The following is a 144,179-nucleotide window of genomic DNA, read 5'->3' as shown; positions in this document are numbered from 1 at the left end:
TTCCCGACCCAGGAATCCAACAGGGATCTCCTGCGTTGCAGGTGGATTCTTTACCAGTTGAGCTACCAGATAAGCCCAATATACTTGATTATTAAATGGGAGAGCTAGGATGAGACTCCACACTTGCAGTGTCTTGTCCTTTTGAATACTGTAAATATCATTTTGATCTGATTAGATGCACTTTGATTAGTTCACATTGTAGGGGAGCAAAACTAGGCTCTCTAAAATGTCTCTTTAGTATGCAGATTATTTTGAGTGGAAAATAATCAACACACAAAAGGCTCTGGAAAAAACTTTGATCTGTCCTCACCCCACCAATTGCTTGAAGAATTTAAAAAGGAGGGCCTGTTGGAGGAAGGAAGTTCTCACCAGAGGTATCTGCAGTGAATATGAGCTCCTGTCGTGGGGGAAAGTCTTAGACATCAGAGTCCACTCTGTGTTCAGTTGTCTCTTCAAGGACCCAGCAAACATTTGCTTATCAAATATTTGTTTTTCCATCTCCATGTCAATTGCTTTCCTCCCCTCTGAAGTCCCAAATTCCTGTTCCCAACATCCTCTTTTGGTTTCCACTGAAGATGGTATTTAAAGTAAAGACTGGCCATTTTCACGAGTTACTCAATTCTCCTGGGTGTCTTCTATATATACATGTAATTAAGTTTGATTTTCTCCTGTTAATTGGTCTCATGCCAATTTAATTCTCATGCCAGCAAGAAGAACCTAAAAGGGTAGAAGAAATTTTCTTCCTCCCCAACAATGTGTATGGAAAATCGGAGGACTCTCCAGTACATTTTGAACTTGTACCTATTTTTTAAATACATACAATTTGGGCCCATTCCTACTGTTCTATTCCAAATATCTACTTTATTCTCATACATATCTTAATTTTAGAAATGGTGAAACAGCTTGAGTGTCCTCTCTTGGAAATATGTTAACCTCACTACCATTTCAGCATATTGTTTGTAATTTAACCCTGCTTTAACATGCTCATGTTTCAAATAGTCCTATTATTAGAAGGAGAATTTATTTAGTCAAAGGGGAGTCCATACACAAATGAGAAGATGTGTTCTGAAATATTTTTATAGAGATTTATTTTTACAGTATGGTAACAAGAATCTCACCATTTTCTGAATCCAAAATAAGACTTAGGGCTTGAAAATCTTGACATAAAATTAAATACAATACCTGAGATTCAGAAAGCTGTTGGAAATCTAAGATATCAGGCATAGAATAAACATAGTCATTCCATCAGTGTGGTCTTTGCTGACCTAGAATATGCTGCTTTTTTTTTGTGGGGGGGAGGAATAAATATTCAGCTTTCTCTTTTTCTTTATAGCATATCCTCATATGTTCATTTAAAAAACATGATGTATATTAATTTGTATAAAAGCAAGAATTGTATGTAGAATATGTTATGTTCAACACAGCGAATGTACCTGGTACATAATAGATATTCATTTATAATTACTCAATATGTGAATGATCATAAAAATAAAATAATGAATTAATGGTTAACTATCCTAAGATACAAATTCTATTTCCTTTGCCTATTTGAACAAGTGACTTCTAGAACACCATCTAAAAATATGTCCCAAATAACAGTACCCTTTCAAGGATCAAATGACATGGAGAATGCAGAAATCTTTGTAAAACTTTGTATACATTTTAGGCTATGTTGAAAATGCACAAAAACCTCTCTGAGATTATTTCACATCCACAATTTTAGGTCAAATGTCAACATTATTAGTGATTTTCAGAATATCTTCTTTGAAGGGAATATATGAATATAAATTTTGTAATTTAGAAATTTCTATATTGTAGTATGTGTTTATTTGCATTTTTTTCCTTTTAAACATTCAAAATAGCTTTTTCTTGGAACTATTTACTTCATATTTCCATAGTATAAAATATGTTACTTTTAGAAATTCAAATTGATCCATTAGTTAAATTGTAAATCCATTTGTTTAATCTACTGGCTCTTTCCTCACAGATTTCAACCAAGTAATAGCAATGATTATTTCTATGATTTGGATAAGGAACACAAAGTTTGAATGCAGTATATATTGTCCTAGATCAGGAATATCTGTTAGTACTATGACCTATTTTAATTTTTATAATTATTGTACATATATATTTATTGTATGACCTGTATAATAAGAGGCATTTTATTTTAGGAAATAAAAATAAATAATTATAATTATAGAAATTATAATATAATGAAATATAATGATATTATAATTATAGAAGAAATTATGCTACAAGGACATTAGAAAATACAGGATATTTCACATTGTACTATCAGTAGATTCCAGCTAAATTGAGTTTAAAATACTAGAAAAAAATAGATTTCACTTTCCTTCTTGAACACAGAGAATGATATGCAATATGCAATGTATGCAAAATGGATATTGAACCAAATACCTGTTTTATAGAAAATGCATTGCAAGCTTTTTTCAAAGGCTATTTTCTCCTGTAATACTGCCAAGGCCAATGTGATCTTAGTTTGGCTGAAGTATCCCAGTCATCACATTAGGAAAAATGCACAGTTGGGTACTTTTTTTCAAATTTTAAGAGCTTACCAGAAGTTATATGCTGCATTTCTGCCATTCCGTATAAGACAGCTCAAGTTTGCTAAAGGAAAAAGGAAAAGTTTCATTTATTTTTTAACGTAGAAAATTTGTTTTATGGTGGCAATAAAAGGGACAAGAAACAAAATTACACTAAGTCTTACAAATTTGACAAATTAGTAAGTTTTTAAAAAAATTATTGGCCTATTATTTATTTATAATGCTGTGTTAGTTTCAAGTGTATAGCGAAGTTACTCCGTTATACTATACATATATTCATTCTTTTTAGGTTCTCTTCTCATATAGGTTATAACAAAATATTGAGTAGAGTTCCCTGTGTTATACAGTAGAGCCTTGTTGATTACATATCTTATATATGTAGTGTGTGTATATTCATCCTAAGTTCCTGATTTATCCCTTCCCCTTCCATATTTCCCCTTTGGTTTAATTTCAATATCTCTAAGTCTGTTCCTGTTTTGTGAAAAAGTTCATTTGTATCATTTTTGAAAATTAGATTCCACATCTGAGTGCTACTATATGCTATTTTTAAGTCTGAAAAAATTTTGTCTATTCTTATTATAAATAGCTTACTTTGAAGATAATAAATTAATTATGCTCAAGAAATGAGCATAATTAACCTAATAAATAGATGACACTTTATTTGACAAAGGTATTTTGAACTTCTCTACCACTTCCTCTAAGAGTTCATGGTGGAATTTATTGAAAATTAAATGGCATAAAATTAATTCATTTTGACTCCTATGGAAGATAAGAAGTCAAACAGGATAAATGAGTATTTGCAGATGATTTTTCTTTAAACATTATAACTTATTTTTATTAAATTTTGTCCCTGTAATATACAAAAAGAAAAATGAATATTGGTGGGATTTTCCAAGCAAGAATACTGGAATGGCTTGTTATTTCCTCTCCAGCAGTCTTCCCAACCCAGGAATTGAACCTGCATCTCCTGCACTGGCAGGCAGATTCTTTACTGCTGAGTCACCAGGGAAGTCTATATTGAAGTTCATAAAATGCAAATAGTTCTATCACTCAATTATATACCCATTTTTAACCCACTTGTCTCCTTCTTAGAATTTTTGGAGATTGGTATTATAGATAATTATCTCCAGTATATATATATAGAAATCTTCCAAAAACATACCTTAAATAGCAATCTGTCACTAAGTATTGTTCCTTTTCCTCTGTGTCTTCCTCTTCCTCCTTTTTTATTGCTTTTGGGATTGAGCTGACCCTATAGTCACGTCAGGGGCACCTTCTCAGAAAATTGAAAGATTTTTTTTGAGCTATATTATTTGTGAAGCTTTATTCTAGGAACTCACTAATATAATAGTGAAGAGAATCTTCAAACTCTCTGTCTTCAGGAAATTAACTTTCAAGCAAATACAAAATTAAAAACATAATAATAAATGTAGTTTAACACAACATGATTTCATAGTGTTATATGAGGATATTAAAATGAAATATTATGGTGGAATGTAATACAGGTGAGGTGGAAGTGCATTCAAGAATGGTGCTATTTCACTGGAAGGCTCAGAGATGTTTCTTGGTAAAAGTGACCTTTAGGCAGAGATCTGAAAGGTGAAGAAAAGGAGATGCCATGGCTGACTGTGTGTGAAGAGGATTTTAGGCAAGATTCTAAGAAAGGAAAGTGCAAAACCAAAAAGCCCAATATGGCTCATCTGGAAGGGATGTGTGCAAAGAGATGAGGTGGGAAAAAGGCAGGAGCCTATAGGCTGCAGTGAGCAGTTGTACAAGATGAGTTAAGAGAGATTTTCTCATATAAAATGACATTGGCACACACTAAATTCTTCATGAGTACGTCAAAAGATGTCATAAAAACCATATGGAGATGGGCAACTGATATCTACAGATTCATTTTTATTATTAATCACATGAGAAATAAGAGGAAGATGTGACCTCTTCCTTCTGGTGAATGTTTAACTCAGTTATTCATAATCAAGTTTACTGCCCCTAAGTTAACACATAAAAACTATTTGACCTGTGTCTAAGTGTGAACAACCAATGAACTAGTACTGTCTACCTTCACCTGGACTGTTCATAAGGTTGGACCATATTTGTCCCTGGGCCTCTCCCTTTCTCATCCTTCATCATAACTGTTTCATTTACATTCTCCTCCTACTCTACCTCCAACTCACTTGTCTTCGCTGATGACCATCTTTCAGAAAGTTGAAGAAAATACAAATCGTCAGAGTTCCTTCAGCTCACTTTTCTCCCTGCCTTCAGAATAAATTCAGTATTTATGTTCTTTCCTCTGAACTTAACAGCAAGAAATTTCCTTCCCTATCCTTTCTTTCCAGAACAATCTCTTCACCTCATTCTGACTCCCATCCTACATGCCTTATCTGAGAGTTTGCTTTTTAGTTTATTTTTCTCATATTTAATTAGTCTCCAACACCCCCCACCACGTCTTTTCCCTCCTGCAGTTCTACCTCCCTTCCAATTTCCCTTTTTCCATTTACCTTTCTTCTTTGAAGATGTTAAACTTATTTAAATATCTAAGCATGAAACAACAAATAGTTGAAAATCTTTCTAATGTATTAATTCCCCTTCCCTCTAGACCCACCATCCTATTTGCTGTTTCCTTTTTACTATGCAAATCTTTTGATATAAGAGTTGACTTTATCTGGCTTTATTCCCACAAACCTGATTGACATTTCATCATATAATATGAAGGTTCTTCATTCATCTCCTTTCTTAAACATGTTCACTAAATTTCCCTCTTTTCCACATTCATATAGAAAACTTTACTACATTTTGCTAAACCCAATGATCTCTTTTGATTCTCATTCCTTTGACTTATACTTTATGATATTGTTGACCATCTCTTGAAAAAATATTTTTTCAGCAGCATTAGTGAAAGAAAATCAATATACAAAGAAGTGCACATATTTAATGTGTACAATATGATATGTCTGCTGCTGCTGCTGCTAAGCCACTTCCGTCGTGTCCGACTCAGTGCGACCCCATAGATGGCAGCCCACCAGGCTCCGCCATCCCCGAGATTCTCCAAGCAAGAACACTGGATTGGGTTGCCATTTCCTTCTCCAAAGCATGAAAGTGAAAAGTAAAAGTGAAGTCACTCAGTCGTGTTGGACTCTTAGCGACCCCATGGACTGTGGCCTACTAGGCTCCTCCGTCCATGGGATTTTCCAGGCAAGAGTACTGGAGTGGGGTGCCATTGCCTTCTCCAATGATATGTCTAGACACAGGCAACCACTCGTGAAACCATCGGCACAACCAAAGTGATAGACGTATCTAGCACCTCACACATTTCCTGTGTTCCTTTCTTTGTTTTGTCATAAGAATATTTAACATAAGACCTACTCTCAAATTTTGAAGTGTACGCATCATGCAGTTAATTATAGGAACAATATTGTACAAAAGGGATATAGAACTTATTCATCAAATATAACTGAAACTTTATATCCATTAGTTGGAAGAAGAGTATACACTGGAGAACATAAAGGTTTCAGCTGTGAGCAAATGAGGAGGAAGTATCCTTTGTTTTTAGGAAACCTCTCCTTCTTTCTGGAGAAGGCAATGGCACCCCACTCCAGTACTCTTGGCTGGAAAATCCCATGGATGGAGGAGCCTGGTAGGCTGCAGTCCATGGGGTCGTTAAGGGTCGGACACGACTGAGCGACTTCACTTTCACGCATTGGAGAAGGAAATGGCAACCCACTCCAGTGTTCTTGCCTTGAGAATCCCAGGGACGGGGAGCCTGGTGGGCTGCCGTCTATAGGGTCACACAGAGTCAGACATGACTGAAGCGACTTAGCAGCAGTAGCAGCTCCTTCTTTCTTCCTGCTTTTTTTAGTCTCTTGATAGTCTCTCCTCCTTAGCCCACAGCTTAAACATTTATGTGTTTCAGGGTCTACTCTTCTACTTCTCTGTTTGCTTTGTACACGTGCTGCATGATGATTACAGAACATGGCTCAGACTGATTCAATGTCTGTCTTCCCTTCACAACCTTCTTAAATTCCTATTTTGAAGATGATATGACTCATACAAACCCCTCAGGTAGGAACCTCAGCATTTTAAATCTCTTCCTTCAATATCCACACCCAATCAGGAATTAATCCTCCAGATTAAGTGCTTCTCAAACTATCTGTGGTGAAATAAACGTGTTTTAATGACTATATCACTCTGTCTTTTCCATACATGCCCTAATTCCAGTCTATTTTAATAGTTGCTTAACTGATGGTACTGCTTCTTGACTTCCCTAATCTTTGTTTTTATTCATTCTGAAGTTCTTTAAAAATTCCTTTCATTCTTATAACAAAATAAAACAATGTCAACTACATCTGCTGTTTCCTGCCAAGTCCTTACACAACTCTTCACAAATTCACTCAGACCATAGCTCAAACTACACAGAATTCACTGATCCACAAATATGTCACTTTATTTTCATAAGCTGTTCCCATGTCCTGGAATGTCCTTCAACATCTTAACCATCTGGCAAAATCCTAGTTAGCTTCAAGGCCTGGATCACACATCATCTCACTCATCATCTTTTCTGACAAGTATTTTGTAAACAGTCCAGGCCTACTTAACTTTCATGAATAATGAAAAAAACATGAGCTCTGGAGTGACTCAATTTGGATCCAGCCATTGATAGTCAAGAATCATATTTTCAGTCATATTTCATATTTAAAGTTCTCTGAGCTTCAACTTCTTATCCTCAAGCATCAAAATAATATCAATACTATTGAGTATTGCTGCTTAAATAAAAGATGTGCAGATTATAAATCAGTCTGTGTAGTCCTTGGCACACAGAATGTAGATAATAGTAAAAAATTTTTGGCAATGAGGCCAAATAAATGAGTATAATATTTTTCAATGTTTTTATTATTTAATTATAATTGCAACATTATATATCTCTATTTATTTTAATGCTATGTTCTTTCATCTCTTTATTCAGTATAGTACTAGGATAGAAACAAAAGAGATATCCTATATATGTTTGATGAGTATGAATTAATAGCTTGCAAGAGACAGCAGTGGAAGGAAGCCATTTTCCTCTCATAAACACCCACTTTCCTTTTGCTTTTTAATTAGAATCTAATTTTTGTTGGTTTTCGACATGTATTATTTGGACATTTGTACAGGTGTTTTCATGAAAAACAGTCTTGACACTGTCTATAATGACTGTCTATTATATGGCTTAACTTTCATCATAAGAACAAAACAAGAAAACAAGCTACTTTAATTTAAAGATATTTTAGGTGTGCATCTCAGCAGGGCAAATCATATTATCAGTCAATTGCTACTTTTGCTCCAAATCCTAAGAAGAAAGTTTCAGTGTCCCCAAAGTCTGTCAATCTAGACCCTGCAAGAGGGCCACATCACCACAGGAGGATAGCACCCAATTCAGGAAAAGATTTACAGTCATTTATTTCTGAATTTTTAGGGGCTTTTTAAATAATGCTTATTTAGTATAAATTTCTAATCAGATAAATACACCTCTTTGTGTGTGTGTGTGTGTGTGCGTGCGCGTGCGCGTGCATTCTCTGTAGGTAAAAATAGAAACTCCTATTTAGTTCATTCTATTTTACTCTTAGAGAAAAGTTTTGCTCTAGAAATTTTTGATTTGTGGCAGCAGATACTGCAGTACATAGAGGTCAAGAGAAAGAAGAAAGGGAGAATCAGTGAGATATGGCAGAATCATGTTTTGCATTTATATTACTCATAAAGAAATGTTGTAGACTATGGTAATATATTTAATAGGGAGGATCCTGAATTAATGTTCTGTTTTCTAAGGGAAAATATTAAGAGGTTATTTTCTTCAAAGCACAAAGAGAGTAGATAATGTTAAATGACCAATTTGAAATTGAATTTACATAAATAAGAGGATATAGAAAAATAATTTTAAAACACACATTCATAATTTTGAGTCTGTTTAAAAAATCAAGACAAGAGATAACTAATTCAGGAAAAAGTTTATCTGTGTGCTTTAGGCAGCTTTTAAAGCAAAGATAAACCTTTGCATTTCAGTTTCAAACTGTATTCTAAGGCACATGATAAGCCATTTGGCAGACTTATCTTGTTTGTTAGAATGACCATTGAGGAAAGGAATAAAATGATATCCATCTGAAAGGATAAGCTTACTATTGAAATGGAGTATTCACCTTTCCTCTGAATTCTGTTAGATGGTTCATTAGAAATTTTTTCAAAGAAAAAAAATGCCCATTTCAATAAATTAAACATTTAGATATTTTGTTTGAATCTCATTTCTAAAGTTTTGACACCAAACATATATTAAATCTAGAAAGTAAATAACTTGATTGTGAATACAAGCAGAATCTATATTATAAACTGGGTTTTTAAATTCTGTGTAGTACCTATTGGCTGACCAAAGAATTCATGTTGATCATACAGTTGGTGACCATTTGTTTTTCATTGTTTTGTGTCAAAGATGTATAGGGATGTGTGTGTTCCTGTGTGTGTGAGAGAAGGAGAGAGAGAACAGAATACTTCCTAATCTGTCCAATAAAAAGGTGAATCAGTTACAAGGTGTGAGAATATTATTTACTTTCTTCCTTGGAAAACATCTGAAACTGACAGGAGTATGTGATACCAATTTTATGATAAGTGTCTCTGAGATCAGAAGGGGAGGCAAAGAGACTATTACAAGAATCAGAGAAAAATCAGAGAAAAATCAGAAAAAAAAAAAAAAAAAAAAGAATCAGAGAATACAATTAATAGGTTCCTTTTTTGCCTTCATTCCATGAATGCAGCAAACGATGGACAGCAAAATGTATTTAAGATTAATGAGGAAACTATTCTGTCAATTTGAAAATTATCAGAGTAATGCTGTCAAAACGGTAGAGTTTCAGGTATCTGAACGTAACAATTTCTGATTCCAAAGATCCTGCACCTTCAATTCCCAGGTTCTCCTATCTTTCACACCTAGTTGGCTTGTTGCCAGGAGAAAATGTGCAGCTGTTAACTGACGTTTATTTTAAGATGTTCCCTTGTCTGCTTGTACTCTGGTGCAGTCCTGTGACTCAAACTTGAGGAAGATGGAAAGCTCAAATTACACAGCTCGCTTTTTTCTGCCTGAAGTTTTGATCTCCTAACAGAACATTTCAAATTAAAAAGATTTGTATAACTAGGAATGGTGAGAATTAAAAACAGTAGCTCCCCAGGCATAACTCTATCATTACATATGCTGTACTATTTTGAAGTTTGCTAATTATTTGTCTGTCTCCCTCACTAAACCAAGAGCTACTTAAAAGACTGCATTTTGTTCATCTTTTATTCCCAGATTATTTAATAATGTCTTGCACATAGGAAGGTACTTAATGTATGTTTTCTTAAATAAAATGAAAAGATCACAAAAACTAAGACATGATATGTTGATATATTATGGGAAAAATGCTGATTTCAATTTTAAAGCTTCTACATTTAATTTCTAAAATTTTTGCACTTTATACAAACTATAGCTAGACATTAAAATGTGTAGTAAACTTGAGGTTTAAAACACTTTAAAAATAAGTGTTTTCAATTATGATTGTAGTGTGTATTTTATTCCATTATTTTATATAAATATAATATTTTTAAATAATTACCTTCAGCTGGAAAACTGATTCCTTAAATTATGTCACCTAAGTTTGTGCATGAGTGTATATATATGTGTACATGTGTGTGCCTGTATGTGTATATGTATAGTAGTGTGTTAATGTATTTAAGATATATATCTAACATATATTCTATACTATAGAGTATACATTAGAGGTATCTATGTAAATTTAAGATTACAGATTTTCCTCTACTTGCAACCAGCTTACATCCTGACAGATTCATTGTAACCTGAAAATATTAGGTCAAAAATATACTTAATGCACCTACCCTACTGAATATCACAGCTTAGCCTAGCCAACATTAAATGTTCTCAGAACACTTACCTTAGCCTACAGTTGGGCAAACTTATCTAATATAAAGCCTATTTTATAATAAAATGTTGACTATCTTATGTAATTTATTGACTACTGAACTGAAAGTGAAAAACAGAATGATCGTCTGAGTAAAGAAAGGCTGTAGGTCTATGGGTTGTTCATCTTTGTGATCACATGGCCGACTGGGCGCTAAGGCTCCTTGCCTCATCCCAAAATCACAATAGAGAATGTATGGAACCACATACGGCCAGCCTGGGAACAGACCAAAACTCAAAATTTGAAAAATGATTTCTATTGAATGCTTATCACTTTCATATCATCCTAAAGTCAAAAAAGTTATTAAGTTGAACCATTATAATCAGGGGAATTTCTGTATAGATATATATCTCTATATAGATTTAAGATTATAGATGTTTATCTCAAATCCATCTACACAAAAAGATACACAAATATTCAACATGCAATTGTTAATTATATATCTTTATTATAGAAATATAGTAATGCCATATTTGGGAACTAAAATGTCAGAGTTACAGCTGATAATTCATATAGGATTATCCCTTAAAAAAACCCAAACAGCTTATGTAAGTTTTAGTCCCAGTAGCTAAGTTACAAAAAATAGAAAATTGTGTATATGTGTATGTGTGTACACACATGGAAGTAAGACTTTTCTTTTAGAATCCAGAAACACAGGGTTCTAAAAACACAGGCCACTTATGGAACCATAATTTTCTTTTAATTTGACCAGATCTTTTCTGAAGAGGATGGATAAAAGGAGTAAGACTATTTCCTAATCAATAGTTTCCATTAACAAAGCCTGTGTGTGTGTACATGTGCACTTGAAGAAGAATTGAGTGTTAGATAGTATTTCTATTTTAAAACTATTTTTTAGTGTTTTATTTAGTGGGGAAAGGCCTTTAAGGTATAAAGAATTTAAGAATTCAATTTTATTGGGAAATGTAATTTCTGAATTCTGATTTTTTCCCTTGAACATGGAATATTATTTATTCAGAACATGTTTATTGATCACTTAACAAATGACAACCTATTTCTAATTCATCTAATGTAAAACAATGTCAATTTTACTTCTTCTGCTCTGAATCCCTTGTATTTACATTGCTCAGAAAACAAAGCATTGCTTCATTTGGTGTAGACTAATTGTTAAGAAGACTTTGCAGTTATTTTACAGCATTACATGTTGTGTTTTATGGTATATAATGGGAGTTTTTAAGGGTAATTTACTATTTGCCTCTATTGCAGCAACAAATAGTCACAAAACATTTTGCAGCATGCTGGCACCTGCACAAGGCTGTGATTTATGAATATGCTAATGAGGTTGCATCCAGAACTGGCAAAAATTCAGGACTCACACACAATTACAGTTCTGGCAGCCCTCAATGCTATGATACCAAGCCTGACAAGAAATATTTAGGTTAATTAATACAAGGTGTGGCTTCTTACATTTAGAATGTGAAACATGTTTAATATTGGAACTATTTGGGAATCAAGATGTTTTACTTATTGCAATGGTTTTCTCACTGTAATTGTTGGAATATTTAACATAGGTTTTAAGAATTATTTTGTACTACTTAATTCTGTTAAGTACCTGAAAGATTACTTTCTCTACCAAGCTTGTTGTGTAAATAATGCCTGCCATGATTTTATTCCTTGTTACAAAGCGACGTTAGATGCCAGAAGTGGTCCCTAATATTTTCAGAAGAGAGTCCTATCGTTTTACCTAATGTGTGGTACGATCACTTTCTGAAGCTGCAAGAAGCTCAGCTTACAAAGCAGTGCTTTCCTTCAATAATATAGCAAGGGCCTAGCTTTTCCATTTCTGCTGAACAAAAGACTTCTTGTAAATCTCATAAGTGTTTATTAGTGTTGGAAGCTTCTTCCAAATGTAAAAGCACATAAATATTCAGAAGTTTGCCACAATATTACCTCTCTTTAATGACTGAATTAAGATAGTTCAACAAAAGCAAAGCTGAGATAAAATAAAACAGGCCTGCCTGGAGCCAAATCATATTAAACCCCCCTCTACTCCATCATGTGTGGAGTTCCATAGCATGCTTAGTAGTTCTTTGGGTTTATGGTTGTTTTGTCTCATTTATCATAAATTTGCATGTATTTATTCTTAACTTTAATATTTCTCTAGGCATCTCTGAAAAATCACTGTCTACATAGAGAAAAAAGCGAATAGTCCAACCTGACAGCTGTCCCAGATGAATTTCATTCTTTCACTCTAACACAGAGTCATCATTCTTAAGACTGGTCGTCGTTCACTTTTCTTTTTCTACTTGAATGCGACTGAGAATACCACCAAACATCATTAGAAATAGTGGCTTCTCAACTGTTACTTTCATGGGAGTTGAGATGGAAGGATTGGTGTTTTCAGAATCTGAATCAAAGTGTAATTTGTAAAGACACTTCAGACAACCCTGTCTCCTTTCTTATTCCTGTCTTCATCCTTGTTAATTGAGCATCTGATACAGTATATGATACAAAAAAAAAAAAAAAAAGAACTCATATATTGTGGAGAAGATAGATAGATCTTCATTCTGTTTCTGTGACAACCTGGGGGCATAATTAGAGAGAAAGTTAAGGGCATATTTTTGGCTGTGTATGAAACTTCAGAGCTGTACTAAATGACACAAGTTTCTGACTTATTAGTAAACTAGTGCTTCTTATGGCAAGAAGTTTGTTTATTGCCAACTGTTTTCTCCTATTTGTTACATTTGACAAATATGTGATGACCATTTACATGTCTACTATGAATATCAGTTCAGTTCAGTTGCTCAGTTGTGTCCAATTCTTTGTGATCCCATGGACTGCAGCACTCCAGGCCTTCCTGTCCATCACCAGCTCCTGGAGTTTACTCAAACTCATGTCCATTGAGTCGGTGATGCCATTCAACCATCTCATCCTCTGTTGTCCCCTTATCCTCCTGCCATCAATCATTCCCAGCATCAAGGTCTTTTCAAATGAGTCAGTTCTTCGTAACAGGTAGCCAAAGTATAGAAGTTTCAGCTTCAGCATCAGTCCTTCCAATGAATATTCAGGACTGATTTCCTTTAGGATGGACTCATTGGATCTCCTTGCAGTCCAAGGGACTCTCAAGAGTCTTTTCCAACACCACAGTTCAAAAGTATCATTTTTCAGCGGTCAGCTTTCTTTATAGTCCAACTCTTACATCCATACATGACTACTGGAAAAACCATAGCCTTGACTAGACGGACTTTTGCTGGCAAAGTAAAGTCTCTGCTTTTGAATATGCTGTCTAGGTTGGTCATAACTTTTCTTCCAAGGAGTAAGCATCTTTTAATTTCATGGCTGCAGTAACCCATCTGCAGTGATTTTGGAGTCCAAAAAAATAAAGTCTGTCACTGTTTCCACTGTTTCCACATCTATTTGCCATGAAGTGATGGGACCAGATGCCATGATCTTCGTTTTCTGAATGTTGAGTTTTAAGCCAACATTTTCACTCTCCTCTTTCATCAAGAGGCTTTTTAGTTCTTTTTCACTTTCTGCCATAAGGGTGGTGTCATCTGCATATCTGAGGTTATTGATGTTTCTCCTGGCAATCTTGATTTTAGCTTGTGCTTCATCCATCCCAGCGTTTCTCATAATGTACTCTGCATATAAGTTAAACAAGCAGGATGACAATATACAGCCTTGCTGTGCTGCTTTCCCTATTTGGAACCAGTCTGTTGTTCTGTATCTAGTTCTCTCTGTTGTTTCCTGACCTGCACACAGATTTCCCAAAGGCAGGTCAAGTGGTCTGGTATTCCCATCTCTTCAGAATTTTCCACAGTTTGTTGTGATTCACACAGACAAAGGCTTTGGTATAGTCAATAAAGCAGAAATAGATGTTTTTCTGGAATTATCTTGTTTTTTTGATGACTCAATGGATGTTGGCAATTTTGTCTCTGGTTCCTCTGCCTTTTCTAAAACCAGCTTGAACACCTGGAAGTTCATAGTTCACATACTGCTGAAGCCTGGCTTGGAGAATTTTGAGCATTACTTTACCAGGTGTGAGATGAGTGTAATTGTGTGGTATTTTGAGCATTCTTTGGCATTGCCTTTCTTTGGGATTGGAATGAAAACTGACATTTTCCAGTCCAGTGGCCATTGCTGAGTTTTCCAAATTTGCTGACATATTGAGTGTAGCACTTTCACAGCATCATCTTTTAGAATTTGAAATAGCTCAACTGGAATTCCATCACCTCCACTAGCTTTGTTCATAGTGATGCTTTCTAAGGCCCACTTGACTTCACATGCCAGGATGTCTGCTCTAGGTGAGTGATCACACCATTGTGATTATCTGGGTCATGAAGATCTTTTTTGTATAGTTTTTCTGTGTATTCTTGCCACCTCTTCTTAATATCTTCTGCTTATGTTAGAGCCATACCATTTCTGTCCTTTATTGAGCCTATCTTTTAATGAAATGTTCCCTTTGTATCTCTAATTTTCTTGAGGAAATCTCTAGTTTTCCCCTTCTATTGTTTTCCTCTATTTCTTTGCATTGATAGCAGAGGAAGGCTTTCTTATCTCTCTTTTCTATTCTTTGAAATTCTGCATTCAAATGTGTATATCTTTCCTTTTCTTCTTTGCTTTTCGCTGCTCTTCTTTTCACAGCTATTTGTAAGGCCTCTTCAGATAGCCATTTTTTTAAAAATTTCTTTTTCTTGGGGATGGTCTTGATCCCTGTCTCCTGTACAATGTCATGCTCCTCCATCCATAGTTCATCAGGCACTCTGTCTATCAGATCTAGTCCCTTAAATCTATTAGTCACTTCCACTCTATAATTGTAAGGAATTTGATTTAGGTCATACCTGAATGGTCTAGAGGTTTTCTCTACTTTCTTCAATTTAAGTCTGGATTTGGCAATAAGGAGTTCATGATCACACAGTCAGCTCCCAGTCTTGTTTTTGCAGACTGTATAGAGCTTCTCCATCTTTGGCTGCAAAGAATATAATCAATCTGATTTTGGTGTTGACCATCTGGTGATGTCCATGTGTAGGGTCTTCTTTTGTGTTGTTGGAAGGGGGTGTTTGCTATGACCAGTGTGTTCTCTTGTGAAAACTCTATTAGCCTTTGTCCTGTTTCATTCTGTATTCCAAGGCCAAATTTGCCTGTTACCCCAGGTGTTTCTTGACTTCCTACTTTTGCATTCCAGTACCCTGTAATGAAAAGGACATCTTTTGGGGGTGTTGGTACTAGAAGGTCTTGTAGGTCTTCATACAACCATTCAACTTCAGCTTCTTCAGCATTACTGGTTGGGGCATAGACTTGGATTACCATGATATTGAATGGTTTGCCTTGGAAATGAACAGAGATCATTCTGTCATTTTTGAGATTGCATCCAAGTACTGCATTTCAAACTCTTTTGTTGACTATGATGGCTTCTCCATCTTCTAAGATATTCTTGCCCACAGTAGTAGATATAATAGTCATTGGAGTTAAATTCACCCATTCCAGTCCATTTCAGTTCACTGATTCCTAAAATGTCAATGTTCATTCTTGCCATCTCCTGTTTGAGCACTTCCAATTTGCCTTGATTCATGTACCTAACAGTCCACATTCCTATGCAATATTGCTTTTACAGAATCAGACCTTGCTTCTATCACCAGCTACATCCACAACTGGGTGTCATTTTTGCTTTGGCTCCATCTCTTCATTCTTTCTGGAGTTATTTCTCCACTGATCTCCAGTAGCATATTGGGCAACTACTGACTTGGGGAGTTCATGTTTCAGTGTCCTATCTTTTTGCCTTTTATAGCATAAAGATTTAACAAGCTTCTCCTATTTTCTTAAAGACCTCTTAATAGAACATTTATTACCTGAATGAACAGATGAACATTTCAAGATCTAAGGTCTGTCTTGAACCTTGTAATCTAAGATATTTTCAGTTGGCTACTAATATTATAATGGCCTATCTGTACTGATTATTTTCTCAGAAAAACTTCCCTTTTTAAAGTGACTCACAGATATGTCCTCAGTAATAATTCAGGGATTCCATGTGGTAATACATTCCAAGAGTAAGTGGTACTGGAAATGACATTGAAACAAAGCAGTTGCTTGATAACCTTTATGAGTTGAATTGTGTTCTGCAAAAGATATATTGAAGTCTATGCTGTTTATATGACTTTATTTGGAAATTGGGTCATTGCAGATATAATTTAAGATGAGGTCATACAGGAGTAGAGTGGCCTTTAATCCAATATGATGGTTGTCTTTATAAAAAGAAGTGAGAGATACACACAAGAAGAACATCAATGTAATGATAGGTTCAGAGATTGTAGTGATGCAACTTTAAGATGAGGAATAAGGATTGACTGTCACCACCAGAAGCTAGAGAGGCAAAGAAGGATTCTACCCTGTCTCAGAAGGACCAAGACTGCTCACACCTTGATTTCAGGTTTCTAGTCTCTACATTGCATGAGAATAATTTTTTTTAATATTTTTTAATTGCAAGCTAATTTATTTATTTTTTTACTTTAAACTTTTAATTTTCTATCAGAGCATAGCTGATTACAATGTTTGTTATGATAGTTTTAGATGAATAATGAGGGGGCTCAGCCATACATATACATGTATCCATTCTCCTCCCAAACTCCCCTGTCATCCAGTTCCCACCTAACATTGAGCAGACTACCATGTGCTATACAGTAAATTATTATTGATCATCCATTTAAAATATAGCAGTGTATACCTGTCCATCCAAAACTCCATAACTATCCCTTCCTACTGGCAACCATAAATTAGTTCTCTAAGTCTGTGAGTCTCTTTCTGAATTTTCTTTAAACCATCGGTTTATAGCATTTTGTCATAGCAGCCCTAGAAAACTAATACAGTAATAAAGCTGAGGTCCATCCGGTGTTCGTCAGCATGAACACAGCTGTTATCTATAGCTGGTTTTATTCAGATTAAGTGTAGCACTCATTGGCTGGTGTCTAATCTATATTGCTTATTCATTATTTTGAAAATCCCTTCATATTGTGAGTAGGCAATCAGAATAATAAAACTGGTTGAGAAATTTAATTATGCATGAATGTGAAAGCCCAGAGTTAAGGAGTCTTCTTCCTAGATAGTTGAAGGGCAAATGCCACGTTTTGTCACTAATGCTTTAATTCTGAATGTTTAAAATTTATATTTTTCTTCTGACTAATGATTTACTTATCTATTAAGGCATTTAATAGATTTCCTACTATCATATAAATTTTGCACCAGCCTACTTTGTAAAGATCCTAAAGTTTCATGTCATGAGGTCATTCTTATTTCTCTCACTCCCTTATGGGCATCTCATCCTCAACAAAACTAACATGAAAGCTGCAAGTAATCAATCATTGATATTAACTATGAACATAGAACAAGTAGCAATCTGGAATTTTCTTCAGACAACTAAGAAGTTTTATTAACCTCAGGTAAATTACTACTAATTTTAAAGCCATAATTTTAAATTCAATCAGTAATTGCTGATTTTTACAGGATGCTAGGGATTAGACATGGCACATATTCCCTGCCAAACATGCAGAAGGTTCTATATAGTCAGCAAAAACAAGACTGGGAACTGACTGTGGCCCATATCTGCTGCTGATGCTGCTAAGTCACTTCAGTCATGTCCGACTCTGTGCGATCCCATCAGGCTCCGCCATCCCTGGGAATCTCCAGGCAAGAACACTGGAGTGGGTTGCCATTTCTTTCTCCAATGCATGCATGCATGCTAAGTCACTTCAGTTGTGTCCGACTCTGTGCGGCCCTATAGACAGCAGCCCACCAGGCTCCTCCGTCCACAGGATTCTCTAGGCAAGAATACTGGGACAGGTTGCCATTTTCTTCTCCAGTGGCTCAGATCATGAACTCCTTATTGCCAAATTCAGACTTAAATTGAGGAAAGTAGGGAAAACCACTAGACCATTCAGTATGACCTAAATCAAATCCCTTACAATTATACAGTGGAAGTGACAAATAGATTCAAGGGACTAGATTTGATAGAGTGTCTCAAGAACTATGGACAGAGTTCTTGACATTGTATAGGTAGCAGTGATCAAGACCATCCGCAAGAAAAAGAAATGCAAAAAGAGCAAAATGGTTGTCTGAGGAGGCCTTACAAATAGCTGAGAAAATAAGAAAGGAGAAAAGGAAAGATTTATCCATCTGAATGCAGAGTTCCAAAGAATAGCAAAGCGAGATAAGAAAGCCTTCCTAAGTGATCAATGCAAAGAAATAGAGGAAAACAATAGAATGGGAAAGATGAGAGATCTCTGCAAAGATATTAGAGATACAAAGGGAATGTTTCATACAAAGATGGGCACAATTAAAAATAGAAATGGTATGGAACTAACAGAAGCAGAAGATATTAAGAAGAGGTGGCAAGAATGCACAGAACTACACAAAAAAGATCTTAATGACCCAGATAACCAAGATGGTGTGATCACTCACCTAGAGCCAGACATCCTGGAGTGAGAAGTCAAGTGGGCCTTAGGAATGTCATTACAAACAAAGCTAGTGGAGGTGATGGAATTCCGGCTGAGTTAATTCGAATCCTAAAAAGTGATGCTGTGAAAGTGCTGCACTCAATATTCCAGCAAATTTGGAAAACTGAGCAGTGGCCACTGGACTGGAAAAGGTCAGTTTTTATTCTAATCCCAAAGAAAGGCAGTGACAAAGAATGTTCAAACTACTGCACATTAATTGCACTCATCTCACATGCTAGCAAAGTAATGCTCAAAATTCTCCAAGCGAGGATTCAATAGTACATGAACTGAGAACTTCCAGATGTTCAAGCTAGATTTAGAAAAGGCAGAGGAGCCAGAGATCAAATTGCCAACATCCACTGGATCATAGAAAAAGAAACAGAGTTCCAGAAAAATATCTACTTCTGTTTTATGAACTATGTCAAGACCTTTGACTGTGTGGATCACAACAAACTGTAGAAAATTGTTCAAAAGATGGAAATACCAGACCACCTCAGTGGCCTCCTGAGAAATCTGTATGCAGGTCAAGAAGCAACAGTTAGAACCAGACATGGAACAATGGACTTGTTCCAAATTGGGAAAGGATTACGTCAAGGCTATATATTGTCTTCCTGTTTATTTAACATATATACAGAGTACATCATGTGAAATGCTGGGCTGGATGAAGCACAAGATGGAATCAAGTTTACCAGGAGAAATATCAATAACCTCAGAAACACAGATGACACCACCCTTATGACAGAAAGTGAAGAGGAGCTGAAGTGCCTCTTGATGGAAGTGAAACAGGAGAGTGAAAAAGCTGGCTTAAAACTCAACATTCAAAACTGAGGATAATGGCATCTGGTCCCATCCCTTTATGGCAAATAGATGTGGAAACAGTGGAAACCATGACAGACTTTATTTTCTTGGGCTCCAAAATCAATGCAGATGGTGACTGCAACCATGAAATTAAAAGACAGTTGCTCCTTGGGTGTGGGGGCAGCGGGGGGGAACTATGACCAATTAGACAATGTATTAAAAAGCAGACATTACTTTGCCTACAAAGGTCTATATAGTCAAAGCTATGGTTTTTCCACTAGTCATGAATGGATGTGAGAGTTGGACCTTGAAGAATTGGTGCTTTGAACTGTTGCTTTGGAAAAATCTCTTGAGAGACCCTTGGACTGCAAGCAGATCAAACCAGCCAATCATAAATGAAATCAACCTTGAATATTCATTGGAAGGACTGATGCTGTAGCTGAAGCTCCAATACTTTTGCCACCTGATGTGAAGAACTTACTCACTGGAAAAGACCCTGACGCTGGGAAAGATTGAAGGGGACCACAGAGGATGAGATGGTTGGATGGCATCACTGACTCAATTGACAAGAGTTTGAGTAAGCTCTGGGTGTTGGTGGTAGACAGGGAAGTCTGGCATGCTGCAGTCCATGGGTCAGAGTCAGACACAAGAGTCAGACACAAGTGAGCAACTGAACTGCCCTGAACTGATATTCCCTGTCTCTTAAGAATATTGATGTGGGAAGATAACGTGGTGACAGGACTTTGGAAGTGCCGTGCATAAAGTGATTATATGACCCAGTGGGAGAGACCAAAAGCCTCCTGGTGAATGTAATATCTGAACTAGGCCTTAGAGGATAAATGAAAGTAAGGCAGTCAAAAATGTAGATAAGGTATTGTAAGATATTGTAAGATAATGTATTCCTTCTGCCCCAAATTAATGTAAAGTAGTAATAGCAAGAGAGATGAGATTGCTAGTACTGTGGAGGACAAGATCATAGCAAGATCATAGAGAGTTCGTAGGCATTGGTGAAGATTGGCTTTATCTTTTTTGGGTCTGGAAGACATTAAATCATTTCAGTAGAGACCATCATGTTTTCATTTCTATTTTAAATAAAATACTTGACTGGTGATATGGGAAAACAGATTTGAAGACAAAGAAACTTGTAGGCATTAGAAACAGTGACAAAATTGTCATGGCGACAGAGAAAAGACAATATTAAGTCTCTGAATTAGGACAACAGTATATGAAAGAAAAAGAATGATATTTAAAAACTGAGTTTTCCTTCTAAAAACAAAGACTTAATGTGTGTAATGTTTTTATGTGTTTTTTTGTATACATATATTAAGTACATATAATCATATATCTGAATACATATTTGCTTTCTCAATATGTAAAAGTATATAGTCACTCTAATAAGGTTGAATGTTATAAAAATGGTAAGCAGCTTAAATACCCATTCATGGGATGAATTTACTATGTGAATTTTTAAAGCAATGAGTTGGAAATATACAAAAACATGTCACATAAAGATTTGCATTTTAATCATATATGAAAAATGAAATTTTCTGGGCATTATAAATGTTATTTGAGTTTCATAAAATAGTATTTGTATATTTATAAATGTTTGGGAAATGAAAATGAGGATATACTATAAACTTGATGTTTAGCTTTTGAGAGATAAGATTATAGGTGTATTTCTCTTTTTATATTATTTATTTCTATATTGTGTGTTTTTTATAAATGACTTGCTTTGATATTATCTTTTAGATAACATAGGTTGTGTAGAACAGACATTTAAAGGACAAAACTTTGTAGGACTTGTGAATAATTGATTTAGGAAATGAGAGACAAGGGAGTGTCAAGATTGATCCTCTCTCTCTTCATCTTTTGAAAAACTGAGTTATTAAGATGGTTTTTAGTGCCATCAATTGATGGGGAATCCAAAGAAGAGTGTGATTGTTTACACTATGTATTTAATGTATTTCAAGCATATGCAGGGGAAAACTTCTGACCTTTCAAAGGAATTTGGAATGGAGATATAGATGAGGGCTCAGTAACTTATAGCATAGTAGTAGTCAAAGATTATAGTTTGCAAGTAAATTATAATATAGACAGTTAAGCCAGTGCAGAAGTCAATGAGTTCACTCAGTGAGAAGACATGTTAATAAGAGAAACCAGACCCCGAGGAAAGGTTTTCTGGTATAAATAATAGAAGTTTGAGCCAAAGTGGACATAGAGACCATCTCAAGCAACAACTCCCTTGTTTTCCAACATGAATTTGAAGATCCAGAGAGAATGACTCATCAAAAGTCAGTCAGTTGATCAGAGGCAGAACCAGGATAAGCCAGCAGTGCAATTCTGTGGATTCTCAGTTCTTTGACTTTTTTCCCCTGTGCTTCCAGATAAGCTTAACTTCCAGTTTTATCGCATTTTACTGTTCTCTAAATTCTTAAATATACAAGACCTATTTTGAACTTCACAACAACTGTTAAGTATGAAGGGCAGATGGTTACTCCAACTTTATAGCTAATACAAGTTTCAGTAACTTTGACCAAAGTTGAGTGTTTGGCAACTGACAGAGCCAGAATTTGAACTGAGATTTTCTACAGACACTCCTGGCACTCTTTCCACATCATCAATCACATAAAAACGATCTTCAATTTACTCATGTATCTCTTGGGTCCCATCTGCCATCCCAGGATTTGAAAAAATAAAGAACTGGAGTTTTCATTGTAGGCGTGTTTTGTTCAAGTTCATGCTATACATAGTCCCTTTCCTTTGACTTGAAATGTGTGAATAAACGTAAATTTTAGTTATAAAGATGTAGATAAAAAACATTTATTTTAATTAGTTCATAAATGAAATAATATATGAAAATTTTAGTTTGTAGGAGTCTACATTGTTTATCACAATTAGAAATTATACAGCTGAACACATGATAAAGAAACATGATCTCATGAGTGTAGATTTCATTCTTGAATTTACCTTTTTAATTTGTATCTTCCCCCTTTTCATAGATTGACCCTTGAGAAGCTGGGCAAGCATCTTACCTGTGGTTAAAACCCTGAAAAAAGCTTTCTGTGTGTTAAGAAGTTGGTTTTAGTCACTCATAGGTTAATAATGGTAATCTATTATGATTTTCAAGGGATTTTTTTCTTCAAAAGTCAATTATTTGGCTCTCCACTTCTCTTCTTCATGAAACTTTCCAACTGCTGTATGGTGGTACAACGGTGCCTTTGTTAGCTGCTAAGAGGAGCTATTTGTCAGTTGTTTTGCTTCAAGGACTGCCTCCTTGGTTGATGTTCTTCCACAAATTCAAAAAGTAGTTCAACAAAGCAGAAAACTAGAAAAAAAAAAAATGAAATTTTCATTCATAGAGTGTTTTTTGAGAGGAAAAATTTCCAGGCTGCATTATATAAAAGCTTAGTTTTCTTTGTTGATAAGTGAAGGTTAATTCGTTTTGGTTTTTCATTGGCAACAGAAAAATAAAAGACACTTAGACATAGAAACATTGTTAAAATGGAGATAAGTAGCCAGCCTAGGATTGGTGAGTTGGCAGCATTGGACATGAGACAAAATATTATATGGGATTTGCTATTACGAAAATAAAAAGGGACACAGAATTTCCATTGTGATCTCTGATGATATCAGGTGAGAAATGGGTTGCAATGTAATATAATTTTAAAAATGAAAGGAATTGTAGATGCCATCTAAACTGGTCTGTTCCTTTCATAGGTGAGAAAATTGCAGCCCAGAGAAATGAAGTGATTGCCAGATTCTAGAACAAATGCCAATAGAAAGCAGAGAACCAATATAGTATGCTTTGTGGCAGGCAGCTTGGCAACCCAGGGGCATTGTCATTGTGTTCCCTATAGATTTTCATCGAGAAGGGAGCCATCTCTCTCATGTAATAATGTATTAAAAAAATTGTGAGGAAAAAAACTGGTGAGTTTATAGATTTTTAACCCATTTCTATCTTTATATGACTGAAATAGGTAAATTTATTTTCCATGTATGTATTTCCTTCAGTCTCTTACTGTTTTACATATCTCTAATGAACTATTACTTACTGTAACATGCAATTTATACTATATTATTTATTTAGACTACACATTATTGTTTCTTTTTCCCTTTTCCTCCTCTATGCCTCTGAATGAATATATAAACTAAGAATATACATAAATTAATAATAGTAATGTAAACTAATAATAAACTAATAACTGTAATAACTGAATAATAATAATGATGTAAAATAGATTTTTAAAAGTTATCTCCAAATGTGTGCTTAGTCACTTCAGTCATGTCCAACTTTTTGTGATCCTATTGACTGTAGCCTGCCAGGCTCCTTTGTTCATGGGTTTCTCCAGGCAAAAGTACTGAACTGGGTTTCCATGCCTCTCCCAGGGGATCTTTCTGATCCTGGGATCAAAACCGAGTATCCTGTATCTCCTGCACTGCAGGCAGATTCTTTACTCCTTAGGAATTAGTAAGTGACATTTCATGGACAAAATTCAACCTGCTATCTGTCTTTTTAATAAAGCTGCATTGAAACACAGCAATGTTTGTGGAATTGGATGTGATAAAATAGTGCCAGATGCATACAATTTTTCAACTACCAAAAACAAGTGAAGTTTCAAAAGGAAAGAAAGAGGTTGGCTTTTAGGAGGTCCAGAGCATTTTCCATTGAGTGAAAAAATATTCTTTTTGTAGCTCCATCTTTTATAATTTAATTTTATTTTTGAATTGGTTTCTTAGATGAATCAGAAGAGACAAAATGACTTACATGATCCAACATGTTGTGAGATGCTAAGGAAAACACTCCCAGAATAAGGAGGCACGTTTCCTAACAAAGTAAAACAGTTTATTGAAAACATAATTAACCTTGAATCACTATATTCTTTGCGGATATGACAAACAGTTTGTGCCTTATGAAAACATTCTTTTCTTTTTATATTCAGTGCTGAATTTTTTTGCTTCCCTCAGGATACTCTGCAATAATGAATAGCAAGTAGATGATTTTTTTCCCTTATGTTTCCATACTGGTGTCAGTGTTCACTGAGAAGGGCCCACCATGTGGGATAGTAACAAATATCATACAGGAATTACAAACTCTGATGTCTATATATGAAATGTCAGTGGTAATCAACAGTTATTTTGTCTCAAACAGACTTTCACAATGCATTTTCAGAGAATTAAATACATAAAAGGATTGTCATGTGCACTAAATATTTGTTTGGTATTTGCCTAATCAGACTCAATTCAGAACATCATAGAATATTCAAGTGGTAGAATTTTATGCTTTTTTAAAAAACCATTGTTTATAGATGATGAATCAGAGAGCCAGCTTGGAAATGACGTGTTGGATCCTGAAAATTAAAGGAGATAAACTGGGAGATGGAGATTGATTTAGCCTTCTTATACATGCAGAGTAACAGAATATACAAATATTAGACAATGATTGTTGAACCAGATTTTCTGGAACACCAGGATATCAGGAATTATTTTTTGTTTTTTTAAACTTTTTACTATGTATTGGGGTATAGCCAGTTAACAAGCAATGTTGTGACAGTTTCAGGTGAACAGTGAAGGTACCCAGTCATATATACACATGTATTCAGGGATGTTTATATATAATCATATGGGAGCAATGGCTCATGTTCATCTCTGCCACCTTAATAAGAACATATCCTTTAAAAAGACTGTTTAATATTAGATTCTATATAATATTTCATTTGAAAAATCAAACTTTGCCATCCAAAAATGTGTGAATGCTACTGCTATAGATTATTGAACAAGATCACTGAATGAAGAAAACAGTAACACTGTCAGAATTTACTGTAGATTGACCTCCTCATGTTTTAGCTTAAACAGATCTTTACAGTTATACTGAACCTTCTGAAAGTGGTTTAGCCAAAGTCTCAGTGACCCTGTCTGCTAATTAGCAATGTAATGTGTGAGGAAGTATATTCATACTCCCAGAGTTAAATGCAAAAAATAATAATGAGACTTTTATTAAAAGGACAAAAGTATACTTGAAGATCTTTGACAGATTTCCAAGAATTATAAACCAGGTCAAATAGTTCAACCTTTTCATTTTATAGATAAAGATATTAAAATTTAAGAATTTTCAAAATTGCTGGCGGAATGAGTAATAGAACATAGGCCCATAACCACCTTCATATTTAGTAGAAAATAAATTAGGACTTAAAAAATCTAGTTTGATGTTTAATAGCTTCCAAACTTCAGCTACTTACCTTCTCTGAGTGTCAATTCAATCATCACTAGCATGGCTAATCCCCAAGTATAGCACTGGGTTTTGTAAGAATGGCGTATGGAATGTTCTATGTATGATATCCCAGGTAAATATGAGCTATTATTATTAGGATAAGTTTAAATTATTTGCCATTGCCAATACTTGACATTTTACCTATGAATCCAGCAGTTTTCATATGGTTTGACTTAATAATATTGTTTATAGTATTATACCACAAATGAATTCTATTATAAAATTTTATTTTTATCTTAACTGCAGAGGATCCATTTAATTGTATGCCTCTTTTCATGATTCATTATTATTCTTAATCCTATCTCAGCCATTATCTTTTGAAATTAATTTTTATTGGAATAAAGTTGCTTTACAATGTTGTATTGGTTTCTACTATACAGCAAAGTGAACCAGAAATACATATGTCCCCTCTTTTTTTGTATTTCCTTCCCATTTAGGTCACCACAGAGAAGAGTTCCCTTAAGTATACAGTATCTTCTCATTTGTTATATATTTTATACATATTACCAATAGTGTAAATATGTCAATCCCAAACTCTATTCCTTCCACCCCCTCATGCCATTATCTTTACCTTCATTTGTAGTATATACATATAATCATTTCATAGCATCCCGTTCCTTACTGTCATTTGCCTCTTCCATCAAAAGCAACTATATTAATATATTTCATATATTTCCTTTAATTTGCATATGACTTTAACATTTTTAAATTCCATAATTATATTGTAATTCTTTTCAAAATATTAAATTTAACTCATTAGTAAACAGTATACTTTGGATTAGCTTTTATTCCCAGAGTTAAAATGAGATTTTGCTTCTCTAAAGCATTAAATAGGTATGACAGGAGTATAGAATTCATAGTAAGAGCCAAAAAGATCCTCCATCCATGGGATTTTCCAGGCAAGAATACTGGAGTGGGTTGCCATTTCCTTCTCCAGGGGATCATCCCGACATAGGGATCGAACCCAGGTCTCCCACATTGCAGGCAGACTCTTTACCATCTGAACCACCAGGGAATCCTAAATGTGTATGACAAGAGTATAGAATTCATCATAAGAACCAAAAAGGACCTAACAATCACAGAAATGTGGTACAATTAACATCCTTATAAACATTGCTTCAATTATGCTTGGCCTTCATACAGGCTGCATTTTTCAACATTTTCCTTTTTCTTGTTTTCTGGTTTAAGCACTCAGACAAACATACCTGAATGTGTGAGCATGCACACACATTCATGAACACACACACACAAATCACAGAGGGAGAAAAAAAAAAAAAAGAAATGAAGAAAGGCTGAGACAAGGAGAAGAAAAACTGACCTACTTTTTTTCCAGGCCTTACTGAAATACCTAGGTGACAGTCTGAGCTGGCTAGTAACTAGAATTTTCCAGTCCTGCAATTAATCACTGTCAGGTCAACGGGTTCATTTTGAAAAATCTTGGAAAACACTTAAAGTTTACTAAAATTGAAATATATACACACAAATATCCTAAATGCATATATAAAAATAATTCAAAATTTACCCATTTCAGTTTTAGGTGTCAACTGAAAGCAATTTAGAATAAATATATGATTTTAAAATTGAAACACAAAGTATTATTAAATACCATTGTTATTGAGTTTCACTAGAGTCTAGTGGAAACAACTTTCTGACCTGATTTTAAATCCCAAATCAGTCATTTATTTGTTTAATAACCTTTGGATACATCACTTTTAATTTGTGTGCATGCATACATGTCCCACTCTTTGCAACCCCATGGACTGCAGCACACCAGTCTTCCCTGTCCTTCACTATCTCTCAGAGTTTGCTCAAACTCATGTATATTGATTCGATGATGCCATCCAATGATCTCATCCTCTGTTTGCCCCTTCTCCTCCTTCCCTCAATCTTTCCCAGCATCAGTGTCTTTTCCTGTGAGTCAGTTCTTCCCATCAGGTGGCTAAAGTATTGGAGCTTCAGCTTAAGCATCAGTCCTTCCAATGAATATTCAGGGTTGATTTCCCTTAGGATTGATGTGTATGATAATAATGTGTATGTTAATGATTCTTAAATTATACTTCCAGTATAGAATTCTGCAGGGAATCGTTGGACAGTTTTCAACAGGTTTCCACTGGCTATTTTCTAGATATCCCCAAATCATGCATAAAATTGAGCTCTTAACTTTCTCCTCCTTACTATTTTCAAGTTTTTCATATCAGTTAGTAGATATTCCTTCCTTTACAGTTGCACAGCTTAAAAACTTTGGGATTATTCTTTACTATACTCTTTTTCTTACATCCCACATTTAATCTCTCAGACAATATTGGTGACTCTACTTTCAAAGTATATCTAAAACAATCAGTTTTCTCTTCCACTAAGGATATCATACTTTCACACTTGCTGCTTTTACTATTCCTTTCAATGAGGTCTACCCTGACTACCTTATTAAAAATTGACTCAGATCAATTCTTACCAATCTCCTCCTCCTACTGTACTTTTCAGATATATCTATATATCTATTTTCATAGATATATTAAGAATATAATATAGTATATATGTGATTCATTGATTTCTTAATGCCATTTAGTGATGCTATTTCTTAATTGTATTTTAATGCCATTATTTTACTACCAGATTATAAGCTGCATGAAGACATGGATTTGTTTGCTTTATTTATTCCCAGAATTCTGATGCATATTTGTAGGTATTTATTAATATTTGCTAAATAAGTAAACAAAAGATCCATAAACACAATATCTGAAATATTTCTTAAAATAATTATTTGGCGAAAATAACTTTAAAACAATGTTCCACCTGCATCCTAAATAAGCCCTATCATTTAAGTATTCTCTCTGGGCTTCCCTGGTGGTTCAGACAGTAAGGAATCTGCCTGTAGTGCGGAAGAGCCAAGTTTTATCCCTATGTCGGGAAGATCCCCTAAAGAAGGGAATGGCAACCCACTCGAGTATTCTTGCCTGGAAAATACCATGGACAGTAGCAGGAGCCTGACAGGCCACTGTCCATGGTGTCCCAAAGAACTGGACATTACTGAGGGACTAATCATTTCACTTTCATTTAGTGTTTCCAAGAAAATAAGACTGGCCTTTGTTTTTCTTTTGTGTTTTTATGGTCAGGTGTTATTTAAATTTTATTTAATTGTCAAATGTGTCATTTTTTAATTTCCAAATGATGGTAAAATATAAAATTCCCAAGGTGAAGCTAAACTGAAATATAATAAATATCTTCAGTTTTAAAATCATTGAATCTTAAATACTGAAGATACAACGCCTATCTGAGTTAATGATATAGACTATGCTTGAATTTAGTGAAGTCAGCAATCTACTTGCCCCAGAATCTTTTGGGGGAAATAGGTTTTAATCATATTAGAAACATTAGGAGACACTCAGATAGAAAGAAGTTAGATTAACATTTTTCAAATTATTATTTTTTGTTTCTTTTTTGGTTAAGCTAAACCATCCTATAATTCAACTTTCAAAAGGCTGAGAAAATATAAAGTAAGAACGCCTTCCCTTCCTAACAGACACCCAATTCATTTCCCAGGGGGCAAGGATGTAACAGGTTCCAGTTTATCCCTTGTATAGTTAACTAGATGTTTAAGCAATATGTATACATATTCTTCTCCCTGACCCCTTTCTAAACACAGATGGCTGTACACTATACACATTGTTGTACATCTTGCTTTCTCACTTGGCCATATATTATGGAGATTTTCCCACAATAATACATAAAAAAGGATTCTCATGAGATCATATTATACTTTGTACATAAGTGTGTGTATAAATTTAGACACAGGTACATATACTGTAATTTATTTGATGTATCATTGAGGGAAATTCACATTATTTCCAAATTTCCAGTCATAAGAAAATACTACAGTAAATAATCATATATTTCTTACATGAGGAGGTATATTTATATAGTAAAAGTTCTATAAGTAAAATGGCTGGGTTCAAGAGAATGATACTTATCATTTTAATAACAATTTCCAAAAGCTGCCCATAGAATACTTTTCATATTCATATTGCAACAACATTGTATGACAGTGCTGCTTTAACCATACTCTTGTTAGGAAGGCTTTAATGATGATGATGGGTACATTAAAAGAAAATTGTCTATATGAGTAGAATTGTTTGCCTGACAAATCTAGAAATATTAATTGAAGAGGGATCAAGGAAATTATTTTTTCTCAGATAAAGGTAAATTCTTAAAGTCAGACAGTATGTATCTCATTAGCCTTGACATCAGTGTAATGCCAAAAACACGATAGAAGCCTGGTGATTGCTATTATCATGAGCTGAGACAAATGTAAACCCGAAGAACATGATTAAACTTCAGGAGACATAGCAGTACACTCCTAATTTCATGTGAAAACAATGAATTTGAAACCTGATTATGACATCACATAGATGTTGAGAGGGTAGCAAAATGGCAGAGTTACTGATACCCATTGACAGCGTAATTACAGCCACCGGTATAATCTGAGAGAGGCTCTTGACAGCACACACTAAGAAGAGAAGGGAATCACTGGTGACTCAGGTCCCTGCAGGATCTGAAAAATTGTCAGAGCAGGCCATAAGTAATTACCAGAAGACTGTCCTCCTAACCAAGTGGATTGTACAAATGTAACTGGGAACAAAAAAGTATCACTGGTCTATGGGTTAACTTAACAGGTTTTGAAAGTTTATCAGCTCCTTAAATCAGACAGCCTTTGAGATGGTATATTCCTTGGTAATGGGCTTCCCTGGTGGCTCAAATGGTAGAGTCTGTGTGCAATGCAGCTTACCTGTGTTTGATCACTGGGTCAGGAAGATCCCCTGGAGAAGGAAATGGCAACCCACTCCAGTATTCTCGCCTGGAAAATCCCATGGACAAAAGAGCCTGTTGGGCTACAGTCTATGGGGTCCCAAAGAGTTGGACAAAACTGAATGACTAACACTTTCACTTTTTTCATACCTGGTAATAGAGCAAGTTACATTTATATCACCTTCTGCTTTTCTTGGATTGGGTTTGGAAGTTTGACTATTAGCTATGGTTTCTTGGTTTAATATTAGCTTCATAGTTGTTGTTCAGTCACTCAGTTGTGTCTGACTCTGTGACCTCATGGACTGCAGCACGCCAGGCTTCCCTGTCTTTCACTGTCTCTCAGAGTTTGCACGTACTCGTATCCATTGAGTGATGACGCCATCCAACCATCCATCCAACCATCTCATCATAGGTCGCCCCCTTCTCCCACCCTCAGTCTTGCCCAGCATCAGGATCTTTCCAATCTTCCCAGCAGGTGGCCAAAGTATTGGAGCTTCAGAATCAGTCCTTCCAATGAATATTTAGGGTTGATTTCCTTTAGGATTGACTAGATCTTCTTGCTGTCCAAGTGACTCTCAAAAGTCTTCTCCAGCCTTCTCCAGTCTTCATAGGCATATTCTATGAGTTTAAGTTCCCCAGACATTTTCAAAAGAAATAGAAAGGATAATTTTAATTGCTACATTTAACTAAATATGAGGACACTGTTATTTTGCTTAAATGTGGGTTTAACTAAGGGGAAAACTCCATTGTAATGAGAGATAACATGAACTCTGTGTAGACACATAAGAAACTGTAAAACATCTGACACAAGAAAGACAATATAATTGCAAAATATTATTGCAATACAGGTATTTCAATTTAGCAAGTGTATGAGTAATATACATTTTGATAGAACATTAACTTTTTGGTGATTTCAATTTCCTTCATATGATTAAGACAGACTTTAATTTAGGGTCTAAACAATAAGAATACATTATTCTTATAAATAAACATAAAATTAAATACAAAATATTTAATATTCTTATAAATAAACATAAAATTAAATAAAGTAGTTTAAAATATATAAATACATATGTCGATGCAATTTACTTTAAAATTTTATTCTTCAGTGTAGTAAACTTAGCATTGATTATTTTTATCATTAGCTATAGTATTAGTGTATGCAAAGTTGAAAAATTATCTTTGTTTTAAATTTAACATCATTAAATTAATTGCAGTTGTCTAAAGAATCCCCTGTATATGGAATGGTAGATTTCTCCTTCCTGTGCTGTCCTAGTCCCCAGTTTGCATAGGGATCTCATTGTTCTTAGAAAGATCCTTTGGAAATAATGGTAAGAGCCATTATGAAATTTCGGTGAAGATGATTGAATGAGTATTACTAGTTCTATTTGCTGAAAGTAAAAGAAAATGAACTTGAAAGGGGTTATATCCATGTCTAAGAAATGATGGAGAGTAAGATTTAGCAGAGAGCACTCATGGAACCTTTAATAACTGCTAGACACTGGCATTATTAAGACATTGGAGACATTTAATCCCTGTAAGCATATTATAGGGTAGGTACTATTATTATTATCAGTGTTTTACTGATTAGAAAGCTAAGTCACAGAAATATTTTCTTATTGGAAAGAAGTGTTTTCAACTAGATTTATGAACAGCCAATATCTTTGTAAAATTTTCTCTTCAATTCCATGTTTTTACCTGATGTACACATATTACTATGCCCCAGGAGAGAGAACTCCATGATGTAATTTATAAGACTTTAAGGTTCAGTTTAGCCTGGGAAGCAGTGAAGAATAGGGATAAATAGGCAAAATAATAACTGAACAGCAGGGACACGGTGCAGTCAATGAGATTAAACCAGATTTAGTTAATCTGTAAAGTTAATTGTTTAACATAGAGAATCATCCATTACTTTTTAAAACTTGAGGTGCAGAGACTACATATATCACAAACTCTGAAAGTTAGGTGAATGTAATTATATTTTATACTAGTCACATAGCAAATTCAAACTAGTAACATAGGAAATTGTAGTTCTCACGGGTTTAGGTGGCTTTTGAAAGGAAAAGGTAACGAAATTTGATTTTAGTTGAAAAGGTTCACCTGTATCTCATGAAAAAGATTCTAGAAATTAAGAAAGTGATGGGAAGTACTTAGATATCAAAAAATATGAGAAAATATGCAATAATAAGTAAAGTCAAAATCTAATGTAAAAATGATTTTTTTAATCAATCTTTTCACATGGCCCACTTAACAAATGTATACAATATAACAAGTCTTCATTAGACATTAATCAAATACCTACTGGTTTGTGTACTGTGGCTTCTCAAACTCTAAAATGAGTAGAATTCTAGATAGCAGCTGTATTTGAACTACAATTGTACTCTTTGGAAAAATTAAGTAAGTAAAATTTCTATCTCAAGCATTTTTTATTGGTAAATCTGGACTTGTTTTTAGCAGAAAACCATCTTCTATTAAAATCTTAAGACAGTGATGTATCAATTGAGATTACTTAGCCTGGGTAGAAAATAGCAAGATGTATTTAAGTATTCAAGCAACTGTGAAAAATGTGTTATGTCCATGCTTCTTACTGATAATTAAAATTTTAACTGGGTACTAGGAAAATGATATTTGGCTTGAAATCTACATAAAAGTTTTTGTACTTGTCAGATGAAGAAAAACATTTATTCATCACCACATGCTTAACTGTAGAAATCACTATAAAGATAAATTCAATGAATTTACAAAGACATATGTATAATTCCATCAGGGAAGATGTATATTCTTCTGAAATATAATTCCCTAGCATTCCTGGCTTATACTTCTGTTCTTTTCTGGAAAAATAATTCCTAATGTGATCTTTTCATTGTTTCTATGAATATATGTGTGTATGTATCTATATATATATAGATACATACACATAGGTATATGTTACATATATATACATACATAAAATTTTAGATATTACTAATATTTTATATTTGATGCTTTTAAACATAGTTAATATTCAGTAGTTACAAGAAAGAAAGAAAATATCAGTGCGCACTTAGCTCTTGATTTCCATAAATATTTTATTATCAGTTTTAAATAATAATGTTCTAAAAAAGAATTTTTGCATAATTAGTTTAGTTCTAATTATATTTATGTGTAATAACAGAAAAAATGTATATAACTTTTATCTTTTGGAAAATGGCTTATTTTTCTAATAGTCATACATGTCAAGATGTTGAAATGACAAATTCTTTATCTTCTTGAACCTCAAATATGATGTAGCTTGTTACATTAGCACCAAGAAAGCAGCCCGTAAATTACCACAGGGTGTTCAAGCATGTCTGCAGGTCTGACATTGCCTTCCTTCTAGAACATCCATCATTGCTGAAAGGTCCTGAGAACTGAAAGCGCAGACTATAAAGAAATTAAATCCCAAAATAGAGGTAGGCAATTTTTACTCTTAATATCAGATACAAAGTATTAATGCATCTGTTCAGTTTCTACCTCATCTATGAACCCAGTAATCATCAGACTTTTATGCTTTAAACAATAAGGAGTTTACATATGTTTACTTAGTAGTGGTTAAAAATAGATTAAGAATGGAGTAAAATTAATAGAAAAAAAAAACTGAAACATGAACAAAAGATATTACTTCACACATTTTAGGAAATATAAACTTTAATAAAAAAAACCTCAAAGAGTTTATTAAAAATCATCTTTAAGACTAATAAACATATTATTTTTGAAGAACATGTTTGGAATGAGGAACAGTCAAGGCATTTTTCATTTCAGAACTTATACTGTATAACATAGAACTGCAAATACTGTTTAAGTTGCAGAGGCAAAGGAACAAATTGAAAGGCACAAATTATAATGTCTTTTTCTGCTCTAAGAATTTTAAGTTCCCTAAGGAGATAAATGGGAAATAGGGACTCAACTATTTAAATATGATGCCCATTCAGAATAAGTATGGAAAAAATATTCCATCACATACTTATTGATTTCAGTCAGCATTAATACAAGGTCTACTGTTGAGGATGTAAAAAGTCCATCCAGGGATGGTGGGAAGAGATCTGAGGCTTCCAAACTAGCAAGTGTTAAAGAATACACTTGTCAATGAAGGAGACACAAGAGATGCAAGTTCAATCCCTATGTTGGGAAGATCCCCTGGAGTAGGAAATGCCAACGCACTCCAGTATACTTGCCTGGAAAATTCCATGGACATAGGAATCTGGTGAGCTACAGTCCATGGGGTCTCAAAATGTTGGACTCTACTGAGCAACTGAGCAGTAAAAAGGACAAGACATCAAGAAAATTGGTGACATGATAGAGCCACCATGGAGAACAGTATGCTGCTGCTGCTAAGTCACATCAGTCGTGTCTGACTCTGTGCGACCCCATAGACGGCAGCCCACCAGGCTCCCCGTCCCTGGGATTCACCAGGCAAGAACACTGGAGTGGGCTGCCATTTCCTTCTCCAATGCATTAAAGTGAAAAGTGAAAGTGAAGTCGCTCAGTCGTGTCCAACTCTCAGCGACCCCATGGACTGCAGCCCACCAGGCTCCTCCATCAATGGGATTTTCCAGGCAAGAGTACTGGAGTGGGGTGCCATTGCCTTCTCCAGGTATGGAGGTTCTTAAAAAGTAAAAATAGAGCTAACATGTGATCCAGCAACTCCATTCCAGGGCATATATCAAGAGAAAAGCATAATTCAAAAAGATACATGCACCCCAATCTTCATTGCAGCACTATTTACAATAGCCAGAACATGGAAATAACTTAAATGTCTATCAATGGAGGAATGGATAAAGAAGGTGTGGTACATATATACAATGGAATGTTATTCAGCCATATAAAAAATGAAATAATTGCATTTTCAGTGGCATGGATTGGACCTAGGGACTGTCATACTGAATGAAGTCAAAGACAAATATCATATGATTTCACTTATATGTGGAAACTTTAAAAAAAAGTGGGTACAAATGAACTTATCTACAAAATAGAAATACAGTTACAGATGTAGAAAAACAAAGTTACATTTACCAGGGGTATGGGCATGAGGGATAAATTGAGAAATTGGGATTGATATATACACCCTGCTGCTGCTGCTAAGTCGCTTCAGTCGTGTCCGACTCTGTGCGACCCCATAGACGGCAGCCCACCAGGCTCCCCCGTCCCTGGGATTCTCCAGGCAAGAACACTGGAGTGGGTTGCCATTTCCTTCTCCAATGCATGAAAGTGAAAAAATAAAGTGAAGTTGCTCAGTCATGTCTGACTCCTAGCGACCCCATGGACTGCAGCCCACCAGGCCCCTCGGTCCATGGGATTTTCCAGACAAGAGTATTGGAGTGGGTTGCCATTGCCTTCTCTGATATACACCCTACTATATATAAAATAGATAACTGAAAAGAACTACAGTATACCTCACAGAACTCTATTCATTGCTTTGTAATGACCTATATGGAACAAGAATCTAAAAAAAGAGTGGATATATGTATAACTAAGTCGTTTTGCTGTAGCCCTGAAACAAACACATTATAAATCAACTATACACCAATAAGATTTTTAAGAAATAAAGATAATTTTAATTTTAAAAATAAATAAAATGTTAGCAATTTTAAATAAAATACAAAAAAGGAAAATTTCAGATCCTAGAAATTTTTTCTTCCCCTGGGGACTGAGAAAATTGAATAGAAACTGTGTCATATTTTAATATTCAGTTTATTACTTTTCTTACCATAACATCTAAGATGCTATGGTTTGGGTGGATCACAGGTACTTACTTCTTTAACTGGTTCAAGTTGTTTTACAATTAAAACTTTGTCCATGTTACTTAGTCTATAGTTAAGACAGAAACAACATCAAAATATTTCTTCACTTTAGGATAGCTATATTAAGTAATAGTAAACAATGTATTTTGTGTTTTCCTGGTGCTCAGACAGTAAAGAATCCACCTGCCAATGCAGGAGAATCAGGTTTGATTCCTGTGTCAGGGAAGTCCCCTGAAGAAAGAAACGGCAATTCACTCCAGTATTCTTGCCTGGGAAATCCCATGAATAGAGGAGCCTGGTGGGCTACAGTTCATGGCATCACAAAAGCGTAGAACACCATGACTTAGCGACTAAACCACAACAAGCAACGCATTTATGTTCATATTTTGGAACATGTGACAAACAAATGCTAAGGTGAATTAAAGATAAATCAGTTCTTGTGAGTCTTCGGCTGTGGTAGAATAATGCCCCTCCAACGACTGTGCAGTGACCACATCCCCAAAACCTCTGAATATTACCTTGCATAAAAAGAGCTTGACTGACATAAGGCATGGCCCTTAAGCGAGTGCAGGTAGTCTGAAACACACAGCCGGGGCCAATCTAATCACATGGGTGCTTAAAAGCAGGGAAGCATCTCCAGCTGGAGGAAGAAGAGGAGGACGGCAGTGAGAAGCAGCAGAAGAAAAAGGGAGAGTATGAGAAGGAGTCTACCTATCATTTCATGGAAGGAACAGTGGTCCAAAAGGTATTAGAGGCACCTGGAGACTATGAGAATAAACGCGGGCAACTTCTCAGGACTAAAGACTGCTCACCAACTGAAAATTAGCAAGGACTTCAGTCTCAGGAAATGAACGCCTTCACAAGCAGGAGTTTTGGAGACACATTCATTCCTTCCCAGAGCCTCCTGAAAGGGACAGAACTTGAGTGTCACCAATTCTGGCCTTCTGAGAGCCTAAGCAGAAGAGCAGCTGAGCCCACCTGGATTTCTGACTTGCCTGACCTCCAAAGGTTAGTCTGTAAATGTGTGTTGTTTTAAGCTAATATATTGTGGCAATTTGCTAAAGCAATAGAACAGTAATACAGTAGTGTAGAGAAGTGTTTTGATTTAAGAATCAGTGCCAAATGGCTAAAGAGTATGAAATATCCTCAAGGACATTATTAAGAGTGTGTATAAGTTCTATTATGATCAATATGAAGGATGAAATAAATTCATGTCCCCACACATGCTATTAAAACAATTTTTAATATAAGCATGGATACAGTATATTTCAATTTTCTTCTAAATGTGAAGTTAGGGAAGATAGGCATATCTAGGCCCAGTTTGTCGTGCTACCATTGAAACAGGCTGATGTGGAAAACCTGGAAAGCAGGGTCAGGTCTTCTCAGAAAACCTCCACTCCAAGACTCATACCTAAACCTCTTTTCGGTCGGGGCTGTTAGCAGTTAAGCTGCTCAACTGACCTGACTTCTGCAAACATTTTCTCAACTCATTTCAGCTAGAGATTTAAGCAACCATATGAAGAAAAACTTAAAGGGCAGCTTTTGTAATGGATATTTGACTCCAGCTATGATTACAAAGCCGTGCACTTTTGCAGGTCCACTTTGGACAGTTCGAATTCTTAGGGGATAATGGCAGTGACAACAGAAAACACAAATAATCATTGAAATTGCTGGTCTTACTTCATGCAAACCACCTGGCCATTCACCCTTCATTATTTGTGTGCCTAGGCGTATTTTGTCTGCCCAAATGGTGTATAAGTCCTATTTCAAAACTCTGATGGCATTTCCATGTAGATTTTTAACTAGTGTGTTGGTAGAAATGTAACAGATACTGATGACAGATTTTTATAATATCATTTTGTAAGATACAGTACACAAGATAAAATTGGCAGACTGGGAAGTGGCCAAATGCCAAGGGCAAATAACCAAAGTAAAACATGTTTCAATTTAGATTTAAATCTCTTATTATTGTGGGCAAGAATGGAGACTTTTTTACTACTCATCAATCATCCAAACAGTCAGTCAATTATTAGATAAGTCTTTATGGAGTGCCTCAAGTATAGTAGAAAGTAATTTATAGTACCCTGCCATCTGTATGTATGATTTAAAAGAAATAACTTTGTTAGATTACATCTGAGTTTATTTTTTTTAATACATTAAAGAAGCAATTTTTCAAATAGGAAAAAATATATTATTTCAAAGTCCTCTTTTAAATTTACTCATTTAAATTCCCAAGTGAGACTCAATAAACTGTTACCATTTCTGGATATATAACAGCAGAAATCTTTCTGCATCTGCCTCATTGCTTATCACAACTGTCTTGCTTTTCTGTGTTTCAGAATATTGCTAAGAGCACACAACCTTGCCATTGCAATTTCAAACTGAATTTCTTTTCATGTTCCCTATCTAGTTGCCTACGCTCCAAGGTCATCTCTTGGTTTTCCCTGTAGGCACTGATGAAAAAGTAAATTGAAAAAAAAAATACATAGAAGAATCTAAATTTCTTCTGTGACAATGCTGACAAATAACTTACATAATATTTTGAACTGGTGATTTAAAATATGAAGACATCCTATCCTGAAAATAATGGAAGATAAAAACAGTTCACCAAAGAAAATAATAAAAGACTTAAAATGTAAAATATTTTTTAAAACTTAGAATTACAGATAATTCTTAGTAGATAAAATGATGAAATAAGATAGCAAATTTTAGAGAATGCTAATTTTTCCTGATGATCGTAATTATGTAGCTATATTAACACTCATATTATAGCTATAGCATGTCCATAATCTGAAAAAGGTAATAAATTTCCTATTTTTTCATCCAGAGTAATACTTTGGTCTAGAATAGAATCTTGCTCTTTGGATTTGTAATTGAAATAATAATAACAATGATTTTTTTTCCTAACTGAGGTCATTTTTGAAAAAATAAATAGTTTTAAGTTTTAGGTCCAGTATTGAGGACAAAGGCAAAAACAAGCCAGGAAAAATAAAATATATCAGTCTTATATGATTTGTTATGATATGAAATTGGAATATTTTCTAATTTTATAATGTATTTATCTAAAGATATCAAGGTTCTAAATCTTGGATTTTAAAAAATCCATTAAATATAGTATACAATGAAAAAAAATAGGAAATATTGCTAGGAAATAAGTTTATCACTAGATATTAAATCATTTAAACATAAGTGGTTATGTGCTTTATATTTACTAAAATCATTACATTTTAAATAGAGTCATTAATAAGACAAAAATATAAATATACTGAGTGGTTAAATTTAATTCAAAAGGCTTCATGATAAGAATGCTTAAGTAACATGTAAAATATTAAATTTCAATGGTGTTTTAAGCTTATCTAATATTTTTCAATAGGATTCTGCTTATGTAGAAGTGATACCTTAGAAAAAATCTAAATACCATAAAAACAGTTTTTACTAAAAGTCATAAGCAACAGAACATAGAAAATTTGTCTGTTAGTATGACAGATGCTGCTATGGTTCATACGTACATAACCTCTGTGATACTCATTTTTATCTGTGAAGTTTTCTAGGCTATAATGCCCAGTTTTCTAATCAAACACTAATCTAGCTGCTGTTGTGATGTTAGATATGGTTTACAGCTGTGCAATCCGTTAACATTAGGAACTAGGGAACTTTGAACAATATGGGTTGACCTCATTCAGTCATTTGAAACACCTTAATAGTGAAACCTGAGGCATCACCAAGAGGAAAAAGAAATTCTGCCTCAAGTCTGCTGCATCCATTTCTGCCAAAGTTTCCAGCCTGGTGGACTCCTCTATAAAATTTAGGCCTGCTGGCTCCCAGAATAAAGTGAGCCAATTCCTTATAATAAATGTCTTTACATATGGATAAATGATAGCTTCAGTTCAGTTCTGTCTCTCAGTCATGTCTGACTCTTTTCTGCCCCAAGGACTGCAGCATACCAGGCTTCCCTGTCCATCACCAGCTCCCAGAGCTTGCTCAAACTCATGTATTTTGAGTCAGTGATGCCATCCAACCAGCTTGTTCTCTGTCATCCCCTTTTCATCCTGCCTTCAATCTTTCCCAGCATCAGGGTCTTTTCCAATGAGCCAGTTCTTCACATCAGGTGGCCAAAGGATTGGAGCTTCAGTTTCAGTATCAGTCCTTCCAATAAATATTCAGGACTGATTTCCTTTAGGATTGAATGGTTTGATCTCCTTGCTGTCCAAGTGACTTCCAATTCTCCAACACCACAGTTCAAAGGCATCAATTCTTTGCCACTCAACTTTCTTTATGGTCCATCTCTCACGTACATACATGACTGCTGGAAAAACAAAACAAAACAAAAAAACCTATATGGAAAAACCATAGCTTTCACTAGATGGACCTTTGTCAGCTAAGTAATGTCTCTGCTTTTAAATATGCTGTCTAGATTTGTCATAGTTTTTCTTCCAAGGAGTAAGTGTCTTTTAATTTCATGGCTGCATCACTGTCTGCAGTGATTTTGGAGTCCAAGAAAATAAAGTCTCTCACTCTTTCCATTGTTTCCTCATCTATTTGCCATGAAATGATGGGCTCAGATGCCATGATCTTAGTTTTTTGAATATGAGTTTTAAGATGATAGCTTGATGATTGATAAATGGTAGATAGAGTCTACTGCTTCTGTTTTTCTGGAAAAACCTGATTGATCTAGAGCCACATTAAAATGTAAAAAATCAAAGACACTTAATAATTACTACAATAAATTTGTTTTTGTCACATAGAAATACAATTTACAAAAACTTTTTTTTTAAATTAATTTTATTTTATTTTTAAACTTTACATAATTGTATTAGTTTTGCCAAATATCAAAATGAATCCACCACAGGTATACATGTGTTCCCCATCCTGAACCCTCCTCCCTCCTCCCTCCCCATACCATCCCTCTGGGTCGTCCCAGTGCACTAGCCCCAAGCATCCAGTATCGTGCATTGAACCTGGACTGGCATCTCGTTTCATACATGATATTTTACATGTTAAAGACACTTAATAATTACTACAATAAATTTGTTTTTGTCACATAGAAATACAATTTACACAAACTTTTAAGTTCAGATTTATACCTGTACCTCATTGCTTGAATACCACCAGACTCCGATAAAACACATCTAATCTTAGGGCATTCTCATTAAACACTAGTATTCATGAAAAGAAATTAAGCAGGAAGAGCATTACATACAGACTGACGTTCAAGATCCTTTTCTTCCTAGTGCCAGTATTTCCCTGGGTTTTTCTGACTACTATCGTCAGTCAGCTTTTTTGTTTCATGTATTTCTGAGTGGGTCTTGTTTGTGATTAATACCTAGCCTATAAAGGTATCTGGGCCTATGTTTAATCTGTGGTTATTAAACATCTTCATTGTAGTAGTGATAACGAAATGTCCCATACTAGCAGAAAGAGAAATCTATGATATGTAATATCCATGATTAAATATTGTTACTTTATTATTATTTGAAATGATGAAATGCAAAGTTGTTTTTTTTTTTGGTTTTCTTTTGTTTTTACTCTTTCAATACTATATTTTTGAATTGCCAAAGTATTTCTCTAATTCTTCCTTCTCTTTGACCTGTTTTAAAATCAGGTCAATGAAAGATGAGAAAACTGCACTCTTAATGTCAGAGATTCAAAATGAATTAGTTAACATAAAGAATTAAGTCAGTTGATACATGAAGCTATACTAATAATACATTCCTTTTAATGCTTTGTGACTCATTTGAGTCTATATACCACAGAATTAGGAATCCACATGAACAGCAGCTAAGGTAGGATTGTCAGTGTCAAGAAAACATGAGTGTTTCAAAGATGCTTTGGGAAAAAAGAAGGAATTGGGTCAAAATATACGTAGCGCTGTTCTTAGTCACTCAGTCATGTCTGACTCCACTGGGCTCCTCTGTCCATGGGGATTCTTCAGGAAAGAATACTGGATTGGGTTGCCACGCCCTTCTCCAGGGAATCTTCCCAACCGAGGCATTGAACCTGAGGTCTCTCTCATTGCAGGTGGAATCTTTACTGTCTGAGCCACCAGGGAAGTCCAAGAATGCTAGAGTGGGTAACCTATCCGTTCTCCAGGATGTCTTTTTGACTCAGGAATTGAACCGGGGTCCCCTGCTTTGCAGGAGGATTCATTACCATTTGAGCTGCCAGGAAAGCCCATATGTAGCACTACAAGTTAACATTACAATTTATGTAGTATACTTTGTTCTTTTCTATAAATGCCTAAACCTATTTTCAAGTCACAGTATAGAATTAAACTCCAGGAAATAATTTGGCAAAAGGATAATCCAAGTGAGTAGTCAATATGTCAGGCATGAGGCCATAAAATCAGTTGTCGGTTGCTGACATACATTTCAATATTTTGTATGTGTAGCAGATTAAAGAGGTAATCTGTAACTGATTGCCAAATGAGAATGCAGTAATATTTAAATAATAAAAGCATAAGTAATCAACCCATTGATTAGAATATTTTTTCTTTCTAGAAGTGAAAATTACAGATAACACCTATGTATATTTGAACATTTAATGTATATTTAAAATTTTTTAGGGACAACTTCTATATACTGGCAGACCTCTTGTACATATTTACTATCAATTGTTCTATGCAATAAGAAACAACTTTCATAAGTACCTAATATTAACAAATACAACTTAAATTATGTCATTTATTTATAAATAAGAAATCAATAGATTTTAGATAGTTTAAAATATAAAGATTAAAATGTATCATTTTTCCAATAAGTCTTGCATTAAAAAGAAAATTAAATTTGCTATTCCTTTAACATTGTTTGACATTAATATTTATTCATTATGATCTGAATCAGATCAGATCAGATCAGTCGCTCAGTCATGTCCGACTCTTTGCGACTCCATAAATCGCAGCATGCCAGGCCTCCCTGTCCATCACCAACTCCCGGAGTTCACTGAGACCCACGTCCTATGCATGTAGAAATAAAATAGTGAATAATGAATATTGATTGACAATTCAGTACTGAGTAAAAATGTAAGGCATTTTATTTTTTGAAAGATATTTTTGTAATTTTATTCTTCTATCCACCAAGCCACTCAAATATATATACTTAAGTATTTAAAAATAATTCAGATTAATGAAGTACAAAGTGAACCCATCCTCTATGACAATGTTTCTGAAACATGGGGAAAATATGGACATTACTTAAAATATATGTTTTATAACTAAAAATTTAGATCTGACTTGAAGTGCTTAGATTTAACATTTATGGAAAAGCTATAATGTGTTTTACACACCATTTGTTTGAGAGCAAATATTCATAATGGTGATTAAAATAACTTCATATTTCTAATCTCAAAATTGTTCAATTTTACATATGCTTATTCCTCATTTACATCAGTGCCCTAAACATTTAGATGAGGACCTATAATTATGAATACCTCCATTAGTTTGTGGTCAGATTAATTTTTTTCAATTTGTGTTCAAAGAGTAACTGACTGTTTAATAAACTAGAGGCACTGTTTTAGTAACTGTGGGTACTAGAAGCGAGAGAGAAGGGAAGCTGGAGCATGGGTCAGAGAAGCCATGGGTGGGTTCATGCGTCCCGGGACCTAACTATAACCCTCCCTTTCTCTTGTACTCACAATGCAGAAGATTGTTAGGATAGTTTGGATCTCAAGCAGTCTATAAACAATGGTTAAATGTCATCAACCTCCTGACTGGGACACGGCACAGGGTGATAATATGGCCAAGATGAGCTGTATTCTAGTACCCAAGACCACCACCCTCCCTCCACATGTTATTTCCTTCACTAGTTGGCACCCAGGTCCACAGAAAATCCTAGTCAGGTTCCTACAAAACAATAGGTTTGTAGGTTGGGTAAGAGAAAAATTGAGTGAGCTCTGCTCTAATAGCCTTTTCATCTTCCTGGGAAGAAAAGTGGCATAAGTTGAAGGAAAACAATGCCCAAATAAATGGTCAGGAAATGGGAGAAGTTATTACAGGGCAGGACTGGGATCCTGAATGTGAATAGAAACAGAGACAATAACACCAGTCCTCATTACTGGTGAACTTCACTTACTCCAGCCTGTACCAGTATCACTAAGAACGATTATGTCAGTGCAGAGTGGCGGTTTTGCTGGATAAATGAAAAGTAAAAGGCCAAACAAATTGGCAGTACTGGTTAACAGATGATGTAAGTGTTCTTCCATGCATTGAAAAGAAGAGCAAAATAGAAGAGAAATATAGAAAATGAGGTAGAAGAGGGATGAAAAGAACAAAGTCAAAATGAGATAAAATAAGAAACATGTTAAAGATACATAGAGTTCTGGTGTTAGAAGTTTGCGATCAAATAGTATAAAAGTCCAATTGATTATTTTAGAGATAAAAAGAGTTCCAAAGAAAGTTGAGCTCCACTGATGTCCATCCAAGTACTTGAGATCAACCTGAGGGTGAGTTTCCTGTGGCTTAAACCTGCGGATTGTTTTCATTTGTGTCTCCCCCAATGCCGTCCAGCTGTCATCCACACTGCATATCTCACACAGTGTCATCTGTGCATAAAACAGGCACAGAGAGCAAAGCAATTCATGACCCTGGTACTGCTGGAGTCTGCTAAGAGCTTACCTAGATCATATATAAAGCAAATTTGCTATAAAGATAACTCCAGTGCCTTCCTATGTTAACCACCCCAAATATTATTTGTCTAATAGGGGAAGCCCTATATACTTATCGTCTTGAAACTATAAATGGTGGAAGTACAGTGAGTTGAAATTCACAGAAGAGGGAAATTTTGGTTTCCTCTGTGTTGTCCACAGCTATGCTTTTTTGATATTGCCCATCCAGCTAGTAAAGCCTCTAAGGATTTCTAGTTTCAGAATAATACAGTTCAAGGTTGGCAAGTAAACAGCATGCATGCTGCCTAACTGATAATTGCATTTCCCCACTTGTGTAGAGAATTAACTGAAGAATTCTTCTTCACACACGGTCTAAAGCAGTCACTATCAATTCTTTGGCATTGGTACTTAGGAAGCAAGCTATCTGACATTTCTAGCCTTTCCTTAGAAAACCCCAGATTCCACACAATTGTCTTTGGTTCTGGTACCATAGGCATATGTTCAAGGGCAAGTTACTTCTTCAGGGACAGAGGAGATTTGGTTTGATGACATTCACAAGCACACTGGGCTTCCTGAAATCCAATCCATCCAAGACAGGTTCCCACGGAGACTTCTAACCCCAGAGGTGAACCCAGACATTCCCACAAAGGCTTCGCTGGCTTGTGTGGTTCTCGATTTCATGTTGTTAAAAGTGCATTGATTCAGTTATCATGGCTATGTCTCTACCTACCTCTGCCGCCCATATTTGATATGAGGCAAATATGTTTCTCATACCTTAGTAGACTATTTATCTTAAGAAATATAAAAAGCTAAAAACTGTTAGTCCCTCAGTCGTGTCTGATTCTTTGTGACCCCATGGTCTGTAGCCCACCAGACTCCTCTGTCTCTGGAGTTCTCCATTCAAGAATATTAAAGTAGGTAGCCATTCCCTTCTCCAGAGTCTTCTACATTGCAGGTAGATTCTTTACTATCTCATCCACAGGGAAACATTCTACAAATAGATATAAAAATTCTATACCACATACAGTTTTCTTATAGTCTCAAAAGAAGTACAACTAATCAGTGTTATCCTTGTGTGTTCATTCTAACATGTAAAATTGAGAAGTTTATAATACACAAAGAAGAAAATCAGCTCTGTATTTTACTCAAATCCCCAAGTTTCTCAAGGACATTTAAAATTGAATACAATTACATTAATTTTAGCAATATTGGAAGTAGATTTCCAGATAAGCAGGGGTCTTATTTTATGACAGTAAATGAATTTCATAATCTCCCCATATAAATATGAGGATATATATTATATATGGGTCTGTCTGGGCTCTGTTAGTGCATCAAAATATTTGGCTGTACTTAACACTTAATTATTCTAATTATTTATCTTAAGAATTACTGTTCTATTAAGAATCTAATACTTTAAAAATCATTTGGTTTTCAGAGAGAATATGTCCTCTTTGTTTTGTGTCTGAAACACATCTCCCATTCTTTCATATTCAATATTCCTGCATTTTTAGGATTTATTTTTGAGAGACAATAGTATTTAGGCATATTCTAGTGATTTAATGCTCTTTTACTTAATATCTTGCCTGTTATGTTGGTTATATGCCCTTTTTGGTTTATTTGCATTCACAATTAAAACAAACAAGAAAATCCCCCAAATGATCTCTGTTCCCATAACCTCAAGCTATATCACAGAATGTAAAATTTTGGTTTGACAAGTAAAACAGATAACAACATTTATGTGTCATATTGCCACTCCAGTCTGAGTGTTGTGACTGGCTCATAGTTGTTTGGTTAATGTGCTGTCTACAAAAATCCCCTAAAACAAAACCTCATGGCAGGTGTCACACTCATTTTAGGGAACTTACGTGTTCTACTCCATGTTCAACTTAGATGTCACACTGATTCAGCAAGTGTGACAGCTCATGAAACCTCAAATATATAACAGTTATCTAACATATTGAAGCAGTACTATTTTATTCAACACATTTTACATATGATGATGAGTTATATAAAAGCTGTGTTAATTTTCATTTTACAAAGAGAACACCCACATTTTCTTTAACAAGCATTTTAAAAAATTATCTAGAATCTACAAAGTGATTTTGCCAGAAACATTGCTTCTGTTAAAATACATGTTGTGTGTAATTACTTGTTTAACCACTAGTTTGATGTCATAGTATTTGATGCTGTAATTTCTGAGATCTTGGGATTATTTGACTTGGTCAAGCTTCACTCTCCTAATTAAAAAAAAAAAACAAAACAGATTAACATTTTTAGGAAAATAATGTCTTCTTTGTGGTTTGTATTGTGGGAAACAAACTGGGGAAACTACATTGTGAACTGTTATTATGCACTGTGAAAATTTATTATGACATATGTATGCTGCATTCAATGCCCAATTTCCTACAAGACTGTCAGATTTTTTATTTTATTCTCTCATATGTTTTCATTGCCATGTCATCTAAGTAATTGCATGGGTGGCAGAAGTCAGTAACAAATTTCAACAGTTTATTTCCAGTGAGATTTCTAATGAGTTCCCCAACCCCCCTCTGCCTGAGACCTATTTAAAAGGCAGAGTAACAAGCACTTGAATCTGTTACTTTTAATCAAATGTGTTATAAAAGCTGAAAAATTTAATGTAACATTTTATCTTTTCAGCTTTTTATCAGGTAGTGAATTAGACACTGGGAAGCATGTTCCTCTTTATATATGAAAAGAGTATAAAAGAAGAAATTAGGAATTTAAAAACACATAGAAATTCTTGTAAATTTATTTAATAATATCTTATCTTTCTTAGTAGCTTTTGATCAGAATTAAACAAAAATACTATTCCATTTTCATTCCCCCACCCACTGCCATTAAGTTTCTAAGAAATAAAATAAATGTGAATGTTTTCACATCTACCTCTGCATATTTGCCAACTGTAGAATTCTCTTTCCATTTCCCCTTTATGACAACCCTTAATCCTCAACCTTCCACCCCACAAAGGGCACATTCTGACAGGTGTACTGAGCATTTTGCCCAAATACAAAGAGTAGCTTAGATTCAGGGCAACAAAAACTTGGGTAAATTTCCAGTCAGCTTTCCCTCTGGCCAACATGCAAAGCAAAACCTGTATCTGATCAAGCTGGGAGCCTCATTATAATGTTCTTACAGGATTTCATTTCTTCCCAAACAGTTGAGTATTGCCTTATCATGGCTTGGAAACAAATCATTTATTCTATTTCTTATGACAAAAATTATAATAAATATATCTACCAAAGATGCACTATTTATTTTTATTTATATGGAAACTTTTCCCAATAAGAATGTCCTATCATCATTTTCTCAAAAAATTAAATTCCGTTTTTATTGTATCCATTGAAGTGCCAAGCTATTAAAAGTGCATAATGCTAATTTAAAAATTGCAGTCATTTGCCTCTTTCCATGGTAGAATTGACCATTGCAGGGCTATTACTTGTTTTGTATTTTATTCATTTATACTTTTATCACCCAGAAAGTACTCTGTTATTTCCTGATTCTTTAACTGTAGACATAATCTATTGATTCTTATTTTGAAAATTTAGTCAATACATAATCCCTCTCAACCTCACCCCCAAACACCTTCTTATTCCATCCTCTGTGTATAGTATATAACTTTTTTCATAAATAGTGTTTAAGTTTTATATCTTTGTAAGTTTTGTTAGTGTGATATGGTTAGATTATGTCTTTTACATAACATGTGATTGAGACTTTGGAATTTACATTTTGACTACCTTTTTGATTTGAATGAATCCATATAAGCACAAAAAAATTAAAACTTATATTTCAGTATAGAAAATGGAATCAGGTAATGTCAGATTCATTTCAGTCTGAATATGGAAGTGTTTCTCCTGAAATCCTTCCTTTTGGTGCATTCTGAATTCATTCTCCTCTTATCACTTGGTTTTATCCTTGAGACTTCCCTTTCTCATTATCTTGGAAATATTCCTTACCTTCCTTGCTGGATTGTTCCAACTCTGGTATTATACCTTTTTTTTTGCTTCCTGCCTTGTGTTTATCAGATCACATCCACGAGTAGTTTCTGAAAATGATCTGGGGAAGGATTTTTTTGAGAACTTGCATACTTGAGAAAGAGCAAAACTGCATGCTCCCTGGCCTCAAACTATACTACAAAGCTATAGTAATCAAAGAAGCACAGTACTGGAACAAAATCAGATACATAGATAAATGGAACAGAATAGACGGGCAGGAATAAACTCATTCCCAGGTAGTCAATTAATCCACAATAGAAGAGGCAAAAATACACAGTGGGGAAAAGACAGTCTCTTCAATGAATGACGTTGTAAAAACTGGACAGTAACTTGTAAAAGAGTTAAGGTGGACTATTTTCTAATACCATATACAGAAATGCCCTCAAATAGATTTAAAGCTTACTTAAATGTTAGATCCGAAACTATAAAACTTGTAGAAGAAAACACAGGCAGCAAATTCTTTGAAATCAGCTTTAACAATATGTTTTTAGATCTGTCTCCTCAGGCAAGGGCAATGAAAGCAAAAAATGAACAAATGGGACCACATGGTTAACAAAAATTATTCAAGCAATTCAAATAAAGCTTTAAGTTTTAATTTAACCAATGTGATGAATTTGTCAATTTTTCTTTTTCTTTTTTTTTTAATACAGAGAACACTATTCTAGTCAGTCTTTGAGCACTTATCTCCTCAATTTTGCATATTTCCTTCCAAACCTGTGTTTGAAGGGCTGGTAGAGTAAAATGAAAGTTTAACAATTTACTTTTACATTTATTTATTCTCATCATTGCATCAAGACTTTAAATGAGAGGTTTCTGGACTAGAGTCGAAGCCGTTTTTTTCTGTAAGATTTTAAGCAGAATTAAAGTGGAGCCTATGAATACCTTCTTCTGTTTTCATCTCCAGAAGTCAGCATGTGCTGTGCTGAGCTTAGTTGCTCAGCCCTGTCTGACTCTTTGTGATCCCACGGACTGTAGCCCATCAGGTTCCTCTTGCCTGGTTTTCTCCAGCCAAGAATACTGAGGTGGGTTTCCATGCCCTCCTCCAGGGAATCTTCCCAACCCAGGGAGAAAACCTTGGTCTCCTGTATCACAGACGGATACTTTACCATCTGAACCACCAGGGAAACCAAAGAACACTGGAGTGGGTGGCCTATCTCTTCTTCAGGGGATTGTCCCAATCCAGGAATTGAACCCAGGTCTCCTGTACTGCAGGAGGATTCTTTACCAACTGAGCTACCAGGGGAGCCTCAGAGGTTAGCATAGTACCTGGCATAAAGAAAATACTTTGCAAGTGTTAAGTGAATTACATGTATGAATTATGAATTATCTATGAGTTGTCAAATAAAATTTAATTGAATAATATAAGTGAATTATGTATGTGTACATATATGCAAATCCAAGTATCCTAATTCACCAAAAATAACAACATAAATTTTTACAGAAGGCACCAGTACTGGAGGATAATTTTAATACTGAAATACTCTTTATGATCATATTAGTAATTTGAAGGATGAAGATTTTTTATGATTTTTTATGATTTTTTATGATTTTTCTTCCATTAAGATCATTGTAACCACACTGTGTGAATCTGCTCAAGCTTCTAAGCTGATTTTACATCTGTCTCTCTTCTGCCAAACTAAGATTTTTGGCAAACATGAAGCCTGTTACAGGGTGGTTTGGGGATATTGAGAACTTGTGTGGTAAATAAAAATTTCGGTCTTTCTGTGAACTAAAATAATAATTAGTCAAATATTTTTGGAGGCTTATTTTGGTACAATAAGTTTAAATAATAATTATCAGGCCTTAGTAGATACATGAATCACCCTGACTAATGTCTTTAGATTTCAGAGATTAATTTGTAAAAAGTTGGAGGATAGGACCTTATGGATTTTGAATTTATACTTTATAATTCTAATAAAGTGTAATTTCTCAATTTAATGGAAATATGATTATCCAATTATTACTGAGAGACACTGAAGATGGAAGAATACTGAATAAACACCTTGATGATCAGAAGTCATTAAACGTGTTAAAAGGTAACTGAAGTACATTATAATTTTTCAAGAGTTCAATCAATCAATTTGATTGATTGGAATTGTGCAGCCCCAAACCAAAATGGTTAGGAGTGCTCCACGGTCAGGAGTCAGAAAAAAGGTTTTTGTAAAGAAGTTATGGAAGCAAAGCAAAGATATTATCTATAACATCTTTAAGTTATAAGTTAAGCAATTGTCTTATTTGGGAAATTCTGGACTTCGGGATGGAGAAGGCAATGGCATCCCACTCCAGTACTCTTGCCTGGAAAATCCCATGAATGGAGGCTGCAGTCCATGGGGTCACTAAGAGTCGGACACGACTGAGCAACTTCACTTTCACTTTTCACTTTCATGCATTGGAGAAGGAAATGGCAACCCACTCCAGTGTTCTTGCCTGGAGAATCCCAGGGGCTGGGGAGCCTGGTGGGCTGCCGTCTATGGAGTCACACAGAGTCAGACACAACTGAAGCGACTTAGCAGCAGCAGACTTCAGGAAAAGTCTAGGTGGCTATTTGTGATTGGTTGTACTTAAGTTTCATTTCCTTGTATTCAAATGAATTGACTCTGGCTTAGGTTTTTGTTTACTTATATTAGCTAGCAAGGCATAAGTCCCACCTCTATCTAGCCCTCTTGTGTAAATACTTGAACAGATGATTTTCTTTGCTGCACCAAAGGGAGAAGGTAAAAACAGGTTAAACTGATACTATTTTAACTAAGATAATTCACCTTTAGAGAATTGTACAGTAGTGCCATTGTTGACCAGATTTTTAAAAAATATTTACAATAGTGACCACTTAGAATATTAAGAAAAATAATAATAAATGAAAAGGAAAGAAGTCATCTAATATTATGCATGATACAAACATTCTCTACTTTGATATCTCAAGAATTACTGTTATGAAAATAATAAAGAATTAACTGAGAGGATAATTTATAAATATTTTTAATATGACTGATTTTAATATTACTATCATTTACTTTATCATTGATATATTGATATCAGTATATCAATGTTATTATCATTTATTGTTATCAGAAGAAAGTTCATTCAGTAGTTTATGTCAGACAAACACAATGAAAATTCAAAGAACTAAATATTTTGTTAAATGTGTGAATATCAACATCATCAGATAATGTTCCAGCTAAAAGTTACAGCATTGAAGATAATTCACTCAGTCATTAAAAAAAGTATTTTTGTTCAAATCATATAAAATCATTATTACCCTTAATTACAAATAAAAATTTTGTCATGCAATGAATTCCTGATGTTTAATGAAAAAAATGGTATTAAACTAGATTCACATGTGTGTGCAATTATTCATAAATATTAATTATAGTATATATTATGTCAAACTAATAGTGAATCAAAAGCTTATAAGCAAGATTAGGTTTATAGTCAATGAATTTGCAAGGTTGTTCTATGCTTGCTTGTCATCAATTCCTTCATGCACTTTGAAAATCTGTCCGTTTGTAGGTAAAGTATTTATTTAACATAAAAACAGACAAAACAGCTTCATTAACATAGAAGAAAAAATTTGCTTAACTTTATTTTTTCTTTTTTTTTTAATTTTATTTTATTTTTAAACTTTACATAATTGTATTAGTTTTGCCAAATATCAAAATGAAAATCAATGAACCTGTTTGTTTTATTTAAGGTCATCACTCAAGTGATACAGTTGACAGTTTTTGAAAAGGATGTCTTTGTCTCACTACAGTCTTCAATTCAATTTCATGCCCTGATTGTGTTTACTACAGGGTAAGGTCAAAATAAGCAATGATTACCTGACTCTGGCATTACTAGCCTTCTTTCAAAATCTGATAACACTCCTGCTGCTGCTGCTGCTGCTGCTGCTAAGTCACTTCAGTCATGTCCAACTCTGTGTGACCCCATAGACGTCAGCCCACCAGACTCTGCTGCCCCTGGGATTCTCCAGGCAAGAACACTGGAGTGGGTTGCCATTTCCTTCTCCAATGCATGAAAGTGAAGTCGCTCAGTCATGTCTGACTCTTAGCGACCCCATGGACTGCAGCCTACCAGGCTCCTCCATCCATGGGATTTTCCAGGCAAGAGTACTGGAGTGGGGTGCCATTGCCTTCTCCAGATAACACTCCAGGTAGTTTTAAAATATTGCTAACCTGTTCTACATATCTGTACCAAGTTAGTTGCCTGGATGTGAATCAAATATTATGTTAATCTAGGTACATATTTTTTGTTAGAAAGTCCAGTCTATATAGCCTGGGAGAAAATTTCAAGAGCTGGATGAATGTTTAAAGAGTATTATAAGAGAATGTGTGTGTAAATAAGTAGGTGGAATTTTGAACTTAAAAGCTAGAAGATGTGTGCAGTTGGCTTTAATATATGTATTACATGGATTAAGGAAGTAGGCAGGTTTAAAACATTGCCTCATCTGATAATCCAGGTTCTGCCAAAGCAGGATGACAGGTAGATTATTGCTCAAAGCAAAGAGAGTACAGGTTAGTTCAGGAAGGAAAAGGAAAATCATAATGACAGTTAGAAATATGACAGTGTACAACCAAAGATTAAAATATAAAAAAATGCTTTTAAAGTTTATCTATTTAGGGAATAGTAACACAATATACCTTAAAGAAAGACAGCAATAACTAATCAACATTGTGTTGTTGTTCAGTAATTAAGTCATTAAGTTTGGTCTAACCCTTGTAACCCCGTGGACTGCAGCAAGCCAGGTTCCTCTGTTCTCTATTATCTCCCAGAGTTTGCTCAAATTCATGTCCATTGAGTCTGTGATGCCATCCAACAATCTCATCCTCTGTCTCACCCTTCTTTTGCCCTCAATCTTTTCCAGTATCAGGGTCTTTTCCAATGAGTTGGGTCTTTGCATCAAGTGGCCAAATTATTGGAGCTTCAGGTTCAGCAACAGTATTTACAATGAATATTCAGGGTTGATTTCCTTTAGAATTGGCTTGTTTGATCATCTTGCAGTCGAAGGGACTCTCAAGAGTCTACAGTATCACAATTCAAAGTCATCAAATTTTTGGCATTCAGCCTTCTTTGCGGTCAATGTCTCACATCCACACATGATTACTGGAAAAGACATAGCTTTGATTACACAGATCTTTGTCAGCAAAGTGATGTCTCTACTTTTTAATACACTGTCTATGTTTGTCATAGGCTTCTTTTCAAGGAGCAAGCAGTTTTTTAAATTTCATGGCTTCAGTCACTGTCCACAGTGATTTTGGAGCCAAAGAAAATAAAATCTGTCACTGTTACCACTTTTCCCCTTGTGCTTGCCATGAAGTGATGGAACTGGATGCCATGATATTTGTTTTTTTGAATGTTGTTTTAAGCCAGCTTTTTCACTCTCCTCTTTCACCTTCATCAAGAGGCTCTTTAGTTCTTCTTCATTTTCTCCCCTAAGAGTGGTATTATCTGCATATCTGAGGTTGCTGATATTTCTCCTGGCAATCTTGATTCCTCCTTATGATTCATCCAGCTCAGTATTTTGCATGATGTAATCTACATATAAGTTAAATAAGCAGGGTAATAATATACAGCCTTGATATACTCCTTTCCTAATTTTGAACCAGGCCATTGTTCCATACCAGTTCTAACTGTTGCTTCTTGACCCACATACAGGTTTCTCAGGAGATAGGTAGAGTGGTCTGGTACTCTCATCTCATGAAGTATTTTCCTTATTTTGTTGTGATCCCCACAGTCAAAGACTTTAGCATAGTCCATGAAGAAGTAGATGTCTCTCTGGAACACTCTTGGTTTCACCATGATCCAACAAGTGTTTGAAATTTAATTTCTGGTTCTGCCTCTTTGAATCCCAGATTTTTCAACTGGAAGTTCTTAGTTCATGTACTGTTGAAGACTAGACTAAAGGATTTTTTAAAATTTTATTTATTTTAATTGGAGGCTAATTACTTTGCAATATTGTAGTGGTTTTTGCCATACATGGACATGAATCCACCATGGGTGTACATGTGTTCCCCATTCTGAACCCCCCTCCCATCTCCCTCCCCATCCCATCCCTCTGGGTCATCCCAGTGCACCAGCCCTGAGCACCCTGTTTCATGCATCAAACCTGGACTGGCGATCTATTTCACATATAGTAATATACATGCTTCAATGCTATTCTCTCAAATCATCCCACCCTCGCCTTCTCCGACAGAGTCCAAAAGTCTGTTCTTTATATCTGTGTCTCTTTTGCTGTCTCACATATAGGGTCATCATTACTCTTTCTAAATCCCATATATATGCGTTAATATACCGTACTGGTGTTTTTCTTTCTGCCTTACTTCACTCTGTATGATAGGCTCCAGTTTCATCCAGCTCAATAGAACTGATTCAAATGTGCTATTTTTAATAGCTGAGTAATATACCATTATGTATATGTACCAAAGCTTTCTTATCTATTCGTCTGCCGATGGACATCTAGGTTGCTTCCATGTCCTAGCTATTGTAAACAGTGCTGCAATGAACATTGGGGTACATGTGTCTCTTTCAATTCTGGTTTCCTTGCTGTGTATGCCCAGCAGTGAGATTGCTGGGCTGTATGGCAGTACTATTCCAGTTTTTAAAGGAATCTCCACACTGTTCTCCATCAGAGAAGGCAATGGCACCCCACTCCAATCCCATGGATGGAGGAGCCTGGTAGGCTGCAGTCCATGGGGTGGCTAAGAGTTGAACATGACTGAGCAACCTCACTTTCACTTTTCACTTTCATGCATTGGAGAAGGAAATGGCAACCCACTCCAGTGTTCTTGCCTGGAGAATCCCAGGGATGGGGGAGCCTGGTGGGCTGCCATCTATGGAGTCGCATAGGGTCGGACACAACTGAAGTGATTTAGCAGCAGCAGCAGCAGCAGCCACACTGTTCTCCATAGTGGCTATACTAGTTTGCATTCCCACCAACAGTGTAAGAGGGTTCCTTTTTCTCTGCACCCTCTCCAGCATTTATTGTTTGTAGACGTTTTGATGGCAGCCATTCTGACTGGCATGAGATGGTACCTCATTGTGGTTTTGATTTGCATTTCTCTGATAATGAGCAATGTTGAACATCTTTTCATGTGTTTGTTAGCCATCTGTATGTCTTCTTTGGAGAAAAGTCTGCTTAGTTCTTTGGCCCACTTTTTGATTGGGTTGTTTATTTTCCTGGAATTGAGCTGCATGAGGTGCTTGTATATTTTTCAGATTAATTCTTTGTCAGTTGCTTTGTTTGTTATTTTCTCCCATTCTAAAGGCTGTCTTTTCACCTTGCTTATAGTTTCCTTCGTTGTGCAAAAGCTTTTAAATTTAATTAGGTCCCATTTGTTTCTTTTTGCTTTTATTTCCATTACTCTGAGAGGTGGATCATAGAGGATCCTGCTGTGATTTATGTCAGAGAGTGTTTTGCCTATGTTTTCCTCTAGGGGTTTTATAGTTTCTGGTCTTACATTTAGACTGCCTTTCTGGGTGCCTGGTGTCCTCCCTAGACTGAAGGATTTTGAGCATCACTTTGCTAGCATATGAAATGAGTGCAACTAAGCAGTTGTTTGAGCATTCTTTGGCATTGCCCTTCTCTTGGACTGGAATGAAAACTGACCTTTTCCAGTCCTGTGGCCACTGCTGAGTTTTCCAAATTTACTACATATTGAGTGCCACAGTTTAACAGCATTATCTTTTAGGATTTTAAATAACTCATATGGAACTCCTTCACCACCATTAGCTTTGCTTGTAGTAATGCTTCCTAAGGCCCACTTGACTTTGCATTCCAGGATGTCTGCTTCTTGGTGAGTGATCACACCACCATGGTTATCTGGGTCATTAAGACCTTTTTTTTGTATAGTTCTTCTTTGTATTCTTGTCACCTCTTCTTAATCTCTTCTTCTCTTAGGTCCTTACCATTTCTGTCCTTTATTGTGTGCATCCTCTTGCATGAAATGCTCCCTTGACATCTCCTATTTTCTTTAAGAGGTCTCTAGTCTTTTGCATTCTATTTCCCCCCTCTATTTTTGGCATTGTTCATTGAACAAGGCTTTCTTTTATGTCCTTGATATTCTCTGGAACTCTTGTCAGAATTCTTCACTATGATACATCCATCTTAGGTGATCCTGTCCTGCATGGCATGGCTCATAGCTTCATTGAGTTACGCAAACCCCTTCATCACAACAGGGCTGTGATCATGAAGGGGAACTAATAGACTAATGTTCTGTTTTTCAAATAAATATGTTTAATTTGTTACTTAATAAATTAGCTGAACTGGGTATAGAGTCCTTGCATAGATACCATTCAATTCAGTCTTTAACTTTTTCAAATATATGATAAAAGGAATTTTAGATTTTATTTTCAACTATAAACATATCCGTATTGATACCTGATGCTGGTTTAAATAATTTGATAATTCCTAATAGTTATGTGTATCAATATTAGAAATATTTGTATTATATACTTCAAAATTAGCTAGTACCAAATTTAATTAATTCCATATTTGAAATTTGAAGATGTATTTCATTTATTGTTTACTTTGATTTATCTAACATTATTTTGGATACTTTCAATATTTTGATTTTGGTCTTTTTTTGAAGTTTAGCACAACTAAAACTAAGCTGGCAAGAGGGAAGATCTTGGGGGTGTAAGTTGTTGGGGTGATGGGTATAAGGTTTAGTGGGTGGTATGTGAATGTCATGTGGGCATACTGCATAATTGAGTCTAAAATATACTATAGTGGCAGACATGTTAGTCATTTTTACTTTTTAAAGTGAGAAGTAGGTTTAAATGCCACCAGAAGAATTTCAAGTTTTAGGCAGCTGAACAGACTCCTAGTTCCTTGTTTGCACATATGATTATATGTATATATTCCTAATGGGTTTTCTAACTCTGGATATTATCCTCAGATTAAGTACTATATCTAGCCTAATTTGGAGGATTTTCTAGCACTGTATAATATAGTTCTTTGTTTGCAATAGGAAACTGACTACAATGTAAAACCATACCAAATTCTGCAAAGCTACTGCCGTTTGTTAGCATTAAGTAGACAGATATAGCTAAACAGCATTTTTGTGAACCATTTGTAATGTGCTGCTTAAGAGTCAAAGTAGGAGCCTTTGATTTCCAGCATACTTAGAGGTGATATTCAATAGTAGTAATATGTGAATGGAATTTTAAAAGAGCATACGTACAGTTAAATCCCACATTGTAACCCATTGATCTAAAGAATATCACTTCTATATATTTCTGAAGATTCTCAGCAGCCTTAGAAAATACAAATTCTTATTAGGGATTATAGGTAGCAAAAGCTATCAGAAGTCTGAGTTATTCCCTCACCAGAATCAACAGGAATGCATTTAAGCCTTAGTAGATTTCTATCACCTACTAATTATCCCATTATTATTATACTCACAGAATATTTTAACATTGGTTACCTTGATATGATCTTCTACCAAATTAATATCTTGTGAGGCCACTAGTCCTAAATAAAGAAAACAAGCTTTCTTTCCTACATCAAAAAAACCAAGAGAACATAACTCCCCCATGTCACATATGTGATGGCATTATTACCTGAATCCCACTAGGCTGAACTGAGTTTTAAAATGAGGTGATAAGGAGAATATTATATACCATAATTTATGAGATTATTTAAAACCCTAAAAAGAAATTGACTCAATCATATTAAAGAAAAGTTATTCTATGGAAACCTACTGATCCCACATCATATCCTAAAATTAAAAGTTTTTATTACAACATATATCACTATTTCTCAAAGTTGTGTAATGACATAGGGAGGTAGAGTGTCACAGAAGACTGGAAGCCCTGGATTGAGACAGACTTTCACAAACCAAACAGATAATAGAGTACAGCCACACTGTGTATGTATAGTATGCATTTATTATACATGCATATATAAATACATTATTATTATACATACATGCATTTTGCTTAAATACGTTTTATTTAATAAACAATACATTATTTGTATTGTGTATTACAATAATACAATTGTAAATACATTGTATTATTTGTGACCAGGTGGACTGTAGCCTCCCAGGCTCCTATGTCCCTGAGATTTCCTGGGCAAGAATACCAGAGTGGGTTGCCGTTTCCTTCTCCAGGGGATCTTCCTGACCCAGGGATTGAACCCAGATTTCCTGCATTGCAGGCAGATTTTTTACCATCTGAACCATCAGGGAAGCATGTATTATTATACATACATATATAATATACAAATACATTATATATTATATACCATCTGCTGTTGCTGCTAAGTCGCTTCAGTCGTGTCCAACTCTGTGCGACCCCATAGACAGCAGCCCACCAGGCTCCGCCGTCCCTGGGATTCTCCAGGCAAGAATACTGGAGTGGGTTGCCATTTCCTTCTCCAATGCATAAAAGTGAAAAGTGAAAGTGAAGTCGCTCAGTCGTGTCCAACTCTTAGTGACGCCATGGACTGCAGCCTATCAGGCTCCTCCATCCATGGGATTTTCCAGGCAAGAGTACTGGACTGGGGTGCCATTGCCTTCTCCGATTATATACCATAGGTATTTTTATATGTCTATATAAATAAAGTACAGCCACAATCTATGTATAATATGTACATATATTCACATATAAATATTATATATGTGTTGTGTATAATGTATCGTAATTTATATATTATGTATAAAGTATATGTGACATATGTATGTAGTTCATCATAATGCTATTACATTGCCATAGCAACTGCATATAGTTCATACTTTATATATATTAACAATCTAATAGTAGTGAAACAATAATGGTTCTGAAGATTTATTATGGTGATTTTAAACAAGATTGGTGCAGTATTAAGAACATGTTTTAGGGACAAACAATAACTTGAAACATACTGAATTTGTATGCCTCTACTATAAATTAGTCAGTAATTATAGTTAATTTTATGTACTCAGTCATTCAGTTGTGTACAACTCTTTGCAGCCCCATAAACTGTAGCCTGCCAGGCTCCTCTATCCATGGAATTTTCCAGGCAAAAATACTGGAGTGGGTTGCCGTTTCCTACTCCCAGGAACCTTCCCAACCCAAGGATCAAAACTGCATCTCCTACACCTCCTGCATTACAGGAAGATTCTTTACCACTGCACCACCTAGGAAGCCCATTATATTTAATAGATAGTTATAAATATAGAGCATAAATGTAAAACAAATATTAGAGCACTATGAGTTTAAAGGGATCAGCATAAATGATTCATTTAAAGCCATCAGCATGAAAGATATACTGCAGAGGCTGGATAAGAAGGTAACAAGAGTATTGAAAGCATAAAGTTGAGATCACTAATACTTGTGGAATCAATAAAGGATTAGAAGTGTGTAAAGGAGAATGAGAAAGACTGTTCTGAACAATAGGAGAACCTCAGAAAGTGCTATTTAGCAAATATAAGGGAAAGAAACATTCAAGACGCAGCCTTCCAGATGCTGCTGAATTCTCAAATGAAATCAATTGTAGTGGATGCAGGTTTAGTGAAGAAATGGGAGTGAAACAAGATTTCCATGATTCTAAGATACAAATGAAAGTTGAATAATGGACACACCTAGTTGAATAAGTCTTGAAAGACATATCTATAATGGAGATATGTTAGATGTTTGATAAAGAGAGTTTCACGGTGGAGGGAGACTTTCTGAAATGAGATGAAAAAATACAGCCTAAAGCGAAAGTACCCATGAAGGAAGATAATTGTTAGATAAAAAAGAAAGTGGATATGATCTAGGGTGTTAGAATTCCTGGAAAGTAGGAGGAGATGGTACCCACTGCAGAGAGGGAGAGAGAAGAATTGGCTTTGGATTGGATGGAGACATCTTTTCTGCAACATTAAAATATAAGAAAGATTATTTTATATCTATACACACGCATTAGAGAATAAGAAGCCAAGATAAATATGCCCTAATTCCTTATTTTTTATTTGAAAGTCAGAAGTGGGTTTTGTTTGCTGCTCAGGAAGAGAATTAGATGTGTATAAGGTGGCTTATTTCTAATGGTAAATATTTGGCATATTAAATAGAGCAGAGGGAGGAAAGAGAAGAGGACAAAGAACATAATCTGAAAGAATGATGCAATTGAAGATATGGTGGAGGTGAGGGAAAAAAGTGTCCACAGAGGAAGAAAGGAATCAAAGCAATAGAGTTTTCATGAAGATAAATGATGAGTAGAATTAAATGTCTTTCAATTATTTATATAAGAATATTTAATATTTGTTTTAGCAAAACTAACAGCAGTTTCAGAACTATTAGAAAGGTTTTTTGTTTTATTTCGTGGGGTATAGTTACTTTATAATGTTGTGTCAGTTTCTGCAGTGCAATGAAGTGAATCAGCTATATGTATACATATATCCTGGTTTCCCTGGTAGCTCAGCTGGTAAAGAATCTGCCTGCAATGCAGGAGATCCTGGTTTGATTCCTGGGTCAGGTAGATCCCCTGGAGAAGGAATAGGCTGCCCACTCCAGTATTCTTGGGCTTCCTTGGCGGTGCAATAGATAAAGAATCCATCTGTAATGTGGGAGCCCTAGGTTCAATCCTGGGTTGGGAAGATCCCCTCGAGGAGGGCAAGGCAACCCACTCCAATATTCTCCAATTCTTGCCTGGAGAATTTTATGGACTGAGGAGCCTAATGGGCCACAGTCCATGGGGTCACAGAGTCGGACAGGACTTAGCGACTATGCACAGCACAGTATACATATATATATATTCCTTCCCTTTTGAGCCTCCCTCCCACCCCACCCTCCAGCCCACACTTCTAGGTCACCAGAGAGCACCAAGCTGAGTTCTCTGTGCTATATAGCAGGTTCCCACTAGCTATTTATACAAAGGAGATTTTGCAGAGAAGCAAGATTTAAGAGGGTTTTGTCATTGATGGAACACGGCAACAATTGATTCAGTTAAATTCAAGGTGTTTGTGCAGGAAAATCAGGGATGGTAGGTTAATGAAAAGGAAAAAGAGAGTAAATGTAAGCAGTCATTGAAAAGATCCAAGAAAAAGGGTGGGACCGGAGACAGGACCAAGGAAAGGTTAATCAGCTAAGAACTAAACCTGAAGGAAGAGAAAGCTGTAAGATTATGACTGCTGTAAAAGGTAACTTCCTTTGAAAAATAAAAAAGACAATGATTTGAATATTGGTGGCAGAAAGTTGAGTGTTTGTTCTATGAATTTGAGGGAAAGATTTCCTGTTGAGAATGAGGACAAAGGCAGATAATGTTTAAAATAATTTGGAGAATGAGGATTCAGCAATAACTTAGGGTTGTTCAGACTGTAGAGATCTCAGATGATATGAGAAAATAAAGCTTATATATCAGCACTGGTCTGTATAGCTGGATATTTTTCTCTGGCAATGAATGTGAAGTTAGTCATTTGTTCTAATTCAGGTTTTGAGTTTGCTGGGGGAGGAGAGAGGGATATGATTAAAGGACAGTACACAGACAGCCTCTAGCTTAATGACAAGTCAGTGGTTAAGATAATGGAAAATGAGGCCTAGAATGACTGTGGAAGAAGGGGGGCCAATGGTAGGGAAAATACCAAGATCAAAGGAATATAATTCTGATGAGTTCAAAGAATCGGTGAAGTAGAAGCTCCCAGTAGATGCTGTAGCTTATATGATTAATGACAAAAACAGAAAGAGTGTGCAAAGGTCTTTTTTTTTTTTTTTTTCTAAATAAGAGAAAAAATGCTGAATTATCACAGCATAGATAAACCTCAAAGAACTGAGTTTTGTATAAAAGAGCATTAAGGAAATAATGTGGAAGTTTCAGGGAGCAAGGAATACCTGGGGTGTGGGTGTAAGAGTTTCCTTTACTTCACAGGGTTACACAAGAGACAGGGCCTTTAGGGGAATAATCCATTTTATTAATCCATCTTAATAATCCATCTCAAGAATACATGGGAAATCCCATGGACAGAAGAGCCTGGCAAGCTACAGTCCATGGGGTTGCAAAGAGTCAGATGCAACTGAACAACTAAGCGTGGCATGTCAGGAAATGTGAAAAGATTCTGGTGAACGGGTGCTGTGGACTTTGTGTTATGGAAGGGGAATTAAGAAGTATATGATAGAGAAATTACAAGAGACAACACATAACCAGTGAAATTTGCAGCTTGAGTATGCATGGTATGTGAATAGTTTTAGTGGCATGACTGATAAAGTTTTAGTCATGCGAATCAAAAAAATGATTTATTTTACATTTTCTTTAGCTAAACTTCAAGCATGAGTGCCTATTACTTCTTTTCTTTCAAAATCACTTTATTAAGTTATAATTTGAACACCATAAAATTCACCAAGTGTAAGTGTCCTAGTCAGTGATGTTTGGTAAATACACAGAGTTGTGCAACCATCAACACAATCCACTTTTGATCATTTTCATTGGCCTAAAACTTCCCTTGTGCATGTGCATGTTTGCTCAGTTGCGTCTGACTCTTTGTGACCTCATGGCCTGTAGCCCACCAGGCTTCTCTGTCCATGGGATTTCCCAGGCAAGAATACTGGAATGGGTTGCATTTCCAGGGAATCTTCCTGACCTGGGATCAAACCCGCATCTCTTGGCTCTCCTACATTGATAGGTAGGAGCCTATCTTTTAACACAGAGCCACCTGGGAAGCTCCCTCCCTTGTACACATTTGTTGTCTATCCCCGTTCTTATACCTGGTATCAAAAACCTCCTGGTTCACTTTCTGTCTTAACAATTTACCTTTCTGTAATTTCCTCTAAATGACATCTGGCCTATTTTGTGTCTTGCCTTTTTAATCAGATAAGTGATTTGCAAATATTTTCTCCCAATGTTTAAGTTTTATTTTTTGTTGTTGTTATTGTTGATAATTTTAATACAAGATGCCTGTTGAATAGCAAAGGTTTTTAGTTTTGATGAAGTTCAGCTTATCATTTTTTAATGGATTATGATTTTGTTTTCATACCTAACAACTCTCTTTGACCAATCCGAGGTCAAACTAATTTTCTCCCATTCATTTTTTTCTAAATTTTTTATATGTTTAAAGAACGTACATTTAAGCAGCTGACTCATTTTGAGTTTTTATTGTTATTGTTATGATGTGATATGTCTAAATATATTTCTTTGAAATGGGTACCCCCAGTTTTCCCAGCACAATTAGTTGAAAAGACTATCATCTGCCCAGTATATTGTCCTGGCATCTTTGTTGAACTACAACCATAAATACAATGGTTCATTTTTAAACTGGCAATTCATTTTGATTGATCTCTGCATCTATTCTTATGCCAATACCGCCATTATCTTATTTAATTAGATTTATAGTAAAGCTGCTCTTGTAGTTCAAATAAATTTTATTAATATACTAGGTTATTTGCATTTCCATGTAAATTTTAGGATTTGCTTGTCAATTTTACAAAAGAAAAAATGCTTCATTATAGGGATTGCATCAAATCAGATTAATTTGGAGAGAAAACCAATTCAGTATTGTAAAGCAGCATAAAGAACTCTCTCTCCATTTCTTTTAAATTTCCTTTCAGCAATGTTTTTGGTTTTTAGTAGACAAATTTTGATTTCTTTCTTAAATTTGTTCCATAGTACTTTATTCTCCTTGATGCTAGTATAAACAGTTATTTTCTTAATTTTTGAATTGTTGGTTCTCAGTAGGCATATAAATTAATTTATTGATCTTGTATCCTGCTACTTTGTTATAGTTCTTAATTCTAGTAGCCTTTTTTGTAGGCTCCTTAGAAATTTCAGCATACAGGATTATGTTATCTGCGTGCAAAGGCAGTATTCTTTTCAGATCTAAATGCCTTTTATTCATTTTTATTGTTTTAATTCTCTGGCTAGAACCATCAATACAATATTTGAATAGAAGTAACTAGATCAACTATTGTTGCCTTGTTCCTGTGCTTAGGAGAACACTATTTTCACCATTAAGTAAGGTATTAGCCATAAGTTTCTCATAGATGCTGTCATTATACGAGTACATTCTTCTTTTCTTGTAGTTTGTTGTAAATTGTTATTGTTAATATGTGTTGGGGCTTGCCAAATGCCTTCCCCCAAACTGTGATATGATGTGTTTTTTCTATTCTTTTATTCTCTTAATATGGTGTATTATTGATACTTTGACTGATTTTCAGATGCGGTGGTGGTGGTGGTTTGGTCACTAAGTCCTGTCCGTATCTTGCCACCCCCCTGGACTGAAGCCTGCCAGGTTCCTCTGTCCATGTTGAACAAACCTTACATTCCTGGAAAAATTCCAATTCATCCTAATATACATTCTTTGAAATATGTTGTGGGATTAATTTGCTGATGTTTTATCAGTAATCTATATTTATGTACATGTTCTTTCTATAATTTGGGGCTTCCCTGGTGTCTCAGACAGTAAAGACTCTGCCTGCAATGTAGGAGATCTGGGTTCGATCCCTGGATTGGGAAGATCCCCTGGAGAAGGGAATGACGACCCACTCCAGTATTCTTGCCTGGAAAATTCAGAGCAGCCTGACAGGCCACAGTCCATGTACTTGCAAAAGAGTTGGACACGACTGGTTGACTAGTACACACATACACACACTTTCTATAATTTTACTTTCTTGGGCTACTGGGTAAGATAGTCTTAGAAAGAGTTGGAAAATGCTTCCACTTTTTTTGTTTCTTAAGAGTTTAAGATCATCATTATGTATATTTTAACTATCTGATAAAACTCCCTAGTGAATTTGTAAGAGCATGAAACTTTCTTCATGTGATATTTTTATTAAATTCTTAATTCAGTTTCTTTACCAGTAATGGGCCAATTCAGATTTTCTGTTTTCTTCCTGAATCAGTTTTTATAATTGCTGTCTTTTGCATTAACTTGTCAATTTAATTACATTTTCTAATTTATTGGCATGAAATTGTTCATAATATTCTCTTTCAGTACTTTTAATTTCTGTTGATTTATTACTAATGGATTTCTAAATTTTCTGATTTTGTCTTCTCTTTTATTTTGATTAGTCAAAAAATTGTCAATTTTTATGTTTTTTTCAAAATCATCTTTTATTTTTATCAGTTTTATTTTTTGATTTTCTGAATTCTCAGATATTAATTATTTCATTTCTTCTGCTTTGTTTTTCTTTTTTGGTTATTTTCAGAATGTTGAATTTATTTTTTTGAATAAAGATTTTTCTTCTTTTTTTAAAAATTGGGGCTAATTTTATATGTCTTGATTTTGTTTCCATTCAGCTCAAAATATTTTCTAATTTTCCTGTTGTTATTCTTTCAGTTGTAGGTTTTAAACTGTGCTGCATTTCCAAATATTTGAAGATTTCCCAACTGTTTTTTTTTGTTGTTGTTGTTTCTAATTTACTCCTAGTATATTTGAAGAACATACTTTCAATTACTTCAGTCCTTTTGAGTTTGGGTCTTATTTCAAGATGTAGTAGTTGCCACATCCTGAAAAATATTTCATGTGCACTGGGGAAAGAGAGGAATTATATTTTTGCTGTGTGCGGTATTCTTTTTTTTTTTTTTTTTACATTTTATTTTATTTTTAAACTTTACATACTTGTATTAGTTTTGCCAAATATCAAAATGAATCCACCACAGGTATACATGTGTTTCCCATCCTGAACCCTCCTCCCTCCTCCCTCCCCATACCATTCCTCTGGGTCGTCCCAGTGCACTAGCCCCAAGCATCCAGTATCGTGCATCGAACCTGGACTGGCAACTCATTTCATACATGATATGTGTGCTGTATTCTACAGATGAGCTGGTTAATAGTTCAAGACTTCTGTATTCATGCTGATTTTTTTAATACAGTTGTTTTAGTAGTTACTGAGAATTTGGCATTGATATCTTTGATCTAAGTGTACTTCTTGTAGACAACATGTATTGAATGTTGCATTTTCATCTTGCATTTTGGTTGGATAATTAGTCAAAATTTATTTAATATAGTGATCAATATGCTTGAATTCTGTCAGCACATTTATTTTTAAATATTTTCTTATGTATTTCTTTCTCTGTTGCTTCTTCCTCCAAAATTTTGTGTAAAGTATTGTCTAAGTGTCCATTTTAATTCCCCAGTGATTTTTTAACTATACATTTCAATTTTTTTCTTGGTTGCTGTAAGAATTGCAACATGGATTAATTTATCACAGTCTATTGAATACTTTCAATAAATTTCAAGAACTATAGAAACTTTGAGATTTTACCCTAATTTCAAAACCAGATTGATGCCTGCAACATTCTCATGAACACTGACAGAAAGCAGATACTGATACTGACTCATGGGGAGCAAGCCAAGGACTTTATTATCCACACAGTATTGGAAGGCAAAGGATTATCATGTTTATGCCCTGGGTCTAATTCCTACAAGGGCAAACTGCAAATGGTCAGTCAGGTGGCATGTGCCCACAAAATGAGTTTCATGACAGAAGGTGACCCTGAGGTTAGCTTACCTGAATCTCATACAAGGACAGCAAGCTTGCCGATGTTTTGCTCCAGTGAGAAGACAGTATCTCTGTCCTGTATGGCTGCTCACTATATAAATATTCTTGAAAGGACAGTCTAGCAAAAGGCAAAAATGTCTCTGCTGACAAGATGTATGGAAATGAGAGAAACCCATGAGGAATTATATCCCAACAATTAATGCATGTTTAATTCCGGTTAAATACAGTTGCAGTCCATGGTGTCAGAAAGAGTTGAACATGACTAGGCGACTGAGCAACAACCATAGCAACTTTTCTATAATATAACTCCATCCTTCCCTCTCTTTTTTGCTATAATTTAATATATATTATGTATTCATATTACATATGATAATATGAAAGGCACAGTAGTATAATTATTGCTATAGAAGCATGCATTCTTTAAAGAATTTGAGAAGGGAAAAGAGGTACATTTTAAAAACAATTTACATTTACCCACATAATTATCAATTCCAGTGATCTTGCTTTCTTCATATGTGTGTTAACATCTGGTATCATTGTCTTTAAGCTTGACAATTTCCTTTATCATATCTTGAATGACAGGTATACTAGCAATGATTTATCACAGTTTTTGTTTATCCAGGAATGCTTTCATTTCTCTATTTTTAAAGAATAGTACCTATTAAATATAGCCACTATATATATATATATATATATATTAATGATAATAATAAGAATGATATTAATATATATATTAATATCATTAAAGATAGCCATCTTCCCTGGTGGCTCAGATGGTAAAGAGGAGACCCAGGTTCGATCCTGGGTTGGGAAGATCTCCTGGAGAAGGTAATGGCAACCCACTCTGGTACTCTTGCCTGGAAAATCCCATGGACGGAGGAGTGTTGTAGGCTACAGTCCATGGGGTTGCAAAGAGTCAGACACAACTGAGCGAACATTAAATATATACATATATATTTCAGCATTTTGAACATACCATCCTATAAACTTATAGCTTCTGGTGGTTTTCATGAGAACTAAGATATTAATCTTTTTGTCTTGTTTGTGGTGAATTGTTTTTTGGTTGCTCCTTTCAAGAATTTTCTTTTGTTTTGGCTTTCAACAGTTTGTCTATTTTATATCTGTGTGTGGCTCTCTTTGCCTTTAAACTTCTTTGGTGTCATTTTTTAAAATCAAATTTGGGGAGTTGTGTGCCATTATCTTTCATTTCTTTTCCTGCCCTTTCTCTCTTTGCTCAGCTCTAGGGCTTCCTAATATATGTATGTCAGTGTGCCTCATGTCCTAAAGGTCTCTGAGGTTCTGTTTATCCTTTTTTTCCCCTTTCTTTTCTTCAGATTATGTATTTCCTTTCTTTTCTTCAGATTATGTATTTCTGTTGATCCATATTCATGTTCACTGATTTGGTTTTCTTCTGCTATCTCAATCCTTCTATTCAGGCCATCTAGAAAATGTCTTATTTTATATTTAAAATTTTCACACTAGAATTTCTATTTGGTATATTTATAGAATTTCTATTTCTTACTGATATTACCTTTTTAGTGAAACATTTTCATATCTTATATAATTATTTAAACATTGTTTCCTTTGATTCTTTGAATATGGATACAGTGGTCATTTTGAAATCATCGTCTGCAAAATCTAATATGTAGGTCCATTGGAGACAGTTTCTATCATCTAATAGTTTTATTGAGCAAGATTCTCTTATTTCTTTACATGATTCAACTTTTTTATTTGGTTTTGTAGATTGTACCTTTCTCACAACACAGGGTGTTGTAGCATTTCTGGGTTCTGATTTTCTTAACTGAGCAACATTGTTATCATTGCTTATCTTTGATGTTTTGCTTTGATTTGCTTTATGCTATAACTTTCCTGGACTTAATCTGTGGATTCCTCTCCTCTGCTGTGTGTGATCATTCAGTGATGCTTCACTCACTTTTATTCTGTCTGTTTCTTGCTTGTTGGTTTTGCCCTTGATTCCTAATGATGCTACCTGTGTCTGCACAGCTTGCCAGATAGCCAATGACTGATTAAAGTTTGTTCAAACCCAAAACCAGTGAAGATTCCACACTCTGCAGCGATGATTGTCCCAGATTAGAGGGTATTTCCCAAGTCCGGGTAGTTTTCACGTGTTTCTACCAGACTCCCTTCAGACACCATGTGCGTGCTCAGAGCATTTCATTCAGCCATAGTTGCTTGGAGGTCTTGGGCCCTTTTGGGTCTCCTCTCCAAGTACACATAGCTCCCCAGCAGAAATATGGGAGAGCCCTTGGCTCTTATTTCTAAGATCACCTTGCTAAAAGTTTTGGTTGCCCAGTGAACTAACCACAATTCCAATTGTTACCTTAAGCGAACAGAGCTACAAGCTTTCCATATTTGATTCCAGTTGTGTTTGCTCCTATTTTTACTATTATCATTGAGGTTGAACTTTCCACATTGAAACAAAGTCAGCTTATTCTTCCATGGAAGCTTCTTGTTTTCACAGTCAATGCTGCCCTGGAAGAACCACCATGTTGACTGAGATGGCAGGAGAGGGTATGGGAGTAGCCCAGGCAAAAATGCTCATAGTTGAGGAAGCTGAGCCTTAGTAATATTGTGTATGTGTTAGTCCCTCAGTCATATTCAACTCTTTGCAACCCTACAGACGGTAGCCCACCAGGCTCCTCTGTCAATAGTATACTCCAGGCAAGAATACTGGAGTGGGTTTCCATGCCCTCCTCCAGGGGATCTTCCTGACCCAGGGCTTGAATGCTCATGCATTAGCAGGAGGGCTCTTTATCACTAACACCACCTGAGAAGTCCCTACATCCCTTGGTAGTCCCCATCTTTCTACTTATTGCTAGTTCATAATTATCAGTATATTCTTTATTAAGGGCATGGTCTCCAGGCTAAATACCCCTAGGCTCTGAGAACATGTTTGATGTTGAAGAATATCAAAGCATAAAACCTCATCTTGAATGTAGTGACCTGCTTGAATTGTACCTATCAAAGTTCTTCACAGTGTAATCATTTTTTCCTTGTATAATGCATCCAACATTACTATCTCTGAATTCCTGGCTATTTGCATCTGAAGCACAAGCTATCTGAGGCTAGGGTAGTATATTATTTTTTCTAGGCTTGTTTGGAAATACCATAGATTCTATGGCTCACACGATAGAAATTATGTTCTCAGAGTTCTGGAAGCTGGAAGTCCAAGATCAAGGTATTGGCAGGGTTGGCTTCTCCTGTGGCTTCTCTCCGGGTCTTGCAGAATGCCACCTTCTTGATGTGTTTTCACCTGGTCCTCTCTCTCTGTGGATGCATCCTTGTGTCTGTGTGTCCTAATCTCCCCTTTCTTCAAGGACCCCAGTCAGACTGGATTAAGACCAGCCTGAAAGGCCTCTTTGTAGCTTAATCACCTCTTTAAAAGTCTTATCTCTAAATCTGGTTGCATTCTGAGGTACTGGGGTTTGGAACTTCAACATTTGAATTTTAGGGGGAGAAATTCAGCCCATGACAGCTACTGATGCTCTGAAAGAACACAGAAAATAAAGCTGAAATGAGGGTTGTTTTAATCTATCTTGACAGCTACTTAAATTTGATTTTCTCCTTACCTACAAAATAAAAAACCTACCATCATAGGAATTGAAATTAGAAAACATGCATAAAAATTATGCTACACAATCTTAGAATATAATTCTCCATGGATTCCTTATGTTTCTGTGTGGTCTCTTCACTTCTGAGCAAAGGGCATGTATGAATAGCAACTGGAATTGGAAGTTGCAAAGAGTATATCCCTCTGGAGATATTTAGACTCATCCTAGGATATTGAAGATGACGTCTTCTACTTCCTCTTACTTGAAGCATTTGCTTACATTATGGGGTAATAACCTTAAAGATAGCATCCTACTCTCCCATGGAGGAAATCTGCTTCATCCCTAGGTAATGAGTAATCTCAATCTCTCTAGAAGGGAGGATGGGAAGGTCAATGTCACAAACAGCTCTGATAAAGGTGAGAATCTTCTAAAATTCAAAGTTCTTCTCCTGTAGTGACAGGTCCTCACAATGTTTCCCTGCAGGAAATGGGACAGGATGAACCAGCGCATGGAATTGCTATGGCTACTCTTTTTTCTGTGAATAATAAACTGTCTCTGACACAGAGGCCCGTGTTCTTCTGTCAGTATATGGATATAAAACTCTATCAGACTAACGGGCTGCTTGCAAGTAGGGTAAAATTTCAGACCCTTCACAATATCTTACTAAACATAGTTAACCACCACATAACTATCAGTTCTTACAATTACTCTGTCAGGCATTTTTGTGACCTTAAACTAGATAGCATATGATCAATAGGGAAACAATTTCTTGGGATCTCTCAGATTTTCTCCAGGGTACAATTTAATTCCTACATATTTATCATATGAATTAATTTGTTCCATTTATGATTTAAGGCAGAAATGCATTAAAAGTAAATATTCTGACTACAATAAATAAGGAGCAATTACTGTTGTTGTCTTTCAGTCGCTAAGTCATATTCCTCTTCCTGACCCCATGGTCTATAGCCTGCCATGCTCCCTGTACTCCACTGTCTCCAGAAGTTTGCTCAAATTTATGTCCATTGAGTCGGTTATGCTATCTAACTATCTCATTCTCTACTGCCCGCCTTCTTCTTTTGCCTTCAGTCTTTCCCAGCATCAGGGTCTTTTCCAATGAATCAGCTCTTCGCATCAAGTGGCCAAAATATTGGAGCTTCAGCATCAGTCCTTCCTGAATGAATATTCAGGGTTGATTTCCTTTAGGATTGACTGTTTGGTCTCCTTGCAGTCCAAGGGATTTTCAAGGGTCTTCTCCAGCACCACAGTTTGAAAGCATCAATTCTTTGGTGCCCAGTCTTCTTTCTGGTCCAACTTTCACATCCATTTGTGACTGCTGGAAAAACCATAGGTTTGACAATATGGATCCTTATTGGCAAAATGATGTCCCTAGCTTTTTAATACACTATCTAGATTTGTCATAGCCTTTCTTCCAAGGAGCAAGCATCTTAATTTCATGGCTAAAATGTCTAGACTATGTTAATACTTAGAATCTTGTTCTAACTCTGAAAACTCAAAATATCCAACGGTGGTAATAATCCTTTTACACAGTTGGTAGGAGTGCCTTTTGTTAAATCTTTTTAATAGAATGCATAAATTAGCTCCAATTAATAGACTTATTTTCTTAAAAGATGGTGATTGGGACATAAAAATTTTTTTCCCTTGTTTTCCTCTCTCCCATTACTAAAATATGCCTTGATTCATTGTCTGAAAAATATAACCTCAGTAGAGTCTGCAACAAAAAACAAGATGAAGTATCTATAGCAGATACAGGCTATGTAATAACTATAGCTAAAATACCTATCTATTACCTATTGAGCACAACAGAGCAGGCAACGAAAGAAGAGAGCACAGGTCAAAATATCTCTAAACAAATGTGCAGAATAATAACTATGTGAGAGAGTACACTTCAGTTTTTGAGTTTTAATGGATCTTCAGCTAATGCTAAAATTCATCTCTGATCCCATTTTATCTTTTTTATTCTATTCTCTCAGTATAATACACTAACCAGCATTAACCCCTCTCCCACACTTTTCAACATGTGATTTAAAAAGAATCCAAAATAAATTTGGATTTAATTACTTTTTTTGTTTCACTCTAGCCATGAAGATATCTCCAGTTTAACAACCCCCCACCAAGTGATTCTTAGGCACTCTCGTTTTGAATCCTATTTGGTAACCTTGCTCTTTATGTATCTGAAAATTCCTCCTTAATTTAAAATTCGGACCTAAAATTTCAAACGTGGTCTTAATTGATTTCCTTTAGGGCCTGCTGGACTGTACTAATAGTGCAACGCTGAAATTTGCAACAGCTCTTCATGTATATTGTCCATCTAATCATCATATCAGTCCTGTAGAAAGGTTAATTTTTATTTTACATATTAAAAAGTTAAATAGTTAATAACGTAACTCATATCTTGTTTGTAACTAATAAAACTGGACCTTGAGAATACCAGAAGTAGACCAGTAACCCAAAGTGAAAGTGTTAGTCGCTCAGTCGTGTCCTACTCTTTGCAACCCCATGTACTGTAGCATGCCAGGCTCCATTGTCTATGGAATTCTCCAGGCAAGAATACTGGGGTGGGTTTCCATGTCCTTCTCCAGGGGATCTTCCCAACCCAGGGACTGAACCTGGGTCTCTTGCATTGCAGCCAGATTCTTTACTATCTAAGCCATCAGGGAAGCCCTAATATACCAAATTATTGTTGTTTAGTCACTCATCATGCCCAACTCTTTGCGACCCCAAACACTGCAGCATGCCAGGTTTCCCTATCCTTCACCATCTCCTGGAGTTTGCTCAAACTCATGTCCATTGAGTCGGTAATGCCATCCAGATATCTTGTCATCTATCATCCCCTTCTTCTCCTGCCTTCAATCTTTGCTAGCATCAGGGTCTTTCCCATTGAATTGGCTCTAGTATCAGGTACCCAAAATATTGGAGCTTCAGTTTCAGCATCAGTCCTTCCAATGAATAATCAGGGTTGATTTCCTTTAGGATTTAGTGGTTTGACCTCCTTGCAGTCCAAGGGACTCTCAAGAGTCTTCTTCAACACCACAATTTGAAAGCACTCAGCCTTCTTTATGGTCCAACTCTCATATCCGTTCGTGACTACTGGAAAAACCATAGCTTTGACTATAAACAAAATAGGCACATTTTAGTTCTACCTAGAGCCAGGCATTTCTGTCTATAAATTTGACTACACCGATCACCACCAGGCTGCCTCCATAATGTCTGTTTTGAATATTTTGCCTCTTTCTTTCCCACAGATTGTTTTGCTGAGAAAATTGACTCATTGTTCAGTTCAGTTCAGTTCAGTCACTCAGTCGTGTCCGACTCTTTGCCACCCCATGAATCACAGTACACCAGGCCTCCCTGTCCATCACCAACTCCCGGAGTTCACTCAGACTCACGTCCACTGAGTCAGTGATGCCATCCAGCCATCTCATCCTCTGTCGTCCCCTTCTCCTCCTGCCCCCAATCCCTCCAAGCATCAGAGTCTTTTCTAATGAGTCAACTCTTCGTGTGAGGTGGCCAAAGTACTGAAGTTTCAGCTTTAGCATTATTCCTTCCAAAGAAATCCCAGGGCTGATCTCCTTTAGAAGGGACTGGTTGGATCTCCTTGCAGTCCAAGGGACTCTCAAGAGTCTTCTCCAACACCACAGTTCAAAAGCATCAATTCTTCAGTGCTCAGCCTTCTTCACAGTCCAACTCTCATATCCATACATGACCACAGGAAAAACCATAGCCTTGATGAGACGGACCTTTGTTGGCAAAGTAATGTCTCTGCTTTTGAATATGCTATCTAGGTTGGTCATAACTTTCCTTCCAAGGAGTAAGCGTCTTCTAATTTCATGGCTGCAGTCACCATCTGCAGTAATTTTGGAGGCCAAAGAATAAAGTCTGACACTGTTTCCACTGTTTCCCCATCTATTTCCCACGAAGTGATGGGACCGGATGCCATGATCTTGCCATTATGCAAACAAACCACTCCCATTATTGAATTTTCCTTTTGATTCCACCTGAATTTTAGCATCCTCATCATAACACTAATTTTAAAACATTATCATAACTCCCATCCCTCCTACCAAATGTTTCTGATAAATTAGTTTTGTGATTTTGTTCTTAATGTGGCTATGAGGTTGAATTCTTGTCATGTAACAGGATACTCAGTTGCACTTTCATTGTTACCTCATATTGGTACTGGAATCCACAAATGGGGGCTGATAAGCAAAATGTAACAGGTGTGGATCTGAGAGTTGGAGCATAAAGAAGGCTGAGTGCCAAAGAATTGATGCTTTCTAACTGTGGTGCTGGGACTCTTGAGAGTCCGTTGGACTGCAAGGAGATCAAATCAGTCAATACTAAAGGAAATCAACTCTGAATATTCATTAGAAGGAATGATGTTGAAGCTGAAGTTCCAATATTTTGGCAACCTGATGTAAAGAGCTGACTCATTGGAAAAGACTGTGATGCTGGGAAAGATAGAAGGCAGGAGGAGAAGGGGACAACAGAGTATGATATGGTTGGGTGGCATCACTGACACAATGAACATGAGATTCAGCAAGCTCCGGGAGATGGTGGACAGGGAAGACTGGTGTGATGCCGTCCATGGGGTCACAAAGAGTCAGACACGACTGAGCACCTGAACAACGAAAACAAGCAGCTGGAGGCCTGACGCCGCCCTCAGCACTTAAAAGAGGGTTAGAACTGGTCCTGATGCTCCTATTCTACTCCAATTTCTGAACCCTCCATTTTTAAAAAACTTTAGTTTTTTATTGGGGTATAACCAATTAACAATGTTGTGACAGTTTCAGGTAGACAGCGAAGGGACATATACATGAATCCATTCTCCCCCAGACTCCTTTCCCATTCAGGCTTCCACATAACATTGAGCAGAGTTCCCTGTGCTATACAGTAGAACTTGATTGGTTATCCATTTTATTATTTTATTTTTTTTAATTTTATTTTTATTTGGCTGCACCAAATCCTGGTTGTGGTATGTGAACTCGTAGTTGCAGCATATGGGATCTAGTTCCTTGACCAGGAATCAAACACAGGCCCCCTGCACTGGGAGCTCAGATTCCTAGCCACTGGACCACAAGGAAAGCCCCTGGTTATCCATTTTAAATGAGGCGATGTGTACATGTCTATCCCAAGCTCCCCAGCCTTCCCTTCCCCTCGTTTCTCCTCACATAAGTCTGTTAATCTGTTTCTGTTTTGTAAATAAGTTCATTTGTATCATTTCTTTTTAAGATTCTACATGTAAAAGATGTCATAGGATATTTCTCCTCCTCTCCAATTTACTTCACTCAGCATGACAATCTCTAGGTGCATCCATGTTGCTGCAAATGGCATTATTTCATTCTTTTTAATGGCAAGGCAATTCAGTTCAGTTCAGTCACTCAGTCATGTTTGACTCTTTGTGACTCCATGGACTGCAGCACACCAGGCTTTCCTGTCTATCACCAACTCGCCAAGCTTACTCAAACTCATGTCCATCAAGGTGCTGATGCCATCCAACCATCTTATCCTTGTCCCCTTCTCCTCCCACTTTCAATCTTTCCCATCATCAGGGTCTTTTCAAACGAGCCAGTTCTTCGCATCAGGTGGCCAAAGTATTGGAGTTTTAGCTTCAGCATCAGTCGTTCCATTGAATATTCAAGACTGATTTCCTTTAGGATTGACTGGTTTGATCTCCTTGCAGTCCAAGAGACTTCTCCAACACCACAGTGCAAAACTATCAAATTTCCGGCATTCAGCTTTCTTTATAGTCCAACTCTCACATCTATACATGACTACTTGGAAAACCATAGGTTTGACTAGATGGACCTTTGTTGGCAAAGTAATGTCTCTGCTTTTTAACATGTTGTCTAGGTTGGTCATAGCTTTTCTTCCAAGGAACAAACATCTTTTAATTTCATGGCTGCAGTCATCATCTGCAGTGATTTTGGAACCCCCCAAAATAAAGTCTCTTACTGTTTCCATTGTTTCCCCATCTATTTTCCATGAAGTGATGGGACTGGATGCCATGATCTTAGTTTTCTGAATATTGAGTTTTAAGCCAAATTTTTCACTCTCCTCTTTCACTTTCATCCAGAGGCCAGGCTTTCATCAAGACTTTTCATCAAGTATTTTCATCAAGACTTTCATCAAGTTGGCAGGCAATATTCCATTGTATATGTGTACCACATCTTCTTTATTCTTCTGTCAATGGACACTTAGATTGCTTCTTGGTTATTATAAACAGTGCTGCCATGGACATTGGGATGCATGTATTCTTTCAGATCATGTTTTTCTCTGGATATATGCCCAGGAATGGGATTGCTGGACCATATTGTAGTTCTATTTTTACCTTTTTAAGGAACCTCCATACTGTTCTCCAGAGTGCCTGTACCATTTTACAGTCCCACCAACAGTGAAGGTGGTGAACCCTCCATTTTAACCAAGTGATGATATTTCCAACAAAATTACTCAAGAGATTTAAGGGTTGCCCTCGTTCCTCTAATGAAAGTATCCTTCTCCATCCAACTATCATAGCTGCTGCTGCTGCTACTAAGTCACTTCAGTCGTGTCCGACTCTGTGTGATTCCATAGACGGCAGCCGCCAGGCTCCCCCATCCCTGGGATTCCCAGGCAAGAACACTGTAGTGGGTCGCCATTTCCTTCTCCAATGCAGGAAAGTGAAAAGTGAAAGTGAAGTCGTTCAGTCATGTCCGACTCTTCGCGACCCCATGGACTGCAGCCTACCAGGCTCCTCCATGTGCTCATTTAAGCAGGGGTGGGAAAAGAACTGAAGCGATAGTCCTCGACAAGAAGAAGAGGCAAGGTTGAACAGCAAGCAGAACCTGAGAGTGCATGCGGACACAGTTCCATTTTAGCACAGAAGAATCAGATGTGAAGCATGTGGCAGGAGCATAGCTGGGAACGCTGGCTGGCTGCCAAGTGAAGAAAAGCCTGGGATGATAGCAGAAGAAGGTTGGAATGGAGCAAGCCACAGGAATCACCGTCTTTGGGAATCTCCTGTCGGTAGGTTTACCCATGTTTCAATGAGATAGTCTTCAGAATTTTGTGACATCAATTCTAGCCTAGATAATGGAGAATTAAAAGTGCAGCCAATGAGACACATATTCCTACCCCAATCCAGTGAAGGATAGAGGAACCCAAAAGAAAGAACAAGAGCAGTGAGAAGGCAGACCATACCATTTCTGCCTCTAGCATATGGGTTTCTGGGGCCAAGACTCAAGCATTTCTAGGCAGAAAACTATAGAAGACATGCCTTGAATTACACAGGAGATGAGAGATTAAACTTGATGACACCTGTCTTGACTTTTTCAAATCTGACAAGGACCATAAAGTTATAGAATCTGCCTATGATTTTATCAAAGAATAAATACATCTCTAAATCTTTGTAGCTCATTTGCTTCACACTCTATTTAGCAAACAAGTAAAAATTAAAATGTGATCATTTTCTTAAAAATAATGGCAACTTGGCCTTACAATTTTACCCATTATTTAAGTTAGTGTCTCCTTATTTATTTATTAGTCCAGTGGTTCACACCAACAGCATTGGTATCACTTACAAGAGCTTGTTAGAAATTCTCAAGTTTGACTCCCGAGTCACTGAACCAGAGACTTAGAGGTACAGCCCAAAAGTATGGGTTTTAATAAGTCTTCCAGATAAGTATATATTACCTAGTGAAGTTTAAGAATCACTACGTATTTTTTTTCCTTCTATTTTGCACGTCTTTAGTTAAGGAGTTATACTAGTAAAGATTTAATTTTAAAAATTTAATGACATTTTGCAGTTTTGTATATCAGTACATCATTTCCCTAGTATTTGTTTAAACTTAAAAAATATATGGATCTTTAATTACACTATTATACCAATATACATCACAACACAATGCCATTCAGTAATTTAAATAGTTTATAACTTTTGCATATTTTTCCAATGAAAGTATTTCAAATATTGATATTTATGTTGTTACTGATTGATATGTTATTAATGATCTATTAAAATTTCTTTAGAGTGTTATGTCTATGCCCTTTAAAATATAAGCATTTCTGTAATTTTAATATTGTACTTAATTCAAAGTGATAAAATGAAATAATTAATACATTCCCCAATTTTATCTGGCTCAGTAACTTAACAGTTCATAATTGACCCAGATTTAGCTGATAAAAATTTTCTATTGCTTTCAAAATTTTATCATAACAAGCTTAAATTTAGCTTCTTAAAAATGTTTTATGTCTGGTTTAATATCTTTCTTGGCTTTGATTTGTATTGATTTTTTTTTTTTTACTTTTTTTTTTTAACTATCCAGGAATATCACCATTTTAAGTGAAAAGTTGCTAAACTCATATTGACTTCAAAATCAACTTACTTACATAATAGGAAGACAATGAATAAATTTTTTTTCTTCTTTTAAACCACAACCATCACGTTTGTTCTAAAAGTACAGATACACACACACATACTCTCTCTCTCTTCTAATTTAACCATTGCCTCTCTTGCTCTGGAGCTAAATTAAGATTGCCTAAGAGTTTTCTTGATATCTGTTTCTGAGTAAAACAGACAAACTTTAATTTTGTTAATTCTGATTTAAAAAAATACTTTTCAGATTTTACCACTCATGAAATATAAAGCATTGGCACATTATAGTTTGAAAAGATATTACAGAGAAAAGAGGCTAATGATTAGCAAGCATTGTATTAACACAAACATTTCATTTCTACCCAAAAAATGTCCAGTGCCAAAGATATCTTTTGGTTTCATGCTAGTGTCTACACTATCTCCACATGCCCTTAAGTGTAATGGAATTTGACTTAACGCTGCTAGAGTGGATTAGTAACAAAAATAACAACATCACTGTGTTTTTAGATGCTTGAAGGACATAAGGAATCTTCATAACTGCTAAAAATACAGTATAGTATCCCAGACAAAGGGATTCTAAGAACATGTGAGGTCTAAACGTTGTGGATTTGTGCCAGCTGAGCAGAGCAACAAGCAGTTCATTTGAGAAGCCTGCACAAACACTCCTTTCATAGAGGAACACTCTGTTACTATCCCATCCCCTCCCCTCTCCCTGAAAAATCCCATACATGACATTTGCATTGACTTCATCAGCTTCAAATTGCACCATCATGAATACTAGCGTGCATTTTGTATTCTTTCCATCAATAGCCTGGACAGGAGGCTAATTAGCGTACCTCCGATGCTTTAAACACAGGATTGCCATAAAGGGCAATTCTGTCTCACAAAACCTCAACTTCAAAACTGTCAATTTAGAGAAGGGATATTTTTTTCCTAACACAAACTGAACCTAAATGGCTACCTATATGTAAAAGTTTTATTTCTGTGGTAAAATGTGAAATAATATTTTGAAAACCTTTCCAGCTCCAACTAGTGAGTGCTGTATAGACTTTAGATTGTTGTAAATAAAGTCATTTGTTGAATGATATTATAAAGTAATATGACACAGTTAGAATAATGGTGGTGGGAATGAAATTCAAACCTTTATTTCCAGTATTTGCTCTCATAGCTGGTCATGCTTTAGGCAACTTTCACTGTATTCAGACCTGTCATAGGTGTTAGAAACTGATAGACCTCTGATAGGTACTAATTATTTCTTAAGCATGAGAGTGAATAACCATGTATAATATTCCAACAGAGTAAGAATTTGAAAGTTTTTATATAAATTTTCAATATTGATAGTTTAAAAAGATACAAGATCGAAATAACTGACCTAACTATAGACACATTGCATATGTATGCATATAAGTGCATATGTTTATATATATTTTGCATACTTATACAGATATATATACAAACATAAGCACAAGATTTTTTCTTTTTTTCCTTTTCAATTGCAAATTTAAAAAAAAAATTACTTCTTGAGTTTTCCCCATAAAATAATGAATTAGAATATCTATCACAAGAGTTATATACATCCTTCATCTTGATAAAATAAACACATACAACATTTTGTAGAAATTAGTTAAGGGGAATGAAGACAAACATCCCATATGTCATCCGATTGTTTAAGATTCTCGATTCGTACTCACATAATAGTTATGACCGAGAGAAATCTCTCATGTTTCCCTTTTGTGAGAATGATAATCAAGTGATTACTGCCATCTGTATGTGAGCCAGACTGTGTTATAACAAGGTCAAAATTTCTGTGTGGTAAAGCTTTCAAAGCACATTTATAATTGAGAACCACTCTTAACAATAGTTTTTGAGGAGTTACTTTGTGCCCATGATAATGAGGTTTGACCTGTAATGCCTTTTCTGTTTGCATATATTGTGAAATGATCATCACAATAAGTCTAATTAACATCTATCACCATATTTAGTTACTATTCTCTTTTCTTGTGATGAGAACTTTTAAGGTCTACCTTCATAGCATCTTTTAAAAATACAGTTCAGCATTATTAACTATAGTCAGTATGCTGTAGATTATATCTTCAGGACTTATTTACATTATAACTGGAAGTCTGTGTCTTTTGATCCTGGTCATCCATTTTGCCCATCCCGAACCCCTGAAACCACCAGTCTGTTCTCTGTATATATGAATTTGGTTCTTGTTTTGGTTGCTAGATTCCACGTACAAATGAGGTCATGTGGTATTCATCGTTTTCTGTTTGACTTATTTCACTTAGCATAATGCTTTTGAGGTCCATCTATGTTGTGACAATATGGCAAGGCTTCCTTCCTTCCTTTGGATGAATAACGTTTCATGGTATGTGATTGTATGAGTATATATGTATATATATATACATATACACACACTCAGTTGAATCTTCAACATGGATTTGAATTGTGCAAGCCCACGTATATGTGAATTTTTCTCAGTAGTAAATACTACATAATTCTTAATCAATTGGATTCACAGATGTGGAACCACCACCCATTTATATGGAGGAAGCTCAAATATCAAGGGCCTGCTGTAAATTATACTCGAGTTTTCCACTGACGGACGGGTTGCTGCCTCTAACTTCCACAATGTTCAAGAGTCAGCTGTATATGTTTTCCATGTTTTCTTTATCCATTCATCCTTCAGTGGAATTAGGTTGTTTCCCTGTCCTAGATACTTTTAATGATCCTACAGTGAACATGGGGGTGCACATGTCTGTTTGAATTAGTGTTTTCATTTCCTTCAGATAAAAGCCCAGATGTGGGATTACTGGATCATATGGGAGTTCTATTTTTAATTTTTCCAACAACCTCCCACTGTTTCCCATAGTAGCCATATGAATTTTACCTTCCCAGCACAGTGTAAAAGTGTAATGCCTTTTATACTCTAAAGGAACTACAATTATATATATATATATATATATATATATATATATATATATATATAATCTCCATGCTTCAGAATGGATCCTCATGATTTTAAAAAAAAATCATATGTTTTCTTTTTCAGAAACCACTAAGAATGTGTCTTTTAAAAGCTTATCTACTCTGGCCATTATATGTTTAAACAACATATCATGCTTGTATCAACACCAGAGTAACAAGGAGCTTATCACCAATAATTTTTTTATTATTACTCCCCAAAACTGACTTAAAATTGCAAAACATTAGGGGACTTCATTCAAATGAGTATTTTCTGAAATTATATTATCAAACTATCATAAGTAAATTAATGAGTATATTAATTTAGAAATCATTAGCTCATATCTCATTTTAGCTAATACTGCTAAACAAATCAGAGTATCTGCAAGAACTTTAATTATTTAGTTAAATAGGATCTGAAACTAAACTCCTCTTCTGCATGCGTTGGAAATAGACTGCAGATGATTACATTTCCATAGACTTCACAACATGAGCTGCTTCGAGTTTGAAATAAGAATGTTAAGGTTGCCAAGTATTATAAATGCTGTTATTTTGGATTATATAGAGTTATGAAAATCCAAATGTTTTACAAAGTTAAAAAGTATTCTTTTTTTGCTCACTTATAACTCAAAAATCACTAAAGTCATTCTGCTGAAACACGCCAAGAAACCCAGGTTCTTGCCATATGCCTGCATAATCTTATCAAATCTCTGCTATTCACATGCACATTCTTACACACACACACATACAAACAAGGGATGCCAAAGACTAAAAATATATGTTTTACAGAAGCTTGAATTGAGACCATGACCTCATTTGAACACAGAATGTGGCCTATTTCTAGGGCTATTTTAAGCCAGCATTAACAAAATTACATATGTGTTTTTTACTTGGAACTTCCTGGTACCTGCTGTCATTTCATCCCAGTGACTGAAATAATCTCATAGATGCATAACTTATTTCTAAATTTTATTTACTGTGTACAACTTGCTTAATCAGTTAATAATGTTATAAAATAAAAGCATGCAGGAAGCACCAGATAAGCATTAGCTATAATATAATAATATATTTAGTATTTAATAGTAATAACTATAATTAAAACACATGTATAAATAATTAGATACGGGCTTTAAATTAGTGTCTAAAGCTCTTAAACTCTATTAATAAATTGCTTATTAAATCTTTTTCCTTTGTGAAATTTAGCAGTTCAAACAATCTGTTCTAAGGCTCTGATTGTCCAAAGTGCAAAATTTCCTAGTTGGAATTACCCATTGCATAACCATGTAATCTTCAGCCTCCACTTCTAGGTCTTTTCAGATGATGATAACAAGGATTGTATTCTCCCTTGAGACATGGGACTGAGAAGGGAATTTCAAATTTGGATATTCTGAAATGTTTAAAGAACACATAGTTCATGCCAAAGAGTAATTAAAGACTGCTCCTATATGTCTATATGTTGGGAAAAAAAGGAGTGAGCGGAAAAGTGCCTCAAATATCTCTATACTTTGTTCCAGGGTAACAATTTTTAGGATATAGGAGGTGCTTTCCAAGCTGATCTCAGTTACCCCTCTATTCTAGGATTTTCCAATATTCTGATCCAAAGCGCCATTTCAAGATGTGTGTCCTTTCATATCATAATCTGTACCTTCCTATTTTTCCAACTTCATCTCTTTGCTATGTATATTCATCCTGTCTTGCAGTTCATTACTTACGTCTTTATCTCATCCAGGAGAGAGTTACTTTACTCTCCTTTTATTCTTAGCTGGGGCGAAAAGGCTGTTTATTTAGTACATGAATAAATGAGAAAATGTTTTCTGAGGAACTGTATATAAACTATCCAACGGGGTTGACAGTGCCATTAACTCCTACTATAATAAATTTAGACCACGTCAATGGCTCACAGGTGTGGATACCTGTGTAATTACCAAGAAGTTTTGAAAGAAATACTTACGGAAAGACCCACTAAACACATATCAAAATATCTAGATATAGAGGGGACAGAATATAGAGAGGACTGAACATTAATAAGTTTTTAAAATCCCCTAGGTTATTCTAATGGGTTGAGAACCACAGCCATAGATGACCTTCTGTCTTCCTATAAGGTTTGATATCACACGTACTTACAAATTAGGCCATGGTATCAATGAGCCTGTGTGTTGAAGTTAGTAATGTTGTTAATATGGATCTATTTCCTGGGCACTTTTACATTTCACAATATCGTTATAAAGTTTTCATGGAGTTCAGACCTATATTTTATAACCTATTTTTCACAACCAGATTTAGATATGGATTTGTGACTTAACTGTTTCATTTTAATTCCTTCTACAAAATTTTTTGCAGATATTTATCTAAACTTCATATTAACAAGTCACTTTGCGTTTCTCTTCTGATACAGTAGATATCTTTTAATGGATTGATCTGATTCTAGTCAATTTCTTTACTTGATTCAAAATCAATTTCCCTATGATTTTCCCTGGTCTTTCAAATATTAAATAAATCTTAATTTTTCCATCAGTAAATCCATCAAGTAGTCGAAAATATTTTATTTATTTTTCCAAACCATGTTTCCACATTCCTCTTATAGTATGCTATTTGGCATTTGTATTACTCTGTAACAATTTTAAGTGTTTAAAATTAACAATTTTAATTAAAATGTATCACTATACAGCTATTTACTATTGTAAATGCATAATGGACTAGCAGACTGAAACAATACACATTTGACATGAACATTTTACCTTGGTGAACCAAAGTTACCCCTGCCTCCCTGTCTATTTATATGCTTATTGTTGGGTTTTAAATTTCAGTATAGATGTTCCATTTATCATGGATAAATTTTTGGTGTTTATTTTTGAAATCTAGTTGTGGTAATGTACGAAAAAGGGGGGATTTCTTGTGAAAGATGGGGGCAGAGATATTTTTCAGTCATTTGGGCACTAATTTTGATTGCTGTCTCCAGAAGAATGTATGACCTTGCTGATTGAGAGGTTGGTTCACAACCTGTGTACACTTCCTTAAAAACAGCGTACTGGATTGATAATTTAAGATTTTCCAAAATGTCATTTTAAAGTCCCATGCATAAAAATTCAGAATCGTGACATTAATTGGTATTTTGGAGTCTAATCAGAATCTATTTTCTTCGGATAGAGTGCTACGGGCAGCAGCCTTTCCCAGTGAAGGACTCTGGCTACATCTGTTGATATTTTGGCACCATGGAAAACTCATTTCCATTATGATTTTATAGCCTTGGGTAATTAAATTGGGAATGCAATCTGTGTAGAGAGTGAGGGTTTATTGGTGCACACATACATGCACATGTATAATTGTATGCTTGTAGTTTTTAAAATTTTGTTTGGATCAGTATTTCTTTCCTTCTTAATCAGCTTATCTGGAAGTGAATACTCATCAAATGTTAATTATTCCTCCTTACTTTGGTCTGTGTCATTCAGGTCAGTTCAGTTCAGTCGCTCAGTCAAGTCCAATTCTTTGCGACCCCATGGATGATCACAGCACACCAGGCCTCCCTCCCTGTCTATCACCAACTCCCACAGTTCACCCAAACTCATGTCCATCGAGTTGGTGATGCCATCCAGCCATCTCATCCTCTGTCGTCCCCTTCTCCTCCTGCCCCCAATCCCTCCCAGCATCAGGGTTTTTTCCAATGAGTCAACTCTTCACATGAGGTAGCCAAAGTACTGGAGTTTCAGCTTTAGCATCAGTCCTTCCAATGAACACCTAGGTCTGATCTCCTTTAGGATGGACTGGTTGGATCTCCTTGCAGTCCAAGGGACTCGCAAGAGTCTTCTCCAGCACCACAGTTCAAAAGCATCAATTCTTTGGTGCTCAGCTTTCTTCATAGTCCAGCTCTCACAAATGTACATGACCACTGGAAAAACCATAGCCTTGACTAGACGGACCTTTGTTGGCAAAGTAATATCTCTGCTTTGTAATATGCTATCTATGTTGGTCATAACTTTCTTTCCAAGGAGTAAGTGTCTTTTAATTTCATGGCTGCAATCACCATCTGAAGTGACATTAGCAACCAAAATAACTTTATCAAAGGCATTAGTAAAAATTCTGAAGGTAATAGGGCCAAAGGTAAGACTTTGCACCAAACCAATGAAGACAGCTCCCAATATGTCCTACCCTCAATTTGAGGCAATCTATTACTCAACATTCTTGTGACATAATTTCTCAGTTATTCAGTTCAGTTCAGTCTCTCAGTCATGTCCGACTCTTTGCAACTGCATGGACTGCAGCATGCCAGGCTTCCCTGTCCATCACCAACTCCCCGAACTTGCACAAACTCATGTCCATCAAGTCAGTAATGCCATACAACGATCTCATCTTCTGTTGTCCCCTTCTCCTCCTGCCTTCAATCTTTCCCAGCATCAGGGTCTTTTCCAATGAGTCAGTTCTTTGCATCAGGTAGCCAAAGTATTGGAGCTTCAGCTTCAGCAAGAGTCAACCCAATGAATATTCAGGACTGATTTCTTTAGGATTGACTGGTTTGATCTTGCAGTCCAAGGGACTCTCAAGAGCCTCTTCCAACACCACAGCTCAAAAGCATCAATTCTTCAGCGCTCAGCTTTCTTTATAGTCCAACTCTCACATCCACACGTGACTACTGGAAAAACCATAGCTTTGACTAGACAGACCTTTGTCAGCAAAGTAATGTCTCTGCTTTTTAATATATTATCTAGATTTGTCACAGCTTTTTTTCCAAGGAGCAAACAGTTATAAAACAAAGTAATTATGTTATAATACACACAAATCTCTACATTTTGCTATAAAATATAACAAACTTTTTCAAATGCCTTGGTAGACTGAAAATATAAAATGACTGAATATCCTGCTGATACAGTAAAAAGTTATACACACTCTTCAATTAAAAATACAGTAAGATATGTTAATATAAATGTGGCTATTTGATCAGAAACTATCATCCTAAACTCCTAAATCTCCAGGCAGTCTTACTTATTTCAGTGAGTGTCTTAACCAAGTATGAAGTAATCGTACATGGAAATGATCACACTTAATTCCTAAGTAGCTATTTCTACAAACCTCAGTAGAGTCCTCTAGTGGATTAAGAGGTCATTTAGAAGTGGAATATATTTTCTCAGTGTAAAGTCTACTATTCGAACCTGAACAGTGCATCTCTACTACCAAGCAAGAGTTGAATGATACCTTCTAGAGGTACCAGCCATTAAAAAGAAATAATAATCTCTGAAGAGAAAATCCCCCAAAAGCTCCAAAGGACCAGATGAGGGTGCCATGACTTTATTAAATTAACATTTGTTAAGGGGAGCACATAATGCCAAATAGTGAACATGGTTCAACAGACCATACAAGAATTGAGACAGAAGTTTATTACTCGCAAGTCCTGGAGGAAGTACACATCATGCCTCAGGAGACCACATGGAGAGGAAAAAGATGGTGCAGACATGGAAGTGGCAGGATTTCTGCTGTCAAAACAGTTATAATATTGCCCTTCCACTGCGTGAGGACACAGCTGCAGGGTACTGACTGTGAACCGGAAAAGGGTCTTCACCAGATGATGTGATGATGCTGGTGCCTTGATCTTAGTCTTCTTGCCTCCAGATTGGTGAAAAATTTCTACTGTGTATAAGCTAATTTTTAAAATGATATCACCCACTGACCTCATATGACAGTTTATTTCTCACTCCTATTTTATGTCTTCTTTTGTATCTCTATCTGTATCTTATTCGGAGAAGGAAATGGCACCCCACTCCAGTACTCTTGCCTGGAAAATCCCATGGATGGAGGAGCCTGGTAGGCTGCAGTCCATGGGGTCGCTAAGAGTTGGACACGATTGAGCGACTTCACTTTCAGTTTTCACTTTCATGCATTGGAGAAGGAAATGGCAACCCACTCCAGTGTTCTTGCCTGGAGAATCCCAGGGACGGCAGAGCCTGGTGGGCTGCTGTCTATGGGGTTGCACAGAGCCGGACATGACTGAAGTGACTTAGCAGCAGCAGCAGGTGTGTCTTATTATTTTACCACTCAGGCTAAAAAGCACCCTATATCTGGGGTATGCTGATTTTGTGGCAGAGGGTAGAACAGGCAGTGTCAAAACCATGCAGTGGCTCTGAAAACTTCTGGTTGAATGTGATATATTGCTCCTTACTACATCCATTGGTCACAGAAAAGCCTATGGCTTTGATGTCAATGAGAGAAAGCATTCCATTAGGATATATTGGGATATTCATCCCATCAGATCAGATCAGTCGCTCAGTCATGTCCGAGTCTTTGCGACCCCATGAATCGCAGCACGCCAGGCCTCCCTGTCCATCACCAACTCCCGGAGTTCACTCAGACTCATGTCCATTGAGTCAGTGATGCCATCCAGCCATCTCATCCTCTGTCGTCCCCTTCTCCTCCTACCCCCAATCCCTCCCAGCATCAGAGTCTTTTCCAATGAGTCAACTCTTCGCATGAGGTGGCCAAAGTACTGGAGTTTCAGCTTTAGCATCATTCCTTCCAAAGAAATCCCAGGGCTGATCTCCTTTAGAAGGGACTGGTTGGATCTCCTTGCAGTCCAAGGGACTCTCAAGAGTCTTCTCCAGCACCACAGTTCAAAAGCATCAATTCTTTGGTGCTCAGCCTTCTTCACAGTCCAACTCTCACATCCATACATAACCACAGGAAAAACCATTGCCTTGACTAGACGAACTTTTGTTGGCAAAGTAATGTCTCTGCATTTGAATATGCTATCTAGTTTCATCGTAACTTTCCTTCCAAGGAGTACGCGTCTTTTAATTTCATGGCTGCAGTCATCATCTGCAGTGACTTTGGAGCCCAGAAAAATAAAGTCTGACACTGTTTCCACTGTTTCCCCATCTATTTCCCATGAAGTGATGGGACCGGATGCCATGATTTTCGTTTTCTGAATGTTGAGCTTTAAGCCAACTTTTTCACTCTCCATTTTCACTTTCATCAGTAGGCTTTTTAGTACCTCTTCACTTTCTGCCATAAGGGTGGTGTCATCTGCATATCTGAGGTTATTGATATTTCTCCCGGCAATCTTGATTCCAGCTTGTGTTTCTTCCAGTCCAGCGTTTCTCATGATGTACTCTGCATAGAAGTTAAATAAACAGGCTTGACGTACTCCTTTTCCTATTTGGAACCAGTCTGTTGTTCCATGTCATAGAGATAGTAAATAGATGCTGCATAGATGAAAGCAGTGGATATTTGGGAAAACTAATGGCACCCCACTCCAGTACTCTTGCCTGGAAAATCCCATGGATGGAGGAGCCTGATAGGCTGCAGTCCATGGGGTCTCTAAGAATTGGACATGACTGAGCGACTTCACTTTCACTTTTCGCTTTCATTTATTGGAGAAGGAAATGGCAACCCACTCCAGTGTTCTTGCCTGGAGAATCCCAGGGATGGGGAGCCCGGTGGGCTGCCGCCTATGGGGTTGCACAGAGTTGGACATGACTGAAGCGACTTAGCAGCAGCAGCAGCAGAGCAACAATAATGCCTAGAACATAGTATGGTTTTAATATGTCTTTAAGGAATCTAAGGGTTGATGAATGGATAAATAAATGATTTAATGATTAATTTTACAGTATTAACCACATATGCCATTGAACATCTAGCTACAGTATTTAATATTTTAACTGTTAAAAATGATAGATCATTAAAAGCTTTGAATAAAAAGTACTATTTCAATAAAGTACTATTTCTCACTAAAAGTACTAAAAGTACTATTTCTCACTAGAAACTTCTAGTGAGACAATGAAGCAAAATGTGGCCAGTAGATCATACATTTAGAATATCCAGACAGACTGTTAAATATGTATGTATTTAAATACTTGAGCTAGATCCTCTGAATCAAATGGCACAAAAGGGCCTAAGATGATTGCAGTTTGTTTTTTAATAGACATCTTTCATGATTCTAAAGTACTGTAAAATTTGAGAAGCTTGTCACAGATGTATATGTGAAGAACAAAAAACTATTATCTAAAGTTTAGAGAGTTTGTGGAGAGATAATTTCTGGAGGAAAAAAATAAGAATCATCAGAGATATTTTGTGCCATGAATGTTAAATTACAAACCAGTGGAAATGGAGTCATCTTTTCAAGAGTACAGACATTACCCTCCTTGTTCTAGAAGCTAAAACTTTTCTATCTCTATAAAGAAGCAAAACATCTATGTTAAGATAGGTAGTTTTTGTTCTATTAATTTAAAATCATCTCACATACTTTATACAATATTTTCACAAACACAAATCTACCCATTCGTGCTTTGTGGATAGGGATGAGGGGTGGGGAAGTGCAAAATAAAAGATTATTGGCTAAGAAAAAAAAAGAATCATAAGAAATAAAGATCTTGATAGGACAGGATTTTCTATTACTTTCTTAGAAAAGTAGAAAAATTTGGGACATATAACACAGGAGGAGGGAGGAGGGTTCACGATGGGGAACACATTTATACTTGTGGTGGATTCATTTTGATATATGGCAAAACCAATACAATATTGTAAAGTTAAAAAAATAAAATTAAAAAAAATAAAAAACACTTTGAAGAACTTTGAAAAAAAAATGTTGTTGAGTCATTCAGGCATGTCCAACTCTTTGTGACCCCATAGACTGCCACCGGCCATGCTTCCCTGTCCTTCACTATCTTCTGGAGCTTGCTCAAACTCATGTCCATTGAGTCAGTGATGCCATCCAACCATCTCATCCTCTGCCGTCCCCTTCTCCTCCTGCCCTCAATCTTCCCCAGCATCTGTGTCTTTTCATTGGATTTTTGCATCAGGTGGCCAAAGTATTGGAGCTTCAACATCAGTCCCTCCAATGAGTACGCAGAGTTGGTTTCCTTTAGGATTACGTGGTTGGATCTTCTTGCTGTCCAAGGGGCTCTCAAGAATCTTCTCCAGCTGATACTCTAGTTTAGTCTTACATAACTATTATCTTCACGTAAAAGCTCAAATTATTTAAAATTTTTCTCTTTCCTGATTCTGTATACATATACACAAACTTTTATTAAATATATTAATACATAATATATTGTATCCACTACAAATATAATTGTTCACTTTTAGTGAAGAGGTCATTGCTTTTTAGTATCTTGCTTTTATTCCTAGTGTTACTTATAGGACTCCTCCTATGATTTTTATGATTACTACTGACGTGAGGTCTTCCATGTGATTTGATATTATGGATGTTCAATACTTTCTCACTTTTTTATTTAAGCAATCTCATTATAACACATTGATTAAGAAGGCACTGGCATCAGATAATTTGTATGTGAATTATAGTTCTCCATACTATACACAAGGAACCTCAGTTTACTCATCTATACAGTAGGTACAATTCTACTTATATTATGAGAGTGAATAAAGTAATACATGTAATAGCCCAGCATAGGTAGAGTGTGTGTGCGTGCATGTACATGCTCAGTCATGTCTGACTCTTTGCAAGCCTATAGACTATAGCCCATCAGGTTCCTCTTCCATGGAATTCTCCAGACATGAATACTGGAGTGGGTATAAGATGTAAACCTAAGTCCTTGTGTTTTTGCAATGTTTATTTTTGGGCTGATAAAATGAGCCCTGTGCATTAAGAATATTTATCAATTTCTCCTAACACATTGTCTACATAATCTAGTTTTGGTAATGAGAAAGCTGACAACACTCTTATTTTCTTCCTTTGCAGGCAATATATCTTACTTCTAAAAGCTTTTCATAGTTTCTCTTTTTCCTTTGAGTTCAAAGATTTTACCATGATATGCATCTTGTGGGCCATTTCTCATTCTTACTACTTGGAACTTGGCAGGCCATTTAAATATATGGAATTTTGTGTTTCTTAGCTCTGGTCAATTTTCTTTTAATATTCCAGATTTATTCTAATAGACTCCTGTCCCAGTCTAAGTGTGGTTGTGAAATTATACATTCTTCCCTCCCCTAACACACCCTCCCCCACCACCTGGTGCTAGCTCTAGCAAATTTGGCAGGAAAGTGAAAAGTGAAGTGAGAGTAAAAGTAAAAGTCGCTCAGTCGTGTCCAACTCATTGTGACCCCAAGAACTATACAGTCCATGGAATACTCCAGGCCAGAATACTGGAGTGGGTAGCCTTTCCCTTCTCCAGGGGATCTTCCCAACCCAGGGATCAAACCCAGGTCTCCCACATTGCAGGCAGATTCTTTACCAGCTGAGCCACAATGGAAGCCAGGGCAGGAAAGGGGACAGGCACATAAATCCTAGTTTAGTCTCTTTTATTCTTTCTTCCATATATTTGTGTGTGTTAGTTATTTTTTTTTAGTATTTATTTTTTGGATGATAGTTGAGTAAAAATCTAACTTATTTGAATAGTTCATTTTTCTATGTCATAATAATTTCCTTAATTATGTAATTATGTAATATCAATAACGTCAGATATGCAGATGACACCACCCTTATGGCAGAAAGTGCAGAGGAACTCAAAAGCCTCTTGATGAAAGTGAAAGTGGAGAGTGAAAAAGTTGGTTTAAAGCTCAACATTCAGAAAACGAAGATCATGGCATCCGATCCCACCACTTCATGGGAAATAGATGGGGAAACAGTGGAAACAGTGTCAGACTTTATTTTTCTGGGCTCCAAAGTCACTGCAGATGGTGACTGCAGCCATGAAATTAAAAGACGTGTACTCCTTGGAAGGAAAGTTATGACCAACCTAGATAGCATATTCAAAAGCAGAGACATTACTTTGCCAACAAAGGTTCATCTAGTCAAGGCTATGGTTTTTCCTGTGGTCATGTATGGATGTGAGAGTTGGACTGTGAAGAAGGCTGAGCGCCAAAGAATTGATGCTTTTGAACTGTGGTGTTGGAGAAGACTCTTGAGAGTCCCTTGGACTGCAAGGGGATCCAACCAGACCATTCTGAAGGAGATCAGCCCTGGGATTTCTTTGGAAGGAATGATGCTAAAGCTGAAACTCCAGTACTTTGGCCACCTCATGTGAAGAGTTGACTCATTGGAAAAGACTGATGCTGGGAGGGATTGGGGGTAGGAGGAGAAGGGGATGACAGAGGATGAGATGGCTTGATGGCATCACTGACTCAATGGACATGAGTCTGAGTGAACTCCGGGAGTTGGTGTTGGACAGGGAGGCCTGGCGTGCTGCGATTCATGGGGTCGCAAAGAGTCGGACACGACTGAGTGATCTGATCTGATCTAATTATGTAAAATAAAACTTCTTCTGTATATTAAATAATATCTTGAAATACATTGAGCTATTTTAGAGCCATTATACTATAAGTCTTAATCTTTTTGAATCTAATCAGCACCATATTGTTTGAATTACTGTAGCTGAATTTAATACCAAATGTTTAATAAAATAAGCCCTTATGTATTAAAATATTTTTCAACTTCTCCTAAATATTTTATTCTTTCTGACCTACTTGTCAAAATAATACTCAAAATTTATATAAGCTTGATCTCACTTGAGTACAAATGTGTCAGAAATCTTAAAACTTCTCTTATGATGGCACAAGCCATGTGGTAGAATTGATACAAAGAATATTTTTGAGCAGATTTTTTTAGTAGTTTTAGATTTATAGAAGAATTGAGCAGAAAGTAGAAATTTACCGTATACCATCTTACCTTCCCTTCAGTTTCCACTATTATTAACATTTTACATTAGTGTGGTACATCTTTTAAGATTAATGAGCCAATATTGCTACATTATTACCAGCTAAGATCTATATTTTTAAATCAGGATTTACTGTTTACATTATATATTCTGTTAGTTTTGACAATGTATAATAACATTTATCCACAGAAGAGTTTTACTGCTCCAGACTCCACTGGGCTCCAACTACTTATCTTTCCCTTTCCTTCCCAACTCTTGGTGAGCACTCATCTCTTTACTGTTTTCATAGTTTTGCCTTTTCCAGAATGTCATACAGTTGGAATCCTGTAGTAACAGACTTCATATTTGGAAGCTTTCTCTTAGAAATATGCTTTTAGTAAGACTCCTCAATATCTTTCTGTGGCCTGATAGCTATGTTTTCCGAATGCTAAGTAACACTCCATTGTATGGATGTACCTCAGTTTATTCACCCATTGCAAGACATCTTAGTTGCTTTCAGGTTTTGACAATGTGAATAAAGCTGTTATAAACATCCATATGCAGGTTTTTATGTGGACATATTTCAACTCATTTGGATAAATGCCAAGGAATACAATTGTGGGATCATATGGAAAGACTATGTTTAGACTTGGAAGAATCTGTCAAAATTGTTTTTCTAAGTAGCTGTACCGTTTTATACTCACCAGCAATGAATAAGAGTTTCTGTTGTCTCATGTCCTTTCCAGTGTTTGGTATTGTTGGTGTGTCAATTTTAGACTTTCCAATAGATACATAGTGACATCTCACTGTTGTGTTAATTTGCTACTCATAATGACATATGATGTTGAACATATTTTCATGTGCTTATTTGCCATCTACATACCTTCTTTGAGGAGTTTTCTGTTCAGATCTTTTGCCCATTATACTGGATCATTTATTTTCTTATCGATGGCACCCTACTCTAGTACTCTCGCCTGGAAAATCCCATGGACGGGGAACCTTATGGGCTGCAGTCCACAGGGTCACGAAGAGTCGGACACGACTGAGGGACTTCACTTTCACTTTTCACTTTCATGCATTGGAGAAGGAAATGGCAACCCACTCCAGTGTTCTTGCCCGGAGAATCCCAGGGACGGGGAGCCTGGTGGGCTGCCATCTATGGGGTCGCACAGAGTCCGACACGACTGAAGCGACTTAGCAGCATTTAGTTTTAAGGTTTCTTTCTATATTCTAGACATTCATCTTTTATCCAATAGGTGTTTTAAAAATATTCTCCCAATACATGGCTTATCAACTCATCTTCTTGTTATTTTACAAATTAGAAATTCTTAGTTTTAATGAAGACCAATTTATCATTTTTTTCATGGATTGTTCCTTTGTTATTATTGTGTCCAAGAAGTCATTGCCAAACTCAAAATCACCTTAACTTTCTCCTATATTATCCTCTAGCAGTTTAATAGTATTTTGTTTTATGTTTAGGCATATAATCATTTTGAGTTAATTTTTGTGAAAAATAAAATGTCTGTTTTTAGGTTAATCTTTTTTGGCCATGTGGATATCTAATTGCTCTATTACCATTTATTGAAAGTACTATCCTTTTGCTATTGAATTGCCTTTGCTCCTTTGTAGCTCAGCTTGTAAAGAATCTGCCTGCAATGTGGGAGACCTGGGTTTGACCCCTGAGTTGGGAAGATCTCTTGGAGAAGGGAATGAGCACCCACTCCAGTATTCTGGCCTGGAGAATTACTTGGACTGTATATCCATCGGATCCCAAAGAGTCAGACATGACCGAGCGACTTTCACATTTACTCCTTTGTCAAAGATCAGTTGACTGTATTTATGAAAAAGATAATATTTTGAGAATTGAAATGCTTGAAACTGAGATAATTTGTCAGCTTATATACAAAAATTATGTTCTAGGAGGCAATATAATCAGAACACTGGCTTCTTCTGGACAAATTATTTGCATCACTACTAGATAAAAATATCCATAATTTAACATGTGACTACATAGTCTGGGTCAGAATCAATCACAGACAGTATGTCAAGGCATATCCTATACAGATCTGAGCTCAAATGTTACATCTTCAGGGAGCTCTTTCCTAACTATCCTGCCTACCTTTAGTTTTCTCCAAAAGGACATTTTATCAGATGTCCTTCTTTATATCCCTGGTCCTTATAACTTCTATGGACAAATAATAAGTGTAAAAGAAACAAGACCTCCCATTTGTCCAGCCCCCTTACATTTATGTTGGTCTATGATTTGCTACAAGAATCGAGGTATCAATTCCAGGTATGAGCATAGGAAACCTGTTGTGAGCCTTTCCACTTGCATTATATAGCTTGATGCAAAATGTAAGAAGACCTTGTTTGGAGATAGAGGAGAGGTGTTGAGATCTGAGCAAACTGGATGACTGATTTCACACATGAAGTGAATCAGTCCAACAGTATTGTCTAGACAGATGCTTGAAACTACAGCAGCCACAGGGATAACAAGAAATAAAATTTTGTGTGTAAGGAATTATGGAGTCATTTGTTAGCCCAATAAAACATAGGCTATCCTGACCAGACCAATATACTGTGTACAGATTAATACTGTCCGTACATATTTTAGATGAATAAGCAAAGCAAAATGAAGAAAATATATATTTAGTCCAATGAAAATATTGCTAAATGCAGCAAAATAATTTCATTACAAAACACAAGTGCATTTTATAATCATATCAACCTTCCAGAGAATTAATAACAGGAGATTTCAGTCTAATTGTGTACACGTGCTTCATATGGCTATGTGACCCATGTACTTAGTAGCTACTAAGTTATGATTTACTTAGTTAGTTTCATCAGTTATAACTGATTAAAGTAAGATCCAAATTGAATCTAGTAATGAGAGGTTCTGGCTGAGGTACTTCAAAATTTCCAGGCATAAGAACCTAGAAAGCAGTTATGAGGATAAGGAGCAAACATTATAGGCATGTCCAAGAACCAGTAAGATCAACTGTCACTTTCTACTTACATCGTTAATCTTCTCAAGCTCAAATTTTGTTTTTTGGGTTTTTTTTTTTTTTTCATTTTATTTCTGTTTTTTTTTTTTAATTTAATTTAATTTTATTTTTTAACTTTACAACATTGTATTGGTTTTGCCATATATCAAAATGAATGCACCACAGGTATACCTGTGTTCCCCATCCTGAACCCTCCTCCCTCCCCATACCATCCCTCTGGGTCGTCCCAGTGCACCAGCCCCAAGCATCCAGTATCGTGCATCGAACCTGGACTGGCGAATCGTTTCATATATGATCTTATATATATTTCAATGCCATTCTCCCAAATCATCCCACCCTCTCCCTCTCCCACAGAGTCCAAATTTTGGTCTGTATTCTTATCTTTTGACTGTTTAATCTTGGCCTCCATGTGTGTCCGTCTCTGATTTGCCACATACTTTAGGACACTGGGAATTTATAAACTATCTTTTTTCTATGTCTCATCAGTTGGCTTTCTAATAGGTTCTGCCAATAGGAAGCAGTGTTGGTAGACCAGAAAGTGGAAGGAAAAGAGAAGCTTTCTGATTGTGGTAGAGCTAGAGTTACTGAAATAGAATTACTAATTAAAATCACTAATTAGAATTCTAATTAGAATTACTTGGAGTAGGGGCAGCAGTGAGGTGCTATTGGACTTCAGCTTTTTTTAGATGTTTCAATATTGATCACCCATTGGTGTGCCCAGGACTACCAGTATAGCCTCTTCTAGTGTGTGGTACCTGATGCAGCCTGGTAGGCTCCTGCTCAGAGGTATTAGCAACTTAGGTTTCTTATCTGATATATTATCTCCTCTTCACTTTCATTCCTTCAGTTCTGGTCACCTTTACTTTGATCACTCAGTCCTCTGTAACCTGAGTAACCACTCAGCCTGTTTGAACAACATAGATTGATTTCTATTTCCCTGATGTCTTAGACATATTACAAGAAGGCAACGATGAGGGAATTAGTAATTTGTCTAAAACTCATTTTGCCATACAAATGAGTGAATGTGATATAATGCAGAGCAAACAGACATTGTGTATTTTCTGGGCACAGATTCCTTTAGTAGTTTGAGCTCTCTTGAAGCAAAACAAAAATTGAAGTAAATAATCACACAACCATTTAGGTAACCTGAAACAGCTGCCTGAAATTTCATGCCCTAAAATTCATGCACTTTACTCTGTTGGATACATCTTGGCATTTTATTTTATACATGATTCTAACAAGCCCTTTTTATCTCTTTGTTCAGCCCACTGTAAACTACCTTGGAATAACAATTTTATATGGGGGTGTTAGAATTACTCTTAAAAGCACAGTGACCAAAATGAAGGTAAATCATTGACAGATTAACAATAGAGGAAAAAGAAATACTCAAAAAGGGAAACATGAGAACTCGTAAAGTATCATACAGAATAAAAGGTACAGAGACATATTTATTTACAGCTTTAAAAATGTCTCCAAATGTATAAAATTGTCCATTTTTCTGACATTTTCATTAATACATTAAACTTTATTTCAGCTTTTATATTTTAAAACATCAATATACAGCTGTGTAGGAAAAATTATATAACAGACATTACTTGTTTTAATTAAGTTGGAAAAGTACAGAAGCATCTCTGATATCTAAATGGAAATACTCTAAATGGAAATCTCATTTAGGTATCAGAAGTTTCTGTACTTTTCCTACTTAATTAAAATAAGTAATATCTGTTATATGTGTGTGTGTGTGTGTGTATGTATAGGTTATGTCCATAGGCAGTTTTTACATTGATTATCCAGTATACTTTTTAATGGTGCCAGTTTTACACTTAAAGTTGTTCTGGTGTATGTCAGAAATTTCATGGCTATCCTATCCATTGGTAATATCTTTGTCATGATGTTATTCTGAAATATGTATTTTGTTAATATCTAGTGCTGTGCTTAGTTGCTCTGTCATGTCTGACTCTTTGTGATCCTGTGAACTGTAGCCTGCCAGGATTCTCTGTCCATGGGGACTTTCCAGGCAAGAATACTAGAGTGGGTTGCCATGCCTTCCTCCAGGGGATATTCCCAACCAAGGGATCAAACCCAGGTTTCCCACATTGCAGGTGGATTCTTTACTGTCTGAGCCACCAGGGAAGCCTGTTAATATCAGGTAGTTAACATAATCTCTGACACATGGTGGTAGTGACGGAAATTGTTGGTTGTCCTCAATATGTTGTATTCCTATTTTTCAAGAATTATACATGTCAATTCAGAAGTCAAGTGTAGCTGTGTGGATAAGTTCAGGTCAAGTGGAATATGAACAGGAATGTCATCTGGAGAGCTGGCAAATACATTGTACCTTTATTTCCAACCCCTCCTCCTTGTCACTCCTTGGGATGTGCATGCTTCATTTTCGAATGTGAGGTTTGGGGTTAGAGACAAACCTTTTCAAAACATGGCTGAGATCTGAACAGGAAAGACCTTGGTTCCCTGGAGAGTTCATAGAGCAGAGTCAGTAACCACTTACCTCTGGAGTGTTTATACAATAGAGAAATAAACATGTATCCTGTTTAAGACACTTTTATTTGCAGCCAAATACAGTCTTTCCTGAGATAGTAGATATTTAATAAATGTCCAAAGGGTGCATCAATTGTTGAGTGAAGATCAAGCTAACATTTGATCAAAACTAGAGACCACGTTTTATTTAAAACATTTTCAGCAGTGAAGTGCAAAAAATACAACTCCAATTGCTCTGAACAATATTAATATATATTTAGTCAGATAACAGAAAAGCTACAACTAGCACAGGATTCAGGTCTGATGATTTAATGCCACAATAGTATCACTATTTACACACATTCTTTCTGTGGTCTTCTTCAGCCATCCTTTGGCAGTCTGGGTGGATTTAGAATGATTGCTGGAAACAAGAGCAATTTTTATTCAGCAGGAAAGGGATGACGGTTGTCTAGATTTTAAAGGTGAAGAACTTTTCTGAGAAGTGAGTGGTAAACTATCATTAGCTTGAATTGTACTTACTCTTCTCACCATTAGAATCCTATGTGCTGATTGACTCAGCCCACGGTTTTTAAAGCAGTAAAATGGCAAAGAGGATGAGATACTCTAGAGTTTTAGAAATTTACTATTTGTTTCTAAAAACGACAGTGTTCAGAAAATTGTAGCAGGTTTTTATTTAAAAGTTTAAAAAGTGATACATTTAGCTTTAAGGCTGTGTTTGCATGCATGCTCAGCTGCTCAGTCACGTCTGATTATTTGTGATCCTATGGACTGTGGTCTGCCAGGCTCCTTTGTCCATGGAATTCACCAGGCAAGAATACTGGAGTGGGCTGCCATTTCCTCCTTGATGTTGTTCAGTTGCTAAGTCATGTCTGACTCTTTGTAACCCCATGCACTGCAGCAAACCAGGCTCCCCTGTCTTTTACTATCTCCCAGAGTTAACTCAGATTCATGTTGATTGAATTGGTGATGCTATCTAAACATCTCATCCACTGCTGCCCCCTTCTTCTCCTGCCCTCAATCTTTCCCAGCATCAAAGTCTCTTCCAAAGAGTCAGCGGCTCTTCCCATCAGATGGCCAAAGTACTGGAGCTTTAGCTTCAGTATCCAGTGAATATTCAGGGTTGTTTTCCTCTAGAATTAACTGGTTTGATTTCCTAAATATTCTTAGGGTTACAATGATCACAAATACAGAGGTTTTACATTATTTGATCTGCAAAGTTAAACCTGGCAGGTCTGTCTTATTTTTGCCCTTTTATTTCTTACTTTTGAGTATTTGGCAGGACTAATCATGTTGATTGACATGTGGTAAAAAGAGACTGCTGTGAAACTGCTTCTGAGAAATAAGTTGCTGATGAAAATGGTGCAATTTAAGATTTTTAAATAAAGATGGAATAACTTTAATATTAGGAGATGCATAGATTTCAGAGGAACTGGAATAAAGCATATTTTTGGACTCATATTTGCTAATAATTAAGCTAAATTGTAAATGCCAGTAGCATTTGCTGTCAAAAGAGACAATAAGACTGAAAAATGTCTAGAAAAGTTTTCTTTATGATTTGTTACATTGGAAATCAATCTGAGAAAATTATGTAAAGTAGTTATCAGTGGCTACAAGGTGAACTGTACATTTTTCTTTGTACATATACTTTCAGTCTTCTCAATTTTCCAAGTTAAATATAATATGGAAAGAATAGATAATAAGGCACATTCCTCAATCTCACACTTTCTATTACTTTAAAAATTATTTTTACTTATTATAGAAAAAATACAGTGAAAAGTGTCACTAAAATACAAGAGGTTTAGAGCAAGGCGATAAAGAAGGTTCTGCTAGAATTAGAGAGTTCACTGTCCTGGCAGAGAACACCCTCTGAAGTTCACAGGGAGCACGCACCAAATTCCATGAGGAGAGGAGTTTATCTCTGGATTACTAGTAGCTAGCAGTGTGCCTGGAGCAAAATAGAGGTAATATACATATTGATTACATGAATGGATAAAATGTTACAAAATCTTGTCTTCTCTAAAGGAGGGAATCAGTAAGCAATGTCAAGTGTGTTCAGGAAGACTAGTTTGATCCAAGTCATCCTTAACAGTAAGACTATACCCAGTGTTACCATGAATGAGGAAAAGAAACATGAGGCACAGAAATTGATTTTTTGTTTTCTCTACTAAAAAGAAAAACAAAAACATGTATTTTTTGAGCATATTGAATCTATATTATATAATCATATCTCCATATGAATGAATAAGTAAGGAAGTATGTGCCTTCTCTACTAAAATGTCTAACAACAGAGACCCTTCGAATAAGACAAATTCCCTGAGCTACAAAACCAGCATACCACTGTCAAATGTAGCATTGGAATAAGAGCATACATTGGCCCTTCCTGATTAAAAGTTTCTAATTCTTTCATGATGTTTTCTGTCCCATTTAAATCTGTAATCAGCTATGGCTCTTACATACATCAAATAAGCAGCACCAGGCTTAAAACAACAGTGGAAATAAACTAAAACAGGCAAAAAAAAAAAAACTAGTTTTGCAGAAAATTTGAAAAATTATAGCATGGCTAAGTGTTGGTTAAACTGGGAAAGCAAAAAGTCGCATTTGGGAGAAATTTACTCCCTTCAGTAACTTTTCTAGGATTTCAGAATTCTCCCCCAAAATTATTTTTGCTTTTGTAATTCTAAATTATGAGAATCCCCTTCAATTCTGTAAAACTTCAGTGAGGAAACAAATATTCATCATATCTTCAGACACAAAACCCAAAAAAGGAATGAATACAAAAGGAAGCTCATTCAAAGGGACAAACAAGCCTGATTTAAGGAAAAGCCTCTGATGCCTTGCCCTTGAACTACCCAAACACCTGCACAATTTCTTATTGGCATTTAAAGGCACGCAAACAATGTTTGCTCCTCTCACATCACTTACATTCTGATTATTTAGAAACTATTTTTGTTTTTAATAAATGAATTGATATGCAGGGGGTGATAATCAGTAACAAATATATTTAATCGTCATACCTGTGTGTAAAGACTGCAAGCAGAGATAAGTAGCAGTGAGTAGTTGTCCAGAGGAATGATAGCTCTGAAGGAAATCAAAATACTTTACTACATGACACAACCCAACATTCCTATGCAAACTCTGCCAGTAAAACCATGGAATTCAGAATGTAAACCACACTAACGGAAAGAGGCCAATAGATCTGGCTGTTCAGGGTGTTATTTGAACTGGTAGAGGAATGTTGAGTCACCATAACTTAAAATTTTACCTAGAAAGCAAAAAAATGGTAGACTTTATTAGAGATAAATGTCAATAGTTCATAAAGGCATGCTAGAAGTATCTCTTGAAATAACTCAATATTCCCAGGATCTGTATTATATGAAAGAGAATAGAAAATATAGCAAGGAACAGCAAATTAGATAAAAGTGATAATTAAGAATACTCATTTTGGAGTTATCTGGTTGTTCTTCATATGTGATTACTATAGTTCTATGCTTATTTGAGGGACAGTAAGAAAATAACTATGAAATACGTACATGTTATATACTGTGCCTATATGAAAATGTTAGTTATTCAGTTGTGTCTGACTCTTTGCGACACCAGGGACTGTAGCCCACCAGGTTCCTCTGCCCGTGGGATTCTCCATACAAGAACATTGGAGTGGTAGTTTTTCCCTTCTCCAGGGGATATTCCCAACTCAGGGATTGAACCCAGGTCTCCTGCATTGTAGGCATGCATATATATATATATATATATATATATATATATATATATATACACACAATATAAATATATAAGTATGTATAAGGATGTATTGCACTCATCTCACATGCTGGTAAAGCAATGCTCAAAATTCTCCAAGCCAGGCTTCAACAGTACATGAACCGTGAACTTCCAGATGTTCAAGCTGGATTTAGAAAAGGCAGAGAGGGACCAGAGATCAAGTTACCAACATCTGTTGGATCATCGAAAAAGCAAGAGAGTTCCAGAAAAACATCTACTTCTGCTTTATTGACTATGCCAAAGTCTTTGACTATGTGGACCACAACAAACTCTGGAAAATTCTTAAAGAGATGGGAATACCAGATCACCTGACCTGCCTCTTGAGAAATCTGTATTCAGATCAGGAAGCAACAGTTAGAACTGAACATAGACCAACAGACTGGTTTCAAATAGGGAGAGGAGTACGTCAAGGCTGTATATTGTCACCCTGCTTATTTAACTTATATGCAGAGTACATCATGAGAAACACTGGGCTGGATGAAGCAAAGCTGGAATCAAGATTGCTGGGAGGAATATCAATAACATCAGATATGCAGATGACACCACCCTTATGGCAGAAAGTGAAGAAGAACTAAAGAGCCTCTTGATGAAAGTGAAAGCAGAGAGTGAAAAAGTTGGCTTAAAGCTCAACATTCAGAAGACTAAGATCATGGCATCCAGTCCCATCACATCATGGCAAATAGATGGGGAAACAATGGAAACAGTGACAAACTTTATTTTGGCGGGCCTCCAAAATCACTGTAGATGGTGACTACAGCCATGAAATTAAAAGATACTTGTTCCTTGGAAGAAAAGTTATGACCAACATAAACAGCATATTAAAAAGCAGAGACATTACTTTGCCAACAAAGGTCTGTCTAGTGAAAGCTATGGTTTTTCCAGTAGTTATGTATGGATGTGAGAGTTGGACTGTGAAGAAAGCTGAGCACTGAAAAATTGATGCTTTTGAACTGTGGTGTTGGAGAAGACTCTTGAGAGTTCCTTGGACTGCAAGGAGTTCCAACCAGTCCATCCTAAAGGAAATTAGTCCTGAATATTCATCGAAAGGACTGATGCTGAAACTGAAACTCCAATACTCTGGCCACCTGATTTGAAGAACTGACTCATTGGAAAGGGCCCTGATGCTGGGAAAGATTGAAGGCAGGAGGAGAAGGGCACAACAGAGGATGAGATGGTTGGATGGCATCACCGACTCAATGGACATGAGTTTGAATAAACTCTGGGAGTTGGTGATGGACAAGGAGGCCTGGCGTGCTGAAGTCCATGGGGTCACAAAAAGTTGGACATGACTGAGTGACTGAACTGACCTGATAAGCATGCATGTATACATAAGGAATGAAGAATGATAAATGTCATTAACATAACCTGTTAACTTTAAGTCCCATAAACGTTGTAAAATACTCAGAACTATATGAAGACACTAGTCTTAGGCTGATTTTGTCATTCATTAAGTTCAAATATGATTTAATTTTTTAATTTGTATTATGGTATAGTTCATCTACAATGTTTTGTTTCAGATGTACAGAAATGTGAATCAATTATACATATACATATATCCACACTTTTTAGATTCTTTTCCCACTTAAGTCACTACAGAGTATTGAAGAGTCTCCTGTGGTAGAATAGGTTCTTATCAGTTCTATTTTATATACAGTAGGGTGTATGTATCAATTCCAATCTTGCAATTTATCCCTCTCCACCCCTTCACCTCCTCCCCAAACCATAAGTTTATCTTCTACAGTTGTAACCCATTTTTGTTTAGTAGATAAGTTCATTTGATTTTTATTTTTTATTTTTTTAAATTTTATTTTATTTTTAAAATTTACATAATTGTATTAGTTTTGCCAAATATCAAAATGAATCCACCACAGGTATACATGTGTTCCCCATCCTGAACCTTCCTCCCTCCTCCCTCCCCATACCATCCCTCTGGGTCATCCCAGTGCACTAGCCCCAAGCATCCAGTATCGTGCATCGAACCTGGACTGGCAACTCGTTTCATACATGCTATTTTACATGTATTCTCCCAAATCTTCCCACCCTCTCCCTTTCCCACAGAGTCCATAAGACTGTTCTATACATCAGTGTCTCTTTTGCTGTCTCGTACACAGGGTTATTGTTATCATCTTTCTAAATTCCATATATATGCGTTAGTATACTGTATTGGTGTTTTTCCTTCTGGCTTACTTCACTCTGTATAATAGGCTCCAGTTTCATCCACCTCATTAGAACTGATTCAAATGTATTCTTTTTAATGGCTGAGTAATACTCCATTGTGTATATGTACCATAGCAAAAGTTCATGTATTTCATATTTACTTTCCTAAATATTTATATTATAAAATCGTTTAGCTTTTATATGCTGATTTATTTTCATTTGTAAACTGTATATCTTGAAAGAGATTTTGACAATTAAGTAATAATATAGGGGCTAGAATCTTCAAATTAATAACAATTTATGGGAAATGTGGGCAAAGTACTAAAGTTTTAGAAAAACTAAATTATCCCTATGTACATACATATTTTATTTGCCTTAAATGTATAAATATGATTGCATCATCTTTATAAAAATATACACACAAATATGTACATCAAATTGTGCTGTATGTATTTTATAATATGCAATGACTGTAATACCATAAAGTTCTTTCTGTCAACTAAATTTCAGTCTGAAAATATCATGTAGGGCAGAGGTCCCCCAATCCCCAGGCCCTGGACCAGTACCGGTCCGTGGCCTCTTAGGAACCAGGCCATACAACAGGAGGTAAACAGCGGGAGTAAGCAAGTCTTCTTCAGTTACCCCCCATCACTCTCCATCACTCACATTACCTCCTGCACCATCCCCTCCATCACTGCCAGAACCATCAGTGAAGGAGACCCTTTCATGAAACTGGTCCCTGGTGCCAAAAGGATTGGGGACCACTAGTCTAGAGTTGTCTTTTCACCTCTGTTTAAAACAACTGTTACCTCTTAAATATAAGCTTTGTTTCCAGTGTAACTGTGGATGAATAAATTAATCATGTGTTCTAACATAAAAAGACAGAGGACAATAGTCCCCAAGGGAGAAGTGAATGCAAATGAACTGACGGATTTAATACTGCAGTGCAATATTATGATTTTCACTCGAGCAGATGGGAAATAGGGGGGATGTACAATCTCAAAATCATCAGTTTAGTTGACTTTTCCCTGTTCCCAGACTAAAAAATCCATCACCAATCTGAATATCAGGATACAACTCCACAGCCCCAAAGACTTTAATGTTGCAAACTCATCTGTGCTATGTACTGCATACCAAATGAAACCTTTTAATTATTTAGTACCTATATAAATTTGTGTGTATGTGAACTTATATCTTGCAAACACCTGCTTCTACCATGCATTATGCAGACACAGTCCCAAATGAGAAGGAAAGTGTATAAGATTCTTTATAGATTTTCCAATGTGAACTTCATCCTCCTATTCTGATGTTGGAACTGTGTCTAAAAATTAGAATATAAAATGCTGCTGCTGCTACTAAGTTGCTTCAGTCATGTCCGACTCTGTGCGCCCCCATAGATGGCAGCCCACCAGGCTCCTCTGTCCCTGGGATTCTCCAGGCAAGAATATTGGAGTGGGTTGCCATTTCCTTCTCCAAGAATATAAAACATACATAATAAATTTTTTATTTTTTATTGTCCAAAGCAAATAGGTCACAGAACAATTTTGATGAGGCAGTTACATTTTATTATTTTGACAGTTTCCAGAGAGATAACCGTGAAATGGAAGCTCTTTTTTCATTTATGTACAGTGTATCAGGAATGTTTTAGATTGGCTCGGCATATAAAACGACTTTGTAACTTATTAGTGATGTCTGAGAACCATCTGGAATATTTAACATCTTCAACATTGGGTTTCCAGTGTTACAGGTAATCCAGTCAGAGCCAGTGGGATCTAATACGTCATTGATTCTTCCTCTACCACTGCCAAGTGTTGACTTAGGATGTTGTAAATTAACATTTCAATATTCTTGAGTATCCTATGAAATATGCTCCCCAAAACCTAGACATCTGAGTCCAATTCCCACAGAAGGCAGTGGTGAAATAACCATAGCACACTACTTTTTTATTTATAGATGTTTATTATATATAATTTCCCAGGGAAAAAAGGAGATCGGATTTAGTCATGTAAATAAATTTTTTTTTTTTTTTTTTACTGATGGGCTAGAAATTAATCACAAGGACCTTGAGGATTTGGACAACAGACACTATATTATTTGACTGTTGGCAAAGTAATTTAGCATCTCATTTTTCCCGGAAGGGTACCTCTCAAGTTCCTGGTAGGAAGTTCTTGTAGTTGAACCTTCTGTTGAATTGAAATGCATTGTGGGAACTCTTTGTTTGATTTATGGTGCTGTGAAATGTAAAGAGATGGACTGTGGGGCACCAAACAGGCATTGGTGTAAAACTCATTTCCAGTAAGCATTAGATGAGTGAGCTTGGAATAGGGCCTCAAACCCATAGAGGTTTTTGTTACTTCTCCATGGCTCACAGTGATAAATGGTTCCAGATTTAGAGAAGATAGCATAACAAGCACAAATTGTGGACCTAACATTGGCCACCTCATGCAAAGAGCTGACTCATTGGAAAAGACTCTGATGCTGGGAGGGATTGGGGGCAGGAGGAGAAGGGGACGACACAGGATGACATGGCTGGATGGCATCACTGACTCGATGGACGTGAGTCTGAGTGAACTCTGGGAGTTGGTGATGAACAGGGAGGCCTGGCGTGCTGCGATTCATGGGGTCGCAAAGAGTTGGACACGACTGAGCGACTGATCTGATCTGATCTGATCTGAATATAATGTACATACACTGCAAGTCATTAAATTCAATCATAGGTGACAGTGTCTACAGAATAACCCAGATGTTTACCGTTGTGCTAGGGGTTTAGTTGATAAGTCGTGCCCGATTCTTTGCAACCCCATGAACTGTAGCCTGCCAGGCTACTCTGTCCATGGGATTTTCCAGGCAAGAATACTGGAGTGGGTTGCCATTTCCTTCTCCAGGGGATTTTCCCCACCCAGGGATAGAACTTGGGTCTCCTGCATTGCAGGTAGAATCCTTACCAACTGAGCTACCAGGGAAGCCCAGTTTGCCACGAATTCTGACCTTAAATCTGGCAATCCTTCTTTATTAATTAATAGTAATAATAGCAATTAACATCATTAATGATTTGATCAGATCAGATCAGATCAGTCACTCAGTCGTGTCCGACTCTTTGCCACCCCATGAATCGCAGCACGCCAGGCCTCCCTGTCCATCACCAACTCCCGGAGTTCACCCAGACTCACGTCCATTGAGTCAGTGATGCCATCCAGCCATGTCATCCTCTGTCGTCCCCTTCTCCTCCTGCCCCCAATCCCTCCCAGCATCAGAGTCTTTTCCAATGAGTCAACTCTTCGCATGAGGTGGCCAAAGTACTGGAGTTTCAGCTTTAGCATCATTCCTTCCAAAGAAATCCCAGGGCTGATCTCCTTCAGAATGGACTGGTTGGAACTCCTTGCAGTCCAAGGGACTCTCGAGTCTTTTCCAACACCACAGTTCAAAAGCATCAATTCTTCGGCGCTCAGCCTTCTTCACAGTCCAACCTAAATGTAGTATTTTCTCAACAAACAGTATTGAACAAAGAACAACAATGACAAAATCCTCTTTCAAAATACCTTGTATAGAAATATTTAACATTTATTGAACATTATAAGATATATACCTTGTATATGTTATTTTAAAGCAATTATTGTCTTCTTTATTTTTTAGATAGTCACTGAGTCTTTAGAATTTTAAGTAACTTGCCTAGGTTTATATGGCTAGAATTAAGGCTTGAGTTTCTTTGGCTTCAGTTCAGTTCAGTTCAGTCGCTCAGTCGTGTCTGACTCTTTGCGACCCCATGAATTGCAGCACGCCAGGCCTCCCTGTCCATCACCAACTCCCGGAGTTCACTCACACTCACGTCCATTGAGTTAGTGATGCCATCCAGCCATCCCATCCTCTGTCGTCCTCTTCTCCTCCTGCCCCCAATCCCTCCCAGCATCACAGTCTTTTCCAATGAGTCAACTCTTTACCTGAGGTGGCCAAAGTACTGGAGTTTCAGTTTCAGCATCATTCCCTCCAAAGAAATCCCAGGGCTGATCTCCTTCAGAATGGACTGGTTGGAACTCCTTGCAGTCCAAGGGACTCTCAAGAGTCTTCTCCAACACCACAGTTCAAAAGCATCAATTCTTCAAGCCCTATAAATTAATGCCAGACAACATGGCAGTTCTTAGCTGTACAGGTGGCATTTAGTGAGAATGTCCCATGTATCCCTTTAATATCTTATTTGTGTCATTCAGATCAAAAGAGATTTCCAAATACAATGGAAATAATTCCAAAATATATAGTATAAACTGACTTCAAGAAAGTCATTTTCAATTCTATCAAAATTATGATTTGTATAACAAAACATTCACAAGTAGAAAAAATAGCCAATTGAAAACAACTGCCCATCAAGACTAGTCCTAGCCTTACAAAGAGTAGAAAAAGAGCAACATCGTATTAATATGTAGGCTGAAAGGAGAGAAAAAAGTAGAAGCAAATGGAAAAAATACAAAGGTGTTCCTCCTAGCTCAAGTATAAAGTTCCAAGATGCATTTACAGATTACTTTATATTACTAATATGTAATGTAAAAAGGGAAACACACAGACAGTTCTTCCTTCCTCACATAGTAGGTAGCCATCAGGCTACATGCATCACATTGTCATAGTTTCCAGATTTTCTTAGACCTAACGCTCCCATCTTTGTCTCTTCATTTCCCTCTTCCCCCAAGGCTAATTATCTTCCTTCTCAAGCTTTGATATTTCTTGTTTTTATCCCTATCCTACAAAACCTCCCCATTTCTTTCTGTTTCCTAACACACTCTCCGCACCCCCACCCCCCCATACTCTCATCCCTACTTTTCTTCTTTCTGCTCTGAGTTGAGCCATGTTCTGTATGTGCTTTTGAACACACTTCTGTCTTTGAATGAAAATGCTCCTCCATAACAACCAAATTTCCTTATTTAACAAAACCATTTTTAGGGCTTAGCTGCCATGCATCTTGCTCTCGGAAGACTTACTATGTCTTCTTATCTAGGTTATATCTACAGTTCTTTATCTTTCCACATTCATAACATTTATTGCATTCAAAATTATTTGTTCATCATCTTTCCAAAGTAGAGCAATATGTTTGTTATTCACCCCTAACTTCCCAGGAACTAGCACAATGTGTGGTATATAATAGATACCCAGTTCTATTGAACTTTTCTGTCATTAGAATGCTGTATACATCGATGTGGGCACTGAAACCAATATAAAAAAATCAAACAGTATATGCAAGATGATATGATAGAACAATGAGTAATGTATGATCTATGCTTCAGTTTATTTTATAACCAGGCTCACACATTTCTATTCCTATACAGTTGAAACAAAGTGGATTTTTCCTTTATTTATTTATTTTAATTTATTTATTTTAATTAGAGGCTAATTACTTTACAATATTGTATTGGTTTTTTCATACATCAACATGAATCCGCCACGGGTGTACATGTGTTCCCAATCCTGAACCCCTCTCCCATCTCCCTCCCCATACCATCCCTCTGGGTCATCCCAGTGCACCAGCCCCAAGCATCCGGTATCCTGCATCGAACCTGGACTGGCGATTCGTTTCTTATATGATATTATACATGTTTCAATGTCATTTTCCTTTATTTATTTATTTTTAATTAAAGGATAATTATAATATTGTGTTGGTTTCTGCCATACATCAACATGGATCAGCCCTGGGTATACATATATCCCCTCACAGAGTGAAGTAAGTCAGAAAGTGAAAAACAAATACATATTAATGCATATATGTGGAATCTAGAAAGATGGAACTGATGAACCTATTTGCAGGGCAGCAATGGAGACACAGATACAGAGAACAAACTGAATTTATTTTTGATGGGTGTGGCGTGGTAGTAATTGAAGCAGTAGGCTCTATCATTTGCTCTCATGCACAGACCTAAATGAAGATGAGAGAAGTCAAAGACCTTTGAATAACCTTTTCCATTGTTGAAGGGAAGTTCAGATGCAAATAGTTAACAGAGAGAAAAGTTATAAGGTCGTTCACATGCAGATTTTAAGATAAATATTTGTTATGACAAATGGCAAGATGATGAGTTTCTGCTAAAAAAACAAAATGATCCCTCTTTATTACAGGCTCTCTATTAAACTAGTACATATAATTAAGGCAGGAGAAGTTTTTGTCTTTAAATCCACTTTGGATTTGCTTGATTATATTCTGCATTTTAGCAATCTGCAATCTATTCAGAATCTTTTTAGAGACCTTGGACTTGATTGTTTTAATTATAACTCAGAACATGTACAAGCTCAGTTTCCTTTTCTGTCATGGGGGTGGGATTGGTAAATCTAAGGGCACCCACAAATACAAGCACAGGATAAACTTCATGAATAGTTACGCTGTCAAAGACTGCATTTTTTCCCATCTTTTTCCTAATATACGTAGGTTAGAATATAGAATCCAAAGTCAAAGGTTTGGGTTCTGTTTATTATTAGCCAGGGGATTTTAAACAAGTAATTTTACAATAAGCCTCATCATCCTTACTTGTCCATAAAAAGTGTATATGAAATTTCTGTATCACCTTATTGGTGAACTTGAGGATAAAACTAAAACAGTCATTGTAGAAAAACTTAACAGGAAAACATTGCATAAGTGTAAAATAATTTAATGTAGTTTCTCTTTTTTTCTATACTCGCCTACTTATAGCAGTGTTGTTTACCTTCATAAATTGAGGAGTATCCTATAAGGAAGAATATGTGATAAGGACCTCTTCCTAGTTAGTTATGTTTATATCTAGGTAATTTTCCTAGGCAAAATTTTTGCAATGAACTTAATTTCCTAGTCACTGTTATTTATTGCTGCAGTAAATTTAAATCCAGTATACACATCAACTACATTGAGTCACTCCTTTACATTCTAGTCTACACATGTAGTTCTTCTCAAACTTTGCCACAGATCAGACTTAGCTCCAGAGCTTGCTGTCACACAAGTTACTGGGTACCACCTCCAGGGTTTCTGATGGAATAAGTGGACCCCATATTTTTGGTTTGTTTTTTGTTTTAATATTTCCTACAAGTTCCTAAGTGACAAGTATGCTGCTACTCCATTGGTCACACATTGAAAACCACTGCCCTAGCACAGCTTCTTAGGTTTTAACATTCATAACAACCTCCTGGCTTTAACCTTAGACAGTTATTTCATTGCTCTGAGGTATGTCTTTGCTTCTTTATTTTAAAAAATGAAATCAGAGTTGAGATTCACTGTTTTAAGATTAGTGTTTCTCAAATGCTATTGCCAAAACCAAACTCGATTCAAAAAGATTTGAAAGGCAAGAGGATGAAGATTACATGTGTTCATCTGTGGCCTCTGTGCTCTGTCATCTAAGCAAATAGCCAACCCAGACAATTTCATCATTCAATAGAAAAAAATATATATTTGCATAACTAATACATGCTGCTTCTCTGGACCACCCCGACTTTTCTGTGAGCTGTTACAAACATGTAGGTATTGAGTTTTCTCCTTCCTTCACTTTATTCAAGTGTGAGATTTTACTTATTAAAAATATTTCCCATATGGTGAGTGATGCAGAAAGAGCAGCTAGGATACCAAGATTCCAGACCAAAGCTGCCCAACTGGCAACTGCCTGACTCTACTTATACCAAAGAGGAGATGGGAAACAATTAGGATTGATCTCAAGTCTATTAGGGAGTCAAGAGAAACCCAGTTGAAGGGCACCGTTAGCCAGTTAAGCACAAGAAGTAACTTTCTCAGGCTCCACTTCTTTATGATAGAGATAAAATTCAGGAATCTATTACCTACCAAAAAATATAACTACAAGTGGCTTGGAGCAACTGCATTAAGATACACAGGACCCTTTAATCCTTACTTTTTTCCAGCTTGAGACTTTGGAATGTCTTTACTTTTCCTCCACACACTTACCCTGCAAACAAAGCTTTGATTATAGGCCTTTGTTATGAAATAATGAATACATTATTTTGACATCAGCTATTGTAGACCATCAGCATCTGAGAGCTAATTGAGATTTGATGAATGGTTCTTAATTTTTAAATACTGCACATTTAAAATATTCATTTAATAAGACTATTTCAGGGTACATAGTACTAAAAAAGTATGTTGAAAGAATTACAATCTCTGAGATCATTTCAGCTTATGATACTGTTATTATACTATTATAAATCTTTTTAAAAATAACATGATAATCACCATAATGGTATATTTTGCTTTTTAATTGAAGTGTAGCTGATTTGCAATGTTCTGTCAACTTCTGATGTACAGCAGATTTTCAGTTTTATATGTATACATTTATATATATTCTATATTCTTTTTTACATTCTTTTCCATTGTGGTTTATCTCAGAATATTGAATATAGTTCTCTGTGCTATACAATAAGACCTTGTTGTCCATCCATTCTATATGCAATAGTTTGCATCTACTAACCCCGATCTATTATTCCAACCTTTCTCACAGCCCTGCTCCAGCTTGGAAACCACAAGTCTGTTTTCTGTGAGGCTTTTTGTTTTATACATAAGTTTACTTGTGTCATATTTTAGATTCCACATATAAGTGATGTCATATTATATTTTTCTTTCTGATTTACTTCACTTAGTATGATAATCGAATTTATAGCTGAGTAGTATCCCATTGTGTATATATATACACACCACATCTTCTTTATCCATTTATCTGTCAATGTACATTTAAGTTGTTTCCATATCTTGGCTACTGTGAATAGTGATTCTATAAATATTGAGATGCAAGTATCTTTTTGAATTATAGTTTTGTCCAGATCTGTGCCTATGAGTGTGATTTCTAGCTCATATAGTAACTCTAGTTTTCTGAGGAACCTCCATACTCTTTTCCATAGTGGCTGTAGCAACTTACATTCCCACCAACAGTGTAGGAGAGAGTTCCTTTTCTCCATATCCTTTCCAGAATGTTATTTGTATACTTTTTAATGATAGTCATTCTGATTAGTGTGAGGTGGCACTTCATTGCAATTTTGATTTGCATTTCTTTAGTAATTAGTGATGTTGAACATCTTTTCATGTGCCTATTGGCCATCTGTATGTTTTATTTGGAGATAAGACCATTTAGATCTTCTGCCCATTTTTTGATTGGGTTGCTTTTTGTTGTTGAGTTATATGAGCTATTTATATATTTTGGAAATTAAGCCCTGTGAGTTGCATTGTTTGCAAATATATTCTGCCACTCTGTGGGTTGTCTTTTCATTTTGTTTATGGTTTCCTTTGCTGTGTAAAAGGTTGTAATTTTGATTAGGTATCATTTGTTTATTTTTGTTCTTCTTTCTGTTGCTTTGGGACACTGTCCTAAGAAAACATTGATATGTTTTTGTCAGAGAATGGTTTGCCTATGATCTCTTCTGGGAGTTTTATGGTCATGTCTTATGTTTAACTCTTTAAGCCATTTTGAATTTTTTTTTTTTGTACATGGTGTAAAGATATGTTCTAACTTCATTGATTTACATGTGCCTGTCCAACTTTCCCAGCCTCACTTGCTGAAGAGAATAATTGTATATTTTAGATGCATATCATATATTCTTCAGTCATACAAATTCCCTTATTATAAATACAGTAGTAAAAATATATATATTTTTCCTGTTAGATTATTTTACCGGAGAAGGCAATGGCACCCCACTCCAGTGCTCTTGCCTGGAAAATCCCATGGATGGAGGAGCCTGGTAGGCTGCAGTCCATGGGGTCGCTAAGAGTCAGACACAACTGAGTGACTTCATTTTCACTTTTCCCTTTCATGCATTGGAGAAGGAAATGGCAACCCACTCCAGTGTTCTTGCCTGGAGAATCCCAGGGACAGGGGAGCCTGATGGGCTGCCGTCTATGGGGTCCCACAGAGTCGGACACAACTGAAGCGACTTAGCAGCAGCAGCAGCAGATTATTTTACACAGAATAAAATCTAGTTTTAGAATCAATAGGTAAATGGAATTGAACATTTTTATGACATGGTTTTAGGTTATAACTAATGTTAATTTCAGAAAATTTAAAGATACAAAGAAGCATAGGGTATGAAAAAAAATCTTAATGTAGTAACTTAACAGTTTAGTGTATTTTTGTTTTATTATGTAATGCTAATAAATGTTTAATATCCCTTTATCTTAAAATTTTGAACAAAATTTCTTAATACTTCATAAATATCATTTTTTAAATTATATGACATTTTTATTTTTAGGATGCAAAAACAAAAATGAGCAAACAAACAAACAACAAAAAACTTGAAATAGGCTTGTCAAATGATGTAAATTCATCCTTTCCATGGAAGCAGAAGGTAGATCAATGCAGGTTATCCTCAGGCCTCATACATCCTGCTTCACTGCTGCTTGCACTCTGCTGGGTTTTGATCCTTCTTTGGGTCATAATCTGGATCATTTTCCTCATCTCCTTCTTCTTCCCCTTCCTCATCCGTTTCTTCACCTTCTTCATCATAATCATCATCGTTGTCTTCAATAGCTTCTCCAGTAAAGTATAACACTGATCTTGGGATTATACGCTCACGTAAAAAGTGACCAATTTCAAAGTCTGCAGCGAGGATAGCTTCAGAATCATCATCCAGATCTCCACTCTCAGGAACTTCAGGAGGGGCAAAAAAATTAAAGAAAGAGTCATTAGAAACTGTTTTGGTCACAGTACGAACTGTCCCACATCCCTTGTGTTTCTGCTGCTTCTTTAGTGACATTCTTGCCTTTTTTCCAATCTATCTGGCACCCTGTACAACCCATAATTTCTGGTCCATCAAAAGAAAAGGGATCAGAATCATCTGGTTCTGACCTCATCCTATATGTCTTTGTCAACACTTCATTTGTGAAATATTCATTGGGTTCAAAGTGAAATTCTAAGACAAAACTCATAGCTGACCAGCATCTGAGAACTTCACTTTAATATCTTTCAAGTGCTTCAGAATAGGCTCATCACGTTCCTGAACCATATCACTGAGCAAGTCAACATTCTTAAAAACGGTCAACCAAAACTCAGGAATTCCCTTGGGATCTTCTTTTTCTTCATCCTTTTTCTCATCTTCAATCTTGGTCTTTTCTTTTAGCTCCTCCGAAATTTCATCTTCCTCATCTGGTTTCCATTCACACTCTTCTTCTGTAGGTTCATAAATGGCATTAATGATCTCAAATTGCTTATCAAACAGAGGCTGATAAAGAACAGCATACTTTCTTTCAAGATCATGAACTTCCTCATAGAATTTGGCTTCTATCTGTGCACATTTAACTTGAAGGTTTTTGAGAGCATTCACTCGTCTTTTAACTACCCTAGGCAAGTTGTCAATGTCTGCCATGTTGTACAAATGCCAAATATCGGTGGCGAGCGCGGGGAGCTGAGCGGCCGGAGCTGCGCAGGCAGTGACTCAGGGCGGCGGCGGGAGGAGCAGGAGGCGGCGCCGCGAGCAGATGGCGCTAAAAAAGCATAAATATCATTTTAATAATAGTAATTGGAGGAAGCACTTATGTTTCTATTATGTCTAATATATCCCATGTGGTAAAATCCATGTTTTATTTTGATCAAGTGTTTAATGTAAGAAGACAATGTATTTTTATATCTTTTAGAAAGAAGTTCAAAAATTCATTATACCTCATTTTGGGTAAGATTTTTTAAAACAAGCACTCTGATTCCAATAATTTAATTAACTTTAACATGCACAAATGCATGACATTGATGTCTTACACCTGTATAACTACCACGTTCTTCAGGAAACAGAACACCAAGTCTCTAAAAGCACTTTGATGCTGCATTCCAGGCATCAGCCATTAGCATAACTTCCAGTACCATATATTACTTTCATTTGTTTTTGAGGGCATGCATGTTCAGTCATGTCTAACTCTTTGTGATCTCATGGACTATAGCCTACCATGCCTGTCTGTCCATGAAATTTTCAAGCCAAGAATACTGGAGTGGGTTACCATTTCCTCCTCCAGGGGATCTTCCCGACCCAGGATCACACCTGTGTCTCCTGCATTGGCAGGCGGATTCTTTACCACTTGTACCACCTAGGAAGCCCCTCATTTTGGGGGGGAGCTTTATCTAAATGGAATCATATAACATGTTTTTATATGATAACATTTTTTGTGTGAAATTTATACATCATTTTCCAGGAAGCAGTAGTTGGTTCCTTTTCAATGGTGTTTGCTACACATGAATATCTATATCAAAGTTTTAGTTTTAAATATTTTCTCCCAATAACTAATGGTTCATAAGAAGTGCATGCACAAACTATGTAACTAACTTTTTAAACAACTAGGAACCAAGTAAAGCTTTAATTGAGCTTCGCAGGTGACCTAGTGGTAAAGAATCCTCTTGCTGATGTGGGTTTGATACATGGTTCAGGAAGATCCCCTGGAGTAGGAAATGGAAACCTGCTCCAATATTCTTGCCTGGAAAATTCCATGGACAGAGAAGCCTGGCGGTCTACAGTCCATGGGACTGCAAAGTCAGACATAACTGAGCCCTGCCGCCATACACAAAGCTTTAACTAACTGAAATGAATATTGAATGAAAAACCAACTGATTTTGTATTATGCTTATATAGTCTATACAAACCATTAGATTATTCAATGAGCATACTAAATCTTTAAGAATGACAATATTTTATATTACAAGGTTATGTATTTTAAAAAACAAATTGAAAGAAGTATCAGTTTTGCTTCCAAGTCATGAACACCCACTTTCCAACTTCAATACAATGGTGGAAAATGTTAAATGACTTGATCAAGATCTATTATTTCAAATATTTATATGTCTAGTTATGGGAAAAAAATCACTTACTCTTAGGTATTGCCTTAAATAGTAAATAATTCTGAATGTAATAAGCATTTTAAAGTTAGCCAAACATTGATACCTGGTGGCAATTAACTGAGTTAGTGGACAGGATGCTGATAATTTGTAAAGTACAATAGTAATGTTTGTATGTGCTTTATGCTAAAGCAGAAATGTAATGACATTTATGCAAATACTAAAAGATGAATTGATAGGTGCTTCCTCAATAGCTCTGGTCAGGAATGTGCCTATAGTTGTGACTGTTGTCTACCCAGCTTCCATGCCAAACCTTTTCCTCTTGTGAGCAATTATCTGATCACCCATGTTGTCCTGCATCTCAAAAGATGCAATGACACTACTCAAATATTACATATAATAAACATTTTGCACATAATTATAGAATGTCAGGCAGTTCAGTCACTCAGTCATGTCTGACTCTTTGCAACCCCATATGCTGCAGCACGCCAGGCTTCCCTACCCATCACCAACTCCAGGAGTTTGCTCAAACTCATGTCCATCAAGTCGTTGATGCCATTCAACCATCTCATCCTCTGCTGTCCCCTTTGCCTCCTGCCTTCAATCTTCTCCAGCATCAGGGTCTTTTCCAACAGTCAGTTCTTCACATCAGGCGGCCAAAGTATTGGAGCTTCAGCTTCAGAATCAGTCCTTCCAATGCATATTCAGGACTGATTTCCTTTAGGATCAACTGGATTGATCTCCTTGCAGTCCAAGAGACTCTCAAGAGTCTTTTCCAATACCACAGTTCCACAGTTCAAAAGCATCAATTTCTCAGCATTCAGCCTTCTTTATGGTCTAACTCTCACATCCATACATGACTACTGGAAAAACCAGAGCTTTGCCTAGATGGACCTTTGTTGGCAAAGTAATACCTCTGCTTTTCAATATGCTGTCTAGGTTGGTCATAGTGTTTCTTCCAAGGAGCAAGTGACTTTTAATTTCAAGGCTGCAGTCACCATCTGCAGTGATTTTGGAGCTCCTCAAAATAAAATCTCTCACTGTTTCCATTGTTACCTCATCTGCTTGTCATGAAGTGGTGGGACCAAATGCCATGATCTTCATTTTCTGAATGCTGAGTTTTAAGCCAACTTTTTCACTCTCCTGTCACTTTCATCAAGTTCTTCTTCGCTTTCTGCCATAAGGGTGGTGTCATCTGTGTATCTGATGTTATTGATATATCTCCCGACAATCTTGATTCTAGCTTGTGCTTCATCCAGCCTGGCATTTCTCATGAGGCATTTTGCATATAAGTTAAATAAGCAGAGTGACAGTTTACAGCTTTGACATACTCATTTCTGAATTTGGAACCAGTCTCTTGTTCCATGTCTGGTTCTAACTGTTGCTTCTTGACCTGCATACAGATTTCTCAGGTGGCAGGTCAGGTGGTCTGGTATTCCCATCTCTTGAAGAATTTTCCACAGTTTGTTATGATCCACACAAAGGCTTTGGTGTAGTCAGTAAAGCAGATGTTTTCCTGGAACTCTTTAGCTTTTTCAATGATCCAACAGATGTTGGCAGTTTGAACTCTGGTTCTTCTGCTTTTTCTAAATCCAGCTTGAACATATGGAAGTTCATGATTCATGTACTGTTGAAGCCTAGCTTGGAGAATTTTGAGCTTTACTTTGCTAGAGTTACACATTATAGAATGTGTGCAACTTCAAAAAGAAGTATTCTTGATGTATAAAAATCAGTATTCTTGACATCATATTACCTAGAGAATTCATATCACACTCTCTCTGAGATTCTTTTAACAACAGAACCAGCTCTAAATGATGTGGAATTTTCTTGAGATTGGACTATAAAGGTTGTGAGCATATGAGGAATATCATATCCATTTCTGAAGTTCAAGTTCATTGTGTATTAAATGAGAATTTCTAAGATAAAGTAAGCTGGAAAAGAAATGACCAAACATGAAAGAAAGCAAAAATAATGCTAATAACAAAATAAAATAATCTTTTCATTTTAGGTAGCCATGTTTTGAGAATAATAAACAAGTTTATTCAACTGAATAGAAGATTAAAAAAAAGAATATTTTAATTGAAACTATAAAATGATGTTTAAAACCATTTGGCTGCAAAATGGAAATTAAAAGACTATATAAATATTATCCAACAAAAAATTAGTATAACAGTATTTGAAATTCCAATACTGTTTAAATATTAAAATGTATGCTATATATGGGCTTTCCTGATGGCTCAGTGGTAAACAACCCACCTGCCAATGCAGGAGTTGTGGGTTCCATCCCTAAGTCAGGAAGATCCCCTTTAGAAGAAAATGGAAACCCACTCCAGTATTCCTGCTTGGGAAATCCCATGGACAGAGGAATCTGGTGGGCTACAATCCATAACCTGGTGTGTAGTAAAAGAATTGGACATGACTTAGCTACTAAACTAAAACAAACAATGCCTATATATATATTTTTTTTTTCTGTATTTTTACAAAATTTTGTTTGAGGGAATTATACTAATGTAATTTGACTATGGTCTACCAAAAATTGTTAAGGAACTCCAGGACTTATTTTACGTTAATTTAAGAAGTGCTCTTTGAGGTAAGTCATTAAAGGTATTGATGTCTTGGCCCATCTCGGTATGGATGACTGCTCTACCATCAGTGATAACTCTTTCACATGTAGTTCCTTCCTAGTTGACTAAGGAAACAAAGGATGAGAAACAAGGGGTTGGATACAGAAAAGGAAATAAACTCGGGAATACTTTTCCACTCTCCATTTCAGTTGCTTTCTTTGTGCAAAAGTTTCCCCCTGTAGATGTAAGCTTGAGGATACAGGAGACAAAAATCAGTTACAGAACAATAAAAATTGTTAGAATATTTGACTACCTTTGATGTATATTAGTTGGGCTTATTATTTACACTTGCTATAAATATAGGCATTGCTGTTCTAAGTTTCAGTTTCCTTCAATAAAAGATACGAATCTTGACAAACTGCTTTGAGTTAAATTGGGAGAGAAATAGTTTGTAATAACATGTTCTCTAGGTTTAGCTCCACTCCATGAAGTTCATTAAAATTTTAGTCCTCTTTTTCTCCTTCTCTTACTCTCTCACTTTTTTTGTACCTCTCTTTCTTATGATGGTGTAAAAAGACTAATTCATTTGACTAAAAATTAGGCAGTCAGTTTAGATATAGACTGAGTATCATTAACATCCAATAAATACATTCTCTGCTCTTCATTTTATCCATAAAATAAACCCTAGCACAATCTAGAGTAAGTCACTGTCTCCATTATTGTATCAAATCGCAGCAATAAACTAGCTGTGAAGGGAAAGTGTTAGTGGCTCAGTCATGTCTGACTCTTTGTGACCCCATGGAGGGTAAGCCCACCAGGCTCCTCTGTCCGTGGTATTTCCCAGGCAAGAATACTGGAGTGGGCTGCCAGTTCCTTCTCTAGGGGATCTTCCTGACCCCGTGATCAAATCCAGGTCTCCTGCATTGTGGGCAGACTCTTTACCGTTTGAGCCACCAGGGAAACCCAACTAGCTATGAAATAAATGACAAATACCATTTCATTTCCAGAGATGCTTTTTCAATGATTTTTTTTTGGGTGCAACTTAAGGACATATAGTTTCCTAAATATTTATAAGATAGCTTAGGTTGGGATTATTTAAGTTCTGATCTTGTTTTCTGTTGTAATGCAAAATCTGATACTTGTATCTTTATCTTAGTATCAAAATCTTGTTAGCATTCTTTAACCTGGAATGGCTTCTGTATAACAAACACATTAAAAGTAATGTCTTTCTAATGGTAGTGTACACAGAAAATGAAAAAATTCTGAGTATCAGAGTGTATTTAAATGCTTGATTAAAGAAACATACCATGATAGAATATGTCCTTAATGTCCTAAGAAAAATAATGGAAGAATGTTAAAAACAAGCATTAAACCTGTTAATAATTACACAGATTACAAGGAAGATGTAGTGTGATGTTTTTAAACCCTAGGGGGAATGTCTTATTTATAAAACATTAAGCACTGAATTTCACCATTTTCAAGCTATATTGAGAGGATACACATCAATATCTAGAATCCATATGTATAACAAGTCTGTGGTTCCAAAACAGGAGTGTATTTGCAATGTCATACATTTCCTTCTGGAAAAGATGCCTTTTTACCTTTAAATTTGATGAATACATTTCACATAAAACTACCATCATTCTCATTAATGGATGGCTTGTTAAACAGCAATATTGTCCCTTTCACAAGAAATAACGGTAACATGGCTTATCACACTACTTCAACTGAGGTAAATGGCTTTAAGGTTACCCTGCTGTGTAAATATGTTCCACCCATGGTTTTTCACGCTGCTTTGTGTCACTGTGCTAGAGGAAGGTCTTGTGTATCCAAACAACTTTGTAGGTAATAGATGACTCAAGCATAATAATTTAACAACTGGGTGATTTAAAATATGTCACTTAGTAAGTGGTTACAGAATAGCTCTGCAGTCTTGTTTGAAAATCAAATTTTATGAAGTATACTTTAGAAATATTTGCCCCATTTGGATGTAGAGAAAACATTTTTTTGTAGTTTTTATGTTTCTTATTTTTTCACAGGTATGTGTTATCAGTTGTTTGGTATGGTGGAATTTATTGAAACAGATATTTTAATTTCATTACATGTAACTTAATGTGCAATGCCATTAAATGTTATACAGCTAAACTGTGATTTTAGGAAAGTTTAACTGCTTTATTGTTCAGGCTTTTTGTTTTTTTTTTATGATTATGAGTTGTATGTATGGTAAAATGATTACCTGATATTGTAAGTAAGCAGAACTTTTAAAGCTGAGTTAGAATGTTGTATTAGTTTCTCGTATACAACAAAGTGACTCAGTTTTATATATACACACACATACATATATATATATATATATATACACACACACACACACATATATACACTGTGCTATATAATAGGATCTTACTGTTTATCTACTGTATATACAGTAGTATATCTGCTAATCTCGAACTATTAATTTATCCCTCTCCCTACCTTTCCCCTTGGGCAACCATAAGTTTGTTTTCTATATCTGTGCATCTGTTTCTGTTTTGTAAGTTCAATTGTAGCATTTTTTTAGATACCACATATAGGTGATACCATGTGATATGTCTTTCTCTGACTTCATTTAATATAATAGTTTCTAGGTCCATACATGTTGTTGCCTAAGGCATTATTTCATTATGTTTAGTATTCCACTGCATATATATACACTAAATCTTCTTTATCCATTCATTTCATGGATGGACATTTAGGTTGCTTCCATGTCTTGGCTGTTATAAAGAGTGCTGGTATAAACACTGGGGTGCACCTGTGTTTTGGGAGTGTTCTTCAGATATATGCCTAGGAATGGGTTTGCTAGATCATATGGTAAGCTCTAGTTTTAGTTATTTTTAAGGAGCCTCCATACTATTTTCCACAGTGACTGTACCAATTTACATTCCCACCAATAATACAGAAGAGTTCCCCTTTCTCCAAACCATCTCCAGCATTTATTATTTGTAGACTTTTTAAATTATGGTCATTCTGCTGGTGTGAGGTGCTACTTGTTTGTAGTTTTGAGTGGCATTTCTCCAACGATTAGTGATATTGAGCATCTTTTCATGTATCTCTTGGCCATCTGTATGTCTTCTTTGGACAATTGTCTACTTAGTTCTTCTGCCCATTTTTTGATTGGGTTGTTTTTGTTGTTGAGTTGTATGAGATGTTTGTATATTTTGGAAATTATGCCCTTGTTGGTCACATCGCAGGTTGTCTTTTGTTTGTTTTGTTTTTGGTTTCCTCTGCTATCTAAAAGGTTGTAAGTTGATTAGGTCCCATTGTTTATTTTTGCTTTTATTTCTATTGCCTTGGGAAATCTAAGAAAAGAGTGGTGCAATTTATGTCAGAGAATGTTTTGCTCTGTTCTCTTCTAAGAGTCTTATGGTGTCATTTAAGTCTTTAAGCCATTTTGACTTTATTTTTGTGTATGGTGTGAGGGTTTAATACATACTCAGTAAACGGTACCTAAATCCATGTTCATATTTTCAAAGTAAAAAGTCTTATTCTTTCTGTTACTCTCCTTTGAGGTTTCTCCCTTTACTTATTTCACTATGAGTTTTAAAATGTTAACTGTATGATACTGAATCCCATTTCCACTTTAAATTGTTAAAGAGATAATGAAGCAAATAAAAGCAATTGCAAATCAAAATGTAAAACATTTATTTTTATATGCAATTCAACTTGTGTACTGCTAAGTCACTTCAGTCATGTCTGACTCGGTGCGACCCCATAGACGGCAGCCCACCAGGCTCCCCCATCACTGGGATTCTCCAGTGGGTTGCCATTTCCTTCTCCAACTTGTGTACTATCCAGGTACAAAAAATAAGATGCTGTGTTTGAATTGATCTCTTCTAAGAAATATATAAAGCAGGAATTTGTATAAGTAATACACATTTTTGGCCCGAGTTCTACACTGCCAAAAATTTACTGTGCTTTTAGATGTTTTGAATATGTATAAGGGGAAGAAATAAATTTTTAATAAGCTAGAAACAATTGCTTTTCAATAAGCATACTTAACTAAAGCACATCTTGCTATAATATTTATTAGCATATAAAGTGAATAGTTTTATTTTCAAAACAATTTCAATGTGCCATTTTAATAAAAAACAAATCTTCTTATATTACCTATCTCTAAAAGTGACAGAGAAAGAAAAGAAGTTAAATTCTTTTAATCACAGAATTTTCTCCTTTAGGGTAAATATTAAAACCTTGAAGTATATATCTATACTAGAAACTAAAACTTGAATAATATAAATACTAACATTTGACACGGGTCCATTTTGCTCTTCTTTTTTAATATCTCCTGACTATTTTATACATCTGTCTTATAAAGGCAAATTCTTTAGTACTTCTAGATACTTGTCCAATACTTCTAGAGTTTAGGGACTCCTGGATTTCAAATACCATGGTCACTATAAAAAGAAATATGTTTGAAAACTTCTTGCCTTTCCTATTTTCTGACATAAAGTTGACACCTGAACAACGTGGGTATGAACTGGGCTGGTCCACGTATATACCCAGATAGTTTTTCATTAGTATACATGGTCTGCGTATACATGCAGAGGAATCCCATACACTGAAGATCAACTATTAACATAAGTTATATATGGATCACCCTCGATGTTGCTCAAGGATTAGATGTAATTTACTTTACATTCACTTAAGGTGTATTTCACCCTGAAGGAGGGCATAGGGACCCACTCCTGAACTCTTGCCTGGAGAAGCCCCATGCACAGAGGAGCCTGGCAGGCTTCAGTTCATGGGATCACAAAGAGTTGGACATTACTGAGCGACTAAGCACAAGGGGTATTTCAAGTGTCTGAAAATAATTATCATCTTCAAAATATGTGGGCTTATTAAAAATTTAGACTACCTAGCATTTAGTCAAATATGTGTGTGTGTGTGAACTCACCTGTCAATGAAGGAAATGTAAGAGATGCTGGTTCAATCCCTGGATCAGGAAACTCCCCTGGAGGAGGGCACACATACATACATATATATATATATATATATTTTTTTTTTTTTTAATCCAGATTTTTGGTTTCTAACATCTTCAGAAATGTGTGTTAAGCCATTTTTTGGGGGGAAAAAGTAATTTACATATTGCAATGCTCAGACTTTCAAAGTATACAATTTATACAATTCTGCATTTACTAAAGTTTTGTAACCTCCATCACTATTTATTTCTAGAAAAAATGTCATTACCCCTAAAGAAACCTGTATACATTGGCAGCCTCGTCCTACTGTCTCCCTGGCAACAATTAAGCCATTTATTTTTATAGATTTGCCTATTCCAGTCATTCTATATATGTGGAATTATATAATATGTGGCCTTTTATTTATTTGGCTTGTTTCACTTAATTTTATGTTTTCAAGGATCATCCTTGACCCATTTAATATGGTAAGATTCACTGTTTCCAGTAATCCTTTGAACCATTTTACCTTTTAGAAAGTCTGGTTTACTGCAAGCTTGCCAATTTCCCACTCCCTCCCCAGCCCCACAAATGTAGAAAGACAGATGTAAGCCACGTCCCTTCAAAATGAAGTGAGTTGAAGTTCTCATCCTTCACTTCCTCCCTTCTCATGATTCACTGCTGTTTTGTGTGATCTTTGAAATAAAGGTGATGTCTGGTTCTTGTCTGTCACAGTTACCTGGCTCTGCAGTCATTACAGGTTGCATAAAAACTGTGGAAGATGCTTTTATCATGCTCTGGAAGGCTGGCAGTGCAGGTAAAACCTTTTTTTGTCAGATAATTCATTGTTCTCACCTTAGAACACAATTTAAAAGACCCAAGAGAAATGGAAAATGATCTTAATGTAGATCTAACACTTTTGAGTTGAAGAAAAATGGTGAGCTACTTTTACCTCCTTTAGAAATTTAATAGACAAATCAATTTCCAAATTTTATAAATGGTGAGATGCATCAAAGATAAATCAAATAGCCAGATAAGTACAAAGTAGGTACTTGAAAATATGAAGTTACAGGTATAATATTTTAGCATGCACAGGCCTTTTTAAGGTTCTTAATGTGTGTTAAATGTTTTAAAATCATGCCAACCAATAACCAGTGACAGTCAAGAATGAATACCCAGAAAAGAACATAGGCTGAAATATAACACCTATCCTGCTCCAACTCTTCCAGAAAATTGCAGAGGAAGGAAAACTTCCAAACTCATTCTATGAGGCCACCATCACCCTAATACCAAAACCTGACAAAGATCCCACAAAAAAAGAAAACTACAGGCCAATATCACTGATGAACATAGATGCAAAAATCCTTAACAAAATTCTAGCAATCAGAATCCAACAACACATTAAAAAGATCATACACCATGACCAAGTGGGCTTTATCCCAGGGATGCAAGGATTCTTCAATATCTGCAAATCAATCAATGTAATACACCACATTAACAAATTGAAAAATAAAAACCATATGATTATCTCAATAGATGCAGAGAAAGCCTTTGTCAAAATTCAACACCCATTTATGATAAAAAATCTCCAGAAAGCAGGAATAGAAGGAACATACCTCAACATAATAAAAGCTATATATGACAAACCCACAGCAAACATTATCCTCAATGGTGAAAAATTGAAAGCATTTCCTCTAAAGTCAGGAACAAGACAAGGGTGTCCACTTTCACCATTACTATTCAACATAGTTTTGGAAGTTTTGGCCACAGCAATCAGAGTAGAAAAAGAAATAAAAGGAATCCAAATTGGAAAAGAAGAAGTAAAACTCTCACTATTTGCAGATGACATGATCCTCTACATACAAAACCCTAAAGACTCCACCAGAAAATTACTAGAACTAATCAATGACTATAGTAAAGTTGCAGGATATAAAATCAACACACAGAAATCCCTTGCATTCCTATACACTAATAATGAGAAAACAGAAAGAGAAATTAAGGAAACAATTCCATTCACCATTGCAACGGAAAGAATAAAATACTTGGGAATATATCTACCTAAAGAAACTAAAGACCTATATATAGAAAACTATAAAACACTGGTGAAAGAAATCAAAGAGGACACTAATAGATGGAGAAATATACCATGTTCATGGATTGGAAGAATCAATATAGTGAAAATGAGTATACCACCCAAAGCAATTTATAGATTCAATGCAATCCCTATCAAGCTACCAACAGTATTCTTCACAGAGCTAGAACAAATAATTTCACAATTGGTATGGAAATACAAAAAACCTCGAATAGCCAAAGCGATCCTGAGAAAGAAGAATGGAATTGGAGGAATCAACCTACCTGACTTGAGGCTCTACTACAAAGCCACAGTTATCAAGACAGTATGGTACTGGCACAAAGACAGAAATATTGATCAATGGAACAAAATAGAAAGCCCAGAGATAAATCCACGCACATACGGACACCTTATCTTTGACAAAGGAGGCAAGAATATACAATGGATTAAAGACAATCTCTTTAACAAGTGGTGCTGGGAAAACTGGTCAACCACTTGTAAAAGAATGAAACTAGAACACTTTCTAACACCATACACAAAAATAAACTCAAAATGGATTAAAGATCTAAACATAAGACCAGAAACTATAAAACTCCTAGAGGAGAACATAGGCAAAACACTCTCTGACATACATCACAGCAAGATCCTCTATGACCCACCTCCCAGAATATTGGAAATAAAAGCAAAAATAAACAAATGGGACCTAATTAACCTTAAAAGCTTCTGCACATCAAAGGAAACTATTAGCAAGGTGAAAAGGCAGCCTTCAGAATGGGAGAAAACAATAGCCAATGAAGCAACTGACAAACAACTAATCTCAAAAATATACAAGCAACTCCTACAGCTCAACTCCAGAAAAATAAATGACCCAATCAAAAAATGGGCCAAAGAACTAAATAGACATTTCTCCAAAGAAGACATACAGATGGCTAACAAACACATGAAAAGATGCTCAACATCACTCATTATCAGAGAAATGCAAATCAAAACCACTATGAGGTACCACTTCACACCAGTCAGAATGGCTGTGATCCAAAAGTCTACAAATAATAAATGCTGGAGAGGGTGTGGAGAAAAGGGAACCCTCTTACACTGTTGGTGGGAATGCTAACTAGTACAGCAACTATGGAGAACAGTGTGGAGATTCCTTAAAAAACTGGAAATAGAACTGCCTTATGATCCAGCAATCCCACTGCTGGGCATACACACTGAGGAAACCAGAAGGGAAAGAGACACGTGTACCCCAATGTTCATCGCAGCACTGTTTATAATAGCCAGGACATGGAAGCAACCTAGATGCCCATCAGCAGATGAATGGATAAGCAAGCTGTGGTACATATACACAATGGAGTATTACTCAGCCATTAAAAAGAATACATTTGAATCAGTTCTAATGAGGTAGATGAAACTGGAGCCTATTATACAGAGTGAAGTAAGCCAGAAGGAAAAACACCAATACAGTATACTAACGCATATATATGGAATTTAGAAAGATGGTAACAATAACCCTGTGTACAAGACAGCAAAAGAGACAGTGATGTATAGAACAGTCTTATGGACTCTGTGGGAGAGGGAGAGGGTGGGAATATTTGGGAGAATGGCATTGAAACATGTAAAATATCATGTATGAAATGAGATGCCAGTCCAGGTTGGATGCAGGATACTGGATGCTTGGGGCTAGTGCACTGGGACGACCCAGAGGGATGGTATGGGGAGCGAGGAGGGAGGAGGGTTCAGGATGGGGAACACATGTATACCTGTGGTGGATTCATTTTGATATTTGGTAAAACTAATACAATTATGTAAAGTTTAAAAATTAAATAAAATTAAAAAAAAAAAACTTATACAGTTGTGTAGGTGACCTAGTTCATATTCATCATTTAAAATGTAAAACTAATGGCTGAGAAGATAAAATGATGAAGACCTTGAAATGTAAAATCTTTAAGGTTCAAGTTACTGTTAATAGTGTAAGAACTGAGCTATTCACTTTAATTCTTTTCAGGATTAAATAGAAAGGCAACAGAGGAAGATCTTACTTTGACAATTGATTAACTTAAATGTGGGGGCACTGATTCTAAATTTAATTTGTCATATGAAAGTGATATTATTATACTTGCTGCATAATTAGCTGAGATTCAAAAATAGAAGGAAATGCTGGGCACAATCAACAGACATCCCACCTGTTAGAATAAGAATCATAAAATTATAGATGAAAACTGTCTTAAATGCACATAAAACCAGTATTCAGCCATGAGTCAAACATTTCTACATTAAAACCTTGACTTTCCATGTCCTAACTAGGTAATTTTTAATTAACTAATGATCTTGCCAAGTCTCAGATTTCTCATCTATAAAATGATATTGATAATAGCATTGATTAGAAAAAATGTTCTAAGGACCTGGTACATTGTTGATATGTGATTGGCTCTTAGCAAATAGTATATAATGCCATTCTTTTAAGTTCGATCATCTGAATTTTTCCCACCTGATGCCTTTTTAATCCAATTAAATTAGCCTATTAATTGAATCTTTTTTTCCTATTCTAGCTTTCAAAGCTAAGCCTAGCAGAGGACAAATTAGTTAAAACCAGACACACTGCAAATGCACTGGATTCTTACTTTACTAATAGAAACCTTTAGAGAGTATGTTTTTCCCATAGAAAAAAAACTTACAAATACCAAAGGGGAAAGGGAATGGGGAGGAAGGGATAAATAAAGGGTATGGGATTAACAGATACAAATGACTAAATATAAAATAAGCAACAAAGGTTTACTGTATAACACAGGGAACAATATTCAATATCTTATAATAATCTATATGTAAAATAATTGAAAATAATATGTATATGTATGTATGTGTATATATATGTGTGTGTATATATATATAAATATAAAACTGAAGCAGTTTGATGTATATCTTAAACATAACATTGTAAATCAAATATACACAATGAAAGCTTAAAAAATACTGATGTCTTCTAAATCTTTTAGGTTAACTAAGGATAATAGTAATTTTTAGGAAACTAGGACTCACCATTTTTGTTACTCCTTTACAATTATTCTCATTAGTAATTTTCAAGGCCAACATAATCATGTAAACTCACATTTTACTCATTGCTTTTAAGTTCATATCTTTATGACACAAAGCCTGTAGGCATATAGAGAAAAAGGTCAATAAACTATACAAAGGCATAAAAATAAATGACTAATAGAGCCATAAAAACCAGTATTTACTTATGTGTTCATGCATTTCATATACTGAAATGACTTGTTTTAGGAATTGGTAAATAACTCAATGAAGTCATAAACTTATCATCCATGAGTTTATACATTAGTTTTGACTAAGCAGCTCCTACTTCTTTTATTTTTACCTTGAAAGGGTTTGTCCATTTGATATCTTTGTGGTATCCATGTCAGATACCATATGGAAGCAAAGAAAATTTAGCTTATATTGTTATTTGATTAAATTTTAGTGTAACAAGATTAAGTACAGTTGACATTGGAGATTTACTGTGAATTGCTCTTATTCTCACATATCATTATCCAAACATAAGAAGTGCAATTCTGGTCTGAATCAAATATAGAATGAATACTTTCCTAATTTTGAAATATTTGTACATACCCATAACACATATCATAAATAACTCTGTATTTTATGTTAGGGTTGTTGTTCAGTAGCTCAGTCATGTCCGGTGCTTTGTGATCACATCCCGGTCCGTACTAGCTCCTGGAGTTTGCTCAAACTGGTGTTCACTGAGTCAAGGATGCCATCCAAACATTTTATCCTTTGTTGCCCCTTTCTCCTCCTGCCCTCAATCTTTCCCAGCATCAGGGTCTTTTCCAGAGTGTTGGATCTTTGCAACAGCTGGCCATTACTCCTTAAAAGAGTAATGGCCTAAAAAATTAACCACTGAATAAGTATTAGGATAAGAATGTTTCTAACCATAACAATGTGAATCATATCATCTAATATTACCCATAAGAATTTATAAATTTTATCATGGGGAAATGTCACAATCCTATTTACAAGCCTTCACAATGAGGTAGTATTATTACATGAAAATATACTTTCTTTAATTAAAATCATTTCTATTGTGCTTAGATCTCTAAGATGTTAAAATTTATACAGGTTTTGATTTTCTAAAGAAAACTCATAAAATTAAGTCTTTAAAATATAGCAATTGTTGGTAGATTTTTAGAAAACCACATCAGTTCAGTTCAGTTCAGTCACTCAGTCATGTCCGACACTTTGCGACCCCCTGAATTGCAGTACGCCAGGCCTCCCTGTCCATCACCAACTCCCAGAGTTCACTCAGACTCACGGGTCCCCTTCTCCTCCTGTCCCCAATCCCTCCCAGCATCAGTCTTTTCCAATGAGTCAACTCTTCACATGAGGTGGCTAAAGTACTGGACTTTCAGCTTTAGCATCATTCCTTTCAAAGAAATCCCAGGGCTGATCTCCTTCAGAAAGATGGTGTTGTGAAAGCCATCTTATTGTATATATTGAGTACACCAGCATGGCATATTGGACTGGTTGGATATCCTTGCAGTCCAAGGGACTCTAAAGAGTCTTCTCCAACACCACAGTTGAAAAGCATCAATTCTCCGGCACTCACTTTCTTCACAGTTCAACTCTCACATCCATACATGACCACTGGAAAAACCATAGCCTTGACTAGACGGACCTTTGTTGGCAAAGTAATGTCTCTGCTTTTCAATATGCTATCTAGGTTGGTCACAACTTTCCTTCCAAGGACTAAGCATCTTGTAATTTCATGGCTGCAGTCACCATCTGCAGTGATTTTGGAGCCCCCCAAAAATAAAGTCTGTCACTGTTTCCACTGTTTCCCCATCTATTTCCCATGAAGTGATGGGACCAGATGCTATGATCTTCGTTTTCTGGAATGTTGAGCTTTAAGCCAACTTTTTCACTCTCCACTTTCACTTTCATCAAGAGGCTTTTTGTTCCTCTTCACTTTCTGCCATAAGGGTGGTGTCATCTTCATATCTGAGGTGATTGATATTTCTCCTGGCAATCTCGATTCTAGCTTGTGCTTCTTCCAGCCCAGCGTTTCTCATGATGTACTCTGCATAGAAGTTAAATAAGCAGGGTGACAATATACAGCCTTGACATACTCCTTTTCCTATTTGGAACCAGTCTGTTGTTCCATGTCCAGTTCTAACTGTTGCTTCCTGACCTACATATAGGTTTCTCAAGAGGTCTGGTATTCCCATCTCTTTCAGAATTTTCCAGTTTATTGTGATCCACATAGTCAAAGGCTTTGACATAGTCAATAAAGCAGAAATAGAGGTTTTTCTGGAACTCTCTTGCTTTTTCAATGATCCAGCTGATGTTGGCAAATTGATCTCTGGTTCCTCTGCCTTTTCTATATCCAGCTTGAATATCTGGAAGTTCACGGTTCACATGTTGCCGAAGCCTGGCTTGGAGACTTTTGAGCATTACTTTACTAGCATGTGAGATGAGTGCAATTGTGTGGTAGTTTGAGCATTCTTTGGCATTGCCTTTCTTTGGGATTGGAATGAAAACTGACCTTTTCCAGTCCTGTGGCCACTGCTGAGTTTTCCAAATTTGCTGGCATATTGAGTGCAGCACTTTCACAGCATCATCTTTCAGGATTTGAAATAGCCCAACTGGAATTCCATCACCTCCACTAGCTTTGTTCCTAGTGATGCTTTCTAAGGCCACTTGACTTCACATTTCAGGATGTCTGGCTCTAGATGAGTGATCACACCATCGTGATTATCTTGGTTGTAAAGATCTTTTTTGTACAGTTCTTCTGTGTATTCCTGCCACCTCCTCTTAATATCTTCTGATTCTGTTAGGTCCATACCATTTCTGTCCTTTATTGAGCCCATATTTGCATGGAAATTGAAGAAAGTAGGGAAAACTACTAGACCATTCAGGTATGACCTAAATCAAATCCCTTATGATGATACAGTGGAAGTGAGAAATAGATTTAATGGACTAGATCTGATAGACAGAGTGCCTGATGAACTATGGACAGAGGTTCATGACATTGTACAGGAGACAGGGATCAAGACCATCCCCATGGAAAAGAAATGCAAAAAAGCAAAATGGCTGTCTGGGGAGGCCTTACAAATAGCTGTGAAAAGAAGAGAAGCAAAAAGCAAAGGAGAAAAGGAAAGTTATAAGCATCTGAATGCAGAGTTCCAAAGAATAGCAAGAAGAGATAAGAAAGCCTTCCTCAGTGATCAGTGCAAAGAAATATAGGAAAACAACAGAATGGGAAAGACTAGAGACCTCTTCATGAAACTTAGAAAACCACATATTTTTATACATTTCCTAAACTGATTTTGATTGCTACAAATTAGCATTTTGAGTTGTAATATCCTCTCAACCAGTTAAGACTAAATCTCATAGTTACCTCTCTTTTTTAACCCTTACCTTAGATAAGTCACTAAATTATTTTGTAATATCTCCTTATTCATTTATGTCCACATTACTCTATTTCCCATTTAAGATTTTATAAACCCCTTGCCTAGCAGTAGTGTAATTGCTCAAAATCCAGCCTTTTTATTATATATTCTGCATACTGTGTTTAGTTGTTATCCTAATACTCAGTTTAAACCATTATTATTTTCCATAATTGTTTAGTAAGACTTAAAAACCAAGGTCCTTAAATTTACATACAGGCCCTTCTGGATTAAGTCACTATATCTTTCTCTCTCTTATTTTTATACCCAGAAATATCTTATACTTCAACCAGATACCAATCTGCCATTCTCTGACAAGATGTGCATATAGCACTTTCTAAAACTGTGTCTTTTCTAAAACTCTTCCTGCCTTCTCTACCTACTTGAAACCTATTATCTTCTAAGTTTGAATTCACATCTGTCATTTCTTCTAGTCCCTAATCAAAATGAATGTTTCCATCTCCTATAATCAACTTGATTTGTACATGTAGCACAGTAATAATTTATTGGATTTTCTATTAAATTAGGTACTAGCTTCTATAATTGATTCAAAGCATCTTGAATACAGAGATTACATTTTGTCTTCTTTCAACTTCCATGTTTCCATGTATGATTAGAAACATTATCCTTACATAATTTGAATGTCAAGCAAATTCAGCATATGTATTCTAATCACAATTACTTTTTTACTGCTATTTTATACAAATTTAATGACAGCTCTCAAATACATGATTTATTGTATTTTGGAGTCTTTGTAGTAGAATGGATTCCTAAATTTTGATAAGATATTAGGATAATATCTGCTGATTCTCAAAATCCTGCTGAATACTAACACTGATTACATTTTAAATCTTGGTCAAGAACATTACCAATTAGGACTATAAAAAATTGAAAATATTTAAATTCTCTTTAGTAAAGAATTTTTCCTTTAAACTCTTAATTTTCAAAAGTAACAAAAATATTCATTTGTGGCTTCAGAAACAACACCAAAACACTTATGTCACTGTTTCTATATTAAAATATATATGCTTGTACATGATATATATATATATTTATAAAAAAACAAAAAGGCCACTTTGTGATATCTCTATGAATGATTTAAGTTGATTGCAGTGACAAAGCAATAGAATCTATACCATCAGTAGAAAATATTTTCTCACATGTGTGCATGTGTAAGAAGTATTCAATGCATGGATTTCTATAAATACGTTCAAAAACAACAGAAGACTCCAATATCATAAAGATCTACTGCTTTTTTCTTTATATTGGTTTGCTACTGCTGCTGCTAAGTTGCTTCTGTTGTGTCCGACCCTGTGCGACCCCATAGATGGCAGTCCACCAGGCTCCGCTGTCCCTGGGATTCTCCAGGCAAGAACACTGGAGTGGGTTGCCATTTCCTTCTCCAATGCATGAAAATGAAAAGTGAAAGGGAAGTCACTCAGTCATGTCCGACCTTCAGCGACCCCATGGACTGCAGCCCACCAGGCTCCTCCGTCCATGGGATTTTCCACACAAGAGTACATTGCCTTCTCCGTTATATTGGTTTACAGGAAGATATAAAACTGGCTTAAGTCTTATCAACTTTTTATATAATTAATCTCTGAACTTCATTAATAATATTTCTCAAATGGAATATTTTAAAAGGTGAGTGGTAAAATTGTGAATCTGGGGCTAAATTAGATACCACAGAAAGAATAGAATAAAATAAAATAGCTTTATGCTGAGAATCCAAGACACTTAATTTTTATGACTTCTCAAAATCCTAAAGACTGGGAAAATCAACTGGACAACTCAAAAATTCAACTTACCTATTCCTAAAAATACTTGGATTTAATTTTCTAAGTACCAATATAAACACAACTATCTAACAACCACCCAAAAAAATCAAGGCACTATAAAAACACTAGATAGGCTGTTCTTAGAATTAAAATAGTAAATGGTATGTAATTCAACAAACTAGTTTGCTGTGATAATTATTTTATATATACGATAATTTACTTTTATAACATAGAATTCAGTTCAGTAAAATTTCATTAATTTTAATGCTAAGTTTTTAGAATTTGTTGTGGTTGCAATGACACTTACCTAATTACATAAAAATGTTAGGAGAAAATATGTTACTGCATATGGTACATTTACAAATCATTAATGATTTTAAAAGCTGTATAAATTATCATCTATAACATGCTGGGGCAGTTTTATTAGGTCATCATTATTCATCTTTTAACAGATGTCATTTGTTGAGTACCTGTAATAGGCCATATCATATTATTTGTAATCTTCACAACACTTTCTAAGTAGGTTTAATCAAGGAAGAGTAGCATGAGGTTCTGAAAAGCTCCCCCAGACAGCTAATTACATGGCTGAACTAGGATACTTACCGAGACTAGCTGATTCCAAAGCTGAATGAATAATGAAAGTTTTAAAAAAGAATCATTCATATTCTAGGTCAGTGGTTTCCAAAGCTGGCTGTTTCAGATTCAGAAAGGACACCTAAAGAGTTATGCTTCCTGGACTCTCCACCAACATACTGGGTCAAATTTTCAATGACTCAATATTATGTATTTTTAAAATATCTTTCAAGTGACTCTGAGGATCAGTAAGCTATGAAAATCTGTGTAAAGATGGCAGCCAAGTACAGGACAAACAGCAATGGATCAGAATAGCGTAGGTTTTATTTATATTCTGCTATTTAAAAATTTGGGGCAGATCATAAAGCATTTTAGTTATCTGTTTCCCAGCATACATAGCTGTTGCTATGGATGGCAGGATGCTGTTAATACTACCAAAACACTAGAAAAATACCCCCAAACCACAAATCTCTGAACCACAGCAAAACTCATTTACCTCTTGAATTAGTGCCTAGAAAACAAATAAGATACATCCAGAATGAGGAGCAGCTGGTAAGACTTAAGTAGTTGTATCTATGTCATCATTTGCCAACAATAATCCTCATTATGCTCCCTGACATAGGCTACAGGACCAGGTTGCCTTTTCCTCTAAATGTCACACATATATTTTAGTGACATTTTCTCCTAGGATTCAGGCAGCAATCCCTGCAGGCTGTGAGCTAAATGACACATGCTCTTTGGTGCTCCAATTTTCCTTCTCCTGAACTTGATGATTTTTACTAGTTCATACTAAATATTATAACTACATTTCTATGTCAGTGAGTTCTTCCCCAGAGGTTGACTTGGTATCTTCTTTAACTAGATCCCCAAAACAACTTAACTAGTTTTGAAAGTGTGTCTAAGAATGATATAATACTATGGTGATCACACTATACAGTAAGTTATGAACTATATATGTCTATATGTATAGGCCTGGTGTGCTGCGATTCATGGGGTCGCAAAGAGTCAGACACGACTGAGCGACTGATCTGATCTGATACTAAAGCTTACATTGTATATTGTGATATATATCATTATATGTGTATATATATATACACACTCTTCATCTATTTCACATTTATCCATTTATTTTCCATAAAAATATGAAGTATTTACAAATTACCATTATATGGATGAAATCATAAGACACACAACTTAGGTAATCTGCTCAAGAAAAAAGAGCTGACATCTAAGAGAGATAAGAATACAGGCTTATTTGTTTCAGACCTAACTCTACAGCAGTGATATTCATATTGTTGGTCTCTCTGTGTCTCTTGTCTCCTCCCTTATTAAATTGATATAGTCAAATATAGGCAATCACTTAAATACAAATAAAGCTAAATCCACAAAAGAAAATACATTATTTTGCAAAATTTTTAAATATATTGGCCTAAGGCTTTCTTTTCATGTTAGAAAGTTTCTTAAAAAAGGTCACATTGAGTGACAGTTTAGTCATTCTATTAATCAATTAGTCATGTATGTATAGTATACCCACTCAGTCATGTATGTATAGTATACCCACTCAGTGTTTGGCACTATATTTTTGGGGTTGCTGGTTGAAATAGGAAAATAGTACAGAAAAGTAAGACCTTCTTGGTGATCTGAAAGAGCTTTGTGTCTAACTAGATGGGCATAGTTTACACAGATTAAAGTTAGAGGGCAAGAAAGTATTACTTTGTAGTATACTATGCATTAGTACTAAAGATAAGAGAAATTAATTTTAACCCAGAGGCATCAATGATAGATGTGACTTAAGCTCAATATTTAAGGTGGTTGGGACTTCAGGTGAAAGAGGAGAATGAAAAAGCTGGCTTAAAATTCAACATTCAAAAAACTAAGATCATGGCAACTGGTCCCATCACTTCGTGGCAAATAGATGGGGAAACAATGGAAACAGTGACAGACTTTATCTTCTTGGGCTCCAAAATCACTGCAGATGGTGACTACAGCCATGAAAGTAAGATGCTTGCTCCTTGGAAGAAAAGCTATGACAAACCTAGACAGTGTATTAAAAAGCTGACATTATTTTGCCAACAAAGGTCCATATAATGAACGCTATGATTTTTCCAGTAGTCATGCATGGATGTAAAAGTTGGACCATAAAGAAAACTGAGTGCCAAAGAATTGATGCTATTGAACTGTGATGTTGGAGAAGACTCTTGAGAGTCTCTTGGACTTCAAGGAGATCCAAGCATCCCTCCTAAAGGAAATCCGTTCTGAATATTCATTGGAAGGACTGATGCTGAAGCTTCAATACTTTGGCCACCTGATGCCAAGAGCTGACTCATTAGAAAAGACTCTGATGCTGGGAAAGACTGAAGGCAGGAGGAAAAGGGGATGACAGGATGAAATGGTTGGATAGCATCACCGACCTGATGCACATGAGTTTGAGCAAGCTCTGGGAGTTGGTGAAGGACAGGGAAGCCTGGTGTGCTGCAGTCCATGGGATCGCAAAGAGCTGTACATGACTGAGTGACTGAACTGACTGGGACTTTAAAATCAGAGATAATAGTATCTAGACATGTAATACATATAGTAAGAATGTAAATTATAAATGGTTGGTTGGAACCACTAATTCAATGGACATGAACTTGGCAAACTCTTGGGCAAACTCCAGGAGATGGTGAGGATCAGGGAGGCCTGATATGCTGTAGTCCATGGGGTCGCAAGGAGTCGGACATGACTTGGTGACTAAACAACAAGAACATGTGGGAATAGATAGATGGAATGGATCTGGTGATAATTTCCAGGCAATATTTAGTAATATGGAGTGAATCTCACCCTATTTATTTATTCAGAAATATTGTTGAATGATAACATTTCTGCAGGGTCCTGAGCAGGGCATGTTTTTTGCAGCTGCTGAAACATTTGTCTTTTAAGATAGAAATTATACATTATTTTAACTTTTCAACAGTAATAATACCTGTAAGTGGACACAGTAACCTGGATGGAAAGGAGAATCTCATGCATAAACAAATTTAATCCATGTCTACATAATTACAAAGAAATAGCTTCAGTTCAGTTCAGTCGCTCAGTCGTGTCTGACTCTTTGTGACCCCATGAATTGCAGCACACTAGGCCTCCCTGTCCATCACCAACTCCCAGAGTTCACTCAGACTCACGCCCATCGAGTCAGTGATGCCATCCAGCCACCTCATCCTCTGTCGTCCCCTTCTCTTCCTGCCCCCAATCCCTCCCAGCATCAGAGTCTTTTCCAATGAGTCAACTCTTCGCATGAGGTGGCCAAAGTACTGGAGTCTCAGCTTTAGCATCATTCCTTCCCAAGAAATCCCAGGGCTGATCTCCTTCAGAATGGAGTGGTTGGATCTCCTTGCAGTCCAAGGGACTCTCAAGAGTCTTCTCCAACACCACAGTTGAAAAGCATCAATTCTTCGGCGCTCAGCTTTCTTCACAGTCCAACTCTCACATCCATACATGATCACTGGAGAAACCCTAGCCTTGACTAGACGGACCTTTGTTGGCAAAGTAATGTCTCTGCTTTTCAATATGCTATCTAGGTTGGTCATAACTTTCCTTCCAAGGAGTAAGCGTCTTTTAATTTCATGGCTGCAGTCACCATCTGCAGTGATTTTGGAGCCCACAAAAATAAAGTCAGCCACTGTTTCCACTGTTTCCCCATCTATTTCCCATGAAATGATGGGACCAGATGCCATGATCTTCATTTTCTGAATGTTGAGCTTTAAGCCACCTTTTTCACTCTCTACTTTCACTTTCATCAAGAGGCTTTTGAGTTCCTCTTCACTTTCTGCCATAAGGGTGGTGTCATCTGCATATCTGAGGTTATTAGTATTTCTCCCAGCAATCTGATTCCAGCTTGTGTTTCTTCCAGGGAAAGTAAAATGGTATATAGAGATAAAAATGTATTTTTTTCCATTCTCTGTATACAAGATTGGAAAAGTTTTTGATGACAAGAGTACTTACAGAAATTTCTCCTGTAAGATGCAGATAACTATTCTCAACTGTCTTACAGTGAGTCCAGAGGCCTACATAATCTTAGTTGCAAATTTAAGTGGTGAAAAAAAAAACAAATTTCTTGTTTCAATTTTTTTAATTACACACAGATTATGCATTTAGACTAATTGGAATTTTCACTCATTATCTAAACATGTGACATTATAGAGACACAGTCCTAATATTTGTTGGACCAAACCTAGCCTGCTTTACATACACTGTAGAGAAAAAAAAAATCAGTGTAACAAAGATGCACTCTAATAGAATAATTAGGAATATAACTGCTCAACAGTAGATAACCTCAAATGATAAATAAGACATTTGTATAATCTTCAAGCTTAAGATCTTTGTTAGTAATACATATTGTCAAAATTAATATTTGTTATCATTTAGACTTCAGATTTCCAAATCACATAGTAATTACTAAATATTTATTTGAAAATGTACAAAGACATTTCAAATTGAGAAAATGTACACAAAGTAGCTGGAATAGATTAATCTGAACATGAAGGAAATTTATATAAAGCATAACAAGGCAATGTTCCCCATATAATAGAAAAGCTTAAAGTTAGTTAAGTTATAAAATAACTTCCTATAGACTAAATCCTATGATAAGCTTAGATCTAGAGAACAATGAAAGCACATTATGAAAGACATATACAAATGCATTCATTTCATTCAGATGATTCCCACAACAAATATTTATTGCCCATACTTTGTTGCAACCATTGAGCTAGGTCTTGGAGATACAACCCAAAACAGAAAAATAAAATCATATTCTTAAGGATGGCCATTATCAAATGATGTAGAAGTACAGTAATAGAGGTATACACAAGGTTTGATAAACATCCTAAAAACAGATACCTTATTTCAACATTTTCAGCAGTTGGTGTGGGTATTGGAGTGGGAAGGGGTTGGTGTATGATAGCTGAGAAAGCACCCTGGAGAAGTTATTACTAAACTGAGTACAAAGGAATCAGTCAATCATACTGGACAATACTTATGTGATGTAAGAAAGACATTCTAGACAAAGATGGTGTCATGAGCACTGATAAAAAGATAAGTGTGTGTGTGTTTAGGAAATATAATCATTTTGGTGTTTCTAACACCAGTTTGATTTACAGAATATAAACAATGGAGGAATAAAAGGCTATATCAAAGAAAAATTTATGTCAAAATAAATGTAAACATTATTCAAACAGTTATGTTTATTCCAACTGGTCTGCCCAACTGGGTGTACTATAGTTAAATCTGAACAATAACAACCTGAATTAGATCCCACAGGTCAAAAAAAAAAGTCCTCCAAAGACTGCTATCACTTTAGAGGTCAAGTCTTGAGGGCTATCCTTGGGCTATACCTCTTCTGAAGAACTGGCTACAATCTCCTGAGGTTCAGTTAACTGCTATAATGATTCACAGAGGGAACACAGAGCTTCTATGCCCTCTCATCAAAAATCAGGAAGGGCTACCCTTCTGGCCCATCAATATTGTTTATCAGGAAGTTCTATTGGCTCAGGTATACAGAGAATTATTTGGGATTTCATCATGTAGGCATGATTGATTAAATCAATGACCAGCTTTTTTAACTCAAATTCTAACCACACTCCCTACCTTGGAATTTGTGCAAGCTCAAAGTTCCAACCTACTAATCATGTGTTTGCTCTTCCTGGTAACCAACTCCCATCCTGAAGCTATAAGTGACCTTGTAAAGAGACTTCTACATTTATCAAAACTTGACTGATATTGTTTCATCTACACTTTCTTCTTTAGCTATGCTCCTTTCTTCTTGTTCAGTCGCTAAGTCAAATCCAACTCTTTGCAATGCCAAGGACTGCAGCTCACCAGGCTTTCCTGTTCTTCATTATCTCCCAGAGTTTGGGCAAACTTATGTCCACTGAGGCAGTGATGCTATCCAGCCATCTCATCCTCTGTCACCCCCTTCTCCTCTTGCCCTCTGTCTTTCTTTTACCTCACAACCTTTCTTCTACGTCACACTATTTTGAAGCAAATCCTAGGTATCATACCATTTAATTTGTATTTAAGTATTTTGAGAAGTTGCTTATTTTAATTTGGCTTTACTCTTAGTCACAAACATCATTAAAGACTAAAGAATCAAAAATACTAAGATTTAAATAAAACTACACAGTAGGAAACAAGCTCATATGTGCTTTTAAATATACATAAAAATTTAGACATGCCACTTTCAAGTTTATGCAAAAGTGAAGGGTGGGCGGGGGCTGTGTTCTTTATGCAACAGTCAAAAAATTTAGTTATTATCACCATATGACAATTAACTTTAGAGTCAATGAGATTACTGTATGTTTTCGCATCTTGTATTTATAAAAACACAAGAGATATTTAATGTCATTTCCAATATATTTTACCAAATCAGAATACAGGAGATATATATATATATATAGTTTATAGTTTTATATATAGTTTATATATAAACTATATCAAAATAGTAGATGGGCTTGTGAAAAACCTGCAAAAACAGTACTTCAGGTAGCTATCTATTGATTTAAAAGGAAAAAGAGTTTGCAGTTTAAAAGTGATACAACTCAAACTACCTCAAAGTATAAAGGTCTTGAAAATGTATATCCTTTCAAGCAACAATTGTTAGTAAACATTTGATTTAAAGGATTAAAAATGAAGCCTATGTATTAATTATGAATTATTAAATTTTATTTAGAATAAAATTAGGAAAATAGAATTGTCAATTAATTATGAAAACAAATTTTATCAAATTTTAGTTATCTTAAACTTGATAAATTTCAACCTACCAAGTACTATGTATTTTGTCTCTAAATCTACCAAGACATTTAAAAAAAATTTCTGGATCAATGATTTTCTTATAAAATGAAGTAAAGTGAAAGTTGCTCAGTTGTGTCCAACTCTTTGCAACCTTATGGCCTATACAGTCCATGGAATTTTCCAGGCCAGAATACTGGAGTGCTTAGCTTTTCCCTTCTCCAAGGGATCACCCAAGCCCAGGGATTGAACCCAGGTCTCCCATAGTACAGGCAGATTCTTTACCAGCTTGAGCCACAAGGGAAGCCCAAGAACACTGGAGTGGGTAGCCTATCCCTTCTCCAGGGGATCTTCTCAACCCAGGAATCGAACCGGGGTCTCCTGCATTGCAGGCGGATTCTTTACCAACTGAGCTATTGTTACATAATATAGTAAATTAAACATCATAACTTCAGTTAGATAGAGAAAATGTTCACTTTAAAATAAAATGCTTTTCTAAAAAAGATTTTCTTATTATATATGACAAAATGACTAAACAATCTGGAACATTCCTAGAGAGATTCTTTACAGATTTAAATCAGATTCCCTCAAAAAGAAAAAGGCAGTTTGAGAAAGCCTGCTCAATTTTGTATGCATTTGTATCAGAAATGAATTAGAGATGGGCCATTAATAATGGTATATAACAAATTATTGTAAAGATTTCTTTATGCAATTTTAGGAGTGGTTAAACAGTTCATTGACATCTGTAGCTTCTGTGTCTGGTGCTGGGTT

General features: G+C 35.9%; 1 pseudogene; it reads right to left on the bottom strand.

The window, feature by feature from the left end:
• Nucleotides 1–115,684: 115,684 nt before the first annotated feature.
• LOC133258513 (nucleosome assembly protein 1-like 1) lies at nt 115,685–116,933 on the bottom strand (annotated as a pseudogene).
• Nucleotides 116,934–144,179: the final 27,246 nt, after the last annotated feature.

The sequence above is a fragment of the Bos javanicus genome, chromosome 12 (genome assembly GCF_032452875.1).
Source record: "Bos javanicus breed banteng chromosome 12, ARS-OSU_banteng_1.0, whole genome shotgun sequence".
NCBI lineage: Eukaryota > Metazoa > Chordata > Mammalia > Artiodactyla > Bovidae > Bos > Bos javanicus.
This window is presented reverse-complemented; position numbering and strand designations above follow the sequence as displayed.